Below are 144,179 nucleotides of genomic sequence, written 5' to 3'. Positions count from 1 at the left end.
TTTTCAGCACTTAGCAGATGGTGTAAGAGAAGAAAAGCAAAACTTTTCGGTTAGGTGTACATACACTGAACTTGTTTTGTATATTATTCTCTTATGAAAAGTACACAATGAAAAAGTGGTAAGTAGTTGCAAGTACTTATCCCACCGCTGCACAACCAATGTAGGAGGCTGGCCTGGCTTGTAGTGGGTACCAAGGGGTACTTACACTCTGTACCAGGTCCACTTATCCCTTATTAGTGTAGAAGAGGTGTTTCTAGCAGCTTAGGCTGATAGAAGGTAGCTATAGCAGAGCAGCTTGGGCTGAACTAGGAGACATGCAAAGCTCCTACTATACCACTGGTGTCATATGTACAATTTCATAAGAAAACACAATACACAGATATACTAAAAATAAAGGTACTTTATTTTTATGACAATATGCCAAAAGTATCTCAGTGAGTACCCTCAGTATGAGGATGCCAAATATACACAAGATATATGCACACAATACCAAAAATATGCACTAATAGCAAAAGGAAGTAATGCAAGGAATGTAAAGTTACAGTAGATTACAATAGGAGCACATAGGTATACGGCCAACACAAACCATATACTCCTAAGGTGGAATGCAAACCACAAATGGACCCCAAACCTATCTGAGCTTGTAGAGGGTCGCTGGGACTGTAAGAAAACAGTGAGGGTTAGAAAAATAGCCCACCCCAAGAGAGCACAGAAGTCGTGATAGGGGAATTCTGCAAGGAAGACCAACACCAGCAAAGCAACAACAGTGGATTTCTGGACCTGAGTACCTGTAAGACAAGGGGACCAAGTCCAAGAGTCGCGACAGTGTCGAGAGTGGGCAGATGCCCAGGAAATGCCAGCTGAGGATGCAAGGAAGCTGCCACTGGTTGGAAGAAGCTTGGTGTTCTGCAAGAACGAAGAGGACTAGGAACTTCCCCTTTGGAGGATGGATGTCCCAGGTCGTGAAGAAGCTTGCAGAGGTGTTCCCACGCAGAAAGACCGCAAACAAGCCTTGTTAGCTGCGAGGGTCGCGGTTAGGGTTCTTGGATGCTGCTGTGGGCCAAGAGGGACCAGGATGTCGCCCCTTGAATGAGGAGACAGAGGGGGCGTCCAGCAAGTCAGGGAGCCCTCACAGAAGCAGGCAGCACCCACATGTAGGAGGCTGGACTGGCTTGTAGTGAGTACCAAGGGGTACTTGCACCTTGCACCAGGCCCAGTTATCCCTTATTAGTGTATAGGGTGTCTAGCAGCTTAGGCTGATAGATAATGGTAGCTTAGCAGAGCAGCTTAGGCTGAACTAGGAGACGTGTGAAGCTACTACAGTACCACTTAGTGTCATATGCACAATATCATAAGAAAACACAATACACAGTTATACTAAAAATAAAGGTACTTTATTTTTATGACAATATGCCAAAGTATCTTAGAGTGTACCCTCAGTGAGAGGATAGGAAATATACACAAGATATATATACACAATAGCAAAAATATGCAGTATAGTCTTAGAAAACAGTGCAAACAATGTATAGTTACAATAGGATGCAATGGGGAAACATAGGGATAGGGGCAACACAAACCATATACTCCAAAAGTGGAATGCGAACCACGAATGGACCCCAAACCTATGTGACCTTGTAGAGGGTCGCTGGGACTATTAGAAAATAGTGAGAGTTAGAAAAATAACCCTCCCCAAGACCCTGAAAAGTGAGTGAAAAGTGCACTAAAGTTCCCCTAAGGACAAAGAAGTCGTGTTAGAGGAATAATGCAGGAAAGACACAAACCAGCAATGCAACAACTGTGGATTTCCAATCTAGGGTACCTGTGGAACAAGGGGACCAAGTCCAAAAGTCACAAGCAAGTCGGAGATGGGCAGATGCCCAGGAAATGCCAGCTGCGGGTGCAAAGAAGCTTCTACTGGACAGAAGAAGCTGAGGTTTCTGCAGGAACGAAAAGGGCTAGAGACTTCCCCTTTGGTGGACGGATCCCTCTCGCCGTGGAGAGTCGTACAAAAGTGTTTTCCCACCGAAAGGTTGCCAACAAGGCTTGCTAGGCGCAAATCGTGTGTTTGGCGTTTTTGGACGTTGCTGGGGACCAGGAAGGACCAGGAGGTCGCAAATTGGACCTGAAGAGAGAGGGGACGTCAAGCAAGACAAAGAGCCCTCACTGAAGCAGGTAGCACCCGGAGAAGTGCCAGAAACAGGCACTACGAGGATGCGTGAAACAGTGCTCGCCGAAGTTGCACAAAGGAGTCCCACGTCGCCGGAGACAAACTTAGAAAGTCGTGCAATGCAGGTTACAGTGCCGTGGACCCAGGCTTGGCTGTGCACAAAGGATTTCCACCGGAAGTGCACAGGGGCCGGAGTAGCTGCAAAGTCGCGGTTCCCAGCAATGCAGCCCAGCGAGGTGAGGCAAGGACTTACCTCCACCAAACTTGGACTGAAGAGTCACTGGACTATGGGGGTCACTTGGACAGAGTCTCTGGATTCGAGGGACCTCGCTCGTCGTGCTGAGAGGAGACCCAAGGGACCGGTAATGCAGCTTTTTGGTGCCTGCGGTTGCAGGGGGAAGATTCCGTCGACCCACGGGAGATTTCTTCGGAGCTTCTGGTGCAGAGAGGAGGCAGGCTACCCCCACAGCATGCACAAGCAGGAAAACAGTCGAGAAGGCGGCAGGATCAGCGTTACAGAGTTGCAGTAGTCGTCTTTGCTACTATGTTGCAGGTTTGCAGGCTTCCAGCGCGGTCAGCGGTCGTTTCCTTATCAGAAGGTGAAGAGGGAGATGCAGAGGAACTCGGATGAGCTCTTGCATTCGTTATCTAAAGTTTCCCCAGAGACAGAGACCCTAAATAGCCAGAAAAGAGGGTTTGGCTACCTAGGAGAGAGGATAGGCTACTAACACCTGAAGGAGCCTATCAGCAGGAGTCTCCGACGTCACCTGGTGGCACTGGCCACTCAGAGCAGTCCCGTGTGCCAGCAGCACCTCTGTTTCCAAGATGGCAGAGGTCTGGAGCACACTGGAGGAGCTCTGGACACCTCCCAGGGGAGGTGCAGGTCAGGGGAGTGGTCACTCCCCTTTCCTTTGTCCAGTTTCGCGCCAGAGCAGGGGCTAAGGGGTCCCTGAACCGGTGTAGACTGGCTTATGCAGAATTGGGCACATCTGTGCCCAAGAAAGCATTTCCAGAGGCTGGGGGAGGCTACTCCTCCCCTGCCTTCACACCATTTTCCAAAGGGAGAGGGTGTCACACCCTCTCTCAGAGGAAGTTCTTTGTTCTGCCATCCTGGGCCAGGCCTGGCTGGACCCCAGGAGGGCAGATGCCTGTCTGAGGGGTTGGCAGCAGCAGCAGCTGCAGTGAAACCCCAGGAAGGGCAGTTTGGCAGTACCAGGGTCTGTGCTACAGACCACTGGGACCATGGGATTGTGCCAACTATGCCAGGATGGCATAGAGGGGGCAATTCCATGATCATAGACATGTTACATGGCCATATTCGGAGTTACCATTGTGAAGCTACATATAGGTAGTGACCTATATGTAGTGCACGCGTGTAATGGTGTCCCCGCACTCACAAAGTTCAGGGAATTGGCTCTGAACAATGTGGGGGCACCTTGGCTAGTGCCAGGGTGCCCTCACACTAAGTAACTTTGCACCTAACCTTTACCAGGTAAAGGTTAGACATATAGGTGACTTATAAGTTACTTAAGTGCAGTGTAAAATGGCTGTGAAATAACGTGGACGTTATTTCACTCAGGCTGCAGTGGCAGGCCTGTGTAAGAATTGTCAGAGCTCCCTATGGGTGGCAAAAGAAATGCTGCAGCCCATAGGGATCTCCTGGAACCCCAATACCCTGGGTACCTAAGTACCATATACTAGGGAATTATAAGGGTGTTCCAGTAAGCCAATGTAAATTGGTAAAAATGGTCACTAGCCTGTTAGTGACAATTTGGAAAGAAATGAGAGAGCATAACCACTGAGGTTCTGATTAGCAGAGCCTCAGTGAGACAGTTAGTCACTACACAGGTAACACATTCAGGCACACTTATGAGCACTGGGGCCCTGGGTTACCAGGGTCCCAGTGACACATACAACTAAAACAACATATATACAGTGAAAAATGGGGGTAACATGCCAGGCAAGATGGTACTTTCCTACACCACAGAAGTACCGGAAAAGGCACTTGGAAGAGGAGTGAACTGGAGTCCACCCGAAGTCAGAAAAGGGAGTCCCACAAGGTCGGAGGACAACTCAGATGGTTGTGCACTGCAGGTTAGAGTGTCGGGGACCCAGGCTTGGCTGTGCACGAAGGAAATCCTGGAAGAGTGCACAGGAGCCGGAGCAGCTGCAAATCATGCGGTACCCAGCAATGCAGTCTAGCGTGGGGAGGCAAGGACTTACCTCCACCAAACTTGGACTGAAGAGTCACTAGACTGTGGGAGTCACTTGGACAGAGTTGCTGAGTTCCAGGGACCACGCTCGTCGTGCTGTGAGGGGACCCAGAGGACCGGTGATGCAGTCTTTTGTTGCCTGCGGTTGCAGGGGGAAGATTCCGTCGACCCACAGGAGATTTCTTCAGAGCTCCTGGTGCAAGAAGGAGGCAGGCTACCCCCAGAGTATGCACCACCAGGAAACAGGCGAGAAAGCCGGCAGGATGAAGCGATACAAGGTTGCAATAGTCGTCTTTGCTACTTTGTTGCAGTTTTGCAGGCGTCCTGAGCAGTCAGCGGTCGATCCTTTGGCAGAAGGTGAAGAGAGAAATGCAGAGGAACTCTGGTGTGCTCTTGCATTCGGTATCTGAAGAATTCCCCGAAGCAGAGTTCCTAAATAGCCAGAAAAGGAGGTTTGGCTACCTAGGAAGGAGGATAGGCTAGTAAGAAAGGTAAGAGCCTATCAGAAGGAGTTTCTGACGTCACCTGCTGGCCCTGGCCACTCAGAGCAGTCCAGTGTGCCTACACACCTCTGAATCCAAGATGGCAGAGGTCTGGGGAATGCTGGAGGAGCTTTGTCCAGTTTCGCGCCAGAGCAGGGCTGGGGGATCCCTGAACCGGTGTAGACTGGCTTATGCAGAGATGGGCACCATCTGTGCCCATCAAAGCATTTCCAGAGGCTGGGGGAGGCTACTCCTCCCCAGCCCTGACACCTATTTCTAAAGGGAGAGGGTGTAACACCCTCTCTCTGAGGAAGGCCTTTGTTCTGCCTTGCTGGGCCAGGCCTGGCTGGACCCCAGGAGGGCAGAAACCTATCTGAGGGGTTGGCAGCAGCAGCAGCTGCAGTGAAACCCTGGGAAAGGCAGTTTGGCAGTACCCGGGTTCTGTGCTAGAGACCCGGGGGATCATGGAATTGTCCCCCCCAATGCCAGAATGGCATTGGGGTGACAATTCCATGATCCTAGACATATTACATGGCCATGTTCGGAGTTACCATTGTGACGCTGTACATAGGTAGAGACCTATGTACAGTTCATGCGTTTAATTGTGTCCCCGCACTCACAAAGTCCGGGTAATTTGCCCTGAACGATGTGGGGGCATCTTGGCTAGTGCCAGGGTGCCCACACACTAAGTAACTTTGCACCCAACCTTCACCAGGTGAAGGTTAGACATATAGGTGACTTATAAGTTACTTAAGTGCAGTGGTAAATGGCTGTGAAATAACGTGGACGTTATTTCACTCAGGCTGCACTGGCAGGCCTGTGTAAGAATTGTCAAATCTCCCTATGGGTGGCAAAAGAAATGCTGCAGCCCATAGGGATCTCCTGGAACCCCAATACCCTGAGTACCTCAGTACCATATACTAAGGAATTATAAGGGTGTTCCAGTATGACAATGTGAATTGGTGAAATTGGTCACTAGCCTGTTAGTGACAATTTGGAAAGCAGAGAGAGCATAACCACTGAGGTTCTGGTTAGCAGAGCCTCAGTGAGACAGTTAGTCATCACACAGGGAACACATACAGGGCACACTTATGAGCACTGGGGCCCTGGCTGGCAGGGTCCCAGTGACACATACACTAAAACAACATATATACAGTGAAATATGGTGGTAACATGCCAGGCAACATGGTACTTTCCTACAGTGTTCCGCTCAGGGAGACGGTGGTTGTGATGCGTATCTTGAATGTAAAGTGTTCCATGTAGCTGATGAGGGTTTCCGTGGTCATTCAGTAGGTCCAATATCTCTGTCGTATGTCTTGTGATCAGGAGTGTGAGTGTGGTGTGTTTGGTCTGGGAGACCCTGGGCCAGAGGCTGGTTTATGCGAGTGTGAGCGAATGAGGTGCTGGGTGTCATTGGTGTGAAAGTAGTGGGTGTAGGGTGTGGGAGAGTGCATGAGAACATGCAGGAGGTGCATATGAATGCTCCTTTTGTGTTTTATAGTGCAGTTTGGAAGCAGTACCATGAGCAGCGGCCAGGGTTAGAAACAAGGAGGAGCATATAAGGGTAGAGGTAGGTATGGGGAGAACTATGGTTCCTGGTACTGGGTATGGTCCAGGCACAGATGGCCCTTTGGCACAGCAACAACACTGCCACACTGCAGCCACCATTAAAAAGGTCCTGGGAGGATGGAGAAGTGCAGGTTACCATGGGTGGGAAACCAGTGATGTCACTTCTTGTGTACATGGATGATGGGATATCCAGTGATGTCACTTTGTGTGCAGATGAGCAATGGGAAATCCTCTTGTTTGGCTTCTTCTTTTAAAGACTGTTTTGGTGAAAAACAATGTGGTCACCTCCTTTGCAGATTAATGATGAGAAATCTAGTGATGTCACTTCCTGTGCAAATGGGCATTGGGATATGAAGTCATCTTGCTTGGATTCTTCTTTAAAAGATCATTTTGGCAGGAGACCAGTGATGTCAGTTCTTGTGCAGTTGGATGATGAGAAACCCAGTGATGTCACTTTCTGTGTAGATGAGCAATGGAAAAAGAAAAGAAAATCTCCCATTCTGCCATTTATTGACACCCACTTCTCTCCACACTGTCAAAGCTCTACTGTAGTCTAGAATTGGCTACGAGAACAGTATGTTACTGGGGTGGTTCAACAATCTCTTGATTCTTGTCAGCTGATCCAGAATGCAGCAGCAAGGTCACTGTCAGAGCTCAGGAAACAGGACCATATAGAGACACCTTTACATCCATTATCTTTGGCACTAATGCATGAGCAATTCAAGACATCACCAGATAAGTACAATGTGCAATGCTTCAAACTCCTTTGGACCATAAAACTTGATCAGTATAGGTAGAGTGAGAGCGCCTCATGGAAGTTCAGAGAGAGTGCACTTTGAAGCAGTATGGTGACTAGTATTTAATTGCATGTGAAGCTAGAAGTGCTAGGTGTGCATGAGGTGACACACATCAGAAACATGCAAAACGTCTTCCACAATATTGATATTAAAACAATACACACAATGCTGTGACCACCACCATGTATCACTGCTGCACCCTTATTGAAATCACTGATAGCCTTCCCAAGGAAGTGCTGCTTTGGCAAGATTGAGATCCAAGACTTAGGGCCAGATGTAGGTAGAAAAGGGATTGCGACTCGCAATTTGCGAGTCGCAATCCCATATGCAGAATGGTGTCCCTGACACCATCTGCAAATTGCCAGGGGATAGCAAAGACCCACTTCATTAATATTAATATTAATATTAATGAAGTGGGTCGCAATTTGTGACCCCCTTGCGATTCCCTGCTCTCACAGGGATGGTGGCCTGCTGGAGACAGCAGATCACCATGTCTGTGACTGCTTTTTCAATAAAGCAGTTTTTTTTTTGGTATTGCAGCCCATTTTCCTTAAAGGAAAACGAGTTGCAATACACTCGGGAAAATGAAACCATCTGGTTTCATTTTTTCAGAGCCATTCACAAAGGGGGAGGTGTCCCATGGGGACCCCTTCCCTTTTGCGAATGAGTTAGCACCCACTTCACATGGATACTAACTGCAAATTGCTTTGCGACTGTGTTCGCGGTCACAAAGCAATTCTGCATCGCGGTGCGAATCGCAAATAGGAAGGGGAACACCTCTTCCTATTTGTGAGTCGCATTCCCATTTTGTGACTCGGCACCGACTCGCAAAGTGGGAATGTGCATCGCAATGCGCGTTTTGAATGGTGCAAACTGCAAATTTTGCAGTTTGCGCCATACAAAACGTTACCTACATCTGGCCCTAAGTTCCCATTATGATAGAATGGGAAGCATGACACTGGCCTTTTCACACGTCAAGAAGATGTGCCAATCTGATGCTCACATGAACAAAGTTTCAAACTATGGCCCTCATTATGACCCTGGCGGTCTTTTGACGGTCAACAGGCTGGTGGTGCAGACTGACACAGGCGGTTGGAGCTGCTGGGCCGGAGATGAGCATCTCTGACCCGGCGGTCCACAGAAGACTGCCGGCGGTATTAGGAGCCGTCTTCCCGCCATGGTTTCCACAGCAGTAGCACCACCACGAAAACCATGGTGGAAAGGCTACCGGTGACAGGGAATTTCTTCCCTGTTACCGGTAGACAACTCCCACCCCCAGCAAGCACTAGACGCCCTCCCCATCCAGCCACAGTGCCCCACCCACCACCCCCCTCTAGCCACAGCACCCCCAACCTCCCTCCAGACCCAGCGCTCTCCACCTCCCACCCCACCCTTCCTTCATACATGGACACAGACACCCACACGCACCACTCACACACCCATTCACCTACACTTACATAAACACATTCACCTCTGCACTCATACACGCCTTCAACCAACCATACTCACACCCATCCAAACATGCATACTCACATGCAGACAAACATGCATTCACCACAACACTCACAGTCGCATACACACATTCATACACACACGCAGACACCACACACTCACACACGCACACACAACACCCCCCACCCTACTGACCCCCTCCCCTGTCAGATGTTCTCCTTACCTGGTCTGGAGAGAAAGTCACCCGGCAGGGAACGGGAAGGGGCACTTTCAGAGCCACCACCGCCCCGCCAGCAGGACACCACCAGGCCAAATGATTGCCCATAATACATTTGGTGGAGTTCTACTGTCAGGGTGGGGCCGGTGGGGGAACTGCCAGAGCACCTCCGCCCACCAACACGACTTCTGCCAGAAAGTGTGGCGGAAATCTAGCAGTACTCGTGAATGGTGGGCGGAAGACTGGCAGCACTGGCAGTCTTCTGGCACCCGCGGATTTGGTGTTCTTGCTAAAAAGGACCATAATCATAATGAGGGACTATATGTCTGATTGCATTACAGCTTAGACTCTTGAATGATCTCATGAAACCTAAATAATGAACATCAGTGATACATCTGCCCCATAAACTCCTAGGGTTATCAATCGTCAGCATAAGGAGAATTTAACCGAAGCTCTGTGTAGCACAGACATAGATATCATTCACTAAATGTCCACCAGAAGTAGAGGAAGCTGTTTTTTTTAGGACGGCTTCTCAAGGCCTTTGGACTGATTATGTCCTGTGGGCAATATCCCAGCACCTCAAAGTTTTGACGTCCATTTGTGGGGCAACCTAACTGATAGTGGAATACTTATTACATTTTTAAAGATGTTACAGAGAGTGGTAGGTGCAGAGGGTGCTGAGAACCAGGGGCCATGGGGCTAGATGTAAGGCTTTGCACAAAATACAAGAGACCGGAAAAATAAGGATGGTAACTCAGTTTGTGAAACTTAAAGAGTAGATGTGTATATGAAACTAAGAGACTTGTGTGCTGTATGAAGGAGAAGATCTGTATGAATACTTAATCCAAGCTACAAGGCCAAATACTAATTTTTATTTCCCTAAAGATAGTTATCATGAGAATTGTAGATATTACTGTATTCTTTAGTTTCAAGGACTGTTCATTTTCCAAATGAATTTAGTCTTGCAAACCTCCAAAACTAGTGATTCCTCATACTCTGATGAGGAGAAATTAATGCCTGATCTTGTGACCTGGAATGAATACCTGATATCCAGAGCTGGATTGAATACCTGCTTTCGTGAGCAGAGATTAGATCTTAATTTTTAGTTCAGTTCACTTTTCAACTTAAATCACATGAATCTGTAATACTGCCTTTCTAATCATTATTTACCAAATCAACTTTGAATCAGAGAATGTTCGGGGTCTGCAGGAAAAACAAAGAATGTGCTCAATCAAATAGTCAATGTGCACTGTGAGTGAACACTAAACTGGCCATCTGTCAGTAAGTGTCAGGCTGCAATACTTGCCATTCGATATTTGTACATCAGCAACAATTCTCTCTGGTCTTGAGAAGTGGAAAGAGATGGAAGCCAGTTCTGCAACCGCTATCATCATTTCGTCCCACTTGGACATCAGGGCACCGGGGTTCTCCACAAGGCGGGCGTTCTCTGCAGGGACGGTGAGGATGATGTTCTCCGTGGCAAACTCTGCCAAAGGGGCAGAGTAGTTCCGGACTGTGTTACGCCATGCAGACTCAGTGGTTTCACCTGCAGCAGAATCAAAGATAATGGCACTTGTAAACCTGGATTAAACATAAACACCAGGCACTCTACACAAGGTGATCTCCCCTCCCACTTTTACTCCTGAGTGGGATGACAGGCTTGTGGGAAGCATTTTCAATAAAAACAGAACAATCACATGTCCAAAGAAGAAAAGAAGTTATGCAAAGGAAAACAACTGAGAAATACTTCAATTTGCTCACATTGATTCCTTTGCATGTAGGGCATCACTTTTTTCCATACATTTCTGGAAACTTATAAAGTAACCATGTACCATTAATTAATTATTGAATAATAGACTGGAAACAAAAACTATATCTTTTCTTCCATACCCCTCAGGTTTAAAAGCACAGTCTACCCACCATGTTTATAGAAAGGTGCACGCACAGCCCCTCGTATGGTAATTTGCACAGGCCCAAGCTGGCATCCGGTAGGCACCAGGATATAGATGAGGCCGCCCCACAGGTTAGAGATGGTCATCTCCTCACTCTTAACCTTGAAGATCTTGATTACTACTGGTGGGCGAAAGAGCTCCTCCTTATTGCTTAGGTCATCTGAATGACATCCAATCTGCACCTGGAGGCAAGGAGGTGGAATCAGCGTGTGGGAATGGGGCATGGTTACAAATTACATCAATCAACAAAAGTGGGCAACAGCGGACCACATGGAGCATGGTCGCATGGATTGTCTCTAAAAGGAAATGCTGCCATTGCTGAAGAATATCATGTGGATATAATTTCATCAGTTAACATGAGTGGGGCTCCAGCAGACCACACATATACTACCGAGAGCATGAAAGAGCAAGTTTGGAGAGATAAGTCTGGTATATTGTGGGAATGAGGTGTTCTTCCCTTGCGTATGAATGGGAGTACAGCAAGCCACACACATATTATAGAAGTGTGGAAGCACATCTTTGGTGAGGATGTTAAATTATTGTTTAGGAATGAAGTGTACTTCCCCTGTACATGAATTGCCATGAGCAGAGTTAAAGCATACTGCATGCATGCTATAATAGCTTGGAAGAAGACATTTAGCAAGGAGGATGTTTTATTGTATGGAAATGGGGTATGTGTCCCTTGTGTATGAACTGACATGCGTAGGGGTACAGCGGACCACACACTTACTTTAGCAAGGAGGCTGAGATATTTTATGGGAATGGAGTGTGCTTCCAATGTGAAATAATGGTGACCACACATAGCGGGGAGGCACATCTTTGGTGAGGAGGTTCAGTCATTGTGTGGCAGTAGAACGTGCATCCATTGTGTATGAACTGACATGATTGTGGATACAGAAGACAACACATACCATAGAAGTGTTGAAGTGTGTCTTTGGAGAAGAAGGTCCATTATTTTGTGGAAATGGGACGTACTTCCCTCATGTATGAACTAAAATAAGTTGAGGTACAGCAGACCACAGACATACTGTTAGCTCCATGTAAGTGTATTTTGGGTGAGGAGGCTTTGTTATTTTGTGGGAAGGGAGCATGCTTCCTGTGTGAATGAATTGACATGAATGGGGATGCAGCAGACCACATACATATTATACTAGAGTGGAAGCAAATCTTTAGCAAGAATGTTCAGTTAATGTTAATTTTTGCACATGAGTAGACTTTAATGGGGTGCACGAAGCAGGGCACAAAGTATGGTAACTCTGATGGGCTTTATGCAGCTAAATAAATCTTGGGCTCTCATCTCAATGCAATATGTTCACAGCAGTGATGTGAGCTAGCCACAAAATTCCTCATTGTTCATAATTTTTTTAACCCCATTAATGACAAAATATATTCTTGTTAGACATAACAGAACAGATAAAAATGTGAAGACATTTCATTCCATTATAATAGGTGTCTTACCTGCAGGTCTGCTCCGATGGCAGCTGGTGGAAATACAATTGATGCATTCTGCAGAGGGTAGAGGTAAAGGCCTGTGCTTCTCCAAGCTGTGAATCCTGCAAGAATTGAGACAACATTGCTATAAAAATGTGTAATACTGCACACTGAATGAGGATTATAGATTCAGGATTAGTGGATCAAGGCAAACTGATATTCATGCCAAGGTTCAGTATTTTAGAGTGAGCAACGCTGTGTTTGCATTGCTGATAGGGATGTGAGCACCATATGCAAATTGGATTGTTACTGGGTGTGATAAATGCTCTTTGCTGTCAATCACAGAGCCATAGCTTGTGAAGTAGTAAGATATAGGAGACAGGAGTGGGAGTAGTGGACTATGAGTAATGCACAGGAGATGTAGCCAGAGTGATAAATCTTGCAAAAGATCTTGGTTTGTATTTGAATACATACTGGTGCATAGGTGCATGCATACATGTGTGGACTGTTGTGCTGTATCCATGCCTGGTATAATGCAGACTGTGGTGCAATGGTGGTCATTTCTGGGATTTTGTGGGGACTCTATGGTGCAATGGTCAACCCTCCTACTTTGAGGTTGGCCTTGGCATAATGGTGGTCAATTTTGGCATGTTGTGGCTATACTATCTGAACTCCCTGTTATGTTGTATCCTCTCTCTTATTTTCTTGTGCTAACATCTGCGGTTTGGTTTGCAGGGGACTCTTGCAATAAGTCTTCTACAATGTGGTCTACGTTTTTGGATGTAGCTCACTACCAGGCTATATGTGGATCAACAGTCAACCCAAAATACTCTGCCGCACCAACTAAGTAGCACATGACACCTTCTCTGATAACAGCAACCTGCTGCAAAATTCCTGGGACCAGAGAGCCCTTCAATCCTTAGCTACGGAACCTATGCAGATTTGATATCAAAACCCCAGATCATCAGAATCAAAAAAGTAACATGAACAAAGATCACTTTCCTCTGCTGTTGGAGGAAGTATCTGCCTCATGAGGAAGATAGTGGAAAATCTCCACAATCCGTCATACATGGTTCAGGTTAGTACACTAAAATAGCACACAACTTTAAGACTTATTCACATCTCATGAACAGTGGAAAAATAGTTCAAGGCAGTAAACATCAAGATGACAATATTGCAGGAAATCTTCCCAACAATGGATAAAGGTCAATAGAGTAATAATATGCATATTTTCACATCTCAGTGAATCCAAGGCAGCAACAGCAGGTTAAAATTGGCCTAAGCTCTTGCTGTGGTGCCACAAGGAGGGACGATGCATCAACAAGATTTCAGTAGCTGTTGGGGAGCTGCAAGGACTGCTGCAGACCCACAGAATGACTTTATTAGAAAGGCATCCTAAGGCTCCTGGGGCCTTCCAAGCATGGCCGTAGGAGAGGATTGTCATTATTCAATAGCTTGCTGAACCTGTGCTTTGTACATGAGCTCGGAATGAGGGATTACCTTGTGGTTGGTCTTAAATGACAGTATTTGTCACATCACATACATGGTGGAGTGGCGATTTATAGTTAGTTTTGTCTGGTTAGCAAGCTAAAAAGAGTATGTAACGAAGTCCGCTGCTAATAATATTTGAAGGCAGTGGATAAACCGTAAATGAAAGTTATAACTATAACTTTAGAACATTTTAAGTTTGTGCATTTTAAATGGGCTTTGTATAGGGAAAATATGTTTTCCTAACTATAAATAAGTTTTAACTTATGCTTTTTTCATGGGAGTTCAGTGTTTATTAAAAATGTGTTTCAAGTCATAGAGTCCATTGTTTCAAGTGGAGAGTTGTTATGAGGAGTGTTGTATAGTACAGCGGAAGAGAGTGTTGCAAAGTCTACTTCGATAGAATGGAGTATGGTAGAGTGGCATAGAGTGGAGTAGAGTATCGTAGAGTGTAGTAAAGTCTTACATAGTGTAGTGGTATTGTCTCTCATATAGTGGAGTCAAGGACTGTAGAGTATAGAGTTGTATAGTGGAATGGCGTGTGGAGCAGTATAGTAGAGTGTCTTAGACTGTCAGAGTGAGTACAGTGTTTTAGTGTATGGTGAAATAGAGTGTTACAGAGTGGAGTATCAAGTGGAGTGTTGTAGAGTACAGTGGTGGAGAGTCTTGTAGAGTGGAGTACCATGTCATATAATAGAGGCGTATCATAAAGAAGTTGAGTGATGTGTCATCAAGTATCAAAAAGTGTAGTACAGTGGCATAGACTGGATTGGCATAGAGCTGAGTAGAGTGACACAGAATGGCATAGAGTGTGGTATAGTGTTGTAGAGTGTTGGACAGTGGAGTGGCATAGAGCAGAGTACAGTGTAGTGGCGTACAGTGGGATACCGCATAGTAGAGTGTAGTAGAGTAGAGTGGTGTACACCAGAGTGAAGTAGTGCAGAGTGGAGTAAAGTGTCATAGAATGGAGTGGCATGTCAGACTATAGTGCCAGGCAGTAGAGCGGAGGAGCTTAGCACCCAGTTGAGTAAAGTGTCATAAATTGGAGTACCTTGTTGTACAATACAGTGTAGTGGGCTGAAGTACAGTACTCAAAAATTATGTAGACTATAGTAGAGTAGTGTGGCATACAGGATAGTTGATTTTGTAGAATGGAGTGGTATACAGTATAGTGCTGTAGTGTGTGCTAGTGTGGATTGGCTTGAACTGTTACAGAGAACAGTGACAGAGTGGCATAGAGTGGAGTGGCGCATAATGGAGTAGAATGGAATACTGTGTCATAGAATTGTGGATTAAAGCAGGATGCAGTGACATACAAAGATGCACTTAAAGTGTTGTATAGCAGACTAGATTATTGTAGAGTGGAGTAGAGTGTTGTACAGTGGCATACAGTGGTACAGTGGAGTTGTACAGAGTTGTACAGCGGAGTGAAGAGGGAGAGACAGGAGTAAAGTGTCAAAGAGTTGCATACAATCAAGCAGAGTATTTTAGAGTGGAGTTGCCTAGAGTACAACAGTGGAGCTGTGTAGAGTGAATTGTTGTATAGTACCGCAGAGCGAGGTAAAGTCTTGTATGGTGGAGTAGAGTTGAGATGAGTAGTGTAACCTACTGTGGAGTAATGTACAATAGAGTGTATTGGTGTCTTGTAGAGTGGCATGGAGTGGAGTGTACTGGCATAGCATAGGTAGTAAACTGGTATACATTGGCGTGGGGTTTCGTACAACAGAGTGGAGTGCTGTTTTATCGAAAAGTAGTCTATAGTGGAATAGAGGCAATACTTTGGTGTAAATGGACACAGTGTGGAGTATAGAGTTGGACAGTGGAGTATATGGGGATAAGGTAGAGTAGAATGTTGTATAGTTCCATGAAGTGTGGTAGACTCATATGGATTGGGGCTATATGTAATGAAGGAGAGTGTCATACAATGGAGCGGCATAGAGTGGAGTGATGTACACTATAGTGGCGCAGAGTGGATTACAGTAGAGTAGAGTAGCATACAGTGACATAGCATACACTGGAATACTGTACAGTGGAAAATAGAAGGGTGAAGTGGCATTGAGTGGAACACCATTGAGCCGAGTGATGTGGCGTAAGGGTACAGTAGATTATTGTAGTGTGGGGTGGCATACATCAAAATGGCATAGCACAGAGTAGACAAAACTGTTATAAATTGGACTGGCATCTCTGACAGTAGAGTGGAAAGCTCTGCCGCTGGCCCGCACAGTGTTGGAACCTTTCACTGAGTGGAGTAGAGTGTTGTACAAAAGAGTGCACAACATACAGTGGAGTGCAAATTTGGACAGTGGAGTGTCCAGGGATAGAGTGGAGTAGAACCTACTAGAGTGGCATGGAATGTAATACAGCTTTGTAGAGTGGAGGTATGTAGACATGAGGAGAGTTCACTGGAGTGGCATAGGATGGAGTCCTGTACAGCGGAGTGGCATGAAGTGAAATAGCATAGAGTGGAGAAGTATAGGCAGGAGTGTTGTAGAGTGTAATAGGGCATGGTGTAGTAGCATATAGTGGACTGGTATAATGTTTAATAGTGTGTAGTGCAGGAGAGCACAGTGGAGTGGCATATAGTGAAGTGGTGTAGACTGGAGTAGTACATTGTGGAGTGGGGTAGAATGTAATAGCATACAGTGGCGCAGCGTTCAGGGGTGTGCGGTAGAGTGGAATACCATACAATGGAGGGGATGTTACATACAGTGTGTAATAGTGTAGAGTGGATTAGTGGCCAGTGGAATATCAGAGTGGAGTACAGTGGAGTGGCATAGAGTAGATTAGTGGAGAGTGGAGTAGCAGAGAGTGGAATAGCATAGAGTGGAGTGACATACAGTGGTGTGGTATAGACTAGAATGATGTACAGTGGAGCGGAGTAGAGTGGAATAGTATACAGTGGAGTGGCATAAAGTGGAGTGGTGTCCAATGAACTAGCATAGAATGGAGTGGTGTAAAGTGGAGTTGTGTACACTGGAGTGGCACAGAGTGGGGGAGCATGTAATGGAGCACTGTAGAGTGTAGTGATGTACAGTACAGTGGAATAGACTGGAACATCATATAATGGAGTAGTGAATAGTGCAATGGCATACAGTGAAGTGGTGTATACTGTGTTGGTGTCCAATTGAAAAGTTTAAAATAGAGTGGGGAAAAGTGGAGTGGCATACACTGGAGTGGTGTAGAGTGGAGTAGCATACAGTAGCGTGCCATACAATGGAATAGCATGGAGGTGAGTAGTATGCAGTGGAATGGTGTAGAGTGGAATAGCATATACTGGAGTAGCATATGGTGGAGTGACATACAGTGGAGTGTTGTACATTGAAGAGGCATAGAGCGGAGTTGCATCCAGTGTAATAGCAGAGAGTGGACTGGCATTGAGCAGAGTGTTGTAGAGTGGAGAGGCACAGAGTATAATAGTGTATAGTGGAGTAACACACAGTGAAGTGACATATAATGGAGTGGTTTAGACTGAAGTGGCCTACTGTGGCGTGGGGTACAGTGTAATAGCGTACAGTGGGGTGGCATACATTGGGGTGGCGTCTGGTTGAATAGCGTAGAATGAAGTGGCTTACAGTGGAGTGTCATGCATTGCAGAGGAGTAAAGTGAAGTGGCAAACAGTGGAATACAGTACATTGGAGTGGCGTACAGCAAAGTGGAGTAGAGTGGAATAATGTATAGTGGAGAGGCATCCAGTGGAGTGGCGTAAGGTAAAGTGTGGAGGTGATAACAGTATAAGAGCTTAGAGTGAAATGGCATACAGTGGCGGTGCATACTCTGTAATAGAGTAGAGTGGAGTGGCGTAGAATGGAAAAACAGATAGTGGAGTGGCTACAGTAGCATGGCATTTGGATGTATGTGAAATCTGGCAGCAATATAGATTAAGATGTGCATAGTCATGCAAAACAGTGAATTGTGCTGCCTTGTGTTTCTCTAGATTTACCAATCAACTCAAGGCCACGCAAGGTGGCCTTGCACTGCTTTGTAAATTTGAATTAAGTATTCGGTTGCTCATGTGACACCATAGGTGAGGGAGGGGGACTGAAATCCAATAATACAGCTAGGGCTTAGTTATATTTTGGGGTATGGTATATTGTGATAACTTTGCTGTATACTGTGGTGCATGGCAATGACAAGCCAGTACATAATTGGGTAATGGCTATTTTTAGAGAATAAAAATGCAGCCATATTGTTTTTACTACACTTTGACTGTGTGCAATACTAGGCCCTTAGATATCTTAGATATACGTAAGTAGATATACTTATGTAGTAGAAACCTACCTACTATCACTTTATTCAAGTGGTATTAGGTAGAGAAGTTAATTTTTTTAATATATATTTTTAAATAAGTTTATTACCATGTGCAAGAGTTTCACAAAAGTTTGTGAAATTCCATGAAATCACTAAGTTTAAATACCTTATAACTTAAAAACGACTTACCCTACTTAACTGCAGTACCCAAAATGCATAATCTTTGCACCATTTGCGTAGTTCATGTAAATCCATTCAGCCGATTTTGTGCTACGTCAAATACAATAGTAATTGTTGAGAAAATGCATTTTGAGACCCCACTTTTTATCTTTGCACCCCCTTAAGGATTCACCACAAAAATGGATATCATCTCAAAATGTAGAAAATGCTATAGATCTGGAAAGTCTGTGGTGATTCGTCAAACGGGTGAAAAGTTGTTAGAGAGCTAATAGTCGAGGAATTTCTATCTTTGGCAATACTGACTATAACTGCACAGTGGCAATCAGATTTACTGTGATTTATTTATTTTGTTGTTTTATTTGTTAAGTGTTGTTTTTACTGATTTACAAAATATTGTGACCATAAGTGTGTCTTTTAGTTGACCATGTTGTTATTCTGTAAATTTACATTTGAAGTCCAATTTATTTTTTGGACTTCCTTTCTACTTTTAGTAGGATTGTTCCACATATGAACCCCAAAGTGAAGGAAAGCCAATAAATGTTGTTATATCAATTAAGATTATTATCTTTTTTCCTAATGGCCAATCTTCATGCCCTCCATATAGTAGCTCACTGCTAGCTCCCTTTTTAATTTTGCTGCCCAGGAGCACATAAGGAAGATGTTTTTTTATTTGGCTTGTTGGGCACCGTTTTATTTATTTTGTGAGCCAGGCACCATGCAAAGAAAATATATGTAGATTAAGAGGTATTTTATTCAGTATTCATTTGCTTATAGGTTTCCATTTGTATGTGACCATAAATGGGTCTTTCGGTTGCTCATGCAGTACTTCTGAAACTTTACATAGGCAGTCCAGTTTATTTTGGGGGCTTCCTTGCTAATTTTAGTAGGATTGTGCTACATATGAACGCCAAGATGAATGAAAGGCAGTCATTGTTATTGTTATCTAAATTGAGATTATGATGCTTTCCTAGTAGAAAATTATCATGTTGTACAAATAGTAGCTAGTGTGGCTCACCGCTTGGTAATTTTTTCTTTTGGCTGCGTAGGAGTGCAATTGAAAGATGGTTTTAATTCGGCTTGTTGGGCCAATTTTATTTTGTGAGCCAGACAGAATGTAAAGTAAAGGTAAAGATTAAAATGTATTCTATTCACTACATTTGTTTATAGGTTTCCATTAGCATGTTATAATAAATGGGTCTTTCAGTTGTTCATGTAGTAAATCTGAAAATGTACATATGCAGTCTAGTTTATTTTTTTGGACTGCCTTGCTACTTTTAGTTGTACTGACCTACAAGGTATCAGTTTTTGGCCCTTATAACTTCATAACCACTTCATAACATCACTTGCAATAGCTAAAAGAATGTTCTACCATTATGTACATTGCTGTTAAATTTCATTACAATCTGTTCAGCTGTTTTGCTCTATGTGTAATACAAAAGTCTATGTAAAATGCATTGGATTTCAAGCGTATTTTGGGACCCATTCCTCTTTTTACTTTGCATGCCTTTGACTAAATGCCTCCCCTTTTTCTATTGTATTTGGGCCCCAGGTGTGGTCTTAGGCCTTATTAAGGTTCTGGGAGGGGGGCTCCACACCCTCCTCCCCTGTTTACTTGTTTGGCTCCAGGGCCAATTAATGATCAGGGAGGAGGCTGCATGCCCCCCTCACCTTAATATATAAGTTCTGGCCCCAAGAAATGGGGTCTCTGGAGCCTCAAGACAAAACCCTAAGCTGCTCATCCCAAACGCTGTATGTGGTTTGTGGTTGGCAGGGTGCTATGGCTTTGGCCACAGGCCCTGGTGGCAGACCAACCCCTGTGGCCAACCCTCCTCTGTGCCTGGTCAGAGCCTGTTTGCAGCATGGGGTTGGCTGACTGCAGGGAGTGGGAAGCAGGGGCTGGTTGCATTGCAGGTCCTGCGGCTAACCCCACACAATGCATGACAAAAGGTCATGCATAGCGTGTGGATACCTGCCTCCAGGTGGGTTGGCCACAGGCCATGCCCTTTTGTCAACACCTTGCTGTACATGGCTGAAGGCCGTCGTGTGCAGCATGAGGCTGGCTGCTTGTGGGGTGTTTGCTATAGGGCCTGGCCAAAGGCTGTGCTCGGCATGGGGTTGGTTTTACGTACATAATAAAATATTATTTTATGTTGAAAAAAATATAGAAATTCACTGAAAAAAGGTATAAAGTACACTGTAGTTAGGTGTGATAAAAGGACTGCTTTTTTGTTTGAAAAAACCCTAGATATTCACTGAAAAAAAAAAAATGTTAAAGTACATTATAGTTGTGTGTGTATATCAGTGAAACATGAACATTTTGAACTAAAAAAAAAAAAAATTCACCAGTTATAGTTAGTAGAGCTAACAATAACTAGTGCCACCGTCATGCACAGCTTATGACTGCCGATATTGCATCACTCGTGACATTTTCTATGACATTCATTTATGACATCACCAACGAAATCTCAAATCTATCATTTTTTCCCAAAAATCACTAATATTTTTTATTAAATGTATATTTCAACAATCTACAAAATGCATTGTTTAATAATATTGATTAATATGAAAGTGTTATATTTATATTTTTTTGTAACCCTTGTCTGTCACTCTTTAACATTTGTTGGCCCAGAAAATGAAATCATAAAGGTAACCTGAAGAAAGCCTTGCACGCCAGTTAAAGAGCATTGAGGTCCAGCTAGGAATGCTTTAAAAATATGATAAGTTCTCCTGGGGTAATGGATTTAATGGCCCAAGAGACTTAGGGCATATTTAAGAGCACTAATGTGGTGTTAGTAGGTAAAAAATGCTGCACCTTATTTACAACTTGGCGCAATGCATGCATTGCGCCACTTTGTAACGCTTTGCACTACATTATGCCTGCATCAGGCATAATGTATGTAAAGGGGGACAAAAAAATGGTGCAAGGAAATCTAAGATCTCCTTGCTCCATTTTTCTTGGCACATTTAATGCCTGCTCAGAGCAGGCGCTAAAAGGAAGCTCCCATTGCTTACAATGGGCCTCTGGATGTGAACACACGCAAAGTAGTACATTGGAGGCTTCGAGAGGAGCCCCAGTGCCCCCACAGCCCCAGCCAGCTCCCCAGCCAGCAACTTATTTGGTTCTGGCAGGATCTAGAACTTTGGGCCTCATTATGAGTTAGGCAGTCAACCGACCGCCAAACTCCTGGTGGTACAAACACTGGATTATTATCCTGGTGGTCACACCACCAGAAGACCGCCGCCACCACCAGGGGGTGACGGTCAAAGTCATGGTTAGCCACGGCGGTGCCGAGTTCGGCACTGCTTTGCTGATCACTGCTTCACTTTCCACCAGACTTTTCATGGTGGGGTCCCTGCCATGAAAAGGCAGGTAGAAAGGCAGTGCTGGGTCCCCCCCGGCCAGCCCCATCAGAATGTGCACTGTTCCAACAGTGCTCATTCAGAGGGTGTTTGTGTGCAAAAGCATTGACCTCGGCTCCCTAAGGGAGCCAAGGCCAATGCCGCTGTACTGTTTACACCAGGCTGCCTGCTGAAGCGTTGTATTACAATGTTTCTGCCGGTGAGCCTATTGGAAACATCTTCATACGACAACCCCGCTGCATTGGATTTGCTGCAGAGATCGTAATCAGGCCCCTGGCAGGAGCAGCTATTTTTAACTGCTCCCATTGGGTGGAAGGAAAGGGGAGTTCTCAGTCCAGGAGAGAGCAGTCCGAGTTTGCCCACACTCTCCTGGACAAGGAACCACGGTGTCCCGGGGTTATGGACACTGGGTCACTGTCTTGTATTTAACTGTCGGTTAGGGTCCCTGGGACAGATACCAGCACTGGGAGGGAGTGTGCATCCTACCTCCCCTTTTTGTAATTATTTGGCCCTGGTGGATGGGATCCCCTAGGCCCAATAGAGGTGGGGCGCAGGCCCCTATTCATTTGTAATTACATTTGAGCCTCTTCTCAATGTATGCCAGAAGGTACTGGAATTCTTCTTCAGATAACTGGAAACAAGTGTATCCTGTAGGAGTTTTGACTTATGGTACGTAATTGTGGAATGTTGATTTAAGATAACTTCAAAAAAATTTCTTATCTCTTATCTGAAGATGAATTCTAGTAATAACTTGCTTAAATTGGGAAAATGCTTTTTTGGGTGAATTACATACAAGGCCTGCAACATGAGCACTAATACTGAGTCATATGTCTTACCCACAGATAGAAAGAAATATGCTACACTTGTGCCTCAAGTTATTGTGCGTGGGCAGCACTATCTTCCCTGTATGTAAAGAATTCTGTAACACATTTGAGCCGGTATTAAAAAGAGCTGATGTGAATTATGTAATAACTAGACATTACAAAAGCGTGCATGATCAGAATCATGACGTCTTGCGATTTTTTAGCATTGACAGGGTTGAATTATAGGATGGAGGTGAGAATCATGAAGAACTTCTGAGGTTGTTAGAAAGCAGATACATCTTGGATCTCAATTCTCACCATGACACAATATTGATGAGTAATATGCAGTTTATCTGTAGATACACTAATTAAATAACTTCACCGTCTAATATCCTTTTCACATTTTATTAATGAGAAATGCATATTAATTTCACTGTCTAGTTTCCAGAGGACCTACATCATTCTTGCAATATCATGTTAGAATTAAAAATTATCATGGTTATCATCTTTGTTTCCAATGCTAAATAATATGTTTGCACCCAGATCTTTGTTTGAAAGAAACAAGGGAAATCCAAGGATATACAAGGAACCTGGGGTCTAAGTATATTATAAGGAACAGGGGTCTCTTATCATAAAAGATGCAAAGTAATTTATGCATAGACATACAATGACGTCTATGTGTAAAATACCGCGGCCCACGACTGATGAATGTGCACCTCGCCTCTGAGAGACAGACAGCTTAACAAATAACATGGTTCATGCCTGATTCTAGACTCGGATTCATGGGACGGGCACACATTGCTTCACTGGACCTTTCACTGGTGACACTGATAATTCTTGCACATGTGTTATCGGTTAAGCAGTCTAGGCCATAGGTACGGGCTTGCCCTTGTTACGAGTCCTCATCTTTATTCAACATAGGACATACTGCATTGGTCACTCTGGTTTGTGTTCTGTGTCTCACAGAAGCGAGGTGCACTTTCACCACTCGTGTGCCACTGTATTTTCCCTTTTCCTTGAATGTTGACAATAGATTCTTGAACCAGTGACTTGTACCTTCACGGATATTACTCAGGATCCCTTGTTGAGCCCTGATGACGATCCCATTCACATTGCTCTATAGGATCGTATCGTCGACAATGTTGTATACTAACTCATTTAATGATTTACAATGTTTTTTTGTATGAGTATGTGTACTGATTGGATTTGACACATTATTTTATTAGACTGTTTAGGTTTCTCATGCCTGAGGACAGCTAATGCACTATGTTATATTTAATATTCATTACTCACTATTTGTACTTAAAATATTAATAACATATGTTTTTGCTTTTTCTCTTTACTGTATGTGCTGAAAGTTCCTCAAGTCATCTTAGTTTCCCATTTTAAGACTTTTCTCCCAAAAATTATTTTTCAAAAGATTTCTTATTAAATAAACATCTTTTTACATCAATGATATGCATAGACTTCATTGTATGTCTATGTGTAAACTATATTGCATCTTTTATGATAAGGAACCCCTGTTCCTTATAATATGCACCCAGACCTTTAGTACTCTAAAATAGGTAAGGTGTAGCCACTTGGGTGAAAGATAATGTTCGTAAGCAACTAGCAGAGATTAGAATGCATGTGTTTGTCCTGTGATTATGATGATATTCCCACTGGGATAACAATGATGCCAATATGAATTGTTCAATGAGTTAATGTGACGTCATACATGGGGACACAATGGCTGTGTTGGTTTGTTTAAAATTCATAATTGGAAACATAGCTGTTACTATGAACAAGATACAATTTGGTTGTGTTGATTAACATTGACTGGTATTATGATCCACTCTGTTTTCTAACAGTTTGTGTTGAGTAGAGGGACACCAATTCCTGTGGCGAAATTCCACCAACCCTGACCCCATGGATCGAAGAGTAGCCCCAGGAAGACCACCCCCTCCTTATTGGATCACCATCCTGCAGCACCTTCAGAATCCTGTGTCCCTAGCATCAGGATCAATACATTGAAGTCTAAGGCAGTTTGTCCACAGAGCTTGGAACTGGATTACAGACTGTTTTGACTGCAAGATAACAATCCTTCCAAGCCTTATTGGTCCCTATGACTCACTCCCTGCTAGTCTAGATTGCCCAAAGTGGGCCAGAATACACAACCACAACTTTATTTTATAAACGTTTAGTAAAATGTTCCTAGTAACTACTAATTGTGGTAGTTGTCAATGCTTGTTTGCAATTTGAGTGAAAAGCTGCGGTTTACGATTTGCTTAATAATTTAATCTCAGGTGGATAATACTCCTTTTGGTGTCTAAACAGTCATATGAAAATAAGATATAGGACCTGGTTTAGAGTTTGTCGGATGAGTTGCTCTGCCACAATTGTGCCGGATGTCTCGTCCGTCGCCGTATTACGATTTCCATAGGATATAATCAAATTATAATACAGTGGATAGGATATCCGTCATGTTTGGGGTGGAGTGACCCCGTCCACCAAACTCTAAATTAGGCCCATAGTTTTATAAATTGGTGTCTAATTACTTTTATTTCCATGTTTCCTTCTCATTGAATAGTTTTGGTACTTCTAAATGCTTTGCACTTTTTCCTTTGTTAAAGCATGACTCCTCAAAGCCACAGCTACCTAGGTTTGAGCTAAGGTTTTATAAATGTGCCTGACTGGACCAAAGATAGATTTATGAGTTTATTAAACAGTGAGGTCTCACAATCACACCATATAATAAACCACTTTTCTCACATATTTTATTATATTCCCTACATTCAAAAAGTATGGATATTATACATATAGCAAGTTTTATGTGTTTCCACTAAAACACTTAGTCCCTCATTACGACACTGGCGGTCGGTGGTAATTTGAGGAAAGGTACTGCCAACAGGCTAGCGGTACCTTTTCCCAAATTATGACATTAGCGGTTTGGCTCAGGCCAAACCGCCAAGGTACCACTCCGTCCGCCAAGGTGGTAACAGACACTGGGCTGGAGACTTCGGTCTCCAGCCAGGCGGCCATCACAATCCCACCCTCGGGATTATGACCTCGCCTACCACCATGGTTTTCATGGCAATCGTACTGCCACGAAAACCGTGGCGGTAGGCACTATCAGTGCCAGGGAATTCCTTCCCTGGCACTGATAGGGGTCTCCCCGCCCCCCTCCCCAGAGTCCTCTACCACCCTCCCCCTCCCTCTCCTGCCCCTGCACATTTACACACAGCCATGCGCACACATACACACTCATACACACACATCCCCACGTCCACCCACGCATGCACACATACATATCCACACACCGCAACACACACCAACATACATTGTCGCACACACGCATTCACAACACATAACATACACGTACACTCACATTCAGTCATTCACGCACTCATTCAACGGGACTCACACCCTCATGCACGCATACAAAAACAGACACACTCTCCACACACACACACACAATACCCCCCACACACACACAACACCCCCCCTCCCTCTCCGGTCAGAGAACCTGACTTACCTGCTTGCAGGGGGTCCTCCGGCAGGAGACGGGACGCGGCGCTGCTGCAAACAGCAGCATCCACAAGCAAAACACTGCCAGGTTGTATCATTGCTCATGATACAGTAGGCGGTGTTTTGCTGGCGTGGCGCTGCTGCTCACAGCAGCACCACCTTACCGCCGTCTGCCACAATGACCGTCAATGGTATTCCACCTACGGTCAGAATGCGGGTGGCCGGCTGATAACAACGGCGATGGTATGTCAATACCGCCAATGTTGTAATGTGGGCTTTAGGCCCATAACAATACTTTTTTTGCGCTGCATGTGTGACATTTTATTTAACACAAATGTGGCACAAACATAACTCCATATTTATATTTTGACGTTATACACGTCAAAAAATTGGAGTTTGCACCATTTTTTGGATGTGTGAACCGACCTTGTTTCAATGAGATGCAAGGTAGGCGTTCCCATCTAAAAAATGGTGCTATCCCCATAGCCCCATATTTATCCACCTGTGATAAAATGACACACGGGTGGGAGGAGTTTGCAAATAATGGTGCAAAGCTTGTTTTCCACTATCTAAAAAAACTTTACATAAGGCAGATGGAATTTGATGCAAAGGAAAGACACACCACCAATTAATGGGAGTTTATCCAATCTGCCAAGTTCTAAATAAAGTTCCATGCCCATTATGTCAGTGGAATTGTCTATTTTCCTATACATTTTAAATCCTCAACAACCATCTTGTTGCACAACAATAATCAGTCAGTTATATGACAATGATACAACCAATTTGCCTGCACCTTCAAGGCTGCGCTGGCCGTACCAGGCATCGGGCGTTTCCCCAAAAGGCTTGGAAGGTGGGGTGGGGGGCGCTTTTATTACTGGGGGGCTGGTTTTGAAACAGTGCAGCAGTTTTAAAAGCACTGCAGAGTTCTTTGTATATCCAACAACTTTCAGGCAAGAACAAAGTGCCAAGATAAATCTGGTGATTAATGTACCTGCTGGAGCGAGACTGAAGTTTTGTCTTGGGGCAGTTTAGACTCATCTAATGGTAGCACAGAGGGTTATTATGCCTGCAGCAAAGAACATGTACTATGCAGATCACAGAACAGTATTTTATCTACGTAGCTCAGTGGATTACTCCTTTTGAGACATATATCCCTTTGCTTGTGTACAGTTTATAAGTTCCAATCCTGATTTAGCACAGTGAGCTATGAGCTGCCATCAAAGAGCTGCATGCAAACTACATCATACAGCTTAGAAAGTTAGGCTTTTTCCCAGTCTTTCATTGTACTAATGTTTCTAAGAAGGGTTTGTTTGGGCAGAAAAACATTTTTACTAGTAAAGTCAACCCTAGCCACTGTGTTACATTCTGACAACTGAGTGTATGCTTCCCCATACCAAGCACTCTTAAAAATGCCTCCAGTATGGATGACATGTGAATCCTATACCTTGCAGTCCCCTTTGCAGTATTCAACATTTTCTATGCCCTGATTTCTAAATGTATGATCCAATGTCTGTGTATCTGTGTGTGAAGTAAGGTGCTCCGACACCCAACACTAGTAGGAGAGGAGCTATGAAACAAATTAAATACAAGAGAGAGAGAGGGGCTATAGAGAGATGAGGGACATTGTTAGAGGATGATGGTGAGGGAATCCCTGAAGTGCCCCAATAAAGATTGCCTTATTCTGGTACACTGAATGGTCATCATTTACTATGCTTTAAAAACAAATTCAATTGAATATATAATGAAAATGTGTTCAAGAATGCACCATTTGTGACATTTTTCCCCCAATTTTCTTGGAGGAGGGGGGGAGAACCATTCCAAGCAGCCAGGGTTTCTCACCGCGCTCGCTATGCACCTTATGGGGTCTGGCCTGACAAAATTTGCAAGGGCAGCTTTGCCGTACCAGTCAGGACCTGCATACCTTCATTCTTGGCATCGATGGTCAGGATAACATCAGACAAATCAGTGTATCGATCATGAAGAGATGTCGCCAACTGGATCAGAACAGACTCATTCGAGTTGTTTTGAATAGGCTTGTCTTTACTCACTGTTGGGACCTTAGTGTGATGGAGCAGATTTTTCAACATTTGGTGAATAGAGGAGACTGCCGAAGAACCTCCTGGTGACAGTTTCACAAATTCAGTACAGTCTTGCCCCAGTTTTTGGAGCCAAGGTGATGGAGATGGCACTGTATCCTTCCCACTGTTATCTTGCAGGAACCTGGAAAGAGCTCTACGAAAGTGGTACACCTGTGTCACATCTTCAGGCTTCATAGGTTTGTAAGTACCAGCCTTGAGGAACTTGCCCAGGATAGAGATTCCAAATGTATTCAGTATTTTATTGCCGGGATATTCTGCTGCAGCATATTGGCCTGGATGCTGATGGGCCCACCACCAGGCCTTGCCTCCGATTAGCAAGCCCCCTCCTTCAGCCACAAACTTGTGGATTTTCCGCACCTCACTATCACTGTAAGACTGGCAGCAGTAGACGCTAAGACTTGGTATCAGGTCAGAAATTCCACTTGGCACTTTGTTCTCATTGAGAAGATCATTGAGCCCCTTCAAGCTGCTTTCAATGCCAATCTTCCCCTGCCTCCCTGCATCCAGCCAGGAGATGGCATTGAGTAAAAATGTTTTAAGGTAAGGTGTGTTTAGTTGTCTCTCATGTGTTGCAACAACAACTCGCCCTTTCCCATAGTATGCAGCAGCCAGAAATGACTGATGAGAATCATCAAGTGCAACAGGGAAGGCCAGTAACCCATGGACCAGGAGCTGGGAGGGCACTGCTTCATTTTCAATGTGCAGGTCCGTAACTCCAGCTAGAAGGCTTCTTAAATCTTGGATGAAGTCAATTCCATGTCTACAAAACAAGACAATCACTTGAGAGTGTGCAGTAAGGGAAAACAACATGACAATCACTTGAGAGCGTGCACTAAGGGAAAACGGCAAGCACTGAGAGAAAACAAAAAGACAATCACTTGGGATAGTGCACTAAGGGAAAACAGCAGGCACTAAGAGAAAACAAAAAGACAATCACTTGAGCGAGTGCACCAAGGGAAAACAGCATGACAATCATCTGAGAGTGTGCAGTAAGAGGATACAACAAGCACTAAGAGACAACAACAGGACAATCACTTGAGAGAGTGCATTTAGGGAAAGCAACATGACAATCATCTGAGAGCATGCAGTAAGGAATAACAACAAGCACTAAGAGAAATCAACAAAACAATCACTTGAGAAAGTGCACTGAGAGAAAACTAAATTACAGTCATCAAAGAGTGGGCACTAAGGGAAAACAACACTGATAGAAAGCAACATGACACTCACTTGAACAAGTACACTAATGGGAAAACAACATCACAATCATCTGGGAGCATGCAATAATGGAAAACAACAAGCACTGGGAAAAATCAACATGACAATCACTTGAGAGAGTGCACAAAGGGAAAACAACATTACAATCATCTGGGAGCATGCAATAAGGGAAAACAACAAGCACTGAGAAAAAACAACATGACAAACACCTGAGAGAGTGCACTAAGGAGAAAAAACATGCAGTCATTTGGGATCATTCACTAAGAGAAAACAATTACTAAGGGAAAGTAACAAGACAATCACTTGAGAGGGTACACTGGGGGAAAACAACACAACAATCATCGGAGAGCATGCATTAAGAGCAAACAACAAGCAGTGAGAGAAAACAACATGACAATCACTTGAGAGTGTACAATAAAGGAAAGCAACATGACAATCATCTGAGAGCGTGCATTTATAGAAAGCAACAAGACAATCATTTGAGAGCCTTCACTAAGGAAAAACAACAATACATTGCTCTGCCAGCACACAATAAAGTAAAACAACAAGACAATTGTAAAAAATAATTTGATTAGTTGAGGAGGGTGGAAGCCTCACTCGAACAGTAACCACAGTCCTTGTTAGGGTAAACCACAAAAGTCACTAAATTAACCTGTGCTTAACCCTCTGGTATCTTGCCAAAATACAGTCTGGCTAAACATAGAGGCAATGTGTAGCGTATTCATATAGCACTCAAATAGTAACATGGTGAAAGCATAACACACGAAAAATCTCAAAAGAACTTATAAAAATAGAGTATATTTTAATAAATAAAATAATACCAGAACAACAACAATCCAATCAGTCAAATTGGAGGATAGTAGGTGACCTCACCCTTTTGCTCCTTGACCTCATAGGTCCCTGTTCACTGGACCTTTAAGGCCCAGGGCTCCACAAGTTCCATAACTGACACTGTTTGGTCACGTTGGGACTCCATCAGAGTGGCCTACTGGTAATACCAGTGAATTGTTCCCGACTGGCTTCCTGGTTGTCAGTGTGCTTCACCTGAAACCTGAGTGACAACATGTAGCTCACTACATCCTGGGTTCAATGACACAATGTTGTGGCAAAGAATAACTTTGACAAAAATATTATCTCAAAAATATAAATTATCCAAATATTGGGCCTCGTTTCGAGTTTGGTGGATGGGAAAGCCCGTCCACCACACTCTCGACAGCGTAGGCACCGCTTCGTGGTGGCATCCCTGCCAGAGTTATTAGGAGTTTCCCACCTGCCGGCTTAGCGGGAAACATGCTACAGCATTGTCTCTGGCTCATAATCGAGCCGGTGGCAATGCTGTAGCGAGCAGGGTGCACCAGCATCATCGCATGGTTCACGGTCTGCTTAGTGCTTGGTGCTGGGCAAGGGGGCCCCCTGCACCTGTTATCTGCCAACCTTTTCATGGCAGTGTAACCGCCATGAAAAGGCTGGCAGAGAACAAGGTCGCAATCCGCAGGCAAGGGCTACATGCAGCACTGCCCTGGCAGATTACAGTATGATCTCCGCCACCGCCAGGCCGCTGGGATCATGTCTCCTGGTGGAGATTGTGGTTTTCTGGTGTAATATGGCAGCCTGTAGACTGCCACACTCGTAATGAGGCCCATTGTGTTTCCATACTTATAATCTAATTATAAAAAATATTCATAAAATATCATTGACATTAATAACATTTAAAAACTGATGAAAATATGTTCTTTAAATGTATATACATTTAGTAAATGTTAAATTTTTTAATAAGTAACATGATATAAAGTAAATACATTTCACTAGTTTATTACTACATAAAAATGTATATTTATATAAATACACACAATCATATAGATGTCTTTGTGATTTTATATAAATATATGTGTATATTTATATATCAATATATGTCTCTATATATAGTCTGACATAATAAAATATATATTTATTTTGCATTACAAATATTTACTTTTTAATATTTTTAGAAATAATTATTTGTATTTAGTCCTTTAAAAGCATATATATTAATACACACACATAATTTAAACACAAATAAAAAACACGATAAATATAAAAACAATTCAATTACAGAATATTTTATTATTTCACCAATATAGAAAATAGTAAAATATTACAACCCCAAATAAGACATTTACTTAAGATAATATAAACATTAATAAATATACACAAGCAATATCAAATATTCATTAAACTCAACCAATAATAAAATACATCCTATTTTACCAATATTAGGAAAAGGGTTAGACTTTGTAAAGACTAGATATACCATTGCCACTCCAGCCTAAGTAACACTAGGTAAAGTGTTGGACTTCAGAGGGTTCATATATACGATTTCCTTTCCTATCTAAACAACAATAGGGAAAATGTTAGACTTCTCAGGACTTAGATTTATTATTACCACTCCAGGAAAGAGTCAGGTTTCGGAGGGTTTAGATTTACGATCCCCACTCCACTCTACGCAACAGAAGGGAAAGTGTTTGACTGCAAAAGGATTACATATATGAATGCAAGTCTGTGCCCAAAAGTTGTTCTATGTTTATTTCTCATTCTGAACTGGGGGCCACACTTTCAACTAACTTTATTAAATTCCAGCCTATTTTATTGTTGCACAAGGTATGGACCTCTGATTTTACTAATTTAAATTGTGCATTCATTAATGACTGCTATAATTTGTCTGTCTTCCATCATATTCCTTGTTTAATTTGTTAAATATTTTAAAGAAGATTTGGGATATCCAGAATATTTTAACACTCCCAAAATAGTACAGCATATTAGTAGGAGTGTGTTAAAAAAACAAAGGGCCTCATTACGAGTCTGGTACTCACTCGACCGTCAGATTCATAGTGGCGGTCTAGACCTCCTCTGCTGTGGTGGTCCGACCACCACATTATGACCATGGCGGTCAGACCGCCAGGGTTCTACAGTCTGCACCAGGATCGGTGATCCCGATGGGTTGACGGTGGGTGCAGGTCGGAATCAGCCAGAGCTGCATGCTGCGCCACCCTGCTGATTACGACCTGGTTCTCTGCCAGCCTTTTCATGGTGGTTTTACTGTCATGAAAAGGTTGGCAGAGAGCAGGTGCAGGGGGCCACATGGGGACCCCTGCACTGCCCATACAGTTGGCATGGACAGTACATGGGTCCCGCTGCCCAGCACCCTCACAATCCTCAGTGTCTGCTGTGCAGACAGTGAGCATTGTGAGGGTGTGGGTGCCCCCTGCGGTGGCAGCATTGATGCCGGCTTGATTACAAGCCGGCGACAATGCTGCTGACACTTTCCTGCTGGGCAGAAATCTTGGTTTTCGCCCGTCAGCCCAGCGGGAATGTCGTAATGGGCCCGGAGGGAAGGTAGCTTGCATGACAGCGACCTCCCCTTAGGAAGTTCGGCGGACTGGTTATCCTGTTCACTGAACTCATAATGAGGCTAAATATCTATTTTTATTTGAAAATTGAAGGAAACTGTTAAGCCTAGTGTTATTAAGAACCAAATGTTTCTTTTCACTAATAGTTTAGAACCATAACTTAGTTTTGTTTAAAACTGCAAGCAAAGGTTCCTGTTAACTCCCTTCGGGATCAACATATTCCATTGACTTGTTAGTTTTTCTATTATTAATTGTTGGTCAAATGATCCAATCAACTGCCCCAGTGATAATGTTTCCAGACAAGGGACTCTCCATATTATCTTTTTCTATGACTTTTATGATGTTCCTCAGAGATGTTTCATTTTACCCATTCTCTATGAATATTGTCCCACCCTTTTGTTTTCACAATAACTGCTGTTATTTGCTGCAGGGTGTCTAGTTTTTTATGGGAAGAGATACACATCGGAAAATCAAGAGACGGCTAGCAACCAAACATCACTTTCTGTATACATTGAAAAAGAAAGAAAGGGAAAAAATGAAATTACATATAATATCAACTTCCCTAATGACCAATAAAATAACAAAATGATGACATCATGAGTTATTTAATTCCAATTAATAATTAAAATTAAAAATAAAATGTAAATAAATATCACTCCACAAACAAAATGTAACAAATACGTATCATTAAATTAATTATGTTTTTTAAAACAAGAAATATAAAAATATACATAATTATCAATTAATTACATATAAATAACAATATAAAAGTTGTATAAATATTTTCTTACCATCTTACTCACCTAAAACATAGTATTAAAAAAATAGATGTGTAATAAACATATCAACATAAATTATATGTTAATAGAAATAAAACAGTGCAAATACACAATAATTAAACAATTTGTTAATTTACATAATTAATAATCAAATATTATTTAATTAGCAAAAAGTTGTTACATTTAAAAAATACATTTAATTATATTTAATTTCCCACACTATTCCCATACAAACCCAGCAACCCAAAGATAAATATAACTTAAATAAATCACTACACACTATTTACATAATTAAAAATAAATAACATTAACAATTAAAAACTAATTAACAACAATTTTTAATTATGTACAAGTGAATGAACTTCCTACCCTGAACCCCTACAAAACCAATAATGTGCTAATGAAATATAACTTGCTTCTAATAATCATAAAACTAAGTTACAATTCTAAATTCAAAATATAATATAACAATTATAAAAAATGTCATCAATAATATTCACTGAAAAAAATGAATATTAAAAGCTAAAACATATCTATCTTGAATAATAACCCACTCCATTCCCCTACAAACCCAACAACCAGCTATGACACTATAAAATACTAATGACATTTAAAGAAATGATTAAAACACTTCAAATTACTAACTATATTTTATAAAATTAACAACAATAATACCAACAATACCAACACCAAAGAATTATTATGAAATATAAAATGATAATTGTTACAACCATGTTACTGAAACCTGTTCTAAAAACAACAATATTCTCGAAAACAATATTAGGCACTAATAAAAAAAAATATTCTTGACAATATTTTATGACATGATATTTTTCAAACACAAAATTTTTTCTAATATTTTTGCTCTTTTATACTCAATATTTTGCCCAATATTTTGCCCAAACAACACATCCTGAGGAGGCTTCTCGAGAGCTTACTCCTAGCCCTCCAATACAAGACTGAGAGGTCTCCACACAGAGTCATGGTGACCAAGCAGTTCACTCCACTTCCTTCAAAGGCACTTCCTTGTAAGAAACAAAGAAGGCATAGCTAGAGGGCAGCTGCTGCTCCTCTATTATGGTGGAGGAGTGTTGCCCTAATAAATAAAATGCTGCAGAGTTGAAAAATAAAATGGTAATAAAGGTAACTTATTACCATTTTATTTTTCACTACTCACAAGTGAAGAGTGGGCCATTGCTGCTGAGTGGCAGCATCAGGGAGAAGTGTTGGGCACTTAAGTTTATTGTGAGCATGTCGGCCAGCAAGACATGTGCACTTTAAACCTCTCTAACCCAAGCTGTCTTAGATAGCTGCGTTGCGAAGGCACACGCCCCCAGTGACTGAGGGAGCGTCAAGCTTGAATGCTCCAACCAATCCTGGTGCATCTTGCCTGCTGCTAAACATTATTGGCAGCATGATAACAATGTCTGGAGTGGGTACGGGTGTTGGCTCCAAAACCACATGCCCCCAACAGGACTAAGGAACACCGAAGAGAAGAGGACAGGAGGTGAGGCAACTGAAAAGTACCTATTTTATTTTGAATGTTATGACCCACTGACAGGCACAGTGAGAAACTCGCACTGCCTTCAGCCCTAACTCCAGAGCTCTCAGTCATGGTCCATTATAAACACTGTTTATAACGAACCATGATGGAGAGCTTTGCTGTTGACCCTAAAGGTATTCATAATGTCTCAGTGCCTGCCAGTGGGTCAAAACGACTGATTTATTTGCTCCACCACTGATGCCTATCACCAGCCACCAGTGAAAGAGGGTGTCCCACTTACACCTCTTTGGTTCCGGTAGGCCCGTTCATACCCATTAGGGTCTTGTTCAACCTTTAAACAAACCCATTTGTCTGGGTATGGAATGTGTGGAGAATTTGTATATAAACCCCACACTCATTCCACATGTGCTTTGTTGGACTTGGCCCTCTGTGGGGGGTCACCCCCAAACATTTTGCTTTTAGCCATGCTATTTCTGAATTCATTTTTTTAGGACTCTGTGCACTTTATCACTGCTAACCAATGCCAAAGTGCTTGGGCTCGCTTTCTAAAACATGGAACAGAGATCCCACCTCTTCTACTGTGAGAAAGTAGCCTCTTTCTAGCCTTGTTACCCCCACTTTTGGCCTGTTTGTGAGTGTATCTCAGGGTGTTTTCACTGTCTCACTGGGATCCTGCTAGCCAGGGCCCAGTGCTCATAGTGAAAACCCTATGTTTTCAGTATGTTTGTTATGTGTCACTGGGACCCTGCTAGTCAGGACCCCAGTGCTCATAAGGTTGTGGCCTATATGTATGTGTTCCCTGTGTGGTGCCTAACTGTCTCACTGAGGCTCTGCTAATCAGAACCTCAGTGGTTATGCTCTCTCATTTCTTTCCAAATTGTCACTAACAGGCTAGTGACCAATTTTACCAATTTACATTGGCTTACTGGAACACCCTTATAATCCCCTAGTATATGGTACTGAGGTACCCAGGGTATTGGGGTTCCAGGAGATCCCTATGGGCTGCAGCATTTCTTTTGCCACCCATAGGGAGCTCTGACAATTCTTACACAGGCCTGCCACTGCAGCCTGAGTGAAATAACGTCCACGTTATTTCACAGCCATTTTACACTGCACTTAGGTAACTTATAAGTCACCTATATGTCTAACCTTTACCTGGTAAAGGTTAGGTGCAAAGTTACTAAGTGTGAGGGCACCCTGGCACTAGCCAAGGTGCCCCCACATTGTTCAGGGCCAATTCCCTGAACTTTGTGAGTGCGGGGACACCATTACACGCGTGCACTACATATAGGTCACTACCTATATGTAGCTTCACAATGGTAACTCCGAATATGGCCATGTAACATGTCTAAGATCATGGAATTGCCCCCTCTATGCCATCCTGGCATTATTGGGACAATTCCATGATCCCAGTGGTCTGTAGCACAGACCCTGGTACTGCCAAACTGCCTTTCCTGGGGTTTCACTGCAGCTGCTGCTGCTGCCAACCCCTCAGACAGGTTTCTGCCCCCCTGGGGTCAAGCCAGGCTTGTCCCAGGATGGCAGAACAAAGGACTTCCTCTGAGAGAGGGTGTTACACCCTCTCCCTTTGGAAAATGGTGTGAAGGCAGGGGAGGAGTAGCCTCCCCCAGCCTCTGGAAATGCTTTCTTGGGCACAGATGTGCCCAATTCTGCATAAGCCAGTCTACACCGGTTCAGGGACCCCTTAGCCCCTGCTCTGGCGCGAAACTGGACAAAGAAAAGGGGAGGGACCACTCCCCTGACCTGCACCTCCCCTGGGAGGTGTCCAGAGCTCCTCCAGTGTGCTCCAGACCTCTGCCATCTTGGAAACAGAGGTGCTGCTGGCACACGGGACTGCTCTGAGTGGCCAGTGCCACCAGGTGACGTCAGAGACTCCTTCTGATAGGCTCCTTCAGGTGTTAGTAGCCTATCCTCTCTCCTAAGTAGCAAAACCCTCTTTTCTGGCTATTTAGGGTCTCTGTCTCTGGGGAAACTTTAGATAACGAATGCAAGAGCTCATCCGAGTTCCTCTGCATCTCTCTCTTCACCTTCCGATAAGGAAACGACTGCTGACCGCGCTGGAAGCCTGCAAACCTGCAACATAGTAGCAAAGACGACTACTGCAACTCTGTAACGCTGATCCTGCCGCCTTCTCGACTGTTTTCCTGCTTGTGCATGCTGTGGGGGTAGTCTGCCTCCTCTCTGCACCAGAAGCTCCGAAGAAATCTCCCGTGGGTCGACGGAATCTTCCCCCTGCAACCGCAGGCACCAAAAAGCTGCATTACCGGTCCCTTGGGTCTCCTCTCAGCACAACGAGCGAGGTCCCTTGAATCCAGCAACTCTGTCCAAGTGACTCCCACAGTCCAGTGACTCTTCAGTCCGAGTTTGGTGGAGGTAAGTCCTTGCCTCCCCACTCCAGACTGCATTGTTGGTAACCGCAACTTTTGCAACTTCTCCAGCCCCTGTGCACTTCCGGCGGAAATCCTTTCTGCACAGCCAAGCCGGGGTCCACGGCACTCTACCCTGCATAGCACGACTTTCTAAGTTTGTCTCCGGCGACGTGGGACTCCTTTGTGCAACTTCAGCAAGCACTGTTTCACGCATCCTTGTAGTGCCTGTTTCTGGCACTTCTCCGGGAGCTACCTGCTTCAAAGAGGGCTCTTTGTCTTGCTCGATGTTTCCTCTCTCTCCTGGTCCAATTTGCGACCTCCTGGTTCCTCCTGGGCCTCAGCAGTGTCAAAAAACGCAAACCGCACGATTTGCAGCTAGCAAGGCTTGTTGGCGTCCTTTCGGCGGGAAAACACTTCTGCAAGACTCTCCAAGACGAGTGGTATCCGTCCACTAAAAGGAAAGTCTCTAGCCCTTTTTGTTCCTGCAGAAACCACAGCTTCTTCTGTCCAGTTGAAGCTTCTTTGCACCCGCAGCTGGCATTTCCTGGGCATCTGCCCATCTCCGACTTGCTTGTGACTTTTGGACTTGGTCCCCTTGTTCCACAGGTACCCTAGATTGGAAATCCACAGTTGTTGCATTGTTGGTTTGTGTCTTTCCTGCATTATTCCTCTATTACGACTTCTTTGTCTTCTGGGGAACCTCAGTGCACTTTGCACTCACTTTTCAGGGTGTTGGGGAGGGCTATTTTTCTAACTCTCACTATTTTCTAATAGTCCCAGCGACCCTCTACAAGGTCACATAGGTTTGGGGTCCATTCGTGGTTCGCATTCCACTTTTGGAGTATATGGTTTGTGTTGCCCCTATCCCTATGTGTCTTCATTGCATCCTATTGTAACTATACATTGTTTGCACTGTTTTCTAAGACTATACTGCATATTTTTAGTACTGTGTACATATAACTTGTGTATATTTGCTATCCTCACTCTGAGGGTACACTCTGAGATACTTTGGCATATTGTCATAAAAATAAAGTACCTTTATTTTTAGTATAACTGTGTATTGTGTTTTCTTATGATATTGTGCAAGTGACACTTGTGGTACTGTAGTAGCTTCACACGTCTCCTAGTTCAGCCTAAGCTGCTCTGCTAAGCTACCATTATCTATCAGCCTAAGCTGCTAGACACCCTATACACTAATAAGGGATAACTGGGCCTGGTGCAAGGTGCAAGTACCCCTTGGTACTCACTACAAGCCAGTCCAGCCTCCTACGTTGGTTGTGCAGTGGTGGGATAAGTGTTTTGAGACTACTTACCACTCTTGTCATTGTACTTTTCATAAGAGAAAAATATACAAAACAAGTTCAGTTTGTGTACACATAGCTAAAAAGTTTTGCATTTCCTCTTTTCACTGTTTTCTAAGTGCTGAAAAGTACTTCTAAACTTTCAAAAAGTTCTTAAAAGTTTAAAAAGTTTTTTTCTGTCTTTCCAAAAAGTTCTGAAAACTTTTTTCTCTTTTTCTATCACTTTAACTCTCTCTAAAAATGTCTGGCACAGGCCAAAATGTTGATCTGTCCAAACTTGCATATGACAACCTTAGCTGGAAAAGAGCAAGGAGTCTCTGTGTAGAGAGAGGTTTGAGTGTAGGGAAGAATCCTTCCTTGGAATTGTTAGTTAACATGCTTAGAGAACAAGATAAGGCAATAAGTGCCTCATCTGTTGAAAAAGTACCTAATAGTTCCCAATCTGATTCAGGGACTCCCCCAGGAAAAGATTCAGGAAAGAAACTTCCTAGCCTGCCCATTACTAGACAGTCTAGCATAGTTGGTAATGATGATGAGCCACACCATACGAATAGTGTTGTCTCACATCATAGCAAAAGCATTTATTCTCACCATACTGGTAGTGATGTTTCTGTAAGCCAAGCTGTTAGGGTGGCTTCTGTAAGGGACAGGTCTCCTTCTGTTCATTCCCATCATACCTCTGTATCTAGAAATGTCCCTCCAACCAACCCTGATGACAGAATGTTAGAGAGGGAACTCAATAAGTTGAGGGTGGAACAAACCAGACTGAAGCTTAAAAAGCAACAGCTGGATTTGGATAGACAGTCTTTTGAACTAGAGAAGGAAAGACAGAAGTTGGGTTTTGAAACCCATGGTGGCAGCAGCAGTATTCCCCATAGTCATCCTGTAAAAGAGCATGATTCCAGGAATCTTCACAAGATAGTTCCCCCTTATAAGGAGGGGGATGACATTAACAAGTGGTTTGCTGCACTTGAGAGGGCCTGTGTTGTACAGGATGTCCCTCAAAGGCAGTGGGCTGCTATCCTATGGCTATCATTTAGTGGAAAAGGTAGGGATAGGCTCCTTACTGTAAAAGAAAGTGATGCCAATAATTTTACAGTTCTTAAGAATGCACTCCTGGATGGTTATGGCTTAACCACTGAACAATACAGGATAAAGTTCAGAGAGACCAAAAAGGAGTCTTCACAAGACTGGGTTGATTTCATTGACCATTCAGTGAAGGCCTTGGAGGGGTGGTTACATGGCAGTAAAGTTACTGATTATGACAGCCTGTATAACTTAATCGTGAGAGAGCATATTCTTAATAATTGTGTGTCTGATTTGTTGCACCAGTACTTGGTGGACTCTGATCTGACCTCTCCCCAAGAATTGGGAAAGAAGGCAGACAAATGGGTCAGAACAAGGGTGAACAGAAAAGTTCATACAGGTGGTGACAAGGAGAACAATAAGAAGAATGATGGTGAAAAATCTCAAGATAAGCATGGGGATAAGGGTAAAACCAAAGATCCCACTTCAAATCTTAAACACTCTTCAGGGGGTGGGGATAAAACAAATTCTTCCTCTTCTTCTCAACCTACACAATTTAAAAAGCCCCGGTGCTTTGTGTGTAAAAATAGAGGCCATAGGCCAGGGGATAAGTCCTGTCCAGGTAAACCCCCTGAGCCTACCACCACTAATACATCAAGCTCTAGTGCCCCTAGCAGTAGTGGTACTAGTGGTGGGACTGCTGGCAACAGTCAAGTTAAGGGTGTAGTTGGGTTCACTTATGGGTCCATAGTAGAAACTGGTGTAGTCACTCCCAAGACAGTTTCTGTCACACCTAGTGGCATTGGCCTTGCCACACTGGCTGCTTGTCCCCTTACAATGGATAAGTACAGGCAGACAGTTTCAATAAATGGTGTTGAGGCCTTGGCCTACAGGGACACAGGTGCCAGTATCACTTTGGTGACTGAAAACCTAGTGCACCCTGATCAACACATCATTGGACAACAGTATAAGATTATTGATGTCCATAACTCCACTAAGTTTCTTCCCTTAGCTATAATTCAGTTTAGTTGGGGTGGAGTTACTGGCCCTAAGCAGGTGGTGGTATCACCTAGCTTACCTGTAGACTGTCTCTTAGGTAATGACCTAGAGGCCTCAGGTTGGGCTGATGTAGAGTTTTATGCCCATGCAGCCATGCTGGGCATCCCTGAGGAATTGTTCCCTCTCATTTCTACTGAAATGAAAAAGCAAAGGAGAGAAGGCCTGAAAACTCAGGATCCCTCTCCATCAACAGGTAAAAAGGATATCACAGTATCCCCTAACCACCCTACCATTCAGGATACCATTCCTGTGGTGGGAGAAACCTCTCCTGGGGTGGCACCTGTTCCAAGGGAATCATCAGCTGGCAAAGCTGGACTCCCTGAGGTAGAAGTACCTCTCTGTGGGATAACTAACATTGGTGACAAAAAGAGCACCATTTTAGTTAACATGGAGCATCCCTCCAACCCTCCCAGAGAAACTTTAGTGCAGAAACCCTGCACTACCTCACAACACTTAGGACAGCATCCCTGCCCTATTGTAGAGCTCATAGGACAGCATCCCTGCCCTGCTCCAACTCAAGAGAAACAGCATCCCTGTTCTCTCTTCCAGCCATATGGACAACGTTTTTGCCCAGCTATGGCTTTACTGAGACAGCATCCCTGTCTGGCATTTCCATCATTACAAATAGGTTCAGTGGATAATTCCCACTGCTCTAAACTAAAACTTACTGATAGAAACTCTGAAAATACATCTTCACATTGTTACTTAGCTAAAAAACTTCAAACAGGGTGGTTTACATCCCCACAGGGAAGTAACCATACAGTGGATGGTAAAGGGAGTAACCAGTCTACTGCAGAGCTACTCTCTACTTATCACCACTTAGACAATAAAGTCTCAACTGGCCAAGGTTAGCCTTATTGTCCTTCGTTTGGGGGGGGGTTGTGTGAGAAAGTAGCCTCTTTCTAGCCTTGTTACCCCACCCTTTTGGCCTGTTTGTGAGTGTATGTCAGGGTGTTTTCACTGTTTCACTGGGATCCTGCTAGCCAGGGCCCAGTGCTCATAGTGAAAACCCTATGTTTTCAGTATGCTTGTTATGTGTCACTGGGACCCTGCTAGTCAGGACCCCAGTGCTCATAAGGTTGTGGCCTATATGTATGTGTTCCCTGTGTGGTGCCTAACTGTCTCACTGAGGCTCTGCTAATCAGAACCTCAGTGGTTATGCTCTCTCATTTCTTTCCAAATTGTCACTAACAGGCTAGTGACCAATTTTACCAATTTACATTGGCTTACTGGAACACCCTTATAATCCCCTAGTATATGGTACTGAGGTACCCAGGGTATTGGGGTTCCAGGAGATCCCTATGGGCTGCAGCATTTCTTTTGCCACCCATAGGGAGCTCTGACAATTCTTACACAGGCCTGCCACTGCAGCCTGAGTGAAATAACGTCCACGTTATTTCACAGCCATTTTACACTGCACTTAGGTAACTTATAAGTCACCTATATGTCTAACCTTTACCTGGTAAAGGTTAGGTGCAAAGTTACTAAGTGTGAGGGCACCCTGGCACTAGCCAAGGTGCCCCCACATTGTTCAGGGCCAATTCCCTGAACTTTGTGAGTGCGGGGACACCATTACACGCGTGCACTACATATAGGTCACTACCTATATGTAGCTTCACAATGGTAACTCCGTATATGGCCATGTAACATGTCTAAGATCATGGAATTGCCCCCTCTATGCCATCCTGGCATTATTGGGACAATTCCATGATCCCAGTGGTCTGTAGCACAGACCCTAGTACTGCCAAACTGCCTTTCCTGGGGTTTCACTGCAGCTGCTGCTGCTGCCAACCCCTCAGACAGGTTTCTGCCCCCCTGGGGTCAAGCCAGGCTTGTCCCAGGATGGCAGAACAAAGGACTTCCTCTGAGAGAGGGTGTTACACCCTCTCCCTTTGGAAAATGGTGTGAAGGCAGGGGAGGAGTAGCCTCCCCCAGCCTCTGGAAATGCTTTCTTGGGCACAGATGTGCCCAATTCTGCATAAGCCAGTCTACACCGGTTCAGGGATCCCTTAGCCCCTGCTCTGGCGCGAAACTGGACAAAGGAAAGGGGAGTGACCACTCCCCTCACCTGCACCTCCCCTGGGAGGTGTCCAGAGCTCCTCCAGTGTGCTCCAGACCTCTGCCATCTTGGAAACAGAGGTGCTGCTGGCACACGGGACTGCTCTGAGTGGCCAGTGCCACCAGGTGACGTCAGAGACTCCTTCTGATAGGCTCCTTCAGGTGTTAGTAGCCTATCCTCTCTCCTAGGTAGCCAAACCCTCTTATCTGGCTATTTAGGGTCTCTGTCTCTGGGGAAACTTTAGATAACGAATGCAAGAGCTCATCCGAGTTCCTCTGCATCTCTCTCTTCACCTTCTGATCAGGAAACGACTGCTGACCGCGCTGGAAGCCTGCAAACCTGCAACATAGTAGCAAAGACGACTACTGCAACTCTGTAACGCTGATCCTGCCGCCTTCTCGACTGTTTTCCTGCTTGTGCATGCTGTGGGGGTAGTCTGCCTCCTCTCTGCACCAGAAGCTCCGAAGAAATCTCCTGTGGGTCGACGGAATCTTCCCCCTGCAACCGCAGGCACCAAAAAGCTGCATTACCGGTCCCTTGGGTCTCCTCTCAGCACAACAAGCGAGGTCCCTTGAATCCAGCAACTCTGTCCAATTGACTCCCACAGTCCAGTGACTCTTCAGTCCGAGTTTGGTGGAGGTAAGTCCTTGCCTCCCCACTCCAGACTGCATTGTTGGTAACCGCGACTTTTGCAACTTCTCCGGCCCCTGTGCACTTCCGGCGGAAATCCTTTGTGCACAGCCAAGCCGGGGTCCACAGCACTCTAACCTGCATTGCACGACTTTCTAAGTTGGTCTCCGGCGATGTGGGACTCCTTTGTGCAACTTCGGCAAGCACTGTTTCACGCATCCTTGTAGTGCCTGCTTCTGGCACTTCTCTGGGTGCTACCTGCTTCAGAGAGGGCTCTTTGTCTTGCTCGACGTCCCCTCTCTCTCCTGGTCCAATTTGCGACCTCCTAGTCCCTCCTGGGCCTCAGCAGCATCCAAAAATGCCAACCGCACAATTTGCAGCTAGCAAGGCTTGTTGGCGTCCTTTTGGCGGGAAAACACTTCTGCATGACTTTCCAAGGCGAGCCGGATTTGTCCACCAAAGGGGAAGTCTCTAGCCTTTTTTGTTCCTGCAGAAACCGCAGCTTCTTCTGTCCAGTCGAAGCTTCTTTGCACCCGCAGCTGGCATTTCCTGGGCATCTGCCCATCTCCGACTTGCTTGTGACTTTTGGACTTGGTCCCTTTGTTCCACAGGTACCCTAGATTGGAAATCCACAGTTGTTGCATTGTTGGTTTGTGTCTTTCCTGCATTATTCCTCTATTACGACTTCTTTGTCTTCTGGGGAACCTCAGTGCACTTTGCACTCACTTTTCAGGGTCTTGGGGAGGGCTATTTTTCTAACTCTCACTATTTTCTAATAGTCCCAGCGACCCTCTACAAGGTCACATAGGTTTGGGGTCCATTCGTGGTTCGCATTCCACTTTTGGAGTATATGGTTTGTGTTGCCCCTATCCCTATGTGTCTCCATTGCATCCTATTGTAACTATACATTGTTTGCACTGTTTTCTAAGACTATACTGCATATTTTTAGTACTGTGTACATATAACTTGTCAATATTTGCTATCCTCACTCTGAGGGTACACTCTGAGATACTTTGGCATATTGTCATAAAAATAAAGTACCTTTATTTTTAGTATAACTGTGTATTGTGTTTTCTTATGATATTGTGCATATGACACTAAGTGGTACTGTAGTAGCTTCACACGTCTCCTAGTTCAGCCTAAGCTGCTCTGCTAAGCTACCATTATCTATCAGCCTAAGCTGCTAGACACCCTATACACTAATAAGGGATAACTGGGCCTGGTGCAAGGTGCAAGTACCCCTTGGTACTCACTACAAGCCAGTCCAGCCTCCTACATCTACGTTATGCCTGATGCCACCCTTTACCGACCAGAAAAAGCAGATAATTGTGACATTGCCTGCTCTTTACAAGGCAACACTTTCTGCCACTGGCTTCAGGTGGCACAGGACCTCACTTGTATAGTGCCAGACTGTTAGAAATTGAGTTTCTGTTTGCCTGGGGATGAACCTTAGTCAAACAGCAACCACAGGCCTAGCCAGGTTGTGTCAGGCAAGCCCTAAATTAACCTTTGTCACCCTCTGCTGGCTTAGCACAGAGCAGCCAGGTTTAACTTAAAGGCAGTGTGCAACATATTTGTGCAACACTGTAAACAGTAAAAACAGTGAACACACCACAAAAAATAAATCCAGAACTTGAGTTATGAAATTGTAACCCCTTCGCTGCCAGGCCTTTTTCCCCTCAGATGCCAGGCCTTTCTTCGGCTATTTGGAGCAGTTAGCGCTTAGGCCCTCATAACTTTTTCACATAAGCTACCCACGCCAAATTTGCGTCCTTTTTTTCCAACATCCTAGGGATTCTAGAGGTATCCAGAATTTGTGGTTTCCCCTGTAGGAGACCACGAAATTAGACAAAACACAGTGAAACTTTCATTTTCTTTAAAGAAATGGGGAAAAGGGGCTGCAGAGGAAGGCTTGTGTTTTTTTACCTGACAAAGGCATCAGCAAAGGGTTTCTGGTGCTACAATCACCAGTTTCACAGCTTTCAGGACCAGGCAGGAATGAATCATAAAACCACATTTTTCAATACAATTTTGGCATTTTACTGGGACATACTCCATGTTTACTATTTTTTGTGGTGCTTTTAGCCTCCTTGACAGAAATGGGAGTGAAACCAATTCTGGATCCCAGAAAGCTAAGCATTTCTGAAAAGCAAACAAAATGCTGAATTCAGCAAGGGGTCATTTGTGTAGATCCTACAAGGTTTTCCTACAGATAATAACAGCGAAAATAAAAACATATTGAAATTGAGGTGAACGAACAGCCTTTTCTCTCCACGTTTTACTCTGTAACTTTTTCCTGCGATGTCAAATTTTTGAAAGCAATATACCGCTATGCCAGTTGGACTCTTCTGGTTGCGGGGATATATAGGGCTTGTAGGTTCATCAAGGACCCTGGGTACCCAGAGCAAATAAATGAGCTGCACCTTGCAATGGGTTTTCATTCTATACCAGGCATACAGCAATTCAATTGGTGAAATATAAAGAGTGAAGAATAGGTATCAAGAAAACCTTCATATTTCCAAAATGGCCACAAGATAAGGTGTTGCGAAGCAGTGGTTATTTGCACATCTCTGAATTCTGGGGTCCCCATACTAGCATGTGAATTACAGGGCATTTCTCAAATAGACGTCTTTTTTACACACTGTCTTACATTTGGAAGGAAAAAATGTAGAGAAAGACAAGGGGCAACAAGACTTGTTCTGGTATTTTGTATTCCCCCAAGTCTCCCGATAAAAATGGTACCTCACTTGCGTGGGTAGGCCTAATGCCCGCGACAGGAAACGCAACATGGACACATCACATTTTTACATTGAAAACTGACGTGTTTTTGGGAAAAAGTGCATAGCTGTGGATTTTGCTCTCTAGCTCAGCCGGCCCTTAGGAAAACCTACCAAACCTCTGCATTTTTTAAAACTAGACACCCAGGGGAATCCAGGATGAGGTGAATTGTGGGGCTCTCACCAGGTTCTGTTACCCAGAGTCCTTTGCAAACCTCAAAACGTGGCCAAAAAACACTTTTTCCTCACATTTAGGTGACAGAAAGTTCTGGAATCTGAGTGGAGCCACAAATTTCCTTCCACCCAGCATTCCACAAAGTCTCCTGATAAAAATGGTACCTCACTTGTGTGGGTAGGCCTAGCGCCCGCAAAAGGATATACCCCCAAAATACAACATAGACACAACACATTTTCCCGAAGAAAACAGAGCTGTTTCTTGCAAAGTGCCTAGCTGTGGATTTTGGCCTCTAGCTCAGCCGGCACCTAGGGAAACCTACCAAACCTGTGCATTTTTGAAAACTAGACACCAAGGGAAATCCAGGATGGACTTATGGGCTCTCACCAGGTTCTGTTACCCAGACTCCTTTGTAAACCTCAAAATTTGGCCAAAAGAATACTTGTTCCACACATTTCGGTGACAGAAAGTTCTTGAATCTGAGAGGAGCCACACATTTCCTTCCACCCAGTGTTCCCACAAGTCTACTGATCAAAATGGTACCTCACTTGTGTGGGTAGGCCTAGTGCCCGCGAAAGAAAATACCCCAAAACACTATCTGTACATAGCAAAATTATCAAATACAAAACTACCTGTTTTTGCAGGGGGGCATCTTCGTTTTGGTCCTGGGCTTGCCAAGATGCAATGGAGTTTGGTGCAGGTTCCGACTGTGTCAAGGTGATATGGCATGTCTGATGAGGCTGTGATGTGGAGCGTCGGTGTCGTCACGAAGGCTGCCATTGCCAGAGATGCGGGGGCCTTGCAATGAAGAAAGCACTAGAGTGTTGGTTAAGAAAGTGATGTGCCAGTTCTGTTCCACAAAACAGCGGTGATGCATCAGTTCTGCCGACGCAGCTGATGGGTTGGTTTCACTGGAGCAAACACTTTAGGCCCACTTCCAAGGGTCCAGGACTGGTGTGGCATCACTTTGCAGGACAGACTCACCACTGGCAGAGTCCAGGTGTAGAAGCAGGTTAGTTGGAAGTCTTATGTCCCCAAGAGTTCAGATCAGGACCCCAGCCCTGCTAACCCTTGGAGTAACTCTGGGTTCAAGTGATACAGGTCCAGTCCTTCTCACCCAGGCAGGGGAGCAAGAATGGACACCAGCAAAGGAGAAGTCCATCAGAGTGGCAGTCCTTCAGCAGCACAGCAGTCCTTCTTCCTGGCAGAATAGTCACAGCTCCAGAAGTGTACTGAATTGGTGGTGTCAGAGGTCCAGTACTTACAACCAGTAGGGCCTTTGAAGTGAGGGAGACTTCAAAGATAGGTCTTTGAAGTGCACAGAGGTCCTGACCTTCCAACCCTGGCTCCAGACTCAAGGAATATGTAGCCCTTTGAGTGAGGACAGGACACAGCCTATTCAGATATAAGTAAAGTTTGGTCCAGCTCTTCCTTCCCTTCAAGACACACCTAAGCTCCCATTGTGTGTAGATATCTAGGGGCAATACACAAAGCCCAGCTGTCACACATCTCAGACAAATGATCAGAGACGGAAAGTAGACACCAAATGGCTAAAGTAGGAATATGACAAATTTCTAAAAGTGGCTTTTTCTGAATTGCAATTTAAAATCAACTTAACCATAAGTTGTGATTTTGAATTGTGATTCCAGAGACAACAAATTCAAAATGTTAATTTTTTCCAGACTGTGAATTACACTCATAAAATGGAATAAGGTGGTCCAAATGTTATCCAATGGGAGAGATAGGCCTTGGAGTAGTGAAAACGACTTTGGGGGATTTTCACTATCAGGACATGTTTAACTTAAAAGTACATGTCCTGCCTTTTAAATATATTGCAGTCTGCCCTCTGGGTTGTCCAGGGCCTACCTTAGGGATGACTTGTATATATAAAAAGGGAAGGTTTGGACCTGGCAAAAGGGTTATTTTGGCAGGTCGACATGGTCGTGTGAAACTGTACAAACAGGCTCTCCAAAGGCAGGTTTGAGACATGGTTAAAGGGCTTCTGAAGTGGGTGGCACAATCACTGCTGCATGCCCACAAGTAGCACTAAATTTACTCTGTGGCCTGGGCACATGTGGTGCATCATACTAGGAAAGTAGAAGCAAATTAAGTATTCCAGATGGGGACAATGTTACCATGTTTTGTGGAGAACGCACAAGCACTTTAGAACCTAAAACCATCAAAAGCGAGGTCAGAAAAGTGAAGGAGATAGGCAAACAGTTGGGGGAAAATTACTCTAAGGTTGTCAGGTCAAACATGCATTCCCCCAGCTGTAAGTGGGGAGAGCCACCTAACCCCTTGGTAGTTCTCTTCACTAAGGCAGAAGAACCTGGAGAGATCATTAGCATTGGCGTCATCTGACCCCAGGCGATGTTCCACCCTAAAGTCCATTCCATGTAGGGAGATGGACAACCTCAGCAGTTTGGGATTCCCACCCCTCACCTGCATGAGCCATCAGAGGGGTCTATAGTCAGTCTGAACCAGGAAGTGAGTGCCACACAGGTATGTTCTCAACTTCTTAAGTGCCCAGACCACAGCAAAAGCTTCCCTCTCAATCGCACTCCACCTCTGTTCCTGTGGAAGTAGCCTCCTACTAATGAAAGCTACTGCTCATCTAGACCCTCCTTATTCAGCTGTGCTAAGACCGCTCCTCTGCCATGTTGGCAAGGAAGCATCCGTTTACACAACAAATTGTTTAGAGAACTCAGGTGCCTTGAGTACGTGTTGTACACATGTCTTTCTTGAGGTTATCAAAGGCTGTCTGACACACCTATGCCCAGATCAACATTTTGGGCTTTTTCTTGGATGTCAGCTAAGTTTAGGGGACAACAATGGTGCCATAACCCTCGACAAATTCGGGGGCCATTGCGAGGGGCAATTCATTTACCCTGGTGAGACTGTCTGCCCCAGGGTTATTGTGCCTGCTTCCCTTCCTGAGACTGCTGCCCTGGTGGGACTACCTGTCCCAGGGTGCCCTGCTGCTTCCTCTACCTGCCACATCGATTCCACCTGTGTGAGGGAGGAGGTGTCTCATTGCGCTTATAGCGCTGACTCTTCCCCCGCAGTGCGGGATGCACGCGGGCCGTACCCGGGCAAAGCCCGGGCTAAGGGCGGGCCTGTCCATGTCTGTCGAAGCCAAGAGGAGGCTGGCCTGGGCCCCCTCTCTTTCATTTTTAATTCTAAACCCACTGCTGGTTGTCGTGGCCTTTGTTATTACAAATAAGGTACTTAGAGGCTTAAATGTGTCTGGGCAAGTAGTTCGACCGCCTAGTAAATCAACTGTGTAACATTGTTTGTGAGATCCTATTAGGTGGTGCTAATTATCTTTCTTGGGGACGATAACAGGGAACTACCAGTAAATAAGGAGTAGGTTCCCCCCTGAGAAACAGCACTAATAACAGGGGTTGAGTAGCTTGGGACCAAAGTTCATTAAAGTGACAGATTATGGGGAAAAGTAAAATGGCTGAACTTCCCCTGGGTAAGGAGAAAATCCCCAAGAAAATAAGAAATGCTGGGGAAAATTGTACCATTTCCGAGATTGATGACCTAATAGAAGAGGCTGAATCCTTGCTGTGTGCCAAGTCCAAATCATAGGAAGCACCCGATAAAAAGATCAAGTCCTTCTATACAAAAAAGATAGGGTCACCCATGGCAAAAGCCACAGATGGGAAGGGGGATGCTGTTCGGCAATCAATCCACCAAAGTCCCGATATTATAAGGAAAGAGATAAAGACAAATCTGCACAGGCCCCACACCAGCCCCCAAGTCAAAGCCAAAGTATTGAAGAGAAGGGTGCAGTACCAGGGTGCTACATAATCTGCTCCAACAGGTATACTGTCCTGGAGGAGGACGTGTCAAACAACGCCTGACAAAAATATTACAGATACTTACTCCCAATATGGCCCTGTAATACAATTGACTAAGGAGGGAACAGTATCATGACATCAAAACCAGGACAGCTGCCTGAAATGTAAAATGCGGGACAAAGTAAACCTACATGAGATCATTGGTAAATTAACGCAAGAGGTTAAGGAGTTAGGGTGTCTGGTAGAAACTCTGCTGGTCTATACCAAGGAAAGGGAGGGAAAGGGAATCAATAGATAGGCGCATACTGTATAAAAGGAAACTCACCAAGACCCGAGCATTTATTAGGTAGATGCTCAATTCCCCCACAACCCATTGCACAGTTCAATCAAAATTCCAAGCAGTGCAATGCTACTTATATATCACATGGGCATAGAGTAACGGACAATAATTGCAACAGCAGGCCAAATGATTGTATTGATCTCCAGGTATGAGCGTCCCATAAGGATATTCGTAAAACCTTTTGGGAGGGCCGTTTTAAATCTTGGCTGCTAGAGATAGAAGCAAGGTGTCCAGCTAAAGCACATATTATACCGCATGACAGGAGGACAACTAGCTCTGTAAACATGCGATATTCTGAGAGAAGTTTAAGGCAACCCAAGAACATATAGGGCCTCATTACGACCCTAGCGGCTGGCGGTAAGCTGGCGGTAACACCACCAACAGGCTGGCGGTGTTCTGCCAGCTATTATGACCGTGGTGCAATAGCAACAGCCATACCGCCGTCCCCTCTACTATACAGCCAGGCTTTTGCACCGCTACCCTGGGGATTATGAGTCCCCGACCACAAGCCTGGCCACGGTGGTAAACACTGCCATGGAAAGGCAGGCCAGCCATGGAAAGGCTGGCAAGCGGTAAGGGGGACTTGGGGTGTCCCTGGGGGCCCCTACGCTGCCCATGCCACAGCCACAGCCCCATCGCGTATTTACCTTCCCAAATTTCGGGCAGTGAAATGTGCGAAGGGTGCTACTGCACCCGCTGCACATCAGCATTGCTGCCGGCTCTATTACGAGCCGGCAGCAATGTTGATGTGACTTTTACTGTTACCGTCTGCTGGCCCAGCGGAAAAGTCCAAATAGGGAGCCAGAAATACCACCAGCACTGGCGGTATACTTGCACTGCAGCTTCAGCGGTCTTCTGTGAAGACCACCGAAGTTGTAATGAGGGCCGTAGTCTATTTAACAAATTTGCTGAAATTGCATCAATCAGGTGGGGAAGATGGGGTCTCCCTTAAAAATAAACTCACCCACTGGATCAGGCATAAGCGTCAATGTTAATCATTTATTCGTTCAGACATCGTGAAAGTAGAAAGGTTGTCAGGAGGTAATGGGAGCGACAACGCTTTTGCACTGACAGTGAGGGATGAGAGACTAATAGATGGTCTTTTTGCTATGGAGCTGACATCTGGTGCTTCCACTAAACCCATTATTAGATTTAGATCGCACAACCCTTCTTCTCCTGACCCCTTAGTTTTGAGGAACAGCCAAAGAGGGATGGGTCTGTCAGCATTGACCAGAAGAGATACTGACCTTGAGACAGTAAATTGACTGACTCTATTGGGCCCATCAATCCAGGGCCAGAATGCAGGTGCAACAATAAATGGAACCCTCGGTGAGAACAGCCAACAGAATTTGAGGCCAGGGAGGAAAGAGGAGCTAACACTTGGAAGCAATGATCTTGCAATATCCCAGGGACCCGCAACAAGCTCCACGTTTCCATCAATTTGATATCCTCTACAATTTGACCCTAATGACATCACAGAAACTGACATCTTATGAATTATGACCCTGAATCTCCTGGGATTAATGTCACATTATTTTAACCCTGAAGACATCATAACGAGTGACAATATTGACATTCCAAAACAGACAAATATCTGTTTTAGACACCAGGTATTATAGAGTGCTGACATGATCTTTTAAAGGGGTGGGGCATACTTGCCCTAAATTGTAGTGAATAAGGGAAGCAAATGACATAGCCCTCATCTAGTGGGATTCAAATCGGGGTTCTCCCACTAAGAACATTTTGAAAAAAAGGGTCAATTAGTGCATTTTGAAGCACAATTTTCACATAAATTTGATAGCGATCTATAAGTTCTGAAAGGGCACTCATGAAATATTCAAGTCTTTTTATGATATGCCAGGCCAATTCAACCTGACATATCACCAATAGCTGATCCAATATTTTGTTTCCAAAATGTGCTATGTTTGCCCTAACTCATCAAAAAATGCCCCCACTGAGCTAGGCTCAGTATTTTCTAATTGGTGCCCCTTATGCCAAGAATTACATTCAATATGCTCATGCCGAAGTTTGTTATTACTGCCTTGCATATACCATGAGTGATCCTTTTGTCAAATATTATCTTGTTTGTCGAGGCCAACATTTTGTCATGGTTCCCTCAAATGCCTTGCTCGTACTCCCATATGAAAATTAATACCTCAAATGTGCTACCAACATTTTGCTAAAGGTGCCCCCATGCCAAGAGTTTCCTCAGTTACGCCAGCACCATTCAATCACACTCACCTGCATTCATTCACTCTCACTCGCTTGCACTCACAAACAATCTCTCTTTTTTTTCTCGCTTGTTAGAAACAGGGTTTCCGGTTGGCTAGGGTATGCACCTAAAACAGGCAGAACCCATCCACTCTAGTCAGGACGAGGGAGTTACATACCAAAAATAAACCCTGCTCACCCCCTTGGTAGCTTGGCACGAGCAGTCAGGCTTATCCCAGAGGCAATGTGTAAAGTCTTTGCACAACACACTCAACACACATGATGCACTACCCACACCACAAAGGAAACACAACACCAAGTTATATAAAAATAAATTGTGTTTCACAAAACATCACTAGACCAAATACAACATGTTAGTAATACCCTGCTACACAAGCAGTTGTCACAACATTACTTGGGTACTATTACTCTGTGAAAGCCAACAGTAGTCATAATAAAACACATGGGTTACGGGTTGTCCTGCAACATAAGCAGTAGTCAGATTGTCGTTGTTACAAGAATACACATCCCAATAAGCATACTATAAGAATGCCTAGGTATCACTATGAATGCGCACAAGGTGAAACATTCTCTGATAGGCCCTTGTCAAAAATGCATGTCATGCAAAACATGTACTTGTAAATGCCCATAAAAGGAACATTAGAAAATACATGGAAAGTCATGAGAGCACATTGTTGGACAGGCATAGGTCAGAATGAGCATCTTATCAACAGGTAGAAGGAATGACCCTAAAGGCACGGCGCTTACGGCATACCAGGGCCACTAAGCCCAGATTCATCGGTGGAACACCAGAGCTCCTGTGCTCCTCGTACTGAAGGCACTGGTGGGCCCTCGGCAGGATGGGGCCTCCGTTGAGGCCTCTACCTGTCCTGCTATACACGGCCCCCAATGATCAAGGCCCCCGTGATTTCCAAACATCAGCCGGGGGAGAAACCACCACAAGCAAGCGCACACCTGCCTAACACAAGGGGAGACCTCTTGGGGTCTCTTCCAGCAGCAGGATTCCAACCGGCAGCCGCCCGCGTCCTCGCAGCACCACTGCGGTCTCCTGGGGTCCTCCGGCAGGTTGTGCGGTGAAAGCCTTCCTGGGCCTCCTACCTCTGCACTAGGATGGTGCAGCACAGTCCGCTCTCTGACCCCTCTGTGGTGGAGCCGGCTTCCATCTCCTCAACGGCCCACCCACGGCAGTCCCAGGCTCCTAGAATAGATGTCTGTTGGTGCCCCTGGGTTGCTCCACGAAGTGTTCCTGTGCCCCAGGGCACTTTTTTGGAAGCGCGTTTGTCCATGCCCACTTGCCGGCCTCAAATTCTCTCGCACGTCCGAGCGGGAGGGGGTAGGTGACCGCGCAACGGCACGGGGCACTTTCCTGTGCCTGCGGGGGACAAAGGTCGCACTGCCAAGTGCTCTTCACGTGCTGGGATGACTTAAGCAGAGCTCTCTCCCAGTGCTTCAGGGGGATAAGGCAAAAACACTCTTCCTGCACTCCTTCGATGCAGGGAATGGTGCAGGGGAACAGGGGCCTCAGCACCCAGCCCCTGGAGACAGAAAGGGGGAGCACAGGGCTGCAAGGCGCAACAACAGGCCAGAACAAGAGTTGCAGACAGTGGCAGATCCTCCTAATGATCCATCAGGTCACAGGTCAGCACAGCAGTCACAGTCCAAGGCGGTGCCTGGTGAGTCCTTCCAGCAGCATTCAGTGTCCTCTTCAGTAGTCCATTAATGTCCAATAATTGTGGGGGAAAGCCCCTGTACTATACTCAGTTTTGCAAAGCAATTTTATTGAGGGGGAGAAGAATTTCCAACAAGTTACAACTAGTTCCAGGAGTGTCCCCTCTCTCCTCCAGCACAGGCTCCAGAAATTAGTTGGGAGTAAACACGCCCTTTGTGTGAGGCCAGGGCACAGCCTTTACAAATGCAGGTGTGGCCCGCCTCCTCTTCTCCCAGCCCAGGAAGACCATTCAATATGTAGATGCAGCTCTGTGACACCTCCACCCTCCCTGTGTACAGGCTGTCTGAAAAGTATGCACAAAGCCCAGGTGTCATTCTGTTCAGACGTGGATTGGAATCAAGCTGCAAAACACCAGTCATAAGCACAGACAAAATGCTCACTTTCTAGAAGTGGCATTTCTATAATGGTAATAAAAAAACCTACACCAGTAAGCAGCATTTCTCACTACCATTACAACCATACCAAACATGCCTACGCTACCCCTCATAAGTCAAACAATACCCCCTTAGATTTAAGGCAGGGTAGCTAGGGCCTACCTTACGGGTGACTTATATTGTAGTAAAAGGGGAGTTCTGGGCCTGGCAAGTACAGTTAGATGCCAGGTCCCTGTAGCAGTACACTGCACATGCAGGCCCTGCGCTAGCAGGCCTGAGACAGGTTTGACAGGCTACTGATGTGGGTGGCGCAAGCAGTGCTGCAGGCCCACTATTAGCATTTAATTTACAGGCCCTGGATATAGAGATACCACTGTACAAGGGACTTTCAAGTAAGTTAAATGTGCCATTCAGGAATAAGCCAATCATACCAAGTTTAAAAGGGAAAGCACATGCACTTTAGTACTGATTAGCAGTGAAAAAGTGACCAGAGACATAACATCAGCAAAAAGGCTCAGAACAATTAAGAGGAGGAAGGCAAAAAGTCTGGGGCATCACCCTATAAAAAGTGCCAGGTCGAACATCGCTCATTCACATTCAGTCTTACTACAACTCACTCACACTCACAAGCACTTATTCATTCTCACTCTTACACTGACACACTAACACCCACTCATTCTTTCTCATTCACTCCTGCTCATTCTTTTTGACTCACTCATACTTACTCATTCCCTTGCGCTCATATTATTCTCTGTCCCACAATCTCACTCACTCTCATTCATTTTTTCACTCACTCTCACTTGCATTTACTCACACTCTTGTTCACACTTACTCAGGTTCTCTTTCACTTATACTCACTCCTATTCATTCCAGTTGTTTGCACTCATTCTCACTAAGTTTCAGCTGCTCATTTGCCCTTTACTCTCACTCACTCTCATTCTCACTCACACTCCAACATTCTTCATGTTCATTATTATTTATTCTCAATCATCCACTTTCATTTACTTGAAGTCATGCTTACTCTTGCCCATTCATTGTCACTCACTCTGCCCCACTCATAGTCAATTACTGATATCCAGTCACACTCATTCTCACTTGCTACCTGTCAGTGACTCTCAGTTATTTCACTACTACATGCTCACAGATTCACAAGCTCAAAAATATGACATTGTCACACTCACACAACCACACTCTGACTCAAAAGCACCCACACAATGTTCTTCACTTAACTCAGCTGCCCGGTCTTGTTCCAGATCCTGGGGCAACACCTTATTACATTTATAGTGAATAAAATATTATTATTCACTAACAGTGTAAATAAATTGTCTTTAGAGTAACTTGTCACCACATTCCTGGCTCTGATTTTACCACATCTGAAACCAGATGTCAGAAAGGGGAAAGCCAGAAGTCGTAGCTGTGACCTCTGGTGACCTCTGGTGACCCCCAAATGATATCCATGCACTGCCACTTCCCCACCTCTATCAGTCTCACTTCTACATTTGAACCTACTGTCACACCTCACACATACCAACATCATTTTAATCATTCACAAGTCAAGTGTCCCAAAACTCCTCCACCTATACAGAGTGCCAGTATTTTTAGGGGCGAGCGCCAAGCGCTCCGTCTCTCTTCTAATCTCCTTTTAGGGCAGTGGTCTCCAAACTTTTTAATGCCGCGCCCCCCCAGTTGAAAAATAAAAATCATTGGGCCCCCACTCAGAATTTTTCACAATTATTTTATAAAGATGGCAATGTTTAAATATGTCTAGACATATTTAAACATTGCAGTTAAGTACTGTTACCTTTTTAAAAATGCAATAACATGCTTCTGCTCAAAACAAACACCTGGTATCTGTACAATGCTTCTTTTGGCCAGAGTCTGGCTCCCCCCTGGGATCACTTGAGGCCCCCCTAAGTGCCCCCCCCCCAGTTTGAAGACCACTGCTTTAGGGGGATTTTAATCACGCCCATGTTACAACAGTCACTTTTATTGGTTTGTGGGCTTGCCTTTTAAAATCTGCTTGTTTTCATTTGTGAAAGGCATGCATACCTCATGCCTTTTCCGGTGGTTAGCCCTCCTCGGGAGCACCGGTAAACTACTGGAAACATAAAAGGTTTCATGTTTTCCGTATGGTTTCTGGACTATTTTTTCTCTGTTTTACACAGCGTGATCACGCTTTTTTTTTCTTCATTTAATGTGGCAAGAAAAGTCCAGTTAGGAGTTTACACCACTAACAGCTCTAACGTAATGCGAGACCCGTTGCCTTGCAAATGCTTGTTTTATTTTATACATTTGTACGAAGGGTTTTAGCATTTGCGAACCCTCCAAATCAATAAATCACAGTTTGAGAATTCAAAAACCTTTTTTCTTATGTAGATTTTCCAAATTGCTAAAATAGGTTTTGAAATAGATTCTGATTCAGTATTTGGAAGGGATGTGTTTTGGGTGTTCCTTTCACATACTGAGTTGGTACCCTAGGTATGTATGTAGGTTTTTCTGATTCAATATCAGCCACCACAAGTTAAGTTTGACCTTGTTTTCACTCACCTGACAAGCAATGGGCAAATCGGGACTTTTTTGGAGATTGAGAAAACTCCCCTATCTCCATGGTTGGATGTAAAATAGATGCCGGACACATTGATCACTCGGTTTCCAGGAAATTGAAAGCAGACATTTTTTGTGCTGTTTTTGTTGGCCCAAGGCCAGGCTTGACCTGCAATGAGAAGGCCACCTCCCTTCTTCACAAATGCAATAAGCTCTTTCTTCTGACTGGCATCATAGGCATCCATGCAATACACACCAAAGCATAGATGCATTTTATACATACATAACAATGCAAGGCCTAGAATTGAATTTGAGCAAAACTAAGGTTTTCCGCCTAGTTGACAGGCAGTTTAAATCGGCTTCATGGTTCATAAACGGAGCCCGGGTGGAGGTTGCACCCACATATAAGTACTTGGGATTCACTATGGACCGCCTCTTGACTTTCAAGCCGCAGCTTGCTGTCGCTCAAGAAAAAGCCCTCTCATTGACCTATGGTTTTAAAGTTCTAAAACAAAAACTGAGCTGCCCTTCATACACTCACGAAGGCCTACAAAACAGTTTTTCGGATCCCACGACCAGCATCTCCAGCTCAGGTTCATTTAGAATTGGGTCTGAAAAACTATGAATTTCAGAGTAGATGTGCCTTCATTAAACTATGCTGGAGGTTGCGTGCAGCTGAGACTGGTACACTAAACAACCTATGTTGGATGGAAATTGAGGAGCAACAGCGACACAATGATAAAAGCACCTGGGGTCATAACTTAAATAACTGCGTTAAAGCACTAGGTTTGCTAGAAGCCTGGGACCAGAACCCGGACAAAAAGGAGTTTTTTCGGAAGGCAAACTCTGTCACTAAGAAGAAATCTTTAAAGTCTGATAAACAAAAACTGGCAAGCAGACAGCACGCCTGGACTACAATAACATCATACAAAACTTTACAGGCACAGGAATACCTAGCAGCAACCTTCAACCAGTCGCTGAAACATCGGTTCATGCTTTTCCACTTTGGGTTGATGGAAACGAAGGACATGGTCCCTTCATGGAGACAGCAGGATCTGACACATTCCTGTCGACTGTGTGGGTACAGACAAGAGTCATTAGAACACATTTTTTGTGTGTGCCCGGCTTTGCTAGGCCTTAGGACATTATGGCCCTCATTCTGACCTTGGCGGTCGGCGGAGAGGCGGCGGTCGGACCGCGAACAGGCCGGCAGTATTAAAAATGGCATTCTGACCCTGGCGGGAACCGCCAACACAGCCCGCCAACTTAACACTCCGACCGCCACAGCGGTACAAACAAACAGCGCGGCGGTTCCCGCCAACAGCCCGGCGGCAGACAAAGTACCGCCCACCCTATTACGACCCACCAATCTGCCACCTTTTCCGGGGCGGGAGCACCGCCGATAAGAACACGGCGGAAACAGACTACGAACGGGAAAACGCTCACCTCTACGCACTCCACGCGAGATTCCGGCAGTATGGAGCCAGAGTTACAGGTCATCCCCGCACTCCTATTCCTCCTCATATACCAGGAGCACGCCCTCGCCTCACCGGACTACATCCTCCTCGGCGACCTGAACTTCCATCTGGAACAAAACAACGACCCCAACACCACCACCCTGCTCGACAACCTCGCCAACCTCGGCCTCAAACAACTGGTGAACACTGCCACCCACATCGCCGGACACACACTCGACCCTATCTTCTCCGCCAGCAAACACGTCTTCTTCAGCCACGCCTCCGCCCTTCATTGGACCGACCACAGCTGCGTCCACTTCACATTCCGACGCGAGACCCGCCACCTCCGCACTCAACCCATCCCTCGCCGACAGTGGAACAAGATCCCTGAAGAGCAACTCTTCGCCGCACTCGCCACCAACCAACCCACCCTCACCACCGACCCCAACGTCGCAGCCCTCAACCTCACAAACTGGATCTCCAACTGCGCAGACAACCTTGTTCCCCTCAAACGCTCGCAGCGACAGAACAACACCAAGAAACCCCTCTGGTTCTCTGACACCCTCAAAGAATCAAAGAAAACTTGTCGCGCACTTGAGAAAGCCTGGCGCAAGGACCGCACCGCTGACAACATGACCGCCCTCAAGAACGCTACCCGCAAACACCACCACCTGATCCGCACTGCCAAAAGGAATTTTTTCACCGACAGACTGGACAAAAACAGCCACAACAGCAGAGAACTCTTCAGCATCGTCAAGGAGTTCTCCAACCCCAGCGCCAACGCCAACGCCGTCACGCCCTCACAGGATCTATGCGAATCCCTCGCCACTTTCTTCCATCGCAAGATCAGCGACCTCCACGACAGCTTCGGACACCAGACCCAACCTAACACCACCGAACCCACATCCCCGACCATCACCCTCAACAACTGGACCCACATCAGCACGGAAGAAACCAAATCCATCATGAACTCTATCCACTCCGGCGCCCCTTCGGACCCCTGCCCGCACTTCATCTTTAACAAAGCCGACAACATCATCGCCCCGCACCTCCAGACCGTCATCAACTCTTCTTTTTCTTCTGCTACCTTCCCCGAATGCTGGAAACACGCCGAAGTCAACGCCCTACTAAAGAAACCTACGGCTGACCCGAGCGACCTGAAAAACTTCCGCCCCATCTCCCTTCTGCCTTTCCCAGCCAAAGTATTAGAGAAGACCGTCAACAAACAGCTGACCACCTTCCTGGAAGACAACAACCTGCTCGACCCCTCACAGACCGGATTCCGAACCAACCACAGCACTGAAACCGCCCTCATCTCAGTCACAGACGACATCAGAACCCTGATGGACAACGGTGAAACAGTCGCCCTCATTCTTCTTGACCTCTCGGCTGCCTTTGACACCGTCTGTCACCGTACCCTAATCACCCGCCTCCGCTCCACCGGGATCCAAGACCAGGCCCTGGACTGGATCGCCTCCTTCCTCGTAAACCGCTCCCAAAGAGTCTACCTCCCTCCGTTTCGCTCAGAACCCACTGAGATCATCTGCGGCGTACCTCAAGGCTCATCACTCAGCCCGACACTCTTCAATGTCTACATGAGCCCCCTCGCTAACATCGTACGCAAGCACGACATCATCATCACCTCCTACGCCGACGACACCCAACTTATACTCTCCCTCACCAAGGACCCCGCCAGCGCCAAGACCAACCTACAAGAGGGTATGAAGGACGTCGCAGATTGGATGAGGCTCAGCCGCCTAAAGCTGAACTCTGAAAAAACTGAAGTCCTCATCCTCGGCAACACCCCGTCCGCCTGGGACGACTCCTGGTGGCCCACGGCCCTCGGCACCGCACCGACCCCCGCAGACCACGCCCGCAACCTCGGCTTCATCTTGGACCCCCTTCTCACCATGACCAAGCAAGTCAACGCCGTGTCCTCCGCCTGCTTCCTCACCCTCTGCATGCTCCGCAAGATCTTCCGCTGGATCCCCGCCGACACCAGAAAAACCGTGACCCACGCCCTCGTCACGAGCCGCCTGGACTACGGCAACACCCTCTACGCTGGGACCACCGCCAAACTCCAAAATCGCCTGCAACGCATTCAAAACGCCTCAGCCCGCCTCATCCTCGACGTACCCCGCAACAGCCACATCTCCGCACACCTGAGACACCTGCATTGGCTCCCAGTCAGCAAAAGGATCACCTTCCGACTTCTCACCCACGCACACAAAGCCCTCCACGACAAGGGACCGGAATACCTCAACAGACGGCTCAACTTCTACGTCCCCACCCGCCCCCTCCGATCCTCTGGCCTCGCACTCGCCGCCGTCCCTCGCATCCGACGCTCTACGGCGGGTGGGAGATCTTTCTCCTTCCTGGCGGCCAAGACCTGGAACTCCCTCCCCACCAGCCTCAGGACCACCCAGGACCACTCCGCTTTCCGGAGACTCCTAAAGACCTGGCTGTTCGAGCAGCGATAACCACCCCCTTTGTCCCTAGCGCCTTGAGACCCGCACGGGTGAGTAGCGCGCTTTATAAATGCTAATGATTTGATTTGATTTGATTTAGTCGTCGGCCTGTGGCCCTTTCCTCCCTTTGGAGCTGTGGCAGGTGACTGTCTCTGGGTGGTGTCCGGGGGGGATGTAGAAGGCGGGCTCCTGCGGCGCCCCTTCCGCCTTCTGCTCCTCTTCCCAGGGGGTGGGCTGGCTGTCCCCTTGCTGCTGGGCGAAGATCCAGACATGCGGGCTGGCGGGCTCCAATACCCCTGCACCCTTGTCAAGGGGGCTGCAGGGCTGGTGGTGGCTGAGGTGCTCTTCTTACCCCGACGAGAAGGAGGGGGGGGCTCAGGGTCAGGAAAGAAGTTAGTAGTGGCGAGGAAGAGCTTCTTGGGACAATGGAGAGTGGTAGGTACAGTGGGAATGGGAGTGGAGGGAGAGGATGTGGTTGTAGGTGAGTCACGTTTGCTGTCTTTGGGTGCAGGTGCAGGAGGGATAGGCTGTCGTGAGGTGGATGGCTGTTGGGTGGGTGGGTGGCTGCGTTTGTGTGGTGTGGAAGAGGGGGTGACAGACACAGTGGGAGAGGACACAGGGGACGTGTAAATGGCAGTGGGGATGGTGACTGCACGTGTGCGGACTGGAGTGGAGGGTGTGCTGGTGATGGAAACACTGGCTGATGGTGAGGTGAATGGAGGTGTGAGTGTAGACGTCACAGGGAGGGAGGAGGGAGACGAGGAGGTGGGGGTCACAGAGGTGGTAGTGACTGTTGGCATGTCTGCATCGGAATGTTGCGTGTGTGAATGTCTGGGTGATCTGTGGTGCTTATGTTTGGATGAGCTTCTCTTGGGTGTTGAGGTGTGTGCAGGCTGGTCTGATGGTGTGGGTGGGACAGGCAGAGGAACAGGAGACTGGGAGGAGGGAGTTAGTAGAGGCAGGCAGGAGACAGGGACAATGGCTGCCGTCAGTGCTGAGGCCAGAGCCTGGAACGATCGCTGATGGGCAGCCTGACCCGAATGAATGCCCTCCAGGTACGCATTGCTGCGATGAACCTCCCTCTCCACCCCCTGGATGGCATTCAAAAGGGTAGTCTGCCCAACAATGAGCGTTCGGAGGAGGTCAATGACCTCCTCACTGAGGGCAGCGGGGGTAACAGGGGCAGGGCCTGAGGTGCCTGGGGCAAAGGAGATGCCCGGCTTCCTGGCAGAGCGGGCACGGGGCGAACGTGGAGGGGCTGCTGGGAGGGCGGAGATGGTGCGCTGGGTGGCGGCTGTACCTGTAATGGCGGGGGGCACGGATGGTGCCACCCCCGCAAGGGAGCCCCCTTCCGAGGACGTGTCCGTGTCGCTGCAGGCTCCAGTCGTCCCCGTCGTGGAGCTCCCCTCGCCCTCCGTCTCACTGGTCCAGTCTGACTCTGTGGCATGGCCCTCCTGGGCCATGTGAGATGCAGCTCCCTCCTGCCCCGATGCCACTTCTCCTCCGCCTGATGATGCTGATGCACACAAGCACAGAAAGACAAACAAAAAGGGTGGGGGAGAGAGAAATAAAGGGATATTGAGTACATGGATCTCCGGTACAGTTAGCGGACATGACAGACACAGATGCCCCCTGCACTAAGTTGCGCACTTGGGGTCCGCTACGCATTCCGTGGAACATGCCCTACACGCCTAGAGTTGTCAACTGCACCCATGGATGACACGGCCCAGGGATGGCTGTACTGACACACTACTGAGGGTGGTGGCTGGGGACACAGGGGCTTACGGGGGTGCCCAGCCTACAGATATCGCCCTGGCCTAGGGGGACCCACAGCCCTCCTCCCCCACCCAGACACCTCCACTGCACCACAACAGAGTAGATGATGCTTGTACTCACCCCCTTGTGTCTGCTGTGCTGCCCTCACGCGCCCATCCAAATCAGGGTAGGCCACCACCAGGATCCGGAACATCAGGGGGCTCAGTTGACGGCAGGCACCCCGCCTACGTTGGGAGGCCATCCCCAGCAGAGACTCGGCGGTCTTCTTGGTCCCGCGGCGGATGTCCTCCCACCTCTTGCGGCAGTGGGTGCCCCGTCGATGGTGGACCCCCAGGCCCCGGACTTCCTTGGCGATGGCACGCCAAATCCCGATCTTCTCATGGGCGCGGACCTATGTGACACGTACAGGGAGGGAGAAATACCACGTTCAAGTTACTCAGCATTTTCCTTTCCAGTGGCCCAACGCCCCCCATCCCCGCCAGGCCCCCCGCCAGGCCCCCCGCCATGCCCAACATGCCCCCCATCCCCGCCAGGCCCCCCGCCAGGCCCCCCGCCATGCCCAACATGCACCCCATCCCCGCCAGGCCCCCCGCCAGGCCCCCCGCCATGCCCAACATGCACCCCATCCCTGCCAGGCCCCCCGCCAGGCCCCCCGCCATGCCCAACATGCACCCCATCCCCGCCAGGCCCCCCGCCAGCCCCAACATGCACCCCATCCCCGCCAGGCCCCCCGCCAGGCCCCCCGCCATGCCCAACATGCCCCCCATCCCCGCCAGGCCCCCCGCCAGGCCCCCCGCCAGCCCCAACATGCCCCCCATCCCCGCCAGGCCCCCCGCCAGGCCCCCCGCCATGCCCAACATGCACCCCATCCCCGCCAGGCCCCCCGCCAGCCCCAACATGCACCCCATCCCTGCCAGGCCCCCCGCCAGGCCCCCCGCCATGCCCAACATGCCCCCCATCCCCGCCAGGCCCCCCGCCAGGCCCCCCGCCAGCCCCAACATGCCCCCCATTCCCGCCAGGCCCCCCGCCATGCCCAACATGCACCCCATCCCCGCCAGGCCCCCCGCCAGCCCCAACATGCCCCCCATCCCCGCCAGGCCCCCAAGCCAGCCAGTGGCCCCAAATCCAGATAGAATTAAACTCACTTGTTGGTCTGGAGGACCGTAGAGTAGCGCATACTGGGGGAGGACCCCATCCACAAGTTTCTCCAACTCCTCTCCAGTGAAGGCAGGGGCCCTTTCCCCAGTCGCAGCAGCCATTGTCCCTTCCAGACCGAGGTCACAGCAACACTTGCAGTATAGGTCCTCTCCTGTGAAAGTTCAAGTCGCAAGTGGATAAGTAGATAGAAAATGGCGGTCACGTCCGCGGCGGTGCGTACCGCGGCGGTGCGTCCCGCCACCGCCGGCGCCCTTCGCCATTGGCTCCTGAAACCCATAGGCTTCAATGTTAACCAATGCGGCTTCGCGCCGCGGTCTTGGCCCGCCGCCCGCCGCGGTGTGCCACGCCAGCGCATTGACCTCACATCCCATTGTCACACTTCACAGGTCAGGCAGCCGCCATTTCCAGGGCCCACATGGCTCAATTTCAACTGCGTCACACAGGCCTAGGCCTTGCATAGCCACTCATACACGCCATTCACTGCATAGAGAATCGTATACTGTGCTAGCTGTGAGTACGTACCTGTGGGTTGCCTGACTGTGTGCTCCATGTTGTCCTTCCTAGGCACCGTCCGCTGGGTTGGGCGAGGAGACGGATGAATCCTCCCGTGTACCGACCGCTGGTGGACCTGTCGACAATGGAAGAACGCCACATTATCCTGACCTACCGTCTTAACCGTGCCACTATCCATGAACTGTGTGCCCGGCTGGAGCCCGACCTGATGTCCCCCATCCGCCAACCCACAGGGATTCCCCCTCTGGTGCAGGTCATGTCAGTACTCCATTTCTTGGCAAGTGGGTCATTTCAGACAACCGTGGGAATTGCTTCTGGGATGTCTCAGCCCATGTTTTCAAAGGTGTTATCCAGAGTGTTGTCTGCCCTGATGAAATCCGTGAGGAACTACATCATTTTCCCTGAGGTGGGCGAACTGGCTACAGTGAAGGGTGATTTCTACGCCCTTGGACATATTCCCAACGTAATTGGTGCCATTGATGGGACCCATGTGGCTTTGGTTCCCCCAAGAGACAGGGAGCAGGTGTACAGGAACAGAAAAAGTTACCATTCAATGAACATCCAGGTGGTGTGTTTGGCTGACCAGTACATCTCGCATGTAAATGCCAAATTCCTAGGGTCAGTGCATGACGCCTACATCCTCAGGAATAGCAGCATCCCTTACGTGATGGAACAGCTACAGAGACACCGTGTATGGCTAGTGGGGGACTCTGGGTACCCCAACCTGTCGTGGCTACTGACCCCAGTAAGGAATCCCCGGACCAGGGCAGAGGAACGGTACAATGAGGCCCATGGGCGTACTAGGAGGGTGATCGAACGCACCTTTGGCCTCCTAAAGGCCAGGTTTCGCTGCCTGCATATGACCGGTGGATCCCTAATGTACTCACCTAAGAAGGTGTGTCACATCATCGTGGCCTGCTGCATGCTTCACAACCTGGCTTTGCGCCGCCAGGTGCCTTTCCTGCAGGAGGATGGTCGAGACGGTGGTGTTGTGGCAGCGGTGGAACCTGAGGAGAGTGACGAGGAGGAAGACGACGGGGCTGAAACAGACAACAGGGACAGAATCATTGAACAGTACTTCCAATAGGACACAGGTAACATTTCAAAGATAATTTAGTAAAAGTTAACTACTCTGCAGCATCTCTGCTGCCTGTCTATTTGCCCCAGTGTATGATGACTGAGTTTTGGCTTTTCCCTCCCTATTTCAGATCTGGGGTCCCCACTACGAGTCCTGTGCTTCGTTTCCCCATGGACTACAGCTTTGTGGCAGCTGTTTGTTGACTTCACCATGTACAAGGACATATTTGCACTGTCATGTCAATTACAATCTATTGAAATCACAGCCAGACTCCTGATATTTTGGTGCAAAATAGGTGTTTATTGAAGTGCTCAAAATGGGATGGGTGGTTTCAAGTGGGTGGGGGCTATGGTGAAGGAATGTCCATGGCAGAGTCCAGAGTAACAGTCACACAGGTGCATTGTCCAGAGGCCTGTGGAGAGATGGAGCATGGGCAGTTCGAGGATGGACAGGGTGACAATGTGGGACAGTGGGATGACATCAGGTGGTATCCATTGCTGGCGGGGGTCTTGACATCCTACTCTGTCTTGCGAGATCTCAGGGCCCTCTTGCGGGGTGGTTCTTCTCCTGCAGGAGGTGGGGGTCTGGTGGGCTGCTGCTGTGCGGGGGCCTCCTGTCCACTAGCGCCGGCGGAGGTGGATGGCTGTTCTTGGTCCCGGCTAGTGGCAGGGGCCCTTGGGTGTTGTTCAGTGTCCGCCCTGCTGTTTACGAGGTCCTGCAGCAGCCCTACCATGGTAACCAGGGTGGTGTTGATGGCTCTGATGTCCTCCCTGTACCCCCGATAGTGTTCCTCCTGCAGCACCTGGATCTCCTGGAACCGGGCCAGTACCGTCGCCATCGTCTCCTGGGAGCGGTTGTATGCTCCCATGATGGTGGTGAGGACCTCGTGGAGAGTGGGTTCCCTGGGCCTCTCCTCCCCCCCCTGTCGCACAGCTGCCCGCCGAGTTGCCCTGTTTCCCTGGGCCTCTGCCCCCTGGCCGGTGTGCCCACTACCACTGCCCCCAGGTCCCTGTTGTTGTTGGGGTGGTGGGTTATCCTGGGTGCCCTGTAGTGGTAGACACACCGCAGATTGACGCGCCCTGGAGACAGAGGCATGGGCCCGCTGGGTGGGAGCTGTGCTGGTGTTCCCAGAGGGGTTAGGGTCTATAGTGGCCTGTGCCTGTGTGAGGGGAACCGACTGTCCAGAGGTCCCCGATGGTCCGGGCTGGTCATCGGTGTCCAGATCGACAGAGCTGCTGTCATCGCTGACGGCCTCTTGGGTGGGGGGTGTGGATAATTCTGGCCCCTCCGCCGCGGTGTGTTGACGGTCGGGTCCTGCAGGGGTATAGAGGTATGGTTATAGTTTCAATGTGTGGCATATGGGTGTATCTGTGGGTTCCCGTGTCCCCAAGTGCTGGCATTCGTGTGTGGGGGCTTTGGTGAGGGTGGCTTGTGGGGGGGATGTGTATATGCATTGGGCATGCTTTGGTGATGGGTGTCCATGCTTAGTGGACGCATGCAGGCCTAGGTTTTGGGATGTGTGGGTTGTGATGGTGAGACATTGGCGGGGAATAGGTGTGCTGGGGGTGGGGGTGAGGATGGTGGTGGGGGTGAGGATGGTGGTGGGGGTGAGGGTGGGGGTGAGGATGGGGGTGGGGGTGAGGGTGGGGTTCGAGGATGGGGGTGAGGGTTGGGGTCTGATTTGGCATGCAGGTGGGGGGGAAGCAGTATTGAAGCTTCAACTTACCAGTATCCATTCCTCCGCCGACTCCTGCGAGGCCGTCAGGATGCAGGATGTTCAAGACTTCCTCCTCCCATGATGTGAATTGTGGGGGTTGAGGTGGGGGTCCTCCGCCAGTCTTCTGCACGGCGATGTTGTGCCTGGATACCATGGAACGCACCTTCCCCCGTAGGTCGTTCCATCGCTTCCTGATGTCTTCCCGATTTCTGGGGTGCTGTCCCACTGCGTTCACCCTGTCGACAATCCTCTGCCATAGCTCCGTCCTCCGGGCAATGCTGGTGTATTGGACCTGTGTGCCGAACAGCTGGGGCTCTACACGAACGATTTCCTCCACCATAACCCTGAGTTCTTCGTCTGTGAAGCGGGGTTGTCTTTGGGGTGCCATGGGGTGGTGTGTATGATGTGTGGGGTGGAGTATGTGTATTTAAGTGAGTTGAGTGTGGTGGTGTGTGTTGTTTTGTGTGTGGATAGTGTGTGGGTGATGGTGTTGAGTGGCTGTGGCTGTTATGTTTTGGATGCTGGTGTCTCGCTCTTGCCTTCTTTACGATTTTGTAAGCGTAGGGGTTTGTGGGTGATGTGGGTGGGTGTTTTATATTGTATTGTGTGTGTGGGAGTGGTGTGTGTATGTGTATCAGGTGTGTGGGATTCAAATCGTCCAATGTGGGTGAGTTTTGTTCGTTGGTGTGTATTCTGACCGCGCCGGTGTGTCCCGCCAATGGAATACCGCGTTTGAATGACCGCCGCGTGGATTCGTGGGTCGTAATGGGATGGGCGTATTTCTGTTGGCGTGGCGGTGGAGGTTTGGTCACCTCCACCTTTCCGCCGACCGCTGGTCTGGCGGTCTGTTGTGGCGGTCGGATTTTCGGAGGTTTGCCTTCTGCGGGTCAGAATGACCGTGGCGGGTTTCCGCGACCGCGGCGGGATTATGGAGGATTTCTGACCGGCGGTAGGCGCCTTTTACCGCCGAGGTCAGAATGACCACCTATATCTGAAAAACATTTTCAAGACCCTGAACATACGCTCATGCAGACCGGCCATTATAAGCTGGCTTAGCGGACTTTCAATCCCGTTTTCTTTTTGAATGACTAAATTCATGGTACAGACTCAGAAAGAATTAGTGAATAAAGTTGAAGACAAGTGTGCAAGGGCCGTAATTTTATGATTAGTAAAGCTCTGAAAGTTTAGTTCCAGCCAGGAAACAGCCCTAGGTACTACTTAGGATTCTCACTCAGCTTCACTCATCTACCATTATAGTGTTCGTAAGGGAGCAAGAAAGTCCTACAGTTAAGCTCAAAACCAAGGTTGGAATTAGTGGAGAACATTTTAGCTATGCACAACTCTTTACCATGATATGTTTTAGTTTCAAATAAGATAAGCTTTTATGTTTTTATTATGGGTCTCTATTAATATAATGAGTAGGAAAAGTGTTTATATTGTTATGCATTTTGGAATTGCGATGGTTTCAATTAACCGAGTCAATAAACTTAAACTTGAACTTGAAAACTTGATACTACATTTACAAATCCAAGAGTACTTCAGTCTCATTTACAACCCTCAGAAAATGTGTGTAATACCCTATCTCTATGTTTCCTGCAAACAGCCTCATCATATGAACTTCATATGAGACAGAAAACACTACACAAATCTTTCCTCCCTTATAGGTACTTCTCTGCTAGATAATACGATGACTCCTGAGTAGATCGAGGTCTTCCCCAAAGAACTTTGCTTGGCTGACCCAGTGAAGGCAGCTGCTCCAGCAATAACCAATGCTCATTAAATGTTGTTTAACAGCTCTTTTGATAGCAGTGATATTGGTTGAGTCCGAGAGCAGTCAATATAACACAACTCCTTAAAGAAGCCTAATCTGGAAGAAAAAGACTTGAGCAACTTTCTCCACACCTTCTTACTACCCTGTTCAGAAGAAATCCTTAAGAAAGCAGTTTAAGCCAGGCAACAATGTTCTAATGAGGAAAATGGATTGTTTGAGCCACCTAGCAGTTCTCAGTCTACTACAGGTCCCACATTTTTCATTCTATCCATACTGGATGATTTGACAACAGGAGGAGTACAGTGGGTTTGGAGACTTGATTTTACTCAGTCTTTGGTCAGCCTTTGACACTGTCGATCATCGCTACATGATGAAAAGACTATATAACACCTACTGACTTAAAATGTGGTAGTCCTATGGGACAATGCTCTTTGCACTCCTGTTAAACTTTAACTTGCAGTCTTTGGCATGTCTTCTATCCAAAACACCTCCGTCAGACTCCTCCTGGACATTCCCAGCCACAAGCATATCTCCAATCACCTAAGAGACGTCCACTGGCTCTCTATCGAGAAGAGAGTTAACTTCAAGTTCCTTGTCCACACCTACAAGGCCCTCCATGACCTAGGACCCACCTACCTCAACCACCGCATCACCTTCTACTCCCCCAACAGACCGCTCCGTTCAACAAAACACTAGCCACCGTCTCCACATACGGAAGACCTCAGCTGGCGGGAGATCCTTAGCCTACTGCGCCGCAAGAAGGACCTTAAAACAAGGCTCTTTGTCTGAAGCTCAGAGGACAAACCACCTTAGCGCCCTGAGACCCCAGTCGGGTGAGGAGTAAACCCCAATTTGATTTGATTCTATGTAAACTGATAGCACATTTCTATATGTACACAGATGATATAAATCTCATGCTCAGATTGGCTAACATTGCTAAATCCCTATCAATATATTTTCAATCACAAACATAACCACTTATTTAGTGTCCGTGAGAAGCTGGAAGTTGGCCAGTTTTCAAAAACTCAACCCTTCAAAAATTAAGATTCTATTGATTGACATCACCACTCCTCTGTGAAGTTTCATCAACTGGCTGCATTCACAGGAGCTTCCCCTGCCCTTGTGGGAACAGTGTACAACTACGGCATATGCTCTGACCATAAACTATGCTTATATCCACAAGTTGCTGTGGTTTCCAACCCTTACTTTCACCATCTTGGAGTCCTCTGTCACATTGTTATGTTATGTGCATTTGGAAAGCGCACTATCACCGTAAGGGTATCCTGGCACGGAGCAGATGTGTGTGTGTCTAGCCTGGCCTATGTGTTTGTAGGTATGAACTTTTCTGTTCACTCTTGTTCTGACCCATTTGTCTGCCTTCTTTCCCAATTCTTGGGGAGAGGTCAGATCTGAGTCCACTAGATATTGGTGTAACAAATCAGACACACAGTTATTCAGAATATGCTCTATAAGGATTAGATTGTACAGGCTTTCATAGTCAGAAACTTTACTGCCATGTAACCACCCCTCCAAGGCCTTCACTGAATAGTCAACAAAGTCTACCCAATCTTGTGAGGACTCTTTTCTGGTTTCTCTGAACTTAATCCTGTATTGCTCAGTGGTTAAGCCAAATCCATCCAAGAGTGCATCCTTCAAAACTGCAAAATTATTGGCATCACTTTCTCTCACAGTAAGGAGCCTATACCTACCCTTTCCTTTGAAAGATAGCCATAGGATAGCAGCCCACTGCCTTTGAGGGACCTCCTGTACCATACAGGCCCTCTCAAGTGCAGCAAACCACTTGTTAATGTCGTCCTCCTCCTTGTAAGGGGGAACTATCTTATGCAGATTCCTAGAATCATGCTCTCTCACAGGATTGCTATCAGGAATACTACTGCTGCTACTCTCTCCTTCTCTAAGTCTAGGGATTCCCTGTCTAGAGCCATCTGTTGCTGTTTAAGCTTCAGCCTGGTCTCTTCCACTCTGAACTTGTTGAGTTCCCTTTCTAACATTTTGTCATCAGGGTGGGTGGGTTGGGAATGTTTTGACACAGAAGAAATATTGAAATGTACAGAGGGAGACCTGTCCCTAACAGCTGGCACTCTAACAACCTGGCCTTCAGGAACAAAAACATCCCTACTATGATGGGAGTTTCTATTACTGCCAGCATTGCTATGAGGTCTGCTAGGGGGCAGGTTTGGAAGAGAACCCTGTAGACCTCCCTCAAGGGTCTCCCCTGGGTCAGAGTGTGAGCTATCTACTAACCTTTCTGATGAAGTACCACCCTGGGCCTTATCATTCTCAATGTGCATGTTAGATAGAAATTCTCTAGAAGGGTTCTTTCCTACCACTAAACCTCTATCAGTGCAGAGACTCCTTAGGCTCTTAAAGTTAAGATTGTCATATGTTGTATTGACCATTTTAGGAGAAGTTCCTATATCAGACATGATAGAAGAAGGTTTAGGGACAGATAGAAGAGAGAAAAAGTTTCAGGACATTTTAAAGAACAGGAAAAAAAACATTTTGAAACTTTTTGAAACTTTTAGAAAGTTTAGAAGTACTTTTCAGCACTTAGCAGATGGTGTAAGAGAAGAAAAGCAAAACTTTTCGGTTAGGTGTACATACACTGAACTTGTTTTGTATATTATTCTCTTATGAAAAGTACACAATGAAAAAGTGGTAAGTAGTTGCAAGTACTTATCCCACCGCTGCACAACCAATGTAGGAGGCTGGCCTGGCTTGTAGTGGGTACCAAGGGGTACTTACACTCTGTACCAGGTCCACTTATCCCTTATTAGTGTAGAAGAGGTGTTTCTAGCAGCTTAGGCTGATAGAAGGTAGCTATAGCAGAGCAGCTTGGGCTGAACTAGGAGACATGCAAAGCTCCTACTATACCACTGGTGTCATATGTACAATTTCATAAGAAAACACAATACACAGATATACTAAAAATAAAGGTACTTTATTTTTATGACAATATGCCAAAAGTATCTCAGTGAGTACCCTCAGTATGAGGATGCCAAATATACACAAGATATATGCACACAATACCAAAAATATGCACTAATAGCAAAAGGAAGTAATGCAAGGAATGTAAAGTTACAGTAGATTACAATAGGAGCACATAGGTATACGGCCAACACAAACCATATACTCCTAAGGTGGAATGCAAACCACAAATGGACCCCAAACCTATCTGAGCTTGTAGAGGGTCGCTGGGACTGTAAGAAAACAGTGAGGGTTAGAAAAATAGCCCACCCCAAGAGAGCACAGAAGTCGTGATAGGGGAATTCTGCAAGGAAGACCAACACCAGCAAAGCAACAACAGTGGATTTCTGGACCTGAGTACCTGTAAGACAAGGGGACCAAGTCCAAGAGTCGCGACAGTGTCGAGAGTGGGCAGATGCCCAGGAAATGCCAGCTGAGGATGCAAGGAAGCTGCCACTGGTTGGAAGAAGCTTGGTGTTCTGCAAGAACGAAGAGGACTAGGAACTTCCCCTTTGGAGGATGGATGTCCCAGGTCGTGAAGAAGCTTGCAGAGGTGTTCCCACGCAGAAAGACCGCAAACAAGCCTTGTTAGCTGCGAGGGTCGCGGTTAGGGTTCTTGGATGCTGCTGTGGGCCAAGAGGGACCAGGATGTCGCCCCTTGAATGAGGAGACAGAGGGGGCGTCCAGCAAGTCAGGGAGCCCTCACAGAAGCAGGCAGCACCCACATGTAGGAGGCTGGACTGGCTTGTAGTGAGTACCAAGGGGTACTTGCACCTTGCACCAGGCCCAGTTATCCCTTATTAGTGTATAGGGTGTCTAGCAGCTTAGGCTGATAGATAATGGTAGCTTAGCAGAGCAGCTTAGGCTGAACTAGGAGACGTGTGAAGCTACTACAGTACCACTTAGTGTCATATGCACAATATCATAAGAAAACACAATACACAGTTATACTAAAAATAAAGGTACTTTATTTTTATGACAATATGCCAAAGTATCTTAGAGTGTACCCTCAGTGAGAGGATAGGAAATATACACAAGATATATATACACAATAGCAAAAATATGCAGTATAGTCTTAGAAAACAGTGCAAACAATGTATAGTTACAATAGGATGCAATGGGGAAACATAGGGATAGGGGCAACACAAACCATATACTCCAAAAGTGGAATGCGAACCACGAATGGACCCCAAACCTATGTGACCTTGTAGAGGGTCGCTGGGACTATTAGAAAATAGTGAGAGTTAGAAAAATAACCCTCCCCAAGACCCTGAAAAGTGAGTGAAAAGTGCACTAAAGTTCCCCTAAGGACAAAGAAGTCGTGTTAGAGGAATAATGCAGGAAAGACACAAACCAGCAATGCAACAACTGTGGATTTCCAATCTAGGGTACCTGTGGAACAAGGGGACCAAGTCCAAAAGTCACAAGCAAGTCGGAGATGGGCAGATGCCCAGGAAATGCCAGCTGCGGGTGCAAAGAAGCTTCTACTGGACAGAAGAAGCTGAGGTTTCTGCAGGAACGAAAAGGGCTAGAGACTTCCCCTTTGGTGGACGGATCCCTCTCGCCGTGGAGAGTCGTACAAAAGTGTTTTCCCACCGAAAGGTTGCCAACAAGGCTTGCTAGGCGCAAATCGTGTGTTTGGCGTTTTTGGACGTTGCTGGGGACCAGGAAGGACCAGGAGGTCGCAAATTGGACCTGAAGAGAGAGGGGACGTCAAGCAAGACAAAGAGCCCTCACTGAAGCAGGTAGCACCCGGAGAAGTGCCAGAAACAGGCACTACGAGGATGCGTGAAACAGTGCTCGCCGAAGTTGCACAAAGGAGTCCCACGTCGCCGGAGACCAACTTAGAAAGTCGTGCAATGCAGGTTACAGTGCCGTGGACCCAGGCTTGGCTGTGCACAAAGGATTTCCACCGGAAGTGCACAGGGGCCGGAGTAGCTGCAAAGTCGCGGTTCCCAGCAATGCAGCCCAGCGAGGTGAGGCAAGGACTTACCTCCACCAAACTTGGACTGAAGAGTCACTGGACTATGGGGGTCACTTGGACAGAGTCTCTGGATTCGAGGGACCTCGCTCGTCGTGCTGAGAGGAGACCCAAGGGACCGGTAATGCAGCTTTTTGGTGCCTGCGGTTGCAGGGGGAAGATTCCGTCGACCCACGGGAGATTTCTTCGGAGCTTCTGGTGCAGAGAGGAGGCAGGCTACCCCCACAGCATGCACAAGCAGGAAAACAGTCGAGAAGGCGGCAGGATCAGCGTTACAGAGTTGCAGTAGTCGTCTTTGCTACTATGTTGCAGGTTTGCAGGCTTCCAGCGCGGTCAGCGGTCGTTTCCTTATCAGAAGGTGAAGAGGGAGATGCAGAGGAACTCGGATGAGCTCTTGCATTCGTTATCTAAAGTTTCCCCAGAGACAGAGACCCTAAATAGCCAGAAAAGAGGGTTTGGCTACCTAGGAGAGAGGATAGGCTACTAACACCTGAAGGAGCCTATCAGCAGGAGTCTCCGACGTCACCTGGTGGCACTGGCCACTCAGAGCAGTCCAGTGTGCCAGCAGCACCTCTGTTTCCAAGATGGCAGAGGTCTGGAGCACACTGGAGGAGCTCTGGACACCTCCCAGGGGAGGTGCAGGTCAGGGGAGTGGTCACTCCCCTTTCCTTTGTCCAGTTTCGCGCCAGAGCAGGGGCTAAGGGGTCCCTGAACCGGTGTAGACTGGCTTATGCAGAATTGGGCACATCTGTGCCCAAGAAAGCATTTCCAGAGGCTGGGGGAGGCTACTCCTCCCCTGCCTTCACACCATTTTCCAAAGGGAGAGGGTGTCACACCCTCTCTCAGAGGAAGTTCTTTGTTCTGCCATCCTGGGCCAGGCCTGGCTGGACCCCAGGAGGGCAGATGCCTGTCTGAGGGGTTGGCAGCAGCAGCAGCTGCAGTGAAACCCCAGGAAGGGCAGTTTGGCAGTACCAGGGTCTGTGCTACAGACCACTGGGACCATGGGATTGTGCCAACTATGCCAGGATGGCATAGAGGGGGCAATTCCATGATCATAGACATGTTACATGGCCATATTCGGAGTTACCATTGTGAAGCTACATATAGGTAGTGACCTATATGTAGTGCACGCGTGTAATGGTGTCCCCGCACTCACAAAGTTCAGGGAATTGGCTCTGAACAATGTGGGGGCACCTTGGCTAGTGCCAGGGTGCCCTCACACTAAGTAACTTTGCACCTAACCTTTACCAGGTAAAGGTTAGACATATAGGTGACTTATAAGTTACTTAAGTGCAGTGTAAAATGGCTGTGAAATAACGTGGACGTTATTTCACTCAGGCTGCAGTGGCAGGCCTGTGTAAGAATTGTCAGAGCTCCCTATGGGTGGCAAAAGAAATGCTGCAGCCCATAGGGATCTCCTGGAACCCCAATACCCTGGGTACCTAAGTACCATATACTAGGGAATTATAAGGGTGTTCCAGTAAGCCAATGTAAATTGGTAAAAATGGTCACTAGCCTGTTAGTGACAATTTGGAAAGAAATGAGAGAGCATAACCACTGAGGTTCTGATTAGCAGAGCCTCAGTGAGACAGTTAGTCACTACACAGGTAACACATTCAGGCACACTTATGAGCACTGGGGCCCTGGGTTACCAGGGTCCCAGTGACACATACATCTAAAACAACATATATACAGTGAAAAATGGGGGTAACATGCCAGGCAAGATGGTACTTTCCTACACCACAGAAGTACCGGAAAAGGCACTTGGAAGAGGAGTGAACTGGAGTCCACCCGAAGTCAGAAAAGGGAGTCCCACAAGGTCGGAGGACAACTCAGATGGTTGTGCACTGCAGGTTAGAGTGTCGGGGACCCAGGCTTGGCTGTGCACGAAGGAAATCCTGGAAGAGTGCACAGGAGCCGGAGCAGCTGCAAATCATGCGGTACCCAGCAATGCAGTCTAGCGTGGGGAGGCAAGGACTTACCTCCACCAAACTTGGACTGAAGAGTCACTAGACTGTGGGAGTCACTTGGACAGAGTTGCTGAGTTCCAGGGACCACGCTCGTCGTGCTGTGAGGGGACCCAGAGGACCGGTGATGCAGTCTTTTGTTGCCTGCGGTTGCAGGGGGAAGATTCCGTCGACCCACAGGAGATTTCTTCAGAGCTCCTGGTGCAAGAAGGAGGCAGGCTACCCCCAGAGTATGCACCACCAGGAAACAGGCGAGAAAGCCGGCAGGATGAAGCGATACAAGGTTGCAATAGTCGTCTTTGCTACTTTGTTGCAGTTTTGCAGGCGTCCTGAGCAGTCAGCGGTCGATCCTTTGGCAGAAGGTGAAGAGAGAAATGCAGAGGAACTCTGGTGTGCTCTTGCATTCGGTATCTGAAGAATTCCCCGAAGCAGAGTTCCTAAATAGCCAGAAAAGGAGGTTTGGCTACCTAGGAAGGAGGATAGGCTAGTAAGAAAGGTAAGAGCCTATCAGAAGGAGTTTCTGACGTCACCTGCTGGCCCTGGCCACTCAGAGCAGTCCAGTGTGCCTACACACCTCTGAATCCAAGATGGCAGAGGTCTGGGGAATGCTGGAGGAGCTTTGTCCAGTTTCGCGCCAGAGCAGGGCTGGGGGATCCCTGAACCGGTGTAGACTGGCTTATGCAGAGATGGGCACCATCTGTGCCCATCAAAGCATTTCCAGAGGCTGGGGGAGGCTACTCCTCCCCAGCCCTGACACCTATTTCTAAAGGGAGAGGGTGTAACACCCTCTCTCTGAGGAAGGCCTTTGTTCTGCCTTGCTGGGCCAGGCCTGGCTGGACCCCAGGAGGGCAGAAACCTATCTGAGGGGTTGGCAGCAGCAGCAGCTGCAGTGAAACCCTGGGAAAGGCAGTTTGGCAGTACCCGGGTTCTGTGCTAGAGACCCGGGGGATCATGGAATTGTCCCCCCCAATGCCAGAATGGCATTGGGGTGACAATTCCATGATCCTAGACATATTACATGGCCATGTTCGGAGTTACCATTGTGACGCTGTACATAGGTAGAGACCTATGTACAGTTCATGCGTTTAATTGTGTCCCCGCACTCACAAAGTCCGGGTAATTTGCCCTGAACGATGTGGGGGCATCTTGGCTAGTGCCAGGGTGCCCACACACTAAGTAACTTTGCACCCAACCTTCACCAGGTGAAGGTTAGACATATAGGTGACTTATAAGTTACTTAAGTGCAGTGGTAAATGGCTGTGAAATAACGTGGACGTTATTTCACTCAGGCTGCACTGGCAGGCCTGTGTAAGAATTGTCAAATCTCCCTATGGGTGGCAAAAGAAATGCTGCAGCCCATAGGGATCTCCTGGAACCCCAATACCCTGAGTACCTCAGTACCATATACTAAGGAATTATAAGGGTGTTCCAGTATGACAATGTGAATTGGTGAAATTGGTCACTAGCCTGTTAGTGACAATTTGGAAAGCAGAGAGAGCATAACCACTGAGGTTCTGGTTAGCAGAGCCTCAGTGAGACAGTTAGTCATCACACAGGGAACACATACAGGGCACACTTATGAGCACTGGGGCCCTGGCTGGCAGGGTCCCAGTGACACATACACTAAAACAACATATATACAGTGAAATATGGTGGTAACATGCCAGGCAACATGGTACTTTCCTACAGTGTTCCGCTCAGGGAGACGGTGGTTGTGATGCGTATCTTGAATGTAAAGTGTTCCATGTAGCTGATGAGGGTTTCCGTGGTCATTCAGTAGGTCCAATATCTCTGTCGTATGTCTTGTGATCAGGAGTGTGAGTGTGGTGTGTTTGGTCTGGGAGACCCTGGGCCAGAGGCTGGTTTATGCGAGTGTGAGCGAATGAGGTGCTGGGTGTCATTGGTGTGAAAGTAGTGGGTGTAGGGTGTGGGAGAGTGCATGAGAACATGCAGGAGGTGCATATGAATGCTCCTTTTGTGTTTTATAGTGCAGTTTGGAAGCAGTACCATGAGCAGCGGCCAGGGTTAGAAACAAGGAGGAGCATATAAGGGTAGAGGTAGGTATGGGGAGAACTATGGTTCCTGGTACTGGGTATGGTCCAGGCACAGATGGCCCTTTGGCACAGCAACAACACTGCCACACTGCAGCCACCATTAAAAAGGTCCTGGGAGGATGGAGAAGTGCAGGTTACCATGGGTGGGAAACCAGTGATGTCACTTCTTGTGTACATGGATGATGGGATATCCAGTGATGTCACTTTGTGTGCAGATGAGCAATGGGAAATCCTCTTGTTTGGCTTCTTCTTTTAAAGACTGTTTTGGTGAAAAACAATGTGGTCACCTCCTTTGCAGATTAATGATGAGAAATCTAGTGATGTCACTTCCTGTGCAAATGGGCATTGGGATATGAAGTCATCTTGCTTGGATTCTTCTTTAAAAGATCATTTTGGCAGGAGACCAGTGATGTCAGTTCTTGTGCAGTTGGATGATGAGAAACCCAGTGATGTCACTTTCTGTGTAGATGAGCAATGGAAAAAGAAAAGAAAATCTCCCATTCTGCCATTTATTGACACCCACTTCTCTCCACACTGTCAAAGCTCTACTGTAGTCTAGAATTGGCTACGAGAACAGTATGTTACTGGGGTGGTTCAACAATCTCTTGATTCTTGTCAGCTGATCCAGAATGCAGCAGCAAGGTCACTGTCAGAGCTCAGGAAACAGGACCATATAGAGACACCTTTACATCCATTATCTTTGGCACTAATGCATGAGCAATTCAAGACATCACCAGATAAGTACAATGTGCAATGCTTCAAACTCCTTTGGACCATAAAACTTGATCAGTATAGGTAGAGTGAGAGCGCCTCATGGAAGTTCAGAGAGAGTGCACTTTGAAGCAGTATGGTGACTAGTATTTAATTGCATGTGAAGCTAGAAGTGCTAGGTGTGCATGAGGTGACACACATCAGAAACATGCAAAACGTCTTCCACAATATTGATATTAAAACAATACACACAATGCTGTGACCACCACCATGTATCACTGCTGCACCCTTATTGAAATCACTGATAGCCTTCCCAAGGAAGTGCTGCTTTGGCAAGATTGAGATCCAAGACTTAGGGCCAGATGTAGGTAGAAAAGGGATTGCGACTCGCAATTTGCGAGTCGCAATCCCATATGCAGAATGGTGTCCCTGACACCATCTGCAAATTGCCAGGGGATAGCAAAGACCCACTTCATTAATATTAATATTAATATTAATGAAGTGGGTCGCAATTTGTGACCCCCTTGCGATTCCCTGCTCTCACAGGGATGGTGGCCTGCTGGAGACAGCAGATCACCATGTCTGTGACTGCTTTTTCAATAAAGCAGTTTTTTTTTTTGGTATTGCAGCCCATTTTCCTTAAAGGAAAACGAGTTGCAATACACTCGGGAAAATGAAACCATCTGGTTTCATTTTTTCAGAGCCATTCACAAAGGGGGAGGTGTCCCATGGGGACCCCTTCCCTTTTGCGAATGAGTTAGCACCCACTTCACATGGATACTAACTGCAAATTGCTTTGCGACTGTGTTCGCGGTCACAAAGCAATTCTGCATCGCGGTGCGAATCGCAAATAGGAAGGGGAACACCTCTTCCTATTTGTGAGTCGCATTCCCATTTTGTGACTCGGCACCGACTCGCAAAGTGGGAATGTGCATCGCAATGCGCGTTTTGAATGGTGCAAACTGCAAATTTTGCAGTTTGCGCCATACAAAACGTTACCTACATCTGGCCCTAAGTTCCCATTATGATAGAATGGGAAGCATGACACTGGCCTTTTCACACGTCAAGAAGATGTGCCAATCTGATGCTCACATGAACAAAGTTTCAAACTATGGCCCTCATTATGACCCTGGCGGTCTTTTGACGGTCAACAGGCTGGTGGTGCAGACTGACACAGGCGGTTGGAGCTGCTGGGCCGGAGATGAGCATCTCTGACCCGGCGGTCCACAGAAGACTGCCGGCGGTATTAGGAGCCGTCTTCCCGCCATGGTTTCCACAGCAGTAGCACCACCACGAAAACCATGGTGGAAAGGCTACCGGTGACAGGGAATTTCTTCCCTGTTACCGGTAGACAACTCCCACCCCCAGCAAGCACTAGACGCCCTCCCCATCCAGCCACAGTGCCCCACCCACCACCCCCCTCTAGCCACAGCACCCCCAACCTCCCTCCAGACCCAGCGCTCTCCACCTCCCACCCCACCCTTCCTTCATACATGGACACAGACACCCACACGCACCACTCACACACCCATTCACCTACACTTACATAAACACATTCACCTCTGCACTCATACACGCCTTCAACCAACCATACTCACACCCATCCAAACATGCATACTCACATGCAGACAAACATGCATTCACCACAACACTCACAGTCGCATACACACATTCATACACACACGCAGACACCACACACTCACACACGCACACACAACACCCCCCACCCTACTGACCCCCTCCCCTGTCAGATGTTCTCCTTACCTGGTCTGGAGAGAAAGTCACCCGGCAGGGAACGGGAAGGGGCACTTTCAGAGCCACCACCGCCCCGCCAGCAGGACACCACCAGGCCAAATGATTGCCCATAATACATTTGGTGGAGTTCTACTGTCAGGGTGGGGCCGGTGGGGGAACTGCCAGAGCACCTCCGCCCACCAACACGACTTCTGCCAGAAAGTGTGGCGGAAATCTAGCAGTACTCGTGAATGGTGGGCGGAAGACTGGCAGCACTGGCAGTCTTCTGGCACCCGCGGATTTGGTGTTCTTGCTAAAAAGGACCATAATCATAATGAGGGACTATATGTCTGATTGCATTACAGCTTAGACTCTTGAATGATCTCATGAAACCTAAATAATGAACATCAGTGATACATCTGCCCCATAAACTCCTAGGGTTATCAATCGTCAGCATAAGGAGAATTTAACCGAAGCTCTGTGTAGCACAGACATAGATATCATTCACTAAATGTCCACCAGAAGTAGAGGAAGCTGTTTTTTTTAGGACGGCTTCTCAAGGCCTTTGGACTGATTATGTCCTGTGGGCAATATCCCAGCACCTCAAAGTTTTGACGTCCATTTGTGGGGCAACCTAACTGATAGTGGAATACTTATTACATTTTTAAAGATGTTACAGAGAGTGGTAGGTGCAGAGGGTGCTGAGAACCAGGGGCCATGGGGCTAGATGTAAGGCTTTGCACAAAATACAAGAGACCGGAAAAATAAGGATGGTAACTCAGTTTGTGAAACTTAAAGAGTAGATGTGTATATGAAACTAAGAGACTTGTGTGCTGTATGAAGGAGAAGATCTGTATGAATACTTAATCCAAGCTACAAGGCCAAATACTAATTTTTATTTCCCTAAAGATAGTTATCATGAGAATTGTAGATATTACTGTATTCTTTAGTTTCAAGGACTGTTCATTTTCCAAATGAATTTAGTCTTGCAAACCTCCAAAACTAGTGATTCCTCATACTCTGATGAGGAGAAATTAATGCCTGATCTTGTGACCTGGAATGAATACCTGATATCCAGAGCTGGATTGAATACCTGCTTTCGTGAGCAGAGATTAGATCTTAATTTTTAGTTCAGTTCACTTTTCAACTTAAATCACATGAATCTGTAATACTGCCTTTCTAATCATTATTTACCAAATCAACTTTGAATCAGAGAATGTTCGGGGTCTGCAGGAAAAACAAAGAATGTGCTCAATCAAATAGTCAATGTGCACTGTGAGTGAACACTAAACTGGCCATCTGTCAGTAAGTGTCAGGCTGCAATACTTGCCATTCGATATTTGTACATCAGCAACAATTCTCTCTGGTCTTGAGAAGTGGAAAGAGATGGAAGCCAGTTCTGCAACCGCTATCATCATTTCGTCCCACTTGGACATCAGGGCACCGGGGTTCTCCACAAGGCGGGCGTTCTCTGCAGGGACGGTGAGGATGATGTTCTCCGTGGCAAACTCTGCCAAAGGGGCAGAGTAGTTCCGGACTGTGTTACGCCATGCAGACTCAGTGGTTTCACCTGCAGCAGAATCAAAGATAATGGCACTTGTAAACCTGGATTAAACATAAACACCAGGCACTCTACACAAGGTGATCTCCCCTCCCACTTTTACTCCTGAGTGGGATGACAGGCTTGTGGGAAGCATTTTCAATAAAAACAGAACAATCACATGTCCAAAGAAGAAAAGAAGTTATGCAAAGGAAAACAACTGAGAAATACTTCAATTTGCTCACATTGATTCCTTTGCATGTAGGGCATCACTTTTTTCCATACATTTCTGGAAACTTATAAAGTAACCATGTACCATTAATTAATTATTGAATAATAGACTGGAAACAAAAACTATATCTTTTCTTCCATACCCCTCAGGTTTAAAAGCACAGTCTACCCACCATGTTTATAGAAAGGTGCACGCACAGCCCCTCGTATGGTAATTTGCACAGGCCCAAGCTGGCATCCGGTAGGCACCAGGATATAGATGAGGCCGCCCCACAGGTTAGAGATGGTCATCTCCTCACTCTTAACCTTGAAGATCTTGATTACTACTGGTGGGCGAAAGAGCTCCTCCTTATTGCTTAGGTCATCTGAATGACATCCAATCTGCACCTGGAGGCAAGGAGGTGGAATCAGCGTGTGGGAATGGGGCATGGTTACAAATTACATCAATCAACAAAAGTGGGCAACAGCGGACCACATGGAGCATGGTCGCATGGATTGTCTCTAAAAGGAAATGCTGCCATTGCTGAAGAATATCATGTGGATATAATTTCATCAGTTAACATGAGTGGGGCTCCAGCAGACCACACATATACTACCGAGAGCATGAAAGAGCAAGTTTGGAGAGATAAGTCTGGTATATTGTGGGAATGAGGTGTTCTTCCCTTGCGTATGAATGGGAGTACAGCAAGCCACACACATATTATAGAAGTGTGGAAGCACATCTTTGGTGAGGATGTTAAATTATTGTTTAGGAATGAAGTGTACTTCCCCTGTACATGAATTGCCATGAGCAGAGTTAAAGCATACTGCATGCATGCTATAATAGCTTGGAAGAAGACATTTAGCAAGGAGGATGTTTTATTGTATGGAAATGGGGTATGTGTCCCTTGTGTATGAACTGACATGTGTAGGGGTACAGCGGACCACACACTTACTTTAGCAAGGAGGCTGAGATATTTTATGGGAATGGAGTGTGCTTCCAATGTGAAATAATGGTGACCACACATAGCGGGGAGGCACATCTTTGGTGAGGAGGTTCAGTCATTGTGTGGCAGTAGAACGTGCATCCATTGTGTATGAACTGACATGATTGTGGATACAGAAGACAACACATACCATAGAAGTGTTGAAGTGTGTCTTTGGAGAAGAAGGTCCATTATTTTGTGGAAATGGGACGTACTTCCCTCATGTATGAACTAAAATAAGTTGAGGTACAGCAGACCACAGACATACTGTTAGCTCCATGTAAGTGTATTTTGGGTGAGGAGGCTTTGTTATTTTGTGGGAAGGGAGCATGCTTCCTGTGTGAATGAATTGACATGAATGGGGATGCAGCAGACCACATACATATTATACTAGAGTGGAAGCAAATCTTTAGCAAGAATGTTCAGTTAATGTTAATTTTTGCACATGAGTAGACTTTAATGGGGTGCACGAAGCAGGGCACAAAGTATGGTAACTCTGATGGGCTTTATGCAGCTAAATAAATCTTGGGCTCTCATCTCAATGCAATATGTTCACAGCAGTGATGTGAGCTAGCCACAAAATTCCTCATTGTTCATAATTTTTTTAACCCCATTAATGACAAAATATATTCTTGTTAGACATAACAGAACAGATAAAAATGTGAAGACATTTCATTCCATTATAATAGGTGTCTTACCTGCAGGTCTGCTCCGATGGCAGCTGGTGGAAATACAATTGATGCATTCTGCAGAGGGTAGAGGTAAAGGCCTGTGCTTCTCCAAGCTGTGAATCCTGCAAGAATTGAGACAACATTGCTATAAAAATGTGTAATACTGCACACTGAATGAGGATTATAGATTCAGGATTAGTGGATCAAGGCAAACTGATATTCATGCCAAGGTTCAGTATTTTAGAGTGAGCAACGCTGTGTTTGCATTGCTGATAGGGATGTGAGCACCATATGCAAATTGGATTGTTACTGGGTGTGATAAATGCTCTTTGCTGTCAATCACAGAGCCATAGCTTGTGAAGTAGTAAGATATAGGAGACAGGAGTGGGAGTAGTGGACTATGAGTAATGCACAGGAGATGTAGCCAGAGTGATAAATCTTGCAAAAGATCTTGGTTTGTATTTGAATACATACTGGTGCATAGGTGCATGCATACATGTGTGGACTGTTGTGCTGTATCCATGCCTGGTATAATGCAGACTGTGGTGCAATGGTGGTCATTTCTGGGATTTTGTGGGGACTCTATGGTGCAATGGTCAACCCTCCTACTTTGAGGTTGGCCTTGGCATAATGGTGGTCAATTTTGGCATGTTGTGGCTATACTATCTGAACTCCCTGTTATGTTGTATCCTCTCTCTTATTTTCTTGTGCTAACATCTGCGGTTTGGTTTGCAGGGGACTCTTGCAATAAGTCTTCTACAATGTGGTCTACGTTTTTGGATGTAGCTCACTACCAGGCTATATGTGGATCAACAGTCAACCCAAAATACTCTGCCGCACCAACTAAGTAGCACATGACACCTTCTCTGATAACAGCAACCTGCTGCAAAATTCCTGGGACCAGAGAGCCCTTCAATCCTTAGCTACGGAACCTATGCAGATTTGATATCAAAACCCCAGATCATCAGAATCAAAAAAGTAACATGAACAAAGATCACTTTCCTCTGCTGTTGGAGGAAGTATCTGCCTCATGAGGAAGATAGTGGAAAATCTCCACAATCCGTCATACATGGTTCAGGTTAGTACACTAAAATAGCACACAACTTTAAGACTTATTCACATCTCATGAACAGTGGAAAAATAGTTCAAGGCAGTAAACATCAAGATGACAATATTGCAGGAAATCTTCCCAACAATGGATAAAGGTCAATAGAGTAATAATATGCATATTTTCACATCTCAGTGAATCCAAGGCAGCAACAGCAGGTTAAAATTGGCCTAAGCTCTTGCTGTGGTGCCACAAGGAGGGACGATGCATCAACAAGATTTCAGTAGCTGTTGGGGAGCTGCAAGGACTGCTGCAGACCCACAGAATGACTTTATTAGAAAGGCATCCTAAGGCTCCTGGGGCCTTCCAAGCATGGCCGTAGGAGAGGATTGTCATTATTCAATAGCTTGCTGAACCTGTGCTTTGTACATGAGCTCGGAATGAGGGATTACCTTGTGGTTGGTCTTAAATGACAGTATTTGTCACATCACATACATGGTGGAGTGGCGATTTATAGTTAGTTTTGTCTGGTTAGCAAGCTAAAAAGAGTATGTAACGAAGTCCGCTGCTAATAATATTTGAAGGCAGTGGATAAACCGTAAATGAAAGTTATAACTATAACTTTAGAACATTTTAAGTTTGTGCATTTTAAATGGGCTTTGTATAGGGAAAATATGTTTTCCTAACTATAAATAAGTTTTAACTTATGCTTTTTTCATGGGAGTTCAGTGTTTATTAAAAATGTGTTTCAAGTCATAGAGTCCATTGTTTCAAGTGGAGAGTTGTTATGAGGAGTGTTGTATAGTACAGCGGAAGAGAGTGTTGCAAAGTCTACTTCGATAGAATGGAGTATGGTAGAGTGGCATAGAGTGGAGTAGAGTATCGTAGAGTGTAGTAAAGTCTTACATAGTGTAGTGGTATTGTCTCTCATATAGTGGAGTCAAGGACTGTAGAGTATAGAGTTGTATAGTGGAATGGCGTGTGGAGCAGTATAGTAGAGTGTCTTAGACTGTCAGAGTGAGTACAGTGTTTTAGTGTATGGTGAAATAGAGTGTTACAGAGTGGAGTATCAAGTGGAGTGTTGTAGAGTACAGTGGTGGAGAGTCTTGTAGAGTGGAGTACCATGTCATATAATAGAGGCGTATCATAAAGAAGTTGAGTGATGTGTCATCAAGTATCAAAAAGTGTAGTACAGTGGCATAGACTGGATTGGCATAGAGCTGAGTAGAGTGACACAGAATGGCATAGAGTGTGGTATAGTGTTGTAGAGTGTTGGACAGTGGAGTGGCATAGAGCAGAGTACAGTGTAGTGGCGTACAGTGGGATACCGCATAGTAGAGTGTAGTAGAGTAGAGTGGTGTACACCAGAGTGAAGTAGTGCAGAGTGGAGTAAAGTGTCATAGAATGGAGTGGCATGTCAGACTATAGTGCCAGGCAGTAGAGCGGAGGAGCTTAGCACCCAGTTGAGTAAAGTGTCATAAATTGGAGTACCTTGTTGTACAATACAGTGTAGTGGGCTGAAGTACAGTACTCAAAAATTATGTAGACTATAGTAGAGTAGTGTGGCATACAGGATAGTTGATTTTGTAGAATGGAGTGGTATACAGTATAGTGCTGTAGTGTGTGCTAGTGTGGATTGGCTTGAACTGTTACAGAGAACAGTGACAGAGTGGCATAGAGTGGAGTGGCGCATAATGGAGTAGAATGGAATACTGTGTCATAGAATTGTGGATTAAAGCAGGATGCAGTGACATACAAAGATGCACTTAAAGTGTTGTATAGCAGACTAGATTATTGTAGAGTGGAGTAGAGTGTTGTACAGTGGCATACAGTGGTACAGTGGAGTTGTACAGAGTTGTACAGCGGAGTGAAGAGGGAGAGACAGGAGTAAAGTGTCAAAGAGTTGCATACAATCAAGCAGAGTATTTTAGAGTGGAGTTGCCTAGAGTACAACAGTGGAGCTGTGTAGAGTGAATTGTTGTATAGTACCGCAGAGCGAGGTAAAGTCTTGTATGGTGGAGTAGAGTTGAGATGAGTAGTGTAACCTACTGTGGAGTAATGTACAATAGAGTGTATTGGTGTCTTGTAGAGTGGCATGGAGTGGAGTGTACTGGCATAGCATAGGTAGTAAACTGGTATACATTGGCGTGGGGTTTCGTACAACAGAGTGGAGTGCTGTTTTATCGAAAAGTAGTCTATAGTGGAATAGAGGCAATACTTTGGTGTAAATGGACACAGTGTGGAGTATAGAGTTGGACAGTGTAGTATATGGGGATAAGGTAGAGTAGAATGTTGTATAGTTCCATGAAGTGTGGTAGACTCATATGGATTGGGGCTATATGTAATGAAGGAGAGTGTCATACAATGGAGCGGCATAGAGTGGAGTGATGTACACTATAGTGGCGCAGAGTGGATTACAGTAGAGTAGAGTAGCATACAGTGACATAGCATACACTGGAATACTGTACAGTGGAAAATAGAAGGGTGAAGTGGCATTGAGTGGAACACCATTGAGCCGAGTGATGTGGCGTAAGGGTACAGTAGATTATTGTAGTGTGGGGTGGCATACATCAAAATGGCATAGCACAGAGTAGACAAAACTGTTATAAATTGGACTGGCATCTCTGACAGTAGAGTGGAAAGCTCTGCCGCTGGCCCGCACAGTGTTGGAACCTTTCACTGAGTGGAGTAGAGTGTTGTACAAAAGAGTGCACAACATACAGTGGAGTGCAAATTTGGACAGTGGAGTGTCCAGGGATAGAGTGGAGTAGAACCTACTAGAGTGGCATGGAATGTAATACAGCTTTGTAGAGTGGAGGTATGTAGACATGAGGAGAGTTCACTGGAGTGGCATAGGATGGAGTCCTGTACAGCGGAGTGGCATGAAGTGAAATAGCATAGAGTGGAGAAGTATAGGCAGGAGTGTTGTAGAGTGTAATAGGGCATGGTGTAGTAGCATATAGTGGACTGGTATAATGTTTAATAGTGTGTAGTGCAGGAGAGCACAGTGGAGTGGCATATAGTGAAGTGGTGTAGACTGGAGTAGTACATTGTGGAGTGGGGTAGAATGTAATAGCATACAGTGGCGCAGCGTTCAGGGGTGTGCGGTAGAGTGGAATACCATACAATGGAGGGGATGTTACATACAGTGTGTAATAGTGTAGAGTGGATTAGTGGCCAGTGGAATATCAGAGTGGAGTACAGTGGAGTGGCATAGAGTAGATTAGTGGAGAGTGGAGTAGCAGAGAGTGGAATAGCATAGAGTGGAGTGACATACAGTGGTGTGGTATAGACTAGAATGATGTACAGTGGAGCGGAGTAGAGTGGAATAGTATACAGTGGAGTGGCATAAAGTGGAGTGGTGTCCAATGAACTAGCATAGAATGGAGTGGTGTAAAGTGGAGTTGTGTACACTGGAGTGGCACAGAGTGGGGGAGCATGTAATGGAGCACTGTAGAGTGTAGTGATGTACAGTACAGTGGAATAGACTGGAACATCATATAATGGAGTAGTGAATAGTGCAATGGCATACAGTGAAGTGGTGTATACTGTGTTGGTGTCCAATTGAAAAGTTTAAAATAGAGTGGGGAAAAGTGGAGTGGCATACACTGGAGTGGTGTAGAGTGGAGTAGCATACAGTAGCGTGCCATACAATGGAATAGCATGGAGGTGAGTAGTATGCAGTGGAATGGTGTAGAGTGGAATAGCATATACTGGAGTAGCATATGGTGGAGTGACATACAGTGGAGTGTTGTACATTGAAGAGGCATAGAGCGGAGTTGCATCCAGTGTAATAGCAGAGAGTGGACTGGCATTGAGCAGAGTGTTGTAGAGTGGAGAGGCACAGAGTATAATAGTGTATAGTGGAGTAACACACAGTGAAGTGACATATAATGGAGTGGTTTAGACTGAAGTGGCCTACTGTGGCGTGGGGTACAGTGTAATAGCGTACAGTGGGGTGGCATACATTGGGGTGGCGTCTGGTTGAATAGCGTAGAATGAAGTGGCTTACAGTGGAGTGTCATGCATTGCAGAGGAGTAAAGTGAAGTGGCAAACAGTGGAATACAGTACATTGGAGTGGCGTACAGCAAAGTGGAGTAGAGTGGAATAATGTATAGTGGAGAGGCATCCAGTGGAGTGGCGTAAGGTAAAGTGTGGAGGTGATAACAGTATAAGAGCTTAGAGTGAAATGGCATACAGTGGCGGTGCATACTCTGTAATAGAGTAGAGTGGAGTGGCGTAGAATGGAAAAACAGATAGTGGAGTGGCTACAGTAGCATGGCATTTGGATGTATGTGAAATCTGGCAGCAATATAGATTAAGATGTGCATAGTCATGCAAAACAGTGAATTGTGCTGCCTTGTGTTTCTCTAGATTTACCAATCAACTCAAGGCCACGCAAGGTGGCCTTGCACTGCTTTGTAAATTTGAATTAAGTATTCGGTTGCTCATGTGACACCATAGGTGAGGGAGGGGGACTGAAATCCAATAATACAGCTAGGGCTTAGTTATATTTTGGGGTATGGTATATTGTGATAACTTTGCTGTATACTGTGGTGCATGGCAATGACAAGCCAGTACATAATTGGGTAATGGCTATTTTTAGAGAATAAAAATGCAGCCATATTGTTTTTACTACACTTTGACTGTGTGCAATACTAGGCCCTTAGATATCTTAGATATACGTAAGTAGATATACTTATGTAGTAGAAACCTACCTACTATCACTTTATTCAAGTGGTATTAGGTAGAGAAGTTAATTTTTTTAATATATATTTTTAAATAAGTTTATTACCATGTGCAAGAGTTTCACAAAAGTTTGTGAAATTCCATGAAATCACTAAGTTTAAATACCTTATAACTTAAAAACGACTTACCCTACTTAACTGCAGTACCCAAAATGCATAATCTTTGCACCATTTGCGTAGTTCATGTAAATCCATTCAGCCGATTTTGTGCTACGTCAAATACAATAGTAATTGTTGAGAAAATGCATTTTGAGACCCCACTTTTTATCTTTGCACCCCCTTAAGGATTCACCACAAAAATGGATATCATCTCAAAATGTAGAAAATGCTATAGATCTGGAAAGTCTGTGGTGATTCGTCAAACGGGTGAAAAGTTGTTAGAGAGCTAATAGTCGAGGAATTTCTATCTTTGGCAATACTGACTATAACTGCACAGTGGCAATCAGATTTACTGTGATTTATTTATTTTGTTGTTTTATTTGTTAAGTGTTGTTTTTACTGATTTACAAAATATTGTGACCATAAGTGTGTCTTTTAGTTGACCATGTTGTTATTCTGTAAATTTACATTTGAAGTCCAATTTATTTTTTGGACTTCCTTTCTACTTTTAGTAGGATTGTTCCACATATGAACCCCAAAGTGAAGGAAAGCCAATAAATGTTGTTATATCAATTAAGATTATTATCTTTTTTCCTAATGGCCAATCTTCATGCCCTCCATATAGTAGCTCACTGCTAGCTCCCTTTTTAATTTTGCTGCCCAGGAGCACATAAGGAAGATGTTTTTTTATTTGGCTTGTTGGGCACCGTTTTATTTATTTTGTGAGCCAGGCACCATGCAAAGAAAATATATGTAGATTAAGAGGTATTTTATTCAGTATTCATTTGCTTATAGGTTTCCATTTGTATGTGACCATAAATGGGTCTTTCGGTTGCTCATGCAGTACTTCTGAAACTTTACATAGGCAGTCCAGTTTATTTTGGGGGCTTCCTTGCTAATTTTAGTAGGATTGTGCTACATATGAACGCCAAGATGAATGAAAGGCAGTCATTGTTATTGTTATCTAAATTGAGATTATGATGCTTTCCTAGTAGAAAATTATCATGTTGTACAAATAGTAGCTAGTGTGGCTCACCGCTTGGTAATTTTTTCTTTTGGCTGCGTAGGAGTGCAATTGAAAGATGGTTTTAATTCGGCTTGTTGGGCCAATTTTATTTTGTGAGCCAGACAGAATGTAAAGTAAAGGTAAAGATTAAAATGTATTCTATTCACTACATTTGTTTATAGGTTTCCATTAGCATGTTATAATAAATGGGTCTTTCAGTTGTTCATGTAGTAAATCTGAAAATGTACATATGCAGTCTAGTTTATTTTTTTGGACTGCCTTGCTACTTTTAGTTGTACTGACCTACAAGGTATCAGTTTTTGGCCCTTATAACTTCATAACCACTTCATAACATCACTTGCAATAGCTAAAAGAATGTTCTACCATTATGTACATTGCTGTTAAATTTCATTACAATCTGTTCAGCTGTTTTGCTCTATGTGTAATACAAAAGTCTATGTAAAATGCATTGGATTTCAAGCGTATTTTGGGACCCATTCCTCTTTTTACTTTGCATGCCTTTGACTAAATGCCTCCCCTTTTTCTATTGTATTTGGGCCCCAGGTGTGGTCTTAGGCCTTATTAAGGTTCTGGGAGGGGGGCTCCACACCCTCCTCCCCTGTTTACTTGTTTGGCTCCAGGGCCAATTAATGATCAGGGAGGAGGCTGCATGCCCCCCTCACCTTAATATATAAGTTCTGGCCCCAAGAAATGGGGTCTCTGGAGCCTCAAGACAAAACCCTAAGCTGCTCATCCCAAAGGCTGTATGTGGTTTGTGGTTGGCAGGGTGCTATGGCTTTGGCCACAGGCCCTGGTGGCAGACCAACCCCTGTGGCCAACCCTCCTCTGTGCCTGGTCAGAGCCTGTTTGCAGCATGGGGTTGGCTGACTGCAGGGAGTGGGAAGCAGGGGCTGGTTGCATTGCAGGTCCTGCGGCTAACCCCACACAATGCATGACAAAAGGTCATGCATAGCGTGTGGATACCTGCCTCCAGGTGGGTTGGCCACAGGCCATGCCCTTTTGTCAACACCTTGCTGTACATGGCTGAAGGCCGTCGTGTGCAGCATGAGGCTGGCTGCTTGTGGGGTGTTTGCTATAGGGCCTGGCCAAAGGCTGTGCTCGGCATGGGGTTGGTTTTACGTACATAATAAAATATTATTTTATGTTGAAAAAAATATAGAAATTCACTGAAAAAAGGTATAAAGTACACTGTAGTTAGGTGTGATAAAAGGACTGCTTTTTTGTTTGAAAAAACCCTAGATATTCACTGAAAAAAAAAAAATGTTAAAGTACATTATAGTTGTGTGTGTATATCAGTGAAACATGAACATTTTGAACTAAAAAAAAAAAAAATTCACCAGTTATAGTTAGTAGAGCTAACAATAACTAGTGCCACCGTCATGCACAGCTTATGACTGCCGATATTGCATCACTCGTGACATTTTCTATGACATTCATTTATGACATCACCAACGAAATCTCAAATCTATCATTTTTTCCCAAAAATCACTAATATTTTTTATTAAATGTATATTTCAACAATCTACAAAATGCATTGTTTAATAATATTGATTAATATGAAAGTGTTATATTTATATTTTTTTGTAACCCTTGTCTGTCACTCTTTAACATTTGTTGGCCCAGAAAATGAAATCATAAAGGTAACCTGAAGAAAGCCTTGCACGCCAGTTAAAGAGCATTGAGGTCCAGCTAGGAATGCTTTAAAAATATGATAAGTTCTCCTGGGGTAATGGATTTAATGGCCCAAGAGACTTAGGGCATATTTAAGAGCACTAATGTGGTGTTAGTAGGTAAAAAATGCTGCACCTTATTTACAACTTGGCGCAATGCATGCATTGCGCCACTTTGTAACGCTTTGCACTACATTATGCCTGCATCAGGCATAATGTATGTAAAGGGGGACAAAAAAATGGTGCAAGGAAATCTAAGATCTCCTTGCTCCATTTTTCTTGGCACATTTAATGCCTGCTCAGAGCAGGCGCTAAAAGGAAGCTCCCATTGCTTACAATGGGCCTCTGGATGTGAACACACGCAAAGTAGTACATTGGAGGCTTCGAGAGGAGCCCCAGTGCCCCCACAGCCCCAGCCAGCTCCCCAGCCAGCAACTTATTTGGTTCTGGCAGGATCTAGAACTTTGGGCCTCATTATGAGTTAGGCAGTCAACCGACCGCCAAACTCCTGGTGGTACAAACACTGGATTATTATCCTGGTGGTCACACCACCAGAAGACCGCCGCCACCACCAGGGGGTGACGGTCAAAGTAATGGTTAGCCACGGCGGTGCCGAGTTCGGCACTGCTTTGCTGATCACTGCTTCACTTTCCACCAGACTTTTCATGGTGGGGTCCCTGCCATGAAAAGGCAGGTAGAAAGGCAGTGCTGGGTCCCCCCCGGCCAGCCCCATCAGAATGTGCACTGTTCCAACAGTGCTCATTCAGAGGGTGTTTGTGTGCAAAAGCATTGACCTCGGCTCCCTAAGGGAGCCAAGGCCAATGCCGCTGTACTGTTTACACCAGGCTGCCTGCTGAAGCGTTGTATTACAATGTTTCTGCCGGTGAGCCTATTGGAAACATCTTCATACGACAACCCCGCTGCATTGGATTTGCTGCAGAGATCGTAATCAGGCCCCTGGCAGGAGCAGCTATTTTTAACTGCTCCCATTGGGTGGAAGGAAAGGGGAGTTCTCAGTCCAGGAGAGAGCAGTCCGAGTTTGCCCACACTCTCCTGGACAAGGAACCACGGTGTCCCGGGGTTATGGACACTGGGTCACTGTCTTGTATTTAACTGTCGGTTAGGGTCCCTGGGACAGATACCAGCACTGGGAGGGAGTGTGCATCCTACCTCCCCTTTTTGTAATTATTTGGCCCTGGTGGATGGGATCCCCTAGGCCCAATAGAGGTGGGGCGCAGGCCCCTATTCATTTGTAATTACATTTGAGCCTCTTCTCAATGTATGCCAGAAGGTACTGGAATTCTTCTTCAGATAACTGGAAACAAGTGTATCCTGTAGGAGTTTTGACTTATGGTACGTAATTGTGGAATGTTGATTTAAGATAACTTCAAAAAAATTTCTTATCTCTTATCTGAAGATGAATTCTAGTAATAACTTGCTTAAATTGGGAAAATGCTTTTTTGGGTGAATTACATACAAGGCCTGCAACATGAGCACTAATACTGAGTCATATGTCTTACCCACAGATAGAAAGAAATATGCTACACTTGTGCCTCAAGTTATTGTGCGTGGGCAGCACTATCTTCCCTGTATGTAAAGAATTCTGTAACACATTTGAGCCGGTATTAAAAAGAGCTGATGTGAATTATGTAATAACTAGACATTACAAAAGCGTGCATGATCAGAATCATGACGTCTTGCGATTTTTTAGCATTGACAGGGTTGAATTATAGGATGGAGGTGAGAATCATGAAGAACTTCTGAGGTTGTTAGAAAGCAGATACATCTTGGATCTCAATTCTCACCATGACACAATATTGATGAGTAATATGCAGTTTATCTGTAGATACACTAATTAAATAACTTCACCGTCTAATATCCTTTTCACATTTTATTAATGAGAAATGCATATTAATTTCACTGTCTAGTTTCCAGAGGACCTACATCATTCTTGCAATATCATGTTAGAATTAAAAATTATCATGGTTATCATCTTTGTTTCCAATGCTAAATAATATGTTTGCACCCAGATCTTTGTTTGAAAGAAACAAGGGAAATCCAAGGATATACAAGGAACCTGGGGTCTAAGTATATTATAAGGAACAGGGGTCTCTTATCATAAAAGATGCAAAGTAATTTATGCATAGACATACAATGACGTCTATGTGTAAAATACCGCGGCCCACGACTGATGAATGTGCACCTCGCCTCTGAGAGACAGACAGCTTAACAAATAACATGGTTCATGCCTGATTCTAGACTCGGATTCATGGGACGGGCACACATTGCTTCACTGGACCTTTCACTGGTGACACTGATAATTCTTGCACATGTGTTATCGGTTAAGCAGTCTAGGCCATAGGTACGGGCTTGCCCTTGTTACGAGTCCTCATCTTTATTCAACATAGGACATACTGCATTGGTCACTCTGGTTTGTGTTCTGTGTCTCACAGAAGCGAGGTGCACTTTCACCACTCGTGTGCCACTGTATTTTCCCTTTTCCTTGAATGTTGACAATAGATTCTTGAACCAGTGACTTGTACCTTCACGGATATTACTCAGGATCCCTTGTTGAGCCCTGATGACGATCCCATTCACATTGCTCTATAGGATCGTATCGTCGACAATGTTGTATACTAACTCATTTAATGATTTACAATGTTTTTTTGTATGAGTATGTGTACTGATTGGATTTGACACATTATTTTATTAGACTGTTTAGGTTTCTCATGCCTGAGGACAGCTAATGCACTATGTTATATTTAATATTCATTACTCACTATTTGTACTTAAAATATTAATAACATATGTTTTTGCTTTTTCTCTTTACTGTATGTGCTGAAAGTTCCTCAAGTCATCTTAGTTTCCCATTTTAAGACTTTTCTCCCAAAAATTATTTTTCAAAAGATTTCTTATTAAATAAACATCTTTTTACATCAATGATATGCATAGACTTCATTGTATGTCTATGTGTAAACTATATTGCATCTTTTATGATAAGGAACCCCTGTTCCTTATAATATGCACCCAGACCTTTAGTACTCTAAAATAGGTAAGGTGTAGCCACTTGGGTGAAAGATAATGTTCGTAAGCAACTAGCAGAGATTAGAATGCATGTGTTTGTCCTGTGATTATGATGATATTCCCACTGGGATAACAATGATGCCAATATGAATTGTTCAATGAGTTAATGTGACGTCATACATGGGGACACAATGGCTGTGTTGGTTTGTTTAAAATTCATAATTGGAAACATAGCTGTTACTATGAACAAGATACAATTTGGTTGTGTTGATTAACATTGACTGGTATTATGATCCACTCTGTTTTCTAACAGTTTGTGTTGAGTAGAGGGACACCAATTCCTGTGGCGAAATTCCACCAACCCTGACCCCATGGATCGAAGAGTAGCCCCAGGAAGACCACCCCCTCCTTATTGGATCACCATCCTGCAGCACCTTCAGAATCCTGTGTCCCTAGCATCAGGATCAATACATTGAAGTCTAAGGCAGTTTGTCCACAGAGCTTGGAACTGGATTACAGACTGTTTTGACTGCAAGATAACAATCCTTCCAAGCCTTATTGGTCCCTATGACTCACTCCCTGCTAGTCTAGATTGCCCAAAGTGGGCCAGAATACACAACCACAACTTTATTTTATAAACGTTTAGTAAAATGTTCCTAGTAACTACTAATTGTGGTAGTTGTCAATGCTTGTTTGCAATTTGAGTGAAAAGCTGCGGTTTACGATTTGCTTAATAATTTAATCTCAGGTGGATAATACTCCTTTTGGTGTCTAAACAGTCATATGAAAATAAGATATAGGACCTGGTTTAGAGTTTGTCGGATGAGTTGCTCTGCCACAATTGTGCCGGATGTCTCGTCCGTCGCCGTATTACGATTTCCATAGGATATAATCAAATTATAATACAGTGGATAGGATATCCGTCATGTTTGGGGTGGAGTGACCCCGTCCACCAAACTCTAAATTAGGCCCATAGTTTTATAAATTGGTGTCTAATTACTTTTATTTCCATGTTTCCTTCTCATTGAATAGTTTTGGTACTTCTAAATGCTTTGCACTTTTTCCTTTGTTAAAGCATGACTCCTCAAAGCCACAGCTACCTAGGTTTGAGCTAAGGTTTTATAAATGTGCCTGACTGGACCAAAGATAGATTTATGAGTTTATTAAACAGTGAGGTCTCACAATCACACCATATAATAAACCACTTTTCTCACATATTTTATTATATTCCCTACATTCAAAAAGTATGGATATTATACATATAGCAAGTTTTATGTGTTTCCACTAAAACACTTAGTCCCTCATTACGACACTGGCGGTCGGTGGTAATTTGAGGAAAGGTACTGCCAACAGGCTAGCGGTACCTTTTCCCAAATTATGACATTAGCGGTTTGGCTCAGGCCAAACCGCCAAGGTACCACTCCGTCCGCCAAGGTGGTAACAGACACTGGGCTGGAGACTTCGGTCTCCAGCCAGGCGGCCATCACAATCCCACCCTCGGGATTATGACCTCGCCTACCACCATGGTTTTCATGGCAATCGTACTGCCACGAAAACCGTGGCGGTAGGCACTATCAGTGCCAGGGAATTCCTTCCCTGGCACTGATAGGGGTCTCCCCGCCCCCCTCCCCAGAGTCCTCTACCACCCTCCCCCTCCCTCTCCTGCCCCTGCACATTTACACACAGCCATGCGCACACATACACACTCATACACACACATCCCCACGTCCACCCACGCATGCACACATACATATCCACACACCGCAACACACACCAACATACATTGTCGCACACACGCATTCACAACACATAACATACACGTACACTCACATTCAGTCATTCACGCACTCATTCAACGGGACTCACACCCTCATGCACGCATACAAAAACAGACACACTCTCCACACACACACACACAATACCCCCCACACACACACAACACCCCCCCTCCCTCTCCGGTCAGAGAACCTGACTTACCTGCTTGCAGGGGGTCCTCCGGCAGGAGACGGGACGCGGCGCTGCTGCAAACAGCAGCATCCACAAGCAAAACACTGCCAGGTTGTATCATTGCTCATGATACAGTAGGCGGTGTTTTGCTGGCGTGGCGCTGCTGCTCACAGCAGCACCACCTTACCGCCGTCTGCCACAATGACCGTCAATGGTATTCCACCTACGGTCAGAATGCGGGTGGCCGGCTGATAACAACGGCGATGGTATGTCAATACCGCCAATGTTGTAATGTGGGCTTTAGGCCCATAACAATACTTTTTTTGCGCTGCATGTGTGACATTTTATTTAACACAAATGTGGCACAAACATAACTCCATATTTATATTTTGACGTTATACACGTCAAAAAATTTGAGTTTGCACCATTTTTTGGATGTGTGAACCGACCTTGTTTCAATGAGATGCAAGGTAGGCGTTCCCATCTAAAAAATGGTGCTATCCCCATAGCCCCATATTTATCCACCTGTGATAAAATGACACACGGGTGGGAGGAGTTTGCAAATAATGGTGCAAAGCTTGTTTTCCACTATCTAAAAAAACTTTACATAAGGCAGATGGAATTTGATGCAAAGGAAAGACACACCACCAATTAATGGGAGTTTATCCAATCTGCCAAGTTCTAAATAAAGTTCCATGCCCATTATGTCAGTGGAATTGTCTATTTTCCTATACATTTTAAATCCTCAACAACCATCTTGTTGCACAACAATAATCAGTCAGTTATATGACAATGATACAACCAATTTGCCTGCACCTTCAAGGCTGCGCTGGCCGTACCAGGCATCGGGCGTTTCCCCAAAAGGCTTGGAAGGTGGGGTGGGGGGCGCTTTTATTACTGGGGGGCTGGTTTTGAAACAGTGCAGCAGTTTTAAAAGCACTGCAGAGTTCTTTGTATATCCAACAACTTTCAGGCAAGAACAAAGTGCCAAGATAAATCTGGTGATTAATGTACCTGCTGGAGCGAGACTGAAGTTTTGTCTTGGGGCAGTTTAGACTCATCTAATGGTAGCACAGAGGGTTATTATGCCTGCAGCAAAGAACATGTACTATGCAGATCACAGAACAGTATTTTATCTACGTAGCTCAGTGGATTACTCCTTTTGAGACATATATCCCTTTGCTTGTGTACAGTTTATAAGTTCCAATCCTGATTTAGCACAGTGAGCTATGAGCTGCCATCAAAGAGCTGCATGCAAACTACATCATACAGCTTAGAAAGTTAGGCTTTTTCCCAGTCTTTCATTGTACTAATGTTTCTAAGAAGGGTTTGTTTGGGCAGAAAAACATTTTTACTAGTAAAGTCAACCCTAGCCACTGTGTTACATTCTGACAACTGAGTGTATGCTTCCCCATACCAAGCACTCTTAAAAATGCCTCCAGTATGGATGACATGTGAATCCTATACCTTGCAGTCCCCTTTGCAGTATTCAACATTTTCTATGCCCTGATTTCTAAATGTATGATCCAATGTCTGTGTATCTGTGTGTGAAGTAAGGTGCTCCGACACCCAACACTAGTAGGAGAGGAGCTATGAAACAAATTAAATACAAGAGAGAGAGAGGGGCTATAGAGAGATGAGGGACATTGTTAGAGGATGATGGTGAGGGAATCCCTGAAGTGCCCCAATAAAGATTGCCTTATTCTGGTACACTGAATGGTCATCATTTACTATGCTTTAAAAACAAATTCAATTGAATATATAATGAAAATGTGTTCAAGAATGCACCATTTGTGACATTTTTCCCCCAATTTTCTTGGAGGAGGGGGGGAGAACCATTCCAAGCAGCCAGGGTTTCTCACCGCGCTCGCTATGCACCTTATGGGGTCTGGCCTGACAAAATTTGCAAGGGCAGCTTTGCCGTACCAGTCAGGACCTGCATACCTTCATTCTTGGCATCGATGGTCAGGATAACATCAGACAAATCAGTGTATCGATCATGAAGAGATGTCGCCAACTGGATCAGAACAGACTCATTCGAGTTGTTTTGAATAGGCTTGTCTTTACTCACTGTTGGGACCTTAGTGTGATGGAGCAGATTTTTCAACATTTGGTGAATAGAGGAGACTGCCGAAGAACCTCCTGGTGACAGTTTCACAAATTCAGTACAGTCTTGCCCCAGTTTTTGGAGCCAAGGTGATGGAGATGGCACTGTATCCTTCCCACTGTTATCTTGCAGGAACCTGGAAAGAGCTCTACGAAAGTGGTACACCTGTGTCACATCTTCAGGCTTCATAGGTTTGTAAGTACCAGCCTTGAGGAACTTGCCCAGGATAGAGATTCCAAATGTATTCAGTATTTTATTGCCGGGATATTCTGCTGCAGCATATTGGCCTGGATGCTGATGGGCCCACCACCAGGCCTTGCCTCCGATTAGCAAGCCCCCTCCTTCAGCCACAAACTTGTGGATTTTCCGCACCTCACTATCACTGTAAGACTGGCAGCAGTAGACGCTAAGACTTGGTATCAGGTCAGAAATTCCACTTGGCACTTTGTTCTCATTGAGAAGATCATTGAGCCCCTTCAAGCTGCTTTCAATGCCAATCTTCCCCTGCCTCCCTGCATCCAGCCAGGAGATGGCATTGAGTAAAAATGTTTTAAGGTAAGGTGTGTTTAGTTGTCTCTCATGTGTTGCAACAACAACTCGCCCTTTCCCATAGTATGCAGCAGCCAGAAATGACTGATGAGAATCATCAAGTGCAACAGGGAAGGCCAGTAACCCATGGACCAGGAGCTGGGAGGGCACTGCTTCATTTTCAATGTGCAGGTCCGTAACTCCAGCTAGAAGGCTTCTTAAATCTTGGATGAAGTCAATTCCATGTCTACAAAACAAGACAATCACTTGAGAGTGTGCAGTAAGGGAAAACAACATGACAATCACTTGAGAGCGTGCACTAAGGGAAAACGGCAAGCACTGAGAGAAAACAAAAAGACAATCACTTGGGATAGTGCACTAAGGGAAAACAGCAGGCACTAAGAGAAAACAAAAAGACAATCACTTGAGCGAGTGCACCAAGGGAAAACAGCATGACAATCATCTGAGAGTGTGCAGTAAGAGGATACAACAAGCACTAAGAGACAACAACAGGACAATCACTTGAGAGAGTGCATTTAGGGAAAGCAACATGACAATCATCTGAGAGCATGCAGTAAGGAATAACAACAAGCACTAAGAGAAATCAACAAAACAATCACTTGAGAAAGTGCACTGAGAGAAAACTAAATTACAGTCATCAAAGAGTGGGCACTAAGGGAAAACAACACTGATAGAAAGCAACATGACACTCACTTGAACAAGTACACTAATGGGAAAACAACATCACAATCATCTGGGAGCATGCAATAATGGAAAACAACAAGCACTGGGAAAAATCAACATGACAATCACTTGAGAGAGTGCACAAAGGGAAAACAACATTACAATCATCTGTGAGCATGCAATAAGGGAAAACAACAAGCACTGAGAAAAAACAACATGACAAACACCTGAGAGAGTGCACTAAGGAGAAAAAACATGCAGTCATTTGGGATCATTCACTAAGAGAAAACAATTACTAAGGGAAAGTAACAAGACAATCACTTGAGAGGGTACACTGGGGGAAAACAACACAACAATCATCGGAGAGCATGCATTAAGAGCAAACAACAAGCAGTGAGAGAAAACAACATGACAATCACTTGAGAGTGTACAATAAAGGAAAGCAACATGACAATCATCTGAGAGCGTGCATTTATAGAAAGCAACAAGACAATCATTTGAGAGCCTTCACTAAGGAAAAACAACAATACATTGCTCTGCCAGCACACAATAAAGTAAAACAACAAGACAATTGTAAAAAATAATTTGATTAGTTGAGGAGGGTGGAAGCCTCACTCGAACAGTAACCACAGTCCTTGTTAGGGTAAACCACAAAAGTCACTAAATTAACCTGTGCTTAACCCTCTGGTATCTTGCCAAAATACAGTCTGGCTAAACATAGAGGCAATGTGTAGCGTATTCATATAGCACTCAAATAGTAACATGGTGAAAGCATAACACACGAAAAATCTCAAAAGAACTTATAAAAATAGAGTATATTTTAATAAATAAAATAATACCAGAACAACAACAATCCAATCAGTCAAATTGGAGGATAGTAGGTGACCTCACCCTTTTGCTCCTTGACCTCATAGGTCCCTGTTCACTGGACCTTTAAGGCCCAGGGCTCCACAAGTTCCATAACTGACACTGTTTGGTCACGTTGGGACTCCATCAGAGTGGCCTACTGGTAATACCAGTGAATTGTTCCCGACTGGCTTCCTGGTTGTCAGTGTGCTTCACCTGAAACCTGAGTGACAACATGTAGCTCACTACATCCTGGGTTCAATGACACAATGTTGTGGCAAAGAATAACTTTGACAAAAATATTATCTCAAAAATATAAATTATCCAAATATTGGGCCTCGTTTCGAGTTTGGTGGATGGGAAAGCCCGTCCACCACACTCTCGACAGCGTAGGCACCGCTTCGTGGTGGCATCCCTGCCAGAGTTATTAGGAGTTTCCCACCTGCCGGCTTAGCGGGAAACATGCTACAGCATTGTCTCTGGCTCATAATCGAGCCGGTGGCAATGCTGTAGCGAGCAGGGTGCACCAGCATCATCGCATGGTTCACGGTCTGCTTAGTGCTTGGTGCTGGGCAAGGGGGCCCCCTGCACCTGTTATCTGCCAACCTTTTCATGGCAGTGTAACCGCCATGAAAAGGCTGGCAGAGAACAAGGTCGCAATCCGCAGGCAAGGGCTACATGCAGCACTGCCCTGGCAGATTACAGTATGATCTCCGCCACCGCCAGGCCGCTGGGATCATGTCTCCTGGTGGAGATTGTGGTTTTCTGGTGTAATATGGCAGCCTGTAGACTGCCACACTCGTAATGAGGCCCATTGTGTTTCCATACTTATAATCTAATTATAAAAAATATTCATAAAATATCATTGACATTAATAACATTTAAAAACTGATGAAAATATGTTCTTTAAATGTATATACATTTAGTAAATGTTAAATTTTTTAATAAGTAACATGATATAAAGTAAATACATTTCACTAGTTTATTACTACATAAAAATGTATATTTATATAAATACACACAATCATATAGATGTCTTTGTGATTTTATATAAATATATGTGTATATTTATATATCAATATATGTCTCTATATATAGTCTGACATAATAAAATATATATTTATTTTGCATTACAAATATTTACTTTTTAATATTTTTAGAAATAATTATTTGTATTTAGTCCTTTAAAAGCATATATATTAATACACACACATAATTTAAACACAAATAAAAAACACGATAAATATAAAAACAATTCAATTACAGAATATTTTATTATTTCACCAATATAGAAAATAGTAAAATATTACAACCCCAAATAAGACATTTACTTAAGATAATATAAACATTAATAAATATACACAAGCAATATCAAATATTCATTAAACTCAACCAATAATAAAATACATCCTATTTTACCAATATTAGGAAAAGGGTTAGACTTTGTAAAGACTAGATATACCATTGCCACTCCAGCCTAAGTAACACTAGGTAAAGTGTTGGACTTCAGAGGGTTCATATATACGATTTCCTTTCCTATCTAAACAACAATAGGGAAAATGTTAGACTTCTCAGGACTTAGATTTATTATTACCACTCCAGGAAAGAGTCAGGTTTCGGAGGGTTTAGATTTACGATCCCCACTCCACTCTACGCAACAGAAGGGAAAGTGTTTGACTGCAAAAGGATTACATATATGAATGCAAGTCTGTGCCCAAAAGTTGTTCTATGTTTATTTCTCATTCTGAACTGGGGGCCACACTTTCAACTAACTTTATTAAATTCCAGCCTATTTTATTGTTGCACAAGGTATGGACCTCTGATTTTACTAATTTAAATTGTGCATTCATTAATGACTGCTATAATTTGTCTGTCTTCCATCATATTCCTTGTTTAATTTGTTAAATATTTTAAAGAAGATTTGGGATATCCAGAATATTTTAACACTCCCAAAATAGTACAGCATATTAGTAGGAGTGTGTTAAAAAAACAAAGGGCCTCATTACGAGTCTGGTACTCACTCGACCGTCAGATTCATAGTGGCGGTCTAGACCTCCTCTGCTGTGGTGGTCCGACCACCACATTATGACCATGGCGGTCAGACCGCCAGGGTTCTACAGTCTGCACCAGGATCGGTGATCCCGATGGGTTGACGGTGGGTGCAGGTCGGAATCAGCCAGAGCTGCATGCTGCGCCACCCTGCTGATTACGACCTGGTTCTCTGCCAGCCTTTTCATGGTGGTTTTACTGTCATGAAAAGGTTGGCAGAGAGCAGGTGCAGGGGGCCACATGGGGACCCCTGCACTGCCCATACAGTTGGCATGGACAGTACATGGGTCCCGCTGCCCAGCACCCTCACAATCCTCAGTGTCTGCTGTGCAGACAGTGAGCATTGTGAGGGTGTGGGTGCCCCCTGCGGTGGCAGCATTGATGCCGGCTTGATTACAAGCCGGCGACAATGCTGCTGACACTTTCCTGCTGGGCAGAAATCTTGGTTTTCGCCCGTCAGCCCAGCGGGAATGTCGTAATGGGCCCGGAGGGAAGGTAGCTTGCATGACAGCGACCTCCCCTTAGGAAGTTCGGCGGACTGGTTATCCTGTTCACTGAACTCATAATGAGGCTAAATATCTATTTTTATTTGAAAATTGAAGGAAACTGTTAAGCCTAGTGTTATTAAGAACCAAATGTTTCTTTTCACTAATAGTTTAGAACCATAACTTAGTTTTGTTTAAAACTGCAAGCAAAGGTTCCTGTTAACTCCCTTCGGGATCAACATATTCCATTGACTTGTTAGTTTTTCTATTATTAATTGTTGGTCAAATGATCCAATCAACTGCCCCAGTGATAATGTTTCCAGACAAGGGACTCTCCATATTATCTTTTTCTATGACTTTTATGATGTTCCTCAGAGATGTTTCATTTTACCCATTCTCTATGAATATTGTCCCACCCTTTTGTTTTCACAATAACTGCTGTTATTTGCTGCAGGGTGTCTAGTTTTTTATGGGAAGAGATACACATCGGAAAATCAAGAGACGGCTAGCAACCAAACATCACTTTCTGTATACATTGAAAAAGAAAGAAAGGGAAAAAATGAAATTACATATAATATCAACTTCCCTAATGACCAATAAAATAACAAAATGATGACATCATGAGTTATTTAATTCCAATTAATAATTAAAATTAAAAATAAAATGTAAATAAATATCACTCCACAAACAAAATGTAACAAATACGTATCATTAAATTAATTATGTTTTTTAAAACAAGAAATATAAAAATATACATAATTATCAATTAATTACATATAAATAACAATATAAAAGTTGTATAAATATTTTCTTACCATCTTACTCACCTAAAACATAGTATTAAAAAAATAGATGTGTAATAAACATATCAACATAAATTATATGTTAATAGAAATAAAACAGTGCAAATACACAATAATTAAACAATTTGTTAATTTACATAATTAATAATCAAATATTATTTAATTAGCAAAAAGTTGTTACATTTAAAAAATACATTTAATTATATTTAATTTCCCACACTATTCCCATACAAACCCAGCAACCCAAAGATAAATATAACTTAAATAAATCACTACACACTATTTACATAATTAAAAATAAATAACATTAACAATTAAAAACTAATTAACAACAATTTTTAATTATGTACAAGTGAATGAACTTCCTACCCTGAACCCCTACAAAACCAATAATGTGCTAATGAAATATAACTTGCTTCTAATAATCATAAAACTAAGTTACAATTCTAAATTCAAAATATAATATAACAATTATAAAAAATGTCATCAATAATATTCACTGAAAAAAATGAATATTAAAAGCTAAAACATATCTATCTTGAATAATAACCCACTCCATTCCCCTACAAACCCAACAACCAGCTATGACACTATAAAATACTAATGACATTTAAAGAAATGATTAAAACACTTCAAATTACTAACTATATTTTATAAAATTAACAACAATAATACCAACAATACCAACACCAAAGAATTATTATGAAATATAAAATGATAATTGTTACAACCATGTTACTGAAACCTGTTCTAAAAACAACAATATTCTCGAAAACAATATTAGGCACTAATAAAAAAAAATATTCTTGACAATATTTTATGACATGATATTTTTCAAACACAAAATTTTTTCTAATATTTTTGCTCTTTTATACTCAATATTTTGCCCAATATTTTGCCCAAACAACACATCCTGAGGAGGCTTCTCGAGAGCTTACTCCTAGCCCTCCAATACAAGACTGAGAGGTCTCCACACAGAGTCATGGTGACCAAGCAGTTCACTCCACTTCCTTCAAAGGCACTTCCTTGTAAGAAACAAAGAAGGCATAGCTAGAGGGCAGCTGCTGCTCCTCTATTATGGTGGAGGAGTGTTGCCCTAATAAATAAAATGCTGCAGAGTTGAAAAATAAAATGGTAATAAAGGTAACTTATTACCATTTTATTTTTCACTACTCACAAGTGAAGAGTGGGCCATTGCTGCTGAGTGGCAGCATCAGGGAGAAGTGTTGGGCACTTAAGTTTATTGTGAGCATGTCGGCCAGCAAGACATGTGCACTTTAAACCTCTCTAACCCAAGCTGTCTTAGATAGCTGCGTTGCGAAGGCACACGCCCCCAGTGACTGAGGGAGCGTCAAGCTTGAATGCTCCAACCAATCCTGGTGCATCTTGCCTGCTGCTAAACATTATTGGCAGCATGATAACAATGTCTGGAGTGGGTACGGGTGTTGGCTCCAAAACCACATGCCCCCAACAGGACTAAGGAACACCGAAGAGAAGAGGACAGGAGGTGAGGCAACTGAAAAGTACCTATTTTATTTTGAATGTTATGACCCACTGACAGGCACAGTGAGAAACTCGCACTGCCTTCAGCCCTAACTCCAGAGCTCTCAGTCATGGTCCATTATAAACACTGTTTATAACGAACCATGATGGAGAGCTTTGCTGTTGACCCTAAAGGTATTCATAATGTCTCAGTGCCTGCCAGTGGGTCAAAACGACTGATTTATTTGCTCCACCACTGATGCCTATCACCAGCCACCAGTGAAAGAGGGTGTCCCACTTACACCTCTTTGGTTCCGGTAGGCCCGTTCATACCCATTAGGGTCTTGTTCAACCTTTAAACAAACCCATTTGTCTGGGTATGGAATGTGTGGAGAATTTGTATATAAACCCCACACTCATTCCACATGTGCTTTGTTGGACTTGGCCCTCTGTGGGGGGTCACCCCCAAACATTTTGCTTTTAGCCATGCTATTTCTGAATTCATTTTTTTAGGACTCTGTGCACTTTATCACTGCTAACCAATGCCAAAGTGCTTGGGCTCGCTTTCTAAAACATGGAACAGAGATCCCACCTCTTCTACTGTGAGAAAGTAGCCTCTTTCTAGCCTTGTTACCCCCACTTTTGGCCTGTTTGTGAGTGTATCTCAGGGTGTTTTCACTGTCTCACTGGGATCCTGCTAGCCAGGGCCCAGTGCTCATAGTGAAAACCCTATGTTTTCAGTATGTTTGTTATGTGTCACTGGGACCCTGCTAGTCAGGACCCCAGTGCTCATAAGGTTGTGGCCTATATGTATGTGTTCCCTGTGTGGTGCCTAACTGTCTCACTGAGGCTCTGCTAATCAGAACCTCAGTGGTTATGCTCTCTCATTTCTTTCCAAATTGTCACTAACAGGCTAGTGACCAATTTTACCAATTTACATTGGCTTACTGGAACACCCTTATAATCCCCTAGTATATGGTACTGAGGTACCCAGGGTATTGGGGTTCCAGGAGATCCCTATGGGCTGCAGCATTTCTTTTGCCACCCATAGGGAGCTCTGACAATTCTTACACAGGCCTGCCACTGCAGCCTGAGTGAAATAACGTCCACGTTATTTCACAGCCATTTTACACTGCACTTAGGTAACTTATAAGTCACCTATATGTCTAACCTTTACCTGGTAAAGGTTAGGTGCAAAGTTACTAAGTGTGAGGGCACCCTGGCACTAGCCAAGGTGCCCCCACATTGTTCAGGGCCAATTCCCTGAACTTTGTGAGTGCGGGGACACCATTACACGCGTGCACTACATATAGGTCACTACCTATATGTAGCTTCACAATGGTAACTCCGAATATGGCCATGTAACATGTCTAAGATCATGGAATTGCCCCCTCTATGCCATCCTGGCATTATTGGGACAATTCCATGATCCCAGTGGTCTGTAGCACAGACCCTGGTACTGCCAAACTGCCTTTCCTGGGGTTTCACTGCAGCTGCTGCTGCTGCCAACCCCTCAGACAGGTTTCTGCCCCCCTGGGGTCAAGCCAGGCTTGTCCCAGGATGGCAGAACAAAGGACTTCCTCTGAGAGAGGGTGTTACACCCTCTCCCTTTGGAAAATGGTGTGAAGGCAGGGGAGGAGTAGCCTCCCCCAGCCTCTGGAAATGCTTTCTTGGGCACAGATGTGCCCAATTCTGCATAAGCCAGTCTACACCGGTTCAGGGACCCCTTAGCCCCTGCTCTGGCGCGAAACTGGACAAAGAAAAGGGGAGGGACCACTCCCCTGACCTGCACCTCCCCTGGGAGGTGTCCAGAGCTCCTCCAGTGTGCTCCAGACCTCTGCCATCTTGGAAACAGAGGTGCTGCTGGCACACGGGACTGCTCTGAGTGGCCAGTGCCACCAGGTGACGTCAGAGACTCCTTCTGATAGGCTCCTTCAGGTGTTAGTAGCCTATCCTCTCTCCTAAGTAGCCAAACCCTCTTTTCTGGCTATTTAGGGTCTCTGTCTCTGGGGAAACTTTAGATAACGAATGCAAGAGCTCATCCGAGTTCCTCTGCATCTCTCTCTTCACCTTCCGATAAGGAAACGACTGCTGACCGCGCTGGAAGCCTGCAAACCTGCAACATAGTAGCAAAGACGACTACTGCAACTCTGTAACGCTGATCCTGCCGCCTTCTCGACTGTTTTCCTGCTTGTGCATGCTGTGGGGGTAGTCTGCCTCCTCTCTGCACCAGAAGCTCCGAAGAAATCTCCCGTGGGTCGACGGAATCTTCCCCCTGCAACCGCAGGCACCAAAAAGCTGCATTACCGGTCCCTTGGGTCTCCTCTCAGCACAACGAGCGAGGTCCCTTGAATCCAGCAACTCTGTCCAAGTGACTCCCACAGTCCAGTGACTCTTCAGTCCGAGTTTGGTGGAGGTAAGTCCTTGCCTCCCCACTCCAGACTGCATTGTTGGTAACTGCAACTTTTGCAACTTCTCCAGCCCCTGTGCACTTCCGGCGGAAATCCTTTGTGCACAGCCAAGCCGGGGTCCACGGCACTCTACCCTGCATAGCACGACTTTCTAAGTTTGTCTCCGGCGACGTGGGACTCCTTTGTGCAACTTCAGCAAGCACTGTTTCACGCATCCTTGTAGTGCCTGTTTCTGGCACTTCTCCGGGAGCTACCTGCTTCAAAGAGGGCTCTTTGTCTTGCTCGATGTTTCCTCTCTCTCCTGGTCCAATTTGCGACCTCCTGGTTCCTCCTGGGCCTCAGCAGTGTCAAAAAACGCAAACCGCACGATTTGCAGCTAGCAAGGCTTGTTGGCGTCCTTTCGGCGGGAAAACACTTCTGCAAGACTCTCCAAGACGAGTGGTATCCGTCCACTAAAAGGAAAGTCTCTAGCCCTTTTTGTTCCTGCAGAAACCACAGCTTCTTCTGTCCAGTTGAAGCTTCTTTGCACCCGCAGCTGGCATTTCCTGGGCATCTGCCCATCTCCGACTTGCTTGTGACTTTTGGACTTGGTCCCCTTGTTCCACAGGTACCCTAGATTGGAAATCCACAGTTGTTGCATTGTTGGTTTGTGTCTTTCCTGCATTATTCCTCTATTACGACTTCTTTGTCTTCTGGGGAACCTCAGTGCACTTTGCACTCACTTTTCAGGGTGTTGGGGAGGGCTATTTTTCTAACTCTCACTATTTTCTAATAGTCCCAGCGACCCTCTACAAGGTCACATAGGTTTGGGGTCCATTCGTGGTTCGCATTCCACTTTTGGAGTATATGGTTTGTGTTGCCCCTATCCCTATGTGTCTTCATTGCATCCTATTGTAACTATACATTGTTTGCACTGTTTTCTAAGACTATACTGCATATTTTTAGTACTGTGTACATATAACTTGTGTATATTTGCTATCCTCACTCTGAGGGTACACTCTGAGATACTTTGGCATATTGTCATAAAAATAAAGTACCTTTATTTTTAGTATAACTGTGTATTGTGTTTTCTTATGATATTGTGCAAGTGACACTTGTGGTACTGTAGTAGCTTCACACGTCTCCTAGTTCAGCCTAAGCTGCTCTGCTAAGCTACCATTATCTATCAGCCTAAGCTGCTAGACACCCTATACACTAATAAGGGATAACTGGGCCTGGTGCAAGGTGCAAGTACCCCTTGGTACTCACTACAAGCCAGTCCAGCCTCCTACGTTGGTTGTGCAGTGGTGGGATAAGTGTTTTGAGACTACTTACCACTCTTGTCATTGTACTTTTCATAAGAGAAAAATATACAAAACAAGTTCAGTTTGTGTACACATAGCTAAAAAGTTTTGCATTTCCTCTTTTCACTGTTTTCTAAGTGCTGAAAAGTACTTCTAAACTTTCAAAAAGTTCTTAAAAGTTTAAAAAGTTTTTTTCTGTCTTTCCAAAAAGTTCTGAAAACTTTTTTCTCTTTTTCTATCACTTTAACTCTCTCTAAAAATGTCTGGCACAGGCCAAAATGTTGATCTGTCCAAACTTGCATATGACAACCTTAGCTGGAAAAGAGCAAGGAGTCTCTGTGTAGAGAGAGGTTTGAGTGTAGGGAAGAATCCTTCCTTGGAATTGTTAGTTAACATGCTTAGAGAACAAGATAAGGCAATAAGTGCCTCATCTGTTGAAAAAGTACCTAATAGTTCCCAATCTGATTCAGGGACTCCCCCAGGAAAAGATTCAGGAAAGAAACTTCCTAGCCTGCCCATTACTAGACAGTCTAGCATAGTTGGTAATGATGATGAGCCACACCATACGAATAGTGTTGTCTCACATCATAGCAAAAGCATTTATTCTCACCATACTGGTAGTGATGTTTCTGTAAGCCAAGCTGTTAGGGTGGCTTCTGTAAGGGACAGGTCTCCTTCTGTTCATTCCCATCATACCTCTGTATCTAGAAATGTCCCTCCCACCAACCCTGATGACAGAATGTTAGAGAGGGAACTCAATAAGTTGAGGGTGGAACAAACCAGACTGAAGCTTAAAAAGCAACAGCTGGATTTGGATAGACAGTCTTTTGAACTAGAGAAGGAAAGACAGAAGTTGGGTTTTGAAACCCATGGTGGCAGCAGCAGTATTCCCCATAGTCATCCTGTAAAAGAGCATGATTCCAGGAATCTTCACAAGATAGTTCCCCCTTATAAGGAGGGGGATGACATTAACAAGTGGTTTGCTGCACTTGAGAGGGCCTGTGTTGTACAGGATGTCCCTCAAAGGCAGTGGGCTGCTATCCTATGGCTATCATTTAGTGGAAAAGGTAGGGATAGGCTCCTTACTGTAAAAGAAAGTGATGCCAATAATTTTACAGTTCTTAAGAATGCACTCCTGGATGGTTATGGCTTAACCACTGAACAATACAGGATAAAGTTCAGAGAGACCAAAAAGGAGTCTTCACAAGACTGGGTTGATTTCATTGACCATTCAGTGAAGGCCTTGGAGGGGTGGTTACATGGCAGTAAAGTTACTGATTATGACAGCCTGTATAACTTAATCGTGAGAGAGCATATTCTTAATAATTGTGTGTCTGATTTGTTGCACCAGTACTTGGTGGACTCTGATCTGACCTCTCCCCAAGAATTGGGAAAGAAGGCAGACAAATGGGTCAGAACAAGGGTGAACAGAAAAGTTCATACAGGTGGTGACAAGGAGAACAATAAGAAGAATGATGGTGAAAAATCTCAAGATAAGCATGGGGATAAGGGTAAAACCAAAGATCCCACTTCAAATCTTAAACACTCTTCAGGGGGTGGGGATAAAACAAATTCTTCCTCTTCTTCTCAACCTACACAATTTAAAAAGCCCCGGTGCTTTGTGTGTAAAAATAGAGGCCATAGGCCAGGGGATAAGTCCTGTCCAGGTAAACCCCCTGAGCCTACCACCACTAATACATCAAGCTCTAGTGCCCCTAGCAGTAGTGGTACTAGTGGTGGGACTGCTGGCAACAGTCAAGTTAAGGGTGTAGTTGGGTTCACTTATGGGTCCATAGTAGAAACTGGTGTAGTCACTCCCAAGACAGTTTCTGTCACACCTAGTGGCATTGGCCTTGCCACACTGGCTGCTTGTCCCCTTACAATGGATAAGTACAGGCAGACAGTTTCAATAAATGGTGTTGAGGCCTTGGCCTACAGGGACACAGGTGCCAGTATCACTTTGGTGACTGAAAACCTAGTGCACCCTGATCAACACATCATTGGACAACAGTATAAGATTATTGATGTCCATAACTCCACTAAGTTTCTTCCCTTAGCTATAATTCAGTTTAGTTGGGGTGGAGTTACTGGCCCTAAGCAGGTGGTGGTATCACCTAGCTTACCTGTAGACTGTCTCTTAGGTAATGACCTAGAGGCCTCAGGTTGGGCTGATGTAGAGTTTTATGCCCATGCAGCCATGCTGGGCATCCCTGAGGAATTGTTCCCTCTCATTTCTACTGAAATGAAAAAGCAAAGGAGAGAAGGCCTGAAAACTCAGGATCCCTCTCCATCAACAGGTAAAAAGGATATCACAGTATCCCCTAACCACCCTACCATTCAGGATACCATTCCTGTGGTGGGAGAAACCTCTCCTGGGGTGGCACCTGTTCCAAGGGAATCATCAGCTGGCAAAGCTGGACTCCCTGAGGTAGAAGTACCTCTCTGTGGGATAACTAACATTGGTGACAAAAAGAGCACCATTTTAGTTAACATGGAGCATCCCTCCAACCCTCCCAGAGAAACTTTAGTGCAGAAACCCTGCACTACCTCACAACACTTAGGACAGCATCCCTGCCCTATTGTAGAGCTCATAGGACAGCATCCCTGCCCTGCTCCAACTCAAGAGAAACAGCATCCCTGTTCTCTCTTCCAGCCATATGGACAACGTTTTTGCCCAGCTATGGCTTTACTGAGACAGCATCCCTGTCTGGCATTTCCATCATTACAAATAGGTTCAGTGGATAATTCCCACTGCTCTAAACTAAAACTTACTGATAGAAACTCTGAAAATACATCTTCACATTGTTACTTAGCTAAAAAACTTCAAACAGGGTGGTTTACATCCCCACAGGGAAGTAACCATACAGTGGATGGTAAAGGGAGTAACCAGTCTACTGCAGAGCTACTCTCTACTTATCACCACTTAGACAATAAAGTCTCAACTGGCCAAGGTTAGCCTTATTGTCCTTCGTTTGGGGGGGGGTTGTGTGAGAAAGTAGCCTCTTTCTAGCCTTGTTACCCCACCCTTTTGGCCTGTTTGTGAGTGTATGTCAGGGTGTTTTCACTGTTTCACTGGGATCCTGCTAGCCAGGGCCCAGTGCTCATAGTGAAAACCCTATGTTTTCAGTATGCTTGTTATGTGTCACTGGGACCCTGCTAGTCAGGACCCCAGTGCTCATAAGGTTGTGGCCTATATGTATGTGTTCCCTGTGTGGTGCCTAACTGTCTCACTGAGGCTCTGCTAATCAGAACCTCAGTGGTTATGCTCTCTCATTTCTTTCCAAATTGTCACTAACAGGCTAGTGACCAATTTTACCAATTTACATTGGCTTACTGGAACACCCTTATAATCCCCTAGTATATGGTACTGAGGTACCCAGGGTATTGGGGTTCCAGGAGATCCCTATGGGCTGCAGCATTTCTTTTGCCACCCATAGGGAGCTCTGACAATTCTTACACAGGCCTGCCACTGCAGCCTGAGTGAAATAACGTCCACGTTATTTCACAGCCATTTTACACTGCACTTAGGTAACTTATAAGTCACCTATATGTCTAACCTTTACCTGGTAAAGGTTAGGTGCAAAGTTACTAAGTGTGAGGGCACCCTGGCACTAGCCAAGGTGCCCCCACATTGTTCAGGGCCAATTCCCTGAACTTTGTGAGTGCGGGGACACCATTACACGCGTGCACTACATATAGGTCACTACCTATATGTAGCTTCACAATGGTAACTCCGTATATGGCCATGTAACATGTCTAAGATCATGGAATTGCCCCCTCTATGCCATCCTGGCATTATTGGGACAATTCCATGATCCCAGTGGTCTGTAGCACAGACCCTAGTACTGCCAAACTGCCTTTCCTGGGGTTTCACTGCAGCTGCTGCTGCTGCCAACCCCTCAGACAGGTTTCTGCCCCCCTGGGGTCAAGCCAGGCTTGTCCCAGGATGGCAGAACAAAGGACTTCCTCTGAGAGAGGGTGTTACACCCTCTCCCTTTGGAAAATGGTGTGAAGGCAGGGGAGGAGTAGCCTCCCCCAGCCTCTGGAAATGCTTTCTTGGGCACAGATGTGCCCAATTCTGCATAAGCCAGTCTACACCGGTTCAGGGATCCCTTAGCCCCTGCTCTGGCGCGAAACTGGACAAAGGAAAGGGGAGTGACCACTCCCCTCACCTGCACCTCCCCTGGGAGGTGTCCAGAGCTCCTCCAGTGTGCTCCAGACCTCTGCCATCTTGGAAACAGAGGTGCTGCTGGCACACGGGACTGCTCTGAGTGGCCAGTGCCACCAGGTGACGTCAGAGACTCCTTCTGATAGGCTCCTTCAGGTGTTAGTAGCCTATCCTCTCTCCTAGGTAGCCAAACCCTCTTATCTGGCTATTTAGGGTCTCTGTCTCTGGGGAAACTTTAGATAACGAATGCAAGAGCTCATCCGAGTTCCTCTGCATCTCTCTCTTCACCTTCTGATCAGGAAACGACTGCTGACCGCGCTGGAAGCCTGCAAACCTGCAACATAGTAGCAAAGACGACTACTGCAACTCTGTAACGCTGATCCTGCCGCCTTCTCGACTGTTTTCCTGCTTGTGCATGCTGTGGGGGTAGTCTGCCTCCTCTCTGCACCAGAAGCTCCGAAGAAATCTCCTGTGGGTCGACGGAATCTTCCCCCTGCAACCGCAGGCACCAAAAAGCTGCATTACCGGTCCCTTGGGTCTCCTCTCAGCACAACAAGCGAGGTCCCTTGAATCCAGCAACTCTGTCCAATTGACTCCCACAGTCCAGTGACTCTTCAGTCCGAGTTTGGTGGAGGTAAGTCCTTGCCTCCCCACTCCAGACTGCATTGTTGGTAACCGCGACTTTTGCAACTTCTCCGGCCCCTGTGCACTTCCGGCGGAAATCCTTTGTGCACAGCCAAGCCGGGGTCCACAGCACTCTAACCTGCATTGCACGACTTTCTAAGTTGGTCTCCGGCGATGTGGGACTCCTTTGTGCAACTTCGGCAAGCACTGTTTCACGCATCCTTGTAGTGCCTGCTTCTGGCACTTCTCTGGGTGCTACCTGCTTCAGAGAGGGCTCTTTGTCTTGCTCGACGTCCCCTCTCTCTCCTGGTCCAATTTGCGACCTCCTAGTCCCTCCTGGGCCTCAGCAGCATCCAAAAATGCCAACCGCACAATTTGCAGCTAGCAAGGCTTGTTGGCGTCCTTTTGGCGGGAAAACACTTCTGCATGACTTTCCAAGGCGAGCCGGATTTGTCCACCAAAGGGGAAGTCTCTAGCCTTTTTTGTTCCTGCAGAAACCGCAGCTTCTTCTGTCCAGTCGAAGCTTCTTTGCACCCGCAGCTGGCATTTCCTGGGCATCTGCCCATCTCCGACTTGCTTGTGACTTTTGGACTTGGTCCCTTTGTTCCACAGGTACCCTAGATTGGAAATCCACAGTTGTTGCATTGTTGGTTTGTGTCTTTCCTGCATTATTCCTCTATTACGACTTCTTTGTCTTCTGGGGAACCTCAGTGCACTTTGCACTCACTTTTCAGGGTCTTGGGGAGGGCTATTTTTCTAACTCTCACTATTTTCTAATAGTCCCAGCGACCCTCTACAAGGTCACATAGGTTTGGGGTCCATTCGTGGTTCGCATTCCACTTTTGGAGTATATGGTTTGTGTTGCCCCTATCCCTATGTGTCTCCATTGCATCCTATTGTAACTATACATTGTTTGCACTGTTTTCTAAGACTATACTGCATATTTTTAGTACTGTGTACATATAACTTGTCAATATTTGCTATCCTCACTCTGAGGGTACACTCTGAGATACTTTGGCATATTGTCATAAAAATAAAGTACCTTTATTTTTAGTATAACTGTGTATTGTGTTTTCTTATGATATTGTGCATATGACACTAAGTGGTACTGTAGTAGCTTCACACGTCTCCTAGTTCAGCCTAAGCTGCTCTGCTAAGCTACCATTATCTATCAGCCTAAGCTGCTAGACACCCTATACACTAATAAGGGATAACTGGGCCTGGTGCAAGGTGCAAGTACCCCTTGGTACTCACTACAAGCCAGTCCAGCCTCCTACATCTACGTTATGCCTGATGCCACCCTTTACCGACCAGAAAAAGCAGATAATTGTGACATTGCCTGCTCTTTACAAGGCAACACTTTCTGCCACTGGCTTCAGGTGGCACAGGACCTCACTTGTATAGTGCCAGACTGTTAGAAATTGAGTTTCTGTTTGCCTGGGGATGAACCTTAGTCAAACAGCAACCACAGGCCTAGCCAGGTTGTGTCAGGCAAGCCCTAAATTAACCTTTGTCACCCTCTGCTGGCTTAGCACAGAGCAGCCAGGTTTAACTTAAAGGCAGTGTGCAACATATTTGTGCAACACTGTAAACAGTAAAAACAGTGAACACACCACAAAAAATAAATCCAGAACTTGAGTTATGAAATTGTAACCCCTTCGCTGCCAGGCCTTTTTCCCCTCAGATGCCAGGCCTTTCTTCGGCTATTTGGAGCAGTTAGCGCTTAGGCCCTCATAACTTTTTCACATAAGCTACCCACGCCAAATTTGCGTCCTTTTTTTCCAACATCCTAGGGATTCTAGAGGTATCCAGAATTTGTGGTTTCCCCTGTAGGAGACCACGAAATTAGACAAAACACAGTGAAACTTTCATTTTCTTTAAAGAAATGGGGAAAAGGGGCTGCAGAGGAAGGCTTGTGTTTTTTTACCTGACAAAGGCATCAGCAAAGGGTTTCTGGTGCTACAATCACCAGTTTCACAGCTTTCAGGACCAGGCAGGAATGAATCATAAAACCACATTTTTCAATACAATTTTGGCATTTTACTGGGACATACTCCATGTTTACTATTTTTTGTGGTGCTTTTAGCCTCCTTGACAGAAATGGGAGTGAAACCAATTCTGGATCCCAGAAAGCTAAGCATTTCTGAAAAGCAAACAAAATGCTGAATTCAGCAAGGGGTCATTTGTGTAGATCCTACAAGGTTTTCCTACAGATAATAACAGCGAAAATAAAAACATATTGAAATTGAGGTGAACGAACAGCCTTTTCTCTCCACGTTTTACTCTGTAACTTTTTCCTGCGATGTCAAATTTTTGAAAGCAATATACCGCTATGCCAGTTGGACTCTTCTGGTTGCGGGGATATATAGGGCTTGTAGGTTCATCAAGGACCCTGGGTACCCAGAGCAAATAAATGAGCTGCACCTTGCAATGGGTTTTCATTCTATACCAGGCATACAGCAATTCAATTGGTGAAATATAAAGAGTGAAGAATAGGTATCAAGAAAACCTTCATATTTCCAAAATGGCCACAAGATAAGGTGTTGCGAAGCAGTGGTTATTTGCACATCTCTGAATTCTGGGGTCCCCATACTAGCATGTGAATTACAGGGCATTTCTCAAATAGACGTCTTTTTTACACACTGTCTTACATTTGGAAGGAAAAAATGTAGAGAAAGACAAGGGGCAACAAGACTTGTTCTGGTATTTTGTATTCCCCCAAGTCTCCCGATAAAAATGGTACCTCACTTGCGTGGGTAGGCCTAATGCCCGCGACAGGAAACGCAACATGGACACATCACATTTTTACATTGAAAACTGACGTGTTTTTGGGAAAAAGTGCATAGCTGTGGATTTTGCTCTCTAGCTCAGCCGGCCCTTAGGAAAACCTACCAAACCTCTGCATTTTTTAAAACTAGACACCCAGGGGAATCCAGGATGAGGTGAATTGTGGGGCTCTCACCAGGTTCTGTTACCCAGAGTCCTTTGCAAACCTCAAAACGTGGCCAAAAAACACTTTTTCCTCACATTTAGGTGACAGAAAGTTCTGGAATCTGAGTGGAGCCACAAATTTCCTTCCACCCAGCATTCCACAAAGTCTCCTGATAAAAATGGTACCTCACTTGTGTGGGTAGGCCTAGCGCCCGCAAAAGGATATACCCCCAAAATACAACATAGACACAACACATTTTCCCGAAGAAAACAGAGCTGTTTCTTGCAAAGTGCCTAGCTGTGGATTTTGGCCTCTAGCTCAGCCGGCACCTAGGGAAACCTACCAAACCTGTGCATTTTTGAAAACTAGACACCAAGGGAAATCCAGGATGGACTTATGGGCTCTCACCAGGTTCTGTTACCCAGACTCCTTTGTAAACCTCAAAATTTGGCCAAAAGAATACTTGTTCCACACATTTCGGTGACAGAAAGTTCTTGAATCTGAGAGGAGCCACACATTTCCTTCCACCCAGTGTTCCCACAAGTCTACTGATCAAAATGGTACCTCACTTGTGTGGGTAGGCCTAGTGCCCGCGAAAGAAAATACCCCAAAACACTATCTGTACATAGCAAAATTATCAAATACAAAACTACCTGTTTTTGCAGGGGGGCATCTTCGTTTTGGTCCTGGGCTTGCCAAGATGCAATGGAGTTTGGTGCAGGTTCCGACTGTGTCAAGGTGATATGGCATGTCTGATGAGGCTGTGATGTGGAGCGTCGGTGTCGTCACGAAGGCTGCCATTGCCAGAGATGCGGGGGCCTTGCAATGAAGAAAGCACTAGAGTGTTGGTTAAGAAAGTGATGTGCCAGTTCTGTTCCACAAAACAGCGGTGATGCATCAGTTCTGCCGACGCAGCTGATGCGTTGGTTTCACTGGAGCAAACACTTTAGGCCCACTTCCAAGGGTCCAGGACTGGTGTGGCATCACTTTGCAGGACAGACTCACCACTGGCAGAGTCCAGGTGTAGAAGCAGGTTAGTTGGAAGTCTTATGTCCCCAAGAGTTCAGATCAGGACCCCAGCCCTGCTAACCCTTGGAGTAACTCTGGGTTCAAGTGATACAGGTCCAGTCCTTCTCACCCAGGCAGGGGAGCAAGAATGGACACCAGCAAAGGAGAAGTCCATCAGAGTGGCAGTCCTTCAGCAGCACAGCAGTCCTTCTTCCTGGCAGAATAGTCACAGCTCCAGAAGTGTACTGAATTGGTGGTGTCAGAGGTCCAGTACTTACAACCAGTAGGGCCTTTGAAGTGAGGGAGACTTCAAAGATAGGTCTTTGAAGTGCACAGAGGTCCTGACCTTCCAACCCTGGCTCCAGACTCAAGGAATATGTAGCCCTTTGAGTGAGGACAGGACACAGCCTATTCAGATATAAGTAAAGTTTGGTCCAGCTCTTCCTTCCCTTCAAGACACACCTAAGCTCCCATTGTGTGTAGATATCTAGGGGCAATACACAAAGCCCAGCTGTCACACATCTCAGACAAATGATCAGAGACGGAAAGTAGACACCAAATGGCTAAAGTAGGAATATGACAAATTTCTAAAAGTGGCTTTTTCTGAATTGCAATTTAAAATCAACTTAACCATAAGTTGTGATTTTGAATTGTGATTCCAGAGACAACAAATTCAAAATGTTAATTTTTTCCAGACTGTGAATTACACTCATAAAATGGAATAAGGTGGTCCAAATGTTATCCAATGGGAGAGATAGGCCTTGGAGTAGTGAAAACGACTTTGGGGGATTTTCACTATCAGGACATGTTTAACTTAAAAGTACATGTCCTGCCTTTTAAATATATTGCAGTCTGCCCTCTGGGTTGTCCAGGGCCTACCTTAGGGATGACTTGTATATATAAAAAGGGAAGGTTTGGACCTGGCAAAAGGGTTATTTTGGCAGGTCGACATGGTCGTGTGAAACTGTACAAACAGGCTCTCCAAAGGCAGGTTTGAGACATGGTTAAAGGGCTTCTGAAGTGGGTGGCACAATCACTGCTGCATGCCCACAAGTAGCACTAAATTTACTCTGTGGCCTGGGCACATGTGGTGCATCATACTAGGAAAGTAGAAGCAAATTAAGTATTCCAGATGGGGACAATGTTACCATGTTTTGTGGAGAACGCACAAGCACTTTAGAACCTAAAACCATCAAAAGCGAGGTCAGAAAAGTGAAGGAGATAGGCAAACAGTTGGGGGAAAATTACTCTAAGGTTGTCAGGTCAAACATGCATTCCCCCAGCTGTAAGTGGGGAGAGCCACCTAACCCCTTGGTAGTTCTCTTCACTAAGGCAGAAGAACCTGGAGAGATCATTAGCATTGGCGTCATCTGACCCCAGGCGATGTTCCACCCTAAAGTCCATTCCATGTAGGGAGATGGACAACCTCAGCAGTTTGGGATTCCCACCCCTCACCTGCATGAGCCATCAGAGGGGTCTATAGTCAGTCTGAACCAGGAAGTGAGTGCCACACAGGTATGTTCTCAACTTCTTAAGTGCCCAGACCACAGCAAAAGCTTCCCTCTCAATCGCACTCCACCTCTGTTCCTGTGGAAGTAGCCTCCTACTAATGAAAGCTACTGCTCATCTAGACCCTCCTTATTCAGCTGTGCTAAGACCGCTCCTCTGCCATGTTGGCAAGGAAGCATCCGTTTACACAACAAATTGTTTAGAGAACTCAGGTGCCTTGAGTACGTGTTGTACACATGTCTTTCTTGAGGTTATCAAAGGCTGTCTGACACACCTATGCCCAGATCAACATTTTGGGCTTTTTCTTGGATGTCAGCTAAGTTTAGGGGACAACAATGGTGCCATAACCCTCGACAAATTCGGGGGCCATTGCGAGGGGCAATTCATTTACCCTGGTGAGACTGTCTGCCCCAGGGTTATTGTGCCTGCTTCCCTTCCTGAGACTGCTGCCCTGGTGGGACTACCTGTCCCAGGGTGCCCTGCTGCTTCCTCTACCTGCCACATCGATTCCACCTGTGTGAGGGAGGAGGTGTCTCATTGCGCTTATAGCGCTGACTCTTCCCCCGCAGTGCGGGATGCACGCGGGCCGTACCCGGGCAAAGCCCGGGCTAAGGGCGGGCCTGTCCATGTCTGTCGAAGCCAAGAGGAGGCTGGCCTGGGCCCCCTCTCTTTCATTTTTAATTCTAAACCCACTGCTGGTTGTCGTGGCCTTTGTTATTACAAATAAGGTACTTAGAGGCTTAAATGTGTCTGGGCAAGTAGTTCGACCGCCTAGTAAATCAACTGTGTAACATTGTTTGTGAGATCCTATTAGGTGGTGCTAATTATCTTTCTTGGGGACGATAACAGGGAACTACCAGTAAATAAGGAGTAGGTTCCCCCCTGAGAAACAGCACTAATAACAGGGGTTGAGTAGCTTGGGACCAAAGTTCATTAAAGTGACAGATTATGGGGAAAAGTAAAATGGCTGAACTTCCCCTGGGTAAGGAGAAAATCCCCAAGAAAATAAGAAATGCTGGGGAAAATTGTACCATTTCCGAGATTGATGACCTAATAGAAGAGGCTGAATCCTTGCTGTGTGCCAAGTCCAAATCATAGGAAGCACCCGATAAAAAGATCAAGTCCTTCTATACAAAAAAGATAGGGTCACCCATGGCAAAAGCCACAGATGGGAAGGGGGATGCTGTTCGGCAATCAATCCACCAAAGTCCCGATATTATAAGGAAAGAGATAAAGACAAATCTGCACAGGCCCCACACCAGCCCCCAAGTCAAAGCCAAAGTATTGAAGAGAAGGGTGCAGTACCAGGGTGCTACATAATCTGCTCCAACAGGTATACTGTCCTGGAGGAGGACGTGTCAAACAACGCCTGACAAAAATATTACAGATACTTACTCCCAATATGGCCCTGTAATACAATTGACTAAGGAGGGAACAGTATCATGACATCAAAACCAGGACAGCTGCCTGAAATGTAAAATGCGGGACAAAGTAAACCTACATGAGATCATTGGTAAATTAACGCAAGAGGTTAAGGAGTTAGGGTGTCTGGTAGAAACTCTGCTGGTCTATACCAAGGAAAGGGAGGGAAAGGGAATCAATAGATAGGCGCATACTGTATAAAAGGAAACTCACCAAGACCCGAGCATTTATTAGGTAGATGCTCAATTCCCCCACAACCCATTGCACAGTTCAATCAAAATTCCAAGCAGTGCAATGCTACTTATATATCACATGGGCATAGAGTAACGGACAATAATTGCAACAGCAGGCCAAATGATTGTATTGATCTCCAGGTATGAGCGTCCCATAAGGATATTCGTAAAACCTTTTGGGAGGGCCGTTTTAAATCTTGGCTGCTAGAGATAGAAGCAAGGTGTCCAGCTAAAGCACATATTATACCGCATGACAGGAGGACAACTAGCTCTGTAAACATGCGATATTCTGAGAGAAGTTTAAGGCAACCCAAGAACATATAGGGCCTCATTACGACCCTAGCGGCTGGCGGTAAGCTGGCGGTAACACCACCAACAGGCTGGCGGTGTTCTGCCAGCTATTATGACCGTGGTGCAATAGCAACAGCCATACCGCCGTCCCCTCTACTATACAGCCAGGCTTTTGCACCGCTACCCTGGGGATTATGAGTCCCCGACCACAAGCCTGGCCACGGTGGTAAACACTGCCATGGAAAGGCAGGCCAGCCATGGAAAGGCTGGCAAGCGGTAAGGGGGACTTGGGGTGTCCCTGGGGGCCCCTACGCTGCCCATGCCACAGCCACAGCCCCATCGCGTATTTACCTTCCCAAATTTCGGGCAGTGAAATGTGCGAAGGGTGCTACTGCACCCGCTGCACATCAGCATTGCTGCCGGCTCTATTACGAGCCGGCAGCAATGTTGATGTGACTTTTACTGTTACCGTCTGCTGGCCCAGCGGAAAAGTCCAAATAGGGAGCCAGAAATACCACCAGCACTGGCGGTATACTTGCACTGCAGCTTCAGCGGTCTTCTGTGAAGACCACCGAAGTTGTAATGAGGGCCGTAGTCTATTTAACAAATTTGCTGAAATTGCATCAATCAGGTGGGGAAGATGGGGTCTCCCTTAAAAATAAACTCACCCACTGGATCAGGCATAAGCGTCAATGTTAATCATTTATTCGTTCAGACATCGTGAAAGTAGAAAGGTTGTCAGGAGGTAATGGGAGCGACAACGCTTTTGCACTGACAGTGAGGGATGAGAGACTAATAGATGGTCTTTTTGCTATGGAGCTGACATCTGGTGCTTCCACTAAACCCATTATTAGATTTAGATCGCACAACCCTTCTTCTCCTGACCCCTTAGTTTTGAGGAACAGCCAAAGAGGGATGGGTCTGTCAGCATTGACCAGAAGAGATACTGACCTTGAGACAGTAAATTGACTGACTCTATTGGGCCCATCAATCCAGGGCCAGAATGCAGGTGCAACAATAAATGGAACCCTCGGTGAGAACAGCCAACAGAATTTGAGGCCAGGGAGGAAAGAGGAGCTAACACTTGGAAGCAATGATCTTGCAATATCCCAGGGACCCGCAACAAGCTCCACGTTTCCATCAATTTGATATCCTCTACAATTTGACCCTAATGACATCACAGAAACTGACATCTTATGAATTATGACCCTGAATCTCCTGGGATTAATGTCACATTATTTTAACCCTGAAGACATCATAACGAGTGACAATATTGACATTCCAAAACAGACAAATATCTGTTTTAGACACCAGGTATTATAGAGTGCTGACATGATCTTTTAAAGGGGTGGGGCATACTTGCCCTAAATTGTAGTGAATAAGGGAAGCAAATGACATAGCCCTCATCTAGTGGGATTCAAATCGGGGTTCTCCCACTAAGAACATTTTGAAAAAAAGGGTCAATTAGTGCATTTTGAAGCACAATTTTCACATAAATTTGATAGCGATCTATAAGTTCTGAAAGGGCACTCATGAAATATTCAAGTCTTTTTATGATATGCCAGGCCAATTCAACCTGACATATCACCAATAGCTGATCCAATATTTTGTTTCCAAAATGTGCTATGTTTGCCCTAACTCATCAAAAAATGCCCCCACTGAGCTAGGCTCAGTATTTTCTAATTGGTGCCCCTTATGCCAAGAATTACATTCAATATGCTCATGCCGAAGTTTGTTATTACTGCCTTGCATATACCATGAGTGATCCTTTTGTCAAATATTATCTTGTTTGTCGAGGCCAACATTTTGTCATGGTTCCCTCAAATGCCTTGCTCGTACTCCCATATGAAAATTAATACCTCAAATGTGCTACCAACATTTTGCTAAAGGTGCCCCCATGCCAAGAGTTTCCTCAGTTACGCCAGCACCATTCAATCACACTCACCTGCATTCATTCACTCTCACTCGCTTGCACTCACAAACAATCTCTCTTTTTTTTCTCGCTTGTTAGAAACAGGGTTTCCGGTTGGCTAGGGTATGCACCTAAAACAGGCAGAACCCATCCACTCTAGTCAGGACGAGGGAGTTACATACCAAAAATAAACCCTGCTCACCCCCTTGGTAGCTTGGCACGAGCAGTCAGGCTTATCCCAGAGGCAATGTGTAAAGTCTTTGCACAACACACTCAACACACATGATGCACTACCCACACCACAAAGGAAACACAACACCAAGTTATATAAAAATAAATTGTGTTTCACAAAACATCACTAGACCAAATACAACATGTTAGTAATACCCTGCTACACAAGCAGTTGTCACAACATTACTTGGGTACTATTACTCTGTGAAAGCCAACAGTAGTCATAATAAAACACATGGGTTACGGGTTGTCCTGCAACATAAGCAGTAGTCAGATTGTCGTTGTTACAAGAATACACATCCCAATAAGCATACTATAAGAATGCCTAGGTATCACTATGAATGCGCACAAGGTGAAACATTCTCTGATAGGCCCTTGTCAAAAATGCATGTCATGCAAAACATGTACTTGTAAATGCCCATAAAAGGAACATTAGAAAATACATGGAAAGTCATGAGAGCACATTGTTGGACAGGCATAGGTCAGAATGAGCATCTTATCAACAGGTAGAAGGAATGACCCTAAAGGCACGGCGCTTACGGCATACCAGGGCCACTAAGCCCAGATTCATCGGTGGAACACCAGAGCTCCTGTGCTCCTCGTACTGAAGGCACTGGTGGGCCCTCGGCAGGATGGGGCCTCCGTTGAGGCCTCTACCTGTCCTGCTATACACGGCCCCCAATGATCAAGGCCCCCGTGATTTCCAAACATCAGCCGGGGGAGAAACCACCACAAGCAAGCGCACACCTGCCTAACACAAGGGGAGACCTCTTGGGGTCTCTTCCAGCAGCAGGATTCCAACCGGCAGCCGCCCGCGTCCTCGCAGCACCACTGCGGTCTCCTGGGGTCCTCCGGCAGGTTGTGCGGTGAAAGCCTTCCTGGGCCTCCTACCTCTGCACTAGGATGGTGCAGCACAGTCCGCTCTCTGACCCCTCTGTGGTGGAGCCGGCTTCCATCTCCTCAACGGCCCACCCACGGCAGTCCCAGGCTCCTAGAATAGATGTCTGTTGGTGCCCCTGGGTTGCTCCACGAAGTGTTCCTGTGCCCCAGGGCACTTTTTTGGAAGCGCGTTTGTCCATGCCCACTTGCCGGCCTCAAATTCTCTCGCACGTCCGAGCGGGAGGGGGTAGGTGACCGCGCAACGGCACGGGGCACTTTCCTGTGCCTGCGGGGGACAAAGGTCGCACTGCCAAGTGCTCTTCACGTGCTGGGATGACTTAAGCAGAGCTCTCTCCCAGTGCTTCAGGGGGATAAGGCAAAAACACTCTTCCTGCACTCCTTCGATGCAGGGAATGGTGCAGGGGAACAGGGGCCTCAGCACCCAGCCCCTGGAGACAGAAAGGGGGAGCACAGGGCTGCAAGGCGCAACAACAGGCCAGAACAAGAGTTGCAGACAGTGGCAGATCCTCCTAATGATCCATCAGGTCACAGGTCAGCACAGCAGTCACAGTCCAAGGCGGTGCCTGGTGAGTCCTTCCAGCAGCATTCAGTGTCCTCTTCAGTAGTCCATTAATGTCCAATAATTGTGGGGGAAAGCCCCTGTACTATACTCAGTTTTGCAAAGCAATTTTATTGAGGGGGAGAAGAATTTCCAACAAGTTACAACTAGTTCCAGGAGTGTCCCCTCTCTCCTCCAGCACAGGCTCCAGAAATTAGTTGGGAGTAAACACGCCCTTTGTGTGAGGCCAGGGCACAGCCTTTACAAATGCAGGTGTGGCCCGCCTCCTCTTCTCCCAGCCCAGGAAGACCATTCAATATGTAGATGCAGCTCTGTGACACCTCCACCCTCCCTGTGTACAGGCTGTCTGAAAAGTATGCACAAAGCCCAGGTGTCATTCTGTTCAGACGTGGATTGGAATCAAGCTGCAAAACACCAGTCATAAGCACAGACAAAATGCTCACTTTCTAGAAGTGGCATTTCTATAATGGTAATAAAAAAACCTACACCAGTAAGCAGCATTTCTCACTACCATTACAACCATACCAAACATGCCTACGCTACCCCTCATAAGTCAAACAATACCCCCTTAGATTTAAGGCAGGGTAGCTAGGGCCTACCTTACGGGTGACTTATATTGTAGTAAAAGGGGAGTTCTGGGCCTGGCAAGTACAGTTAGATGCCAGGTCCCTGTAGCAGTACACTGCACATGCAGGCCCTGCGCTAGCAGGCCTGAGACAGGTTTGACAGGCTACTGATGTGGGTGGCGCAAGCAGTGCTGCAGGCCCACTATTAGCATTTAATTTACAGGCCCTGGATATAGAGATACCACTGTACAAGGGACTTTCAAGTAAGTTAAATGTGCCATTCAGGAATAAGCCAATCATACCAAGTTTAAAAGGGAAAGCACATGCACTTTAGTACTGATTAGCAGTGAAAAAGTGACCAGAGACATAACATCAGCAAAAAGGCTCAGAACAATTAAGAGGAGGAAGGCAAAAAGTCTGGGGCATCACCCTATAAAAAGTGCCAGGTCGAACATCGCTCATTCACATTCAGTCTTACTACAACTCACTCACACTCACAAGCACTTATTCATTCTCACTCTTACACTGACACACTAACACCCACTCATTCTTTCTCATTCACTCCTGCTCATTCTTTTTGACTCACTCATACTTACTCATTCCCTTGCGCTCATATTATTCTCTGTCCCACAATCTCACTCACTCTCATTCATTTTTTCACTCACTCTCACTTGCATTTACTCACACTCTTGTTCACACTTACTCAGGTTCTCTTTCACTTATACTCACTCCTATTCATTCCAGTTGTTTGCACTCATTCTCACTAAGTTTCAGCTGCTCATTTGCCCTTTACTCTCACTCACTCTCATTCTCACTCACACTCCAACATTCTTCATGTTCATTATTATTTATTCTCAATCATCCACTTTCATTTACTTGAAGTCATGCTTACTCTTGCCCATTCATTGTCACTCACTCTGCCCCACTCATAGTCAATTACTGATATCCAGTCACACTCATTCTCACTTGCTACCTGTCAGTGACTCTCAGTTATTTCACTACTACATGCTCACAGATTCACAAGCTCAAAAATATGACATTGTCACACTCACACAACCACACTCTGACTCAAAAGCACCCACACAATGTTCTTCACTTAACTCAGCTGCCCGGTCTTGTTCCAGATCCTGGGGCAACACCTTATTACATTTATAGTGAATAAAATATTATTATTCACTAACAGTGTAAATAAATTGTCTTTAGAGTAACTTGTCACCACATTCCTGGCTCTGATTTTACCACATCTGAAACCAGATGTCAGAAAGGGGAAAGCCAGAAGTCGTAGCTGTGACCTCTGGTGACCTCTGGTGACCCCCAAATGATATCCATGCACTGCCACTTCCCCACCTCTATCAGTCTCACTTCTACATTTGAACCTACTGTCACACCTCACACATACCAACATCATTTTAATCATTCACAAGTCAAGTGTCCCAAAACTCCTCCACCTATACAGAGTGCCAGTATTTTTAGGGGCGAGCGCCAAGCGCTCCGTCTCTCTTCTAATCTCCTTTTAGGGCAGTGGTCTCCAAACTTTTTAATGCCGCGCCCCCCCAGTTGAAAAATAAAAATCATTGGGCCCCCACTCAGAATTTTTCACAATTATTTTATAAAGATGGCAATGTTTAAATATGTCTAGACATATTTAAACATTGCAGTTAAGTACTGTTACCTTTTTAAAAATGCAATAACATGCTTCTGCTCAAAACAAACACCTGGTATCTGTACAATGCTTCTTTTGGCCAGAGTCTGGCTCCCCCCTGGGATCACTTGAGGCCCCCCTAAGTGCCCCCCCCCCAGTTTGAAGACCACTGCTTTAGGGGGATTTTAATCACGCCCATGTTACAACAGTCACTTTTATTGGTTTGTGGGCTTGCCTTTTAAAATCTGCTTGTTTTCATTTGTGAAAGGCATGCATACCTCATGCCTTTTCCGGTGGTTAGCCCTCCTCGGGAGCACCGGTAAACTACTGGAAACATAAAAGGTTTCATGTTTTCCGTATGGTTTCTGGACTATTTTTTCTCTGTTTTACACAGCGTGATCACGCTTTTTTTTTCTTCATTTAATGTGGCAAGAAAAGTCCAGTTAGGAGTTTACACCACTAACAGCTCTAACGTAATGCGAGACCCGTTGCCTTGCAAATGCTTGTTTTATTTTATACATTTGTACGAAGGGTTTTAGCATTTGCGAACCCTCCAAATCAATAAATCACAGTTTGAGAATTCAAAAACCTTTTTTCTTATGTAGATTTTCCAAATTGCTAAAATAGGTTTTGAAATAGATTCTGATTCAGTATTTGGAAGGGATGTGTTTTGGGTGTTCCTTTCACATACTGAGTTGGTACCCTAGGTATGTATGTAGGTTTTTCTGATTCAATATCAGCCACCACAAGTTAAGTTTGACCTTGTTTTCACTCACCTGACAAGCAATGGGCAAATCGGGACTTTTTTGGAGATTGAGAAAACTCCCCTATCTCCATGGTTGGATGTAAAATAGATGCCGGACACATTGATCACTCGGTTTCCAGGAAATTGAAAGCAGACATTTTTTGTGCTGTTTTTGTTGGCCCAAGGCCAGGCTTGACCTGCAATGAGAAGGCCACCTCCCTTCTTCACAAATGCAATAAGCTCTTTCTTCTGACTGGCATCATAGGCATCCATGCAATACACACCAAAGGAATCCTGAAACACACCAGTGGACTGCACCTTGATGTCTTTATCAGAGAAGGTCTTCACCAGGGAGTCAAGGTTAGACTGGATGCCAACCAAAGCATCTGCTGATGGTTTCAGCCAAAGGACAGCATTGAGGAGGAACTGTGAGAACTTTGGGCTATTGAGATAGGTCTCATGAGCGATGGCCACGATCCGACCCTTCCCGTATTGAGAAGCTGCGATGAGAACTTGGCCAGAGTCACTCACGACCACAGGGAAGGCTTTGTCCCCGATCAGGAGCAGCTCACAAGGAATGGCACTTCCTGTAAAGTCCAAAGTGTCAACACCTTGAGTCAAGGCTCCGAAAGATTCTCTGATGGCCATTTCAAAGTGGTTCTTGTTCCTGAAAATATATAAACAAAAACAGAATTCACAGTAAACATCTTCAAATAAGACAAATGTGCTGTTCTTTGGCTGGATAAACTATGTATTAAAGGAATGTGTTTTCAAATGTATTACTCCTCCTTGCATCGTGAAAGAAAATCTGTACCTTCTGATGGAACATTAACAACCACTATTTTTGGGGTAGATTTGTGTGGAAATGTTCTGATAACATCAACTTCAGCTCTAAGAGATCTATAGGAATGTTTGTTTCTTCTGTAACCTGTCTCTTGTACTGAATATTTCCCACTTCACTCTAAACCACAACAACATCAGCGTCATCAATGTTTGGTACTGAACACCAAGCAGGTTTCCTCATCTGTAGCCGAGATGTTTGCAGTTGGTCAATCTTCCGCTAATGGTCTACCATCTGCATCTGTCAGGGTAGGGGAAGGGATTCTACTTTAACAAGCTCCCGGGGGTGATAAATGTCCTGATGCAGCAAAGTTCCCAGGCTCTTGCCATTGATGAGTACCACCTATAGTCTGCCGACAGTCTGCAACGGTCTGCCCACCTTAAGAAGAGGGTCTGGGTCTAGCATTGCATGTGCCCTAAGGTTAGAAGACCTCAGCCTCCCACACCAGGCAGACCTCATCACAGACACATGCAGCCCAAACATGGCTATTAGGGACTGCCAGAGGTGGCAGGTGTGCCCTTTGGCACCCTTGGCACTGCTCCTGCAGCATCTGCACACTTCTAACAAGAGGGTATGCTATGTGAAATGCAAATTATTCAACAAAACATAAAATACATTTTAAAACTCCCTTCTTCTTGTTTCTGTGCTGAAAAGAAAAATAATGTTATATAAAGCCATGCGTGTTGCAGAACACTGAAAAAAATGTGTGTACATATTATTATGCATAAAAAAGCAGACCTTACACATCTTGGGCACGAATGAATGAATGATCCAATCAACCAATCAATGACAAGACTTAATAAGAGCAAGAGTGACTTCATAGAGGTATCCCAGGACTGGGCCATAAAATATTTTTGGTTTGTCTAGCTGAATACAGACAACTTTATCTCTTCACAAGATCTCAAGTCAGCACAACACACAACATACAGTAGACAAAATACACATAGGGTTCTGATTCAGCCCCCTTAAGCTGTCGCTTTGTTTAGGTGAGCCCCCTTCAGGGATTGGCTCTAAGGGTGTCTGTCACTTTTCGATCAGCCGACAACAGTTTTTTGCATTTAGAGTTGTCAAAGGATTTTGGGGGCAGAAGCTTTGAATTTATGTTCCAATATCAGCTTTTCATGCCCTCTTTGGGCAGGTCACTGACAGTGCCCAGGCACGCTCGTCCAAATTCTAAATGTGATTACACATCTAACATTCAGGGATATTGATATGTGTTTTTTAATATTGCAACACCGCAGCAGCTCACTAATATTACTGCAAATAAAATCTGCCACTGACTGCCATTTCTCATATGCAAGGTCCTGTTTAGATCTAAAAGGAGCTTTTTTTATGGTTGTTGCATGTTGTTAAAAAATAAACAACATTTGTCTGCAAAATAACCCATTTTTGGGCAGGCATCCAGGAGTAATGTTTTGACATTTTAGGGTTGATCCAGCCAATATATGCCCACATAGCAGTATTGGGATATTCTCCTGATGTTGAGATTTCATCTTTGTGGAAAAGGTTATTATTATTGTTGTAATAGCTCGAACAATAATTCTTCAAAATTGGCGATCAGCAGTGACCTGAAAGACCAACAATGGAGGGCCAAAATGTTAAGTACTGAGGAGTTAGAGCATCGATATGTGTTAAGATCTGGATCGCATAACAAATTTCTGCAATTATGTGAGGCAAAGAGATATTGTGGTTGAAGCTGGCCATCTTGTGCTTGTAGAGGTAAAATTATACAGAAGTGTACAATCTTTAGGCAGAAATTTGAGGGTCTGAGAAATGTGGCATTTGAACACTGCCTAATATCATGTTGCGTTGATTCACTGAATATGTCAAGACAGAAGGTTGAGGTTGTGGGAAATGTGCAATACAAAATTATTTACTGGTTGCAGATACACTTGATAGTAATTGAACATTACCTTATTTTTTGATGTGTTGGTTCGTTGCAAATTTCGATTTGAAGGATGTATGAACTCTTCCAATAAAAAAACATTGTCTGCAAAATGTCTGTAATACACTCCCACACATCACTTGTATTAAAATTTAAATAAAGGAAATGGTATTTAAAACAATTTATGTTTAAAAATCATGCAAGGTCTTCGGGGCAAGACTGTGTGGAGAACAGAGCCGGATCTATCATGGGGCCCCCTGAAAGGATGGGGCCCTGGTCTAGAGCCCACTTTGCTCATGCCTTATAAAGTGTCTGCATAGGTGATAAGGGCCCAAAGTAGTTCCACTCCATGCGATCCAAAGCATAGCCTGTTGTCAGCAATGGGGCTGGAACTGGCACTTAGGGCCTTATCACAAGTCTGGCGGTCACTAGAGTGCCAGACTCGTAGTGGCGGTCCCGACCGCCGTGGTTTTGAGGGTCCAACTGTCAAATTAAGAGTTTGCCAGGCAGTCAGACTGCCAAAGGACCAACGTCTCTTCCAGGATCAGTGATCCCGATGGGATGATGACAGTCATGGTTGTAATCAGCCACTGCGATGCTAAAATCAGTGCTGCCATGCTGATTGCACATTGTTCTCCGCAGAGAACAAGTGCAGGGGCAATGGGGGGGGGCTGCACTGCCCATACCAATGGGATGGGCAGTGCACTGGTCCCCCTGCCCAGCACCCTTGAAATGTGCACTGTCTACTGTGCAGACAGTGTGCATTTGAAGGGTACTGGTGCCCCCTGCATGCTGCAGCATTTCTGCCGGCTCTATTATGAGCTGGGAACAATGCTGCTACACCATTCCCTCTGGGCTGACCGGCAGAAACCTTGGTTTCTAGCAGTCAGCCCACTGGGAAAGTTGTAATGGGGCCAGTGGGGAGACCACCAGCACTGAGGTAGTCTCCTCATCTGGAGTTTGGTGGACAGATGTTTCTGTCTGCGAAAGTCCTAATGACCCCCTTAGACTGGTGGCTTTAATGCAGAGTCTGTCTGTCCAGCCTGAAGATGAGTTGTGTGTCATCCTCATGGGACAATGCCATGCCTCTGAAAGATCTGGGCCTGATTTGGAGTTTATCAGAGGGAGTTACTCGGTCACAAATGAGAGAGATATCCTGTTGGCTGCATTACGATCTCATTATAACCTATGGCGATCGTAATAAGGCGGCCGGGATATCTGTCACATTTGTGACCGAGTAACACCAAACTCTCAATCAGGCCCCTAGTCAGCTCAGAGAGGGGTTGAATGAATGTTAAACAGAATGAGGGGAGAGAGGCGATCTCTGCGGGACCAAACAGCAGGCTGCAGAGTTACTCGATTTAAACCTTAAGGAAAATTAGTGACTTCAGAAAAATACCTCCTATGACTCACTCAATTAAACGTATTTACATTACCACATGATCCTCATAACAACCGCTGTGGAGAGAGGTCCCAGGTGCTGCAATATGACACACATGCAAGAACTGAGGTGCTCTAGCAGACAGCATGTGTGGGGTTCCTGGCACGGGCACGGCTGAGGGCTTAGAGTGTGTGAACTGTGGTGCACTCATGGAACTGCACCCGAGGTCCCAGTACTGGAGCAGCACAGTATACTGACTGCGAGCACCTCAGTTAAAAAATTGGCATATGGGTGCATTACACGCTAAAATATAGAAAGAAATGATGGATTTGCATTTCATGTAATTATCTGCAATCTACAGTATTTTTGTATAATTACCCAAAAGCAAATTACATAAATCTCACATATTCAAACAAAGTTCCATTTGCAACCCCTTGAGTTGAGATGTGCTTAGAGGAAGGGGCTTGATAGGTGGTTCCCCTTTGACTTAGTGATTTGCAAAGGAATGCATCAATAATTTGTGAATGAAATTTGGGTTCTAAACCATTGATGCACCATGACCTCTTCAAATCAGGTGAAAGCTGTTCACACAGTTTAAGGACATCTTTAACATTATGGCCAGGTGGGGTGGGGAACAGACAGCGGAAAAAAGGACCACTGCCTGATCCCCCTCATGTGAGTGACTGGATGTCAATGTGTAGGTCGAGCTTACCATACAGTGCAAGCACTCTGGTTACAAAAGGCCTGTTGTGAGCTTACCAAGAACCTACTGGGGCTTACAGCCCACCCACTGCTTACCATTGGTAGTCTTTATTATCACCCATATTTCCTTGCTTCTTATTCAGTGGATTTCCTTGTCCATCTTGTGTTGGTCTCTTCCTTGAATCATAACCTGTTTACCATACTCTTGACAGGCCCTTCGCTGCTCACTTTTGGGAACAACTTTCTTTTCACTAAGCAGTTTATCAGAGTGCATGTGTTTTCCAGCTCTCTCTTTCTTTTGCTTCTCCCCACCTGTGCGCTCTGTGTTGCACACTTCCATGTGCTTCTTCTCTCTCCCCAATGCTCTGTTTTGCTGTCGCCCACACGTTGCTATTTCTTGCCTGGCTTCATTTTTACTTTATTACCCTCACCCCAGCTCCACATTGCTCCCCTACCCTAATCTGCTATTTCCACTCGCTTCTCCATTTCTCCCCATCCCCACCATGCGGTACTATTTTATAACATAATAATTATTTATTTTTTGGAGGACTAGGCCGCAAAGTTTTGCCAGACCTCTATGAAAGTGGTTTAGTGTACTTAAATGTATTTTTTTATAGACCGATGTAAGTGGTGTCTGTCATCTTAGATTGGTCAATCAAAGGTCAAACAAAATGGCACTTGCATCATTGTGCAGGTCACATGCATGGTGATCCGTGGAAGACTACCAGGACATTTTCCTTGAACAGGAGAGTTGGTGTGCTAAAAAACAAATGGGAGCTGAAGAATGTAAACAGAATAGGCCAACCTTAAGAGACAACCAACCAGATTGTGTGCCACCACTATGATAGATGCATATGTAGGTTTATAGAGAATTGGGTTCAGTGAAACAATGTTGATAAAAGTGCAACCCTTCCTGAAGAAGATAGCTTTGATACTGATTGCCCAAACAACCTTGAAAGAAGGTTACAGAACACTAAAATGAAAACCACTCCAGGGCAATAGTTGGAATTCATGAATTGCCATGAGGAAGCAGTGACACACCAACAGGAATCTCAGGTGGGGGTCCTACAACCAGGAGTCTGAATTAAGGCTTGAAGTCTAACATTAGACCTGAAGTTTGAGTTTAGACCTGAAGTTGGTCACATGAGTAACAGAAGGCAAGGTTGCCCCCTCACTGCACCAGTTCCTTCATACATTTAGGCCCAAATGGCTAGCAATATTCAGGAGGAGATCGAGGGCAGTGAGGAGGATGTTTTAGATATGTGAGCTTTCATAGTCCAGTGGCATGTACCATGATGCACCATTGGTTACACTAATGAATCAGCAACATACGATGACCAGGCTTATGGGGTGCAAGGAGGAACAGCACAAACAGGTTGTATACAGGCTGGCACAGTAAGTGGCACAATAGTAAGCAGCAGCACCACTGGTAATGGTTTGGCAAGTGCAAGGATAAGACTAGAGGCTGACACAGCAACATCTCATCTACCACCTCAATCAGCTCCTCAAACCCCTGAACTGGACTTTTGGAGTGGTCCACTGTGAAGTTTCACTATTACCCAGGATAGACTGAGACCACCTGCTGAACAGAGTGTGAGACCAAGAATGTGTACCCCAAACCAACCCAATAGGTGCTCCTGTCCCTTGTGATGGAAGCGATGGTTCTAGTGACCTTTCCTGTTACCAACCTAATGCGCTCCTACCCCTGCAACTGAATCCAGGCCCAGGAGAAGGAGACTGAATCACCATTCATATGCCCTGGCCTCCATGCAATCTCTTGAGTATCATTAGACATTTCCTTGAACAAAGCCTTCAGATGTTTATGGAAGAACTGTAAAAGGTTTTTTAATGTTATACCTCTAACTCAGCCAGTGTGAATCAATTGTGTGTTATTATGCCTGGATAGCTCAGAGATTGGTTGGTAGGAAAATGCAATCACCAAGGGACAGTGCTGCCTTAATCACTACTAAAAACTTATTGGACTAAAATGAACAATTGTTTTAAAAAACTTGTCGAGAGGCCTGCTGATTTCTTAGTTTGAAGTATTCATTGACCATGATGATGGGATTGGAACATGCCAGCATAAGTTGCCACATTACCAGGAATAGTCCCAGAGGTGGTGAAGTGACTCCTATCAACAGGAAGCCCCAAGTGTTGGGTATTTTCTTCCAGGAGTTTGGGGGTTTCTTTATTTCCCTTCCCCCCTGGATAAGTTTGTGGCACATCAAGACTGACACGCAGGGGAAAATGGTGCGTTATTAGGCGGTGGCACAGACAGTACGTCTTTGCGGTGTTAGAGTCTTCCACTATGCAGTTTTTTCCCTTACAATGTGTTCCTTTAGGTACCTCTGGAGGAGATATCATTCCAGCCTGTTGAGCTATATCTGCTCACACTGGGTGGTCCTGCAGTGGCTTGTGATGGCACCAAGTCTCGCAAGACTTCAACAACTGTCGGTAGCCATATTGGACTTCCGCTTGTGTTAATCACCTCTCGATCATTATTGCGCTAATTGCTGGCAAATATATGTACAGTGTTACAGCAGAAGAATACGTCATCCCGGACTACAGGCATTGCCACGCACAGAATCTCACATAAAGCATCAGCAAACCACACAAACAGCAAGTGCTGCATGCAGGTGCTACCCACATGTACACAGCTTATTTTAGATACAGAATAGGGACTACAATGACCCTGATGATCTCTAGCTTGTTTCCTCCAGAAGTAACAGATGTGCTCCTGATTTGGTTTTATTGTTACTTTAGCTTTTTATTTTAGTTTATTGTTTGTTCTCAACCCCTTTCCATGGGAGACAACTGGATAATAACTGTTCTTGTTTAAGTCAGTGGATGTTCAGTCTATGCTGCCTCTGTGACCACGCAGAGAAGACTGTGTCCCAACAGCATCATAAATGACTATTGTGAGTAGAGGCTGGTGTTGTGCAGGGTTTGCTATGAGGTCCAGGAACAGCTGAGAACAATATTTGTGTGTTTAGTAAACAAAGCCTTGCATCGAATGCAATGCAAATGGAGTCGTTTCACAAATTGTTTGAGGTAGGGACAGAGGAGTGCAACGTGGACAGGGTGGTGGAAGGAAAGGGGGGGGCAAGGATGGGGAAGGAGCGAGTCTGCTCTGCTGGGTTATTCTTTCTCCTTCAATTATGGTCAGACAGGATATTGAAAACTTCAAGCTTTTCCAATAATGGTGGTAGGCAAGCCCCTCTTAAACCTGAGTTTCCTTCTTATTCACTCCTGGGCAAGATGATTGGTCTAGTTAAATTTTCAAACGTGATCTTCAGATTATCTCCAACCCTGGGACAGACTGACTAAGGGCTCGCATTTCCATTCAATCAGGAATTTGTTATGCGCACTACTCACCCGTGAGGGTCTCAAGGCACTGAGGAGGAGGGGGAAGAAGGTGGTGGGGGGTGCTGCTACTGCTCGAACAGCCAGGTCTTGAGAAGTTTCCTGAAGGTAAGGAGGACTTTGGTCTGGTGCAGGTGGGTGGGAAGAGTATTCCATGTTTTGGTGGCAAGGTGCGAGAATGAGCTATTGCAGGTTGCAGTTCAGATACACACAAGCGCACACAAGCCCATCCCAGTATGGTATGTGCAGCAGTCGCCTTGTCTGGGTATGTTTGGGCTGGTCCAAATGTGGAACTGCAGCCCCATCAGAAGTTCAGGCCTCTCTCACTGCCAGATGCCGCCGCCGTTCTTTATTTATAATGTGCTGACGGGTTATAAACAGCCAATATTTGGTTTGAGTATGGAATAATTCCAGTTAAGGACTGTATTCAATAAAAGACAATATCTGCCTGCAGACATGGCCAGGTCAGGGAAAGTCTTGTGTGATTTATGTGCGGAGGAGAGAGGGTGGGGGTGTGGGGTGCGCAAGGAGCAGTTTTACAGGAGATAGCGGCCTGCAGAAGGCCTGTGAATTATTTCTCTGTCCCAGAACAAAAATGACTTCCATGCGCTGCTGCATTCCTGAGGCTGCTGCTTCCACTGAAAAGAAAAACCTGATAAAATTACAATAAATTGGCGACCCTACTGCAGAGACAAAGCTGCAGGATGTCTCCTGTGGAGGGCTCTGCAGCAGCCCGCATTGTTTACTCTCTGTTGGATTATAGCACGCGCTGGGTGACTTCCATTCTTCACCAGCCTGTTTGTGGGGGAAGCCCGGAGCAGTGATCCTGATGCTGCATTTCACGGTCTGTAGACACTGGGAGATTAACTGAACTCACTGCAAACAGACACCAGCAATAGTCAAAGAAACAAGCATTTGAACTGCAATGGGTCTCACATTTGCTCCAGTTAGAGCTATTAGCGTTTTCTTGCCACACAAGCCGAAAATAAAAAGTAAAACAGTTGACATAAGTGGCCGGTTCAAAGCGCCGCCGTGAGCTCGCAGAGACAGACAAATGGAACAAGCATTTGCAATCCAAGAACAGAAAATGCGCGAGGGAGAGTAAGGAATGGAATAATCAAAGTCACACATGACTGCAGATGAAACTAAGTAACATACTAGAGCCTTGTTAACAGAAACAGATTGTAATCCCTAAGCACATGCTACATAGGCACAGGTGGAAGGGTACACGTGCTAGGGCCATGTTCCAGGGGAGTGTACAACTGTGTAAAAGGTGGGACAAAGAGCAAGGATTGACCACTAGCAAACAAGGATTTTTTTAAGGACACTGAAACAAACCAGTGAAAAAGTAGAGACCCCCACAAAGAAGTATAGAAGTAGATACTAAGGTATATATAAGAAGTCTTGAATGCTCGACCTAAAAAGACAAATTCCTCCCCATTTGCTGGCTGATTTGTACAAAGTGACACCAGAAAACCTTGATAAATCTCACCTCCCCCGCTGAAATGGTGCGACCTTAGGCAAATAGTTTTTTTCATTATTGCGTATCTGGGCACTTTGAAATATATAAAATTGTGGTTATCTTCAGCAGGCAAACATTATTTAAAAGGAGTGTGCTGAAACCAAAGAATATGTTTTTGAAATCATTCATTGGCAAAATAAATAAACTTGTGTATGAGATACGCTTTAAATACAGGCAATCATCATCTGAGCAAGTCAACAAAATGCTTAGAAAAAAAAAGAGTCAGTGCGCCCCAGTAATAAAAACATCATCCCCAGAAAAACATTGTTTGAAAAGAGTGTGGTACAATGCCATGGTATTGCGATGCGAAGGGTAGATACAAAAGAGACAAGTAGTTTGCCCACACTAAAGTATTTGGGTGATCGTGCAATAAGCCTTGCAACAGGGTTAGTCTCCAAGGCGGTAACAAACCAGCCTCAAAGCAGGACAAACGTAAAGCATTTACCAACAACACAAAGGGATTTTTGAAAGGCAAGCTCAGGAACTAATTAAAGTGATAGGACTGAGGTTGGCATGTTTAAAGACCACAGATAGATGACAACACATCGAAAAGCAGCTCTTGCACACTGCTACACTTGACCTAAAAAATTAGGTAGGCCGGGGCCTAACAATTTCTACGGCACCCTGGCGCCATCCCACCGACTAGTTAGTGCTAACCAAGGCACTCTCCTCAGGGGAAAATTTCAGTCTGAGGAAGATCAGAAGAGGCCATGTGAATGATCAGGGGAGGACCAGACCTGCTGTCTGAGATCTTAGAAAAGCCATGAAGGACTAGAGCTGGTCCTTCTTATACCAGTACAAAAAAGTGGACTCCAAGAGACAGTTGGATGGCCTTCTGTTTGGCTACAGGGACACAACATGCTGCATGAGGCCTTTTCCCTGAATGTCTGGCTGACCAGCGGCACGTGGACCTGGACTGAACTTTGCTGTTGGTCTCTGCTTGGCACCGTAGGAGTCTGTAAGTGTCTTCCCCTGAGGTCCTTGGAGCCTTAGAAGTGTACTCCTGGGGTTATTTGGGAACCAAAAGAGTTTGGAAACTTCTGAAAATGTTTCCTCTAAAGAATCAACAGGACTCACTGCGGTTAGTACTCAACAAGCACTTTACATTGTCACATTGAATTTCAGCTTCTTCACCCACAGAGATCTCCACATCTCCTAAAAATCTAACTCCCATTCTGAGTTGGAACTTAAAAATATTTCAGCAGGAAACCTGAAAGGCTTCAGAGCGTCAACAGGGCTAAACTGCTTCAGACGTCTGAGATTCGGTTCCATGCCAGCATCTACCATTTCAGCATGCACAAAGAGGATTTTACTTCCCAAAAAGTGACAAAGCCTCTTTCTGAAATGAGGTTTGCAAACATTTATTTAACTTTTCGACTTTCACCAGGACCAATCTAATTGATGTGTCTGACCTGACCTCCATAGCAGTTCGCCTAAACTTGTGCCTAGGTCCCAGTCTACAGACCATTGGCTTTGTGATTTTTGGTGCTATTTTCACCTAAAGCTTTAAAAACTCAAATCTCTGGTTCTTCCATTAAATTTTTGTCTATTTTTTGGTGCCATTTTGTTTAATACATTTTACTCTAATTTTCTAATTTAATTTGGGATTTTTATTACTTGGTGTTTTGACAGTATTGCTGTTTGAATACTGCATAAATACTTTACACATTTCCCTAAGTTAAACCTGGCTGCTTTCTGCCATTGTTACCAGGGGGTTGATCATGGTAATGTAATGACTTTGAGGGTCCACCCTAAGAAGAAGTTTTATTATTTATTGGGGTGGGCAGTCACCTATCACAAGTGATAATCAGCTTTCCTACAGACAGCAAGCACTATAAGAAAAAAACACTTTCATGTCCTACCATCATTATAAAAACTCTGAAATACTGGGAGTCTCTGATCTGGATAAACAACACATTTATTTAAGCTTCAAATAAATGTGAAGTTTCGGGGAATTTGAAAGGTGGGGTGCATAACTCTCCTATAACACAAGTAATATTAGCTGAAGGCTAAGGGCCTGATTTAGATTTTGGCGGTGGGGTTACTCCATCACAAGGATGTTGGCTATCTTATCCGCAAATTGCTCCGATTGGTGACAAACATGACTAAAGATACTAGAATCAGGAGAGGAAAAGGCGATGGGTACTGAGATGAGAGATGGATGTTGGTTAGAGGATAGAAAAGTCGAGCAGGCTAAAAAAAGGAAGGATAAGCCAAAAGAATGATAAGGAAACAGGTGGACGATACAAGAGAGAAGAAGCAATGAAAAGGGAAGAAATTAAAATGGTGGAGGATTGATTGGTGAGGAGTAGGGACTGAGGAGCATCAAAAAGTCCAGAAGGTAAAGAGGAGGTGGCTGAAGGGGTGAGAAAGGAGCCTAAGGAAGTAGGATCGACAGGGCATAGTAGAGATGAGCAAAATTAATGATGCAAATAGGGGCATGGGTAAGCATGCACTGAGTCGCAGCGGTAAGAGCTGAGGAAAGGCAGAGGAGTAGAGAAGGGTGAAGGTGGAGGTGACGCTTGTGAAGGATGAGGATGATGAGAAAGGAAGGTGGTCACAGATCAAGTGGTAAGTGGTGGGGGGCAGAGGAGCAGAGTGAAGAGACTGGAGAATTGTGGCACAGCAAGAGGGAGGGGAGATTGATGGACCAGGAGGGTGATGGGTGAAGAGGGAGTGATGGGAATGGAAGCATGACAGTCAGTGTTTAGGTGAGTAAGTTCAGTTCTGAGGCACTTACTTGAGCTGCACGTGCCCTCTTTGTTCCCTTTAAGATACAATCTGCACAATTGACTGAGAGGTGAGGTGGAGAGTCCAGAGGCAAAGATAGGAGGGAGGTGAAGAGAGGGGGAGGTGAAGAGAGGGGGAGGTGAAGAGAGGGGGAGGCGAAAAGAGGGGAGGTGAAGAGGGGGAGGTGAAGATGGGGTGAAGAGAGGGAGGTGAAGAGAGGGTGAGGTGAAGAGGGGGAGGTGACGAGAGGGGGATGAAGAGGGGGAGGTGAAGAGAGGGGAAGTGAAGAGAGGGGGGAGGTGAAGAGAGGGGGAGGTGAAGAGATGGGGAGGTGGAGAGAGGGAGGGTGAAGAGAGGGGAGGTGAAGAGAGGGGCGGTGAAGAGAGGGGAGCTGAAAAGAGGGGGAGGTGAAGAGGGGGGAGGTGTAGGGGGGGCAAAGAGAGGGGGGGTGAAGAGGGGAGGTGAAGATAGGGTGTGGTGAAGAGGGGGAGGTGAAGAGAGGGGGGTGAAGAGGGGGGAGGTGAAGAGAGGGTGTGGTGAAGAGGGGGGAGGTGAAGAGAGGGGGAGGTGAAGAGAGGGGGAGGTGGAGAGAGGGAGGGTGAAGAGAGGGGGAGGTGAAGAGAGGGGCGGTGGAGAGAGGGGAGCTGAAAAGAGGGGGAGGTGAAGAGGGGGGAGGTGAAGGGGGGTGAAAAGAGGGGGGGTGAGGAGAGGAGGAGGTGAAGAGAGGGGGAGGTGAAGAGAGGGTGAGGTGAAGAGAGGGTGTGGTGAAGAGGGGGGAGGTGAAGAGAGGGGGAGGTGAAGAGAGGGGGAGGTGGAGAGAGGGAGGGTGAAGAGAGGGGGAGGTGAAGAGAGGGGCGGTGGAGAGAGGGGAGCTGAAAAGAGGGGGAGGTGAAGAGGGGGGAGGTGAAGGGGGGCAAAGAGAGGGGGGGTGAAGAGGGGAGGTGAAGATAGGGTGTGGTGAAGAGGGGGAGGTGAAGAGAGGGGGGTGAAGAGGAGGGAGGTGAAGAGAGGGGGAAGGTGAAGAGAGGTGGAGGCAAAGAGAAGGACAGGTGAATAGAGAGGGAAGCGAAGAGAGGGGGAGGTGAAGAGAGGGGAGGTGAAGAGAGGGGGCGAAGAGGGGGAGGTGAAGAGAGGGGGAGGTGAAGAGAGGGGGGAGGTGAAGAGGGGAGAGGTGAAGAGAGGGGGTAAAGAGAGGCAGAGCTGAATAGAGAGGGGGAGGTGAAGAGAGGGTTTGGAAAAGAGGGAGGAGGTGAAGAGAGGGTGTGGTGAAGAGGTGGGAGGCGAAGAGAGGGTGTGGTGAAGAGGTGGGAGGTGAAGAGAGAGTGTGGTGAAGAGGGGGGAGGTAAAGAGAGGGGGGACGAAGAGGGGGAGGTGAAGAGATGGTGTGGTGAAGAGGGGGGAGGTGAAGAGAGCGGGAGGTGAAGAGAGGGTGAGGTGAAGAGAGGGTGTGGTGATAAGGGGGGAGGTGAAGAGAGGGGGAGGTGAAGAGAGGGGGAGGTGAAGAGAGGGGGAGGTGAAGGGGGGGTGAAGAGAGGGGAGGTGAAGAGAGGGGGAGGTGAAGAGAGGGGGAAGGTGAAGAGAGGTGGAGGCAAAGAGAAGGAGAGGTGAATAGAGAGGGAAGCGAAGAGAGGGGGAGGTGAAGAGAGGGGAGGTGAAGAGAGGGGGTGAAGAGGGGGAGGTGAAGAGAGTGGGAGGTGAAGAGGGGAGAGGTGAAGAGAGGGGGTGAAGAGAGGCAGAGCTGAATAGAGAGGGGGAGGCGAAGAGAGGGTTTGGAAAAGAGGGAGGAGGTGAAGAGAGGGTGTGGTGAAGAGGTGGGAGGCGAAGAGAGGGTGTGGTGAAGAGGTGGGAGGTGAAGAGAGAGTGTGGTGAAGAGGGGGGAGGTAAAGAGAGGGGGGACGAAGAGGGGGAGGTGAAGAGATGGTGTGGTGAAGAGGGGGGAGGTGAAGAGAGGGGGAGGTGAAGAGAGGGTGAGGTGAAGAGAGGGTGTGGTGAAGAGGGGGGAGGTGAAGAGAGGGGGAGGTGAAGAGATGGGGAGGGGAAGAGAGGGGGGCGATGAAGAGGGGGGAGGTGAAGAGAGGGGGCGAAGAGGGGGAGGTGAAGAGAGGGTGTGGTGATGAGGGGGGAGGTGATGAGGGGGGGTGAAGAGGGGGAGGTGAAGAGAGGGGGAGGTGAAGAGAGGGTGTGGTGAAGAGAGGGGAGGTGAAGAGAGGGAGAGTGAAGAGGGGGAGGTGAAGAGAGGGGGAGGTGAAGAGAGGGTGTGGTGAAGAGGGGTGAGTTGGAGAGAGGGTGTGGTGAAGAGGGGGAGGTGAAGAGAGGGAGGGTGAAGAGAGGGGAGGTGAAGAGAGGGGGGTGAAGAGGGGGAGGTGAAGCAGAGAGACTGAAAGGTAATAGCAAGACTCTGTGGCAGGAGGGAGGACAGTGAGAAAAAAGGAGGATGGTGAGTGGGGGAGAAGGAGGGCGAGTTGGAGCGTCAGGGGAGGGTGAGCGAGAGTCAGAGGAGGGTAAGGGAGAGAGATGAGTGAGGAAGAGGGAGAGAAGGGGAGGTGGCGAGAGAAGGGTACGGTGGAAATGGCAGGGTGTAGTGAAGCGACAGTACGTTGAACCCCAGTGAGAGCTGGGTGAGGTCAGTGGAGAGTGGAAGAGTGATAAGGCAGAAATAGAGGAGGGTGAGGTGAGAGGAATATATGGGTGAAGAGAGG

The 144,179-nt window shown here is 45.6% G+C and overlaps 1 protein-coding gene across 1 annotated transcript; it reads right to left on the bottom strand.

Annotated features, from left to right (window-relative positions):
• Positions 1-27,723: 27,723 nt before the first annotated feature.
• Positions 27,724-129,716, bottom strand: LOC138249305 (TRPM8 channel-associated factor homolog). The gene is made up of 6 exons (XM_069203262.1): positions 129,088-129,716; positions 99,581-100,518; positions 84,100-84,194; positions 82,736-82,823; positions 57,296-57,590; positions 27,724-28,726 (listed from the first exon to the last, which is right to left on the bottom strand). The coding sequence occupies exons 1-6, from the start codon at positions 129,702-129,704 to the stop codon at positions 27,724-27,726; spliced, it is 3,036 nt and encodes a 1,011-aa protein (XP_069059363.1). The 5' UTR covers positions 129,705-129,716.
• Positions 129,717-144,179: the final 14,463 nt, after the last annotated feature.

Source organism: Pleurodeles waltl, chromosome 8 (assembly GCF_031143425.1).
Source record: "Pleurodeles waltl isolate 20211129_DDA chromosome 8, aPleWal1.hap1.20221129, whole genome shotgun sequence".
NCBI lineage: Eukaryota > Metazoa > Chordata > Amphibia > Caudata > Salamandridae > Pleurodeles > Pleurodeles waltl.
This window is presented reverse-complemented; position numbering and strand designations above follow the sequence as displayed.

Bases quoted from the DNA above. Each gene is read 5' to 3' on its own strand.
- LOC138249305 (XM_069203262.1), bottom strand. From the start codon at position 129,704: ATGGCCATCAGAGAATCTTTCGGAGCCTTGACTCAAGGTGTTGACACT. The intron at 57,591-82,735 runs GTGAGGAGATGA...ATTCAATTCTAG, and splicing joins CAAGATCTTCAAGGTTAAGA to GCCTTGCATTGTTATGTATG. The intron at 28,727-57,295 runs GTGAGTGAAAAC...CTTGTTTTGTAG, and splicing joins ATTTGCCCATTGCTTGTCAG to ACATGGAATTGACTTCATCC.